The sequence below is a fragment of the Capricornis sumatraensis genome, chromosome 12 (genome assembly GCF_032405125.1).
Source record: "Capricornis sumatraensis isolate serow.1 chromosome 12, serow.2, whole genome shotgun sequence".
Classification (NCBI taxonomy): Eukaryota; Metazoa; Chordata; class Mammalia; order Artiodactyla; family Bovidae; genus Capricornis; species Capricornis sumatraensis.
In genome coordinates, this window is record NC_091080.1 from 25526034 (window position 1) to 25669396 (window position 143363).

Genomic DNA, 143363 nt, shown 5'->3' on the forward strand with positions numbered 1-143363 from the left:
AATTATCCCTATTCAGATTGATTGAGAAATATCAATAACCTCAGATATGCAGATGACACCACCCTTATGGCAGAAAGTGAAGAGGAACTGAAGAGCCTCTTGATGAAAGTGAAAGTGGAGAGTGAAAAAGCTTAAAGCTCAACATTCAGAAAACTAAGATCATGGCATCTGGTCCCATCACTTCATGGTAAATAGGTGGGGAAACAATGGAAACTGTGACGAACTTTATTTTTCTGGGCTCCAAAATCTCTGCAGATGGTGACTGCAGCCATGAAATTAAAAGATGCTTGCTCCTTGGAAGAAAAGCTATGACCAACCTAGACAGCATATTAAAAAGCAGAGACATTACTTTGCTGACAGGTCTGTCTAGTCAAAGCTATGATTTTTTCTAGTAGTCGTGTGTGGATGTGAGAGTTGGACCATAAAGAAAGCTGAGCACTGAAGAACTGATGCTTTTGAACAGTGGTGCTGGAGAAGACTCTAGAGAGTCCCTTGGACTGCAAGGAAATCAAACCAGTCAATCCTAAAGGAAAATCAGTCCTGAATATTCATTGGAAGACCTATGCTGAAGCTGAAACTCCAATACTTTGGTCACCTGATGCAAAGAACTGACTCACTGGAAAAGACTCCGATACTGGGAAAGATTGGGAGGAGAAGGGGACGACAGAGGATGAGATGGTTGGACGGCATCACCGACTCAATGGACATGAGTTTGAGCAAGCTCCAGGGGCTGGTGATGGACAGGGAAGCCTGGCGTGCTGCAGTCCGTGGGGGTTGCAAAGAGTTGCACACGACTGAGTGACTGAACTGTTTCAGATTGACTACCTTCTGAGCATTGTTAGGAGCTTCCCTGGTGGCTCAGATGGTGAAAGCGTCTGCTTGCAGTACAGGAGACCCAGGTTCAGTCCCTGGGTCGGGAAGATCCCCTGGAGAAGGAAATAGCAACCCACTCCAGTCCTCTTGCCTGGAAAATTCTATAGGTGGAGGAGCCTTGTAGGCTGCAGTCCATGGGGTCTCAAAGAGTCGGACAAGTCTGAGCAGCTTCACTTTCACTTGAGTATATATATTTCTAAGACTTTTCTCTTAAATTAAGCACGTTTTTATTGTTTCTATGGTGTGTCTCATCAGTAGTATTCACAGCTGCTTAGTAGTATTTTCTCCTCAATTAAAACACCATCATTCCTTTTGATCATGTACAGCCTCAGGTAGTAGCAGAAAGAACATGAAACTTGGGATCAAGTTTGGGGGTTGTAGGTCCATTTCTGCCCCCTTGGCCATGTGGCTTTGGACAAGGAGTGTTCCTGAATCTGGCTTTCCTGGTCTGTTTTTGTGTCCTATCCCAAACTTCTTGTGGGGGGATCCACTGAAATCCTTTATACTGAGCACTTTTGTAATGGCAACCTACAGTACTTCTGCATATCACTGTTACGTGGTTATTGTTTTGTTTTTTAACTTGAAGTCAGCAAAATTCAAGAATGGGTTGAGGACAATACATGGATTATTGGATTTATTATTAATGTATTTTACAGTTTGTAAGTTATAGTGTTAATCATTATCTTCTGACTTCAGTAAGGCTAAGAATTAGTTAAGTACAAATATTAAACTTAAGGATATTAGATGAATTTTTGGGAGCAGTGCTTATTCTTTGTTAGAAAAATATATAAAATGTGTGTTTTTTTTTTTTTTTTTAAACATGATGATTTTTAAGTTCCATGCTGAGGGAGCCTTCTACTTTACCCATCTGTAGCTACTCTGAATTTAGCTAATGTCCATAAATGAGGAATAGAGATCAGTTTATCAGTCTACCAGGGTCCCCTTTGAGTTCCTGTGTCTTCTCTTGGTTTAAGGAAGCCAATTGGTCATCTTGTGAACTGACATTAGTAGTAACTTGTGTTAGGTCTCCTGGGAAGTACAAACCTGGAAAAACTCCCCGGACCTACAAAGTAAAAACCTTGGGCAGATTGCTTGCCAACAACTATAGTAAATTACTGGCCAAAAAGGTCATTCTAGTTTTTCCAATATCTTAGGAGAAACCCCAGCGAACTTTTTGGTCCACTGAATGCAATTTTACTTTAAACTGACAAGAATTAAAGTTGATAGCGTATACACAGAAGTGGGGGAGTTTCCTTGTGTCTCCTTTTAATGGGCGCAAGCCCAGCTTTGCCAGCTGAAATCCCGTTAAGCTGCAGAACATATAATGAATGTGGGGGCCTGGCTGTGGCAGGTGCGGGCATGTATGTCACAGTGAGTGAGGGAACGTAGCCTCAAAGCAGGATGGAAGGCAGCCTTTGTGAGTGTCTTTTTTGTGTTAGTTTTAAAAAATATACTTAATTTCCACAACAGGCCTAAAATCTGGGCATTTTATTTTGCTTAGTGAATAAAGGTGTGGGCTCTACCCCTGACTGGTTGCCTTGGATGTTTTGACGATGAAGAGGATGGAGAATTGAAAAACCTAGAGGTTAATAACTGGAGCTTTATGAATGAGGAAGGAAGTAATGAGGCTCTCACCCCGTAGTCAGCCTTGTTTCTTCATCCTGGTCCTCCTCACAGCTAGTGACATAGTATGGGTAAGAGAAGAGAGGTAACTTTATAAACTGGAAGTATGCTGTGGCCATGTTAGGTCAGTAATTATCATTTTAGCTTGTGACACTCACTGGGTTGCAGCATTTCCCTACTTTGGTGAATCTGAAGGACTTCATTGCCTCCTGGGAGGGACTCACTAAGACAGTGGCAAGCTAATAGCAAGTATTTATTAAGTGTTGAAGAACAGGTCGAAGATAACACGGGCCACCCAGAAAATCGCCTTCACTGTACCACGCTATACACATACATGCAAGGTATAATTTTATTGGATTATTTATGGCCTCGGTGAGAAATAAGGCCACTTATAAAGTGATCTGGGGTTTACGAGATGGGGTGCTTTGCTTTATAAGGTGAGGCTTGGGAACTGGGGGGGGTTTCCACGGTAGCGTCTGGTGGCACCCTCATCTGACTCTTTGCAACCCCGTGGACTGTAGCCTGCCAGGCTTCTCTGCCCATGGGATTCTCCAGGCAGGGATACTGGAGTGGGTTTCTGTGACCTCCTCCAGGGGACCTTCCCGACCCAGGAGTTGAACCTGGGTCTCCTGCAATTCAGGCAGGTTTTTTTTTTTGCCATCTGAGCTACCAGGGAGGCCCATCTCCAAGTGAAACACAAGTTTAAAAAATAAACTGCCTGTGTGAGAAGTTCCATTGAAACGTCTTACTTTTGTGTCCAGGAAAAACCCCGTTGGGGGCTATGCTTCTGTGAACGACAGACAGCGGTGAGCATGTCGGCCCTGAACTGGAAACCCTTCGTGTACGGAGGCCTGGCCTCCATCACGGCGGAGTGCGGTAAGTAAGGAGCCCAGAGCGGAGGCTGGCCAGCTGCCCGCTGCATACCACGAGGCTTAGACTCCTGGTCACGATAATTGGATATTGAAAGACTTCTGGTGTGAGTGTAGTTCAAACACAGAATGTGAAATTTTGAAACACTTCATCTTAGAATTCAAAATTTCTTTCTCTTCTTGGGAATCTTTTAAGACAAAATAGGGACTTTCTGGGTGGTCCATTGGTTGAGAATTCAGGGGACATCAGTTTGATCACTGGTGTGGGGATTAAGATCCTATCCGCCACGGGGCAGCTAAGCTCGCTTGTCACAAGGAAAGATCCCGCATGACGCAAGTGTCATAAGACCTGATGTAGCCAAATAAATAAATATTAAAAAAAAAAAGTAAACAATGACTCTGACTGCTTATTAGCAGTTTAGGGTTCAAAGTTCAGTGGGGAGAAGGTTGAACCAGTTGCCCTAATGAAAGCCTCATGGAACATTGTTGGCTGACATCTGTCCCCATTCTCCTTGTTGTCCTTTCCACTCTGCCCCTGTGAACACATTTGACTATAAAGAGGTTTAGGGAGCCCCACGATCTTCCCGAGCCAGAGGTGAGCGACCGTCATTGCGGCATCGTGTTCCCATCATGCTCGTTGTCCATGTCCTGCTGATGACTTCATCAGCTCCGTCTCCTGCCACATCCCGTCTGTTCCTTTGTTTATTCCTCGAATCATTCATTCAACACATGTTGGTGACTGGTGCGAATTCCCTGGTGGTCCAGTGGTTAGCACTTCGTGCTTTCACTGCCTGCGGGACCCGGGTTGGTCCCTAGTCAGGGAACTAAGGTTCCACAAGCCTCCTGCTGTGGCCAAAAGGAAAACAAAACAAAATGAAACCCACGTGGACTGAGATGCTGCTGCGTGCCAGGTGCTAGGTGAGTCACTGCTGACCTGGGATAGAGGCTGCCCTTGTGGCCGCAGGGACTGGAGCCGATGGGTTGGGACACTGTAACCACTGACCCACCCACCCCTGCCTTAGGTTTCCTCTGTGAACTCATTGACACAGTGGCTCACGGTTACTGTGTTCAGGTGTGTATATTTGGATGGACTCTCTCTTAGGTACTACAGTAAACACTTTAGCCTCTATTAAGAGTCACTTTTGGAGAAGGAAATGGCAACCCACTCCAGTCCTCTTGCCTGGAGAATCCCGTGGACGGAGGAGCCTGGCGGGCCATGGTCCGCGGGGTCACAGAGGGCCGGACGTGACTGCAGTGACTGTGCAGCAGCGGCAGCAGCAAGAGTCACTTTGGGCTGTAACACAGTGAAAAACTCCATTCATGTTGAACACAATATTAGCCTTCACATGTGGGAAAAATAGTAATTTTTATTTTATTTTTATCTTTTTATTATAATTATTTTTTGGCCATGCTGCACAGCTTGCGGGATCTTAGTTCCCCGACAAGGGACTGAACCTGGGATGTAGCAGTGAAAGTGCCGAGTCCTAACCACTGGACTGCCAGGGAATTCCCAGTAACTTAGATTTTTAAATGGATATCCTGTTTGTATAAAGCATTCCAAGTACCTACTTTAGACAGCAGTGCAGCTTCTTCACATCCTGTGTAGAAAAAGATGGGACATAAATACAAATATATGGAAAAGAAAATAGTTACGTGTTTAAAAAAAATCTTTTGATTCTTAATTTTTTTTTAATAAGTAGAAGACTGAAAAGTATCAACTTCTTAATTCTGCTTCTTAGTCTGAATGTTTCCTCAGTAATAAGTCACTGTTTATCCTTTGTTTAGTGGAATTTCTTTCTATTAAGTGAAACATTTCCTTCTGAAAAATTTTAAGGTACCTTTCCAATCGATTTAACCAAGACACGACTCCAGATTCAAGGCCAGAAGAACGATGCAAACTTTAAAGAAATCAGGTATCGAGGAATGTTGCACGCATTAGTGAGGATAGGCAGAGAGGAAGGCCTGAAAGCGCTGTATTCGGGGTAAGTAGACGTTTCAAATGGACAGACTTCACACTGAGATGTCACAGAGAAAAAGTCCAAGTTCGGGGTGTATTTGAAAAGAACAAGTAGCGATGGTTGATTTTTTTCATTTCAACTTTGTTTTCTACGTGTTTTATATAGTGAATGTTGTGTTAAAACTTTTTACCATAGTCAAATACAGATAATGGTACAAAAATTATGTTTGTTTTGAAACATTCTGTAGTTTATTTTTTTCCTCTTCCCCTTGGTTATTACTGAGCGTTTAGTGAACGTTTTGCTGTAGGCGCTGGATAGGAAAGTGATTAAGAAGGGACCCTGCCTCTATCAGAGGCCCTGCAGGAGATCATCATTCGGATGATTTAAACGAAGGGAGATTTGATGAAAGGGGCTGCCCTGGTGGCTCAGTGGTAGAGGACCTGCCTGCAGTGAAGGAAATCTCGGTTTGATCCCTGAGAAGGGATTGGCTACCCGCTGCAGTATTCTTGCCTGGAGAATCCCGTGGATAGAGGAGCCTGGTGGGCTACAGTTCATGGGGTCACAAAGAGTTGGACACGACTGAGCGACTAACACTTTCACTTGAATAAAAGGGCTGCTTAAGGTTTAAGGGAACAATTGAAGGGTTACCTAGAAACTGGCAAAATGAGAAATTGTTACCCAGGCTAGGACCAAAGGAACAAGGACAAAAGAACAGTGTTAGCAGAGCCTCCCAGAGCTGGAGCCTTGAAGGAGCCTGTGGGAGCGGTCGAGGGGTGCCCTGCTAGTGCCCAGGGAGAGGAGGAAATCCTCTGCTTCTTCCTGTCCCTCCTGCCCTCCCTCCCACCTTCTACCTGCTGAATCCTCCTGGAGTCAGCTAGCAAGGGAGCCGGGTGGTAGTCCAGCAGCAGCTCCTGCCCTGAAGGAACTGTTTAGGGCAGAGCATCCATATAGTGTGTGACCTCATCCATGGAGGTGGTGGGAAAGGAGGAGGCGGGCTGATGTCTCTTCCGGTTCTGGCCCATATGCAGATGGAGGTTCCGTTCCTTGGTCTAGGACCCAGAAGAGGAGGGCGGATCGTTTGGAAGTGGGGGTAATTAGCTCAGTGTGAACTCTTGCTCTGGTGGTAGGTGTAGGGCGTGTGGGTTGAGAAATCTGGGAAGCAGGTGGCAATGCATCCTAGAATCAGCGTTGGAAACATGAGTTCAGGAGTCAGCAGTCTCTGGGCAGTTGAAGCCATGTAAGTAGATGAGCTTGTCTGGCGAGTGCGTGGGGCCAGGAGAGAAGAGAGGAAGGACAGAATCCCCGGCCCCCCAGAGGACAGACATAGGCTGTGCAGAGAAAGAAGAGGAGTGGAAGAGGCTTAGGGAGGAGATGATTGCAAGCAGGGCCAAGGGTGGGCTGGAGCAGGTACCACAAAGGCGAAGAGGCTTCAGAAGATGCTGATTGAAAACCATCATTTGATTTAGTAATTGAGATGTCCCCTGGGCCCATTTTGGTGGGCGTGGGTATTGATGGAGAGGTTGGAGGGAAGCCCAGTTGCAGCCTAAGAAGGAAGTGGTAAGTGTGGCAGGAGAGCCTAGGAGTGTGAATGCCAGGTGGTTCTGAGATTGGGGAGGGTCCCTGGAAGGAGAGGGAATACCTGGAAAAGGGCCCCCAGGGAGGTGGGTGGTGAACTTCAGAGAAACCCTGGAGGATGCTGACAGAGGCCGGATTTCATCAGGGACTCTGTCCCGAGAAAGGAGAGCCCTCTACGATCAGGAAAACAGAACTCTGTGTTCATGTATTTATGTACGTTTTCACTGAGGATAAATACAGTGCACTGAGCTGTCACTTGGGGAGCTAATAACTTGCACACATTTGACTGAACCCGCCTGTGTGTTTGCTGGATTTTGATCTTTTAAGAAAAATCCATCTTGGCGTAGTTTGCGGAAGGCAGATAACATGACTGTGTCCCTTGTGTGCGTCCTCTAGAGGAGTTTCAGTGACTCTTAAGAATTTCTGTGTCCCTTTGTCTCTTGGTTTGGCAGGATCGCCCCGGCGATGTTACGCCAGGCTTCCTATGGCACCATCAAGATAGGCACCTACCAGAGCCTGAAGCGGTTATTTGTTGAGCGTCCAGAAGGTGAGTGGGGAATCCTTTTTCCACTTATGGACAGGAGGTGGGTTGTTCGTCTTTTTACTCAAGTGGTTTACGAACAGAGGAGAACTTTGGGCATAAAGTCTAAACAAATTCTGCCTAAAGCATGTCAGCTATTAGCTGAATTTAGGAGGGTAACAGTTAAAAAAGAGCAATTTACAAGCTTCTTAATGAGTTATTTCCACAACATCCAGACTAGGGAGTATGTCGTTATAGTTCTAGCCTACTTAAAACTCTCTAAAATCCCTGGAATTATCACCTATTTTTCAGGAAAGCAGGCGATATTTCTTAGTGTTAAGAACTCTGATTTTATTTTATTTTATTGCTGGTTGATTCTTTGACTTTGCTTTAATTCGTAGAAGTTCCTATCTGTTTTTACAAAGGAATGTTGGGTGAGAGCAGTGAGCAGGAGCAAAGACGCTTTAAAAGTGCTTCAGCGTATTCCAAATAAGTATGGTGTGCTGGAAAGTTTTATCTCCACGTTATCTCATAGGGTATCTTCTATTCTCTTACCATGGTGTAATACCTCGTCTTATTTACAATAGTTCACATTTACACACACGAGTGAATTGATGGATGGTTACTCTTCCGTGATAATTCACATTCCTTCTTAGGTATTAAGAAATTTTGCTATGGGACTTGCCTGGAGGTCCAGTAGTTATGACTTTCACTCATAGGACTTGGGTTCAGTCCCTAGTTGGACAAGTAGGATCCTGTAAGCCAAGTGGTGCAGCCAAAAAAAAAAAAAAACCAGAATAAAAAGAAGTAATTAAAAAAAAATTTTTTCCTGAGAAAAATCTCTCCTGCCAACAAAATCCCAAATTCTTTTAAAATCACTTAACTTTGTTAAGCATATATTTCTTTATTCTCCTAAGTGAACAAGTGGTATGTAAGTGAATCTCATTTGTACGTGCATTACGCACATGAAGAGTTCTGTGTATGTGAAAAGTCAAATAATATGTCTTTGCAGATGAAACCCTTCTGATAAATGTGGTCTGTGGGATTCTCTCTGGAGTCATATCCTCAAGCATTGCTAATCCAACAGATGTTTTGAAGGTAGGCAGCCCTATATCTTGGGCGTCCCTCATAGCTCAGTTGATAAAGAATCTGCCCGCAATGCAGGAGACCCGGGTTCGATTCCTAGGTCGGGAAGATCCCAGGGAGAAGGAAATGGCAACCCACTCCAGTATTCTTGCCTGGAGAATTCCACGGACAGAGGAGCCTGGCGGGCTACAGTCCATAGGGTCACAAGAGTCCGACACAACTTAAACCACCACCACAGCCTTGTATCTTATAGGCACACTCTGCATTTTCTTAATGAGATCAACACTCAGATCATGATGGACGTGCGAGTCTGTTTACAGTTTTAGTGCCAGGAAGCCTCTAACTTAGAAACACGCACTAGGGGATTTCCCACTGATACAGGTGAGCTCACGAGTAGAGCCCCTTCTTGGAGGCTGTGGTCATTTGGGAGGTTTTGGTGACTAACCAGAGAAAAACGTTTAGGCTTGGATGCATTTCATTTGTCATTGAAAAATCTCCTGTGTTTTATTGGTTCATGAAAATAGGTGGACTGCAAGTGTTACACCAGTCGAGGCTGCACATTGGTGACCCTTTCTGAAGGCGTTACGTTAGCCATTAATCTGACTCCAGGAAATAATAAAGAAAATATTTACTTAACCACAAGTAGACATACCTTATTAGATGACCTTGCCGACAGTACCAGGATACAGCCTTCTTCAATCCCTTGGGACTAACAAACTCAAAATTAGGTGCACGTCCTTGTCTGAACCGCCTCAAGTTCTCACTTTCCTTCCCTCCCTCTCCTTCCCCCCCATTATTGCAAGCAGCATTCATTGCGCTCCTGCTTTGTACCAGTTGGTGTCCTGTGTGCTTAGAATCCAAGGATGATTAAGGCAAGGACCCCGCCTGCAGTCTTTAGTCTAATGGGAGCTTCTGATAACATCAAAGCTGTACATGGCAGGGACGCTACAGTTACACAGGGCCAAAGAGAACTACCAGGCTCTAAGTTTACCCTGGGCTGGGGTTAGATCGCTGGAGAGGTTTCCACACCCATTCACCTCTTACATGCACGGAGAGGCAGGTTCCTGCATTTTGTCTTATTTTCCCATGCTACCGTGGCAGTAGCAATCACCTTTAGAGTTAGAGGTAAATGCGTGTGCTCCCTCAGACAAAACAAGGTACCAGGTTTTAGTGAAAAGTCCTTCTTTATTTTTAAAAACGTGGAGAGCTGCATCAAGCGTTATTTTTATGTTGGCATCTCGGTCATGTGAATTCCATGGCTGTGGTAAAGTTCACTCGTAAGTTCAAGTGTAAGAGAGGGTGACGGTGTCACATGGCTGTCCTTTGGCTAGCACGTCCGCATACCTTTTGGTTTGGCTGGAGGGAAATCATAGTGGCTTGGAGTAACTAATTTAAGAAGGGTGCTTGCCCATGCTTGATGCTGCCAGGCACGCTGGATACTCATTAATTATGTGAAGAATTAACACTCAGAGTCTGTCTTTCCTGCTTAGTAACCTAGAGGGAAATATGCCATTTTCTTTCCATTTCAAAAGACTATTAATAATAATAATAATAATTTTGTTTTGACACTTAATGAGCTACTACCTGGAATACTCTGGACTTTCCTCGATGCTTTTTGATGATTCCAAAGTGCCCAAGAACCAATCCATATAAACTTAAGCTAGCCTTATAGTAATATATACGGTACAGTTTTTTTCTTTTAATGGTTATTAAACAGCAGATTGATTTTTTTTTTTTTTTCCTGAGTCTGGGGAGAAACATGCTAGTTTCTTTCTCACATTAGTCTTTAATCTCTAGATACGGATGCAAGCCCAGAGCAGCACCCTTCAAGGAGGAATGATAGGCAACTTCATTAACATTTACCAGCAAGAGGGGACGAGAGGACTGTGGAAGGTGAGCTGACTCGGTTCTTCTTCTTTACAAAAAAAAAAAAAGGTTTTGTTGTCCCTATTTCCATTATTTTATCTAATCCAAATGGCATAATGACATAACTGACCAATAACATCTGCCCCTGAAGGGATCTTCTCCCTTAATTTGTAAAATGAAAGCATGTCATGATTTTTACATCAGGAATGTGTCATGATTTTACAGTAACTTTTGTGTAATTCACATGGAAGAAATGCTGTGAAGGCTGAATTTATGCTTTTGTTTTTTCCTGTTTTAAGTTCTTAGAAGGGCTTACAGTTAGGTTGGGTTTTTTCAGTGGTATGGTTTCATGGCTTCTGTGAAGACCATTAATCAGGCACTGGGATGGAATGCTATTTCCTAGTATTGCAGGGACTGTCAGTCCGTAGAATGGATCCGAAAGGCGATCCAGTCCCATCCTCCCCATACATACAAGGAAACTGGAGGCGCTTGTCCTGGTGAAGGGCGTACAGTTAGTACCGGAATCAGAATTAGACTTTGGCGCTTCTGACTTCTTACCCTCTGCGTTTTTCTGCTCTCTTACCGCATTTCTACCCACCAGCAGGCAGACATAAAAACTGGCCATCGTTTGTGGGGGAGAGATGTCTGAATCTTCATGTTGGTGTTTTTACCCAGGGTGTGTCCCTTACTGCTCAGAGGGCTGCTATTGTGGTCGGCGTGGAGCTGCCAGTCTATGACCTCACCAAGAAGCATCTGATTCTCTCAGGCCTGATGGGAGACACGGTGTATACCCATTTCCTGTAGGTTTATGGATTTTTTTTTTAATTAATGTTTTAGGTATGCATGACTTTAGACATTTTAAAGAAAGTTTATTATAAAAGTATTATATTATCATGTTTGAAAATTATGGTACAGAAGAGAAGCAGGAAAAGGTATAATAAGCCTTTATCCTTTTACCTAGGTAGCCCTTTTAACTGTTTGATATGTACCTTCAGGTTTTTCTATGCACGTGTAAGTACGTCTACAAAAATATAGCTGTGTTGTGCTCAGGCGTGTCCGACTTTTTATGATCATGTAGACTGTAGCCCGCCAGGCTCCTCTGTCCATGGGTTTCTCCAGGCAAGAATACTGTTGTGGGTTGCCATGCCCTCCTCCAGGGGATCTTCCTGACCCGGGGATCAAACCTGAGTCTCCTGCATTGGCAGGTGGATTCTTTAGCACAGAGCCACCAGGAAAGCCCCACAGATGTATATTATATGTGCTTTATTACACATCTATGATCGTGTTTAGCATTCTTTTATTTTTACATTAAAAATTTTTTTCAACTTTATTGAGGTATAACTAGTGAGTAAAATTGTAGGATATTTAAAGTGCACAATGTGATTTGATACATATGTGAATTGTGAAATGATTACCCCTATCCAGTTAATTAACACATCCATCATTTTGTGTGTGAGAACAAAATTATTCTACTCTTGTAGCAAATTTAAATTATGTGTAATACTGTTATCAACCATAACCACCATATTATATATTAGACCCTCAGACCTTATTCATTTATTATTTTTAAAATTAATTATTTTGGAGTATAGTTGCTTTATAGGGCTTCCCAGGTGACTCAGTGGTAAAGAATCCACCTGCCAATGCGGGAAGCTCGGGTTCGATCCCTGGGTCAGAAAAATTCCCTGGAGACGGAAATGACAACTCACTCCAGTACTCTTGCCTAGAAAATCCCAAGGACAGAGGAGCCTGGGGTAGCAAAAGAGTCAGACCAGGACGAGTGACTAAACAGCAACAAGTTGCTTTATAAGACCCTCTTCATCTTAAAAGTGAAAGTTTGCATGCCTTTCCCAACCTCTTCCCTGTTTCCCCCAACCGCTAGCTCTTGCAGTCACTTTTCTACTCTGTTTCTATGATATTTGGCAGCTCCGGAGACTGTTCTGATTCTTACGGCTCAGCTGGACGGGGAGTGCCAGTGACATCTACTGGGTAGAGGCTAGTGAACCACGTACGTCTCATACTGCACAGGAAAGACGTTCACAGCAAAGAATTATCTGTTCAAAGTGTTAGTAGCTCCGAAGCTGTGAAGCCCGACTCTTGAGTTAGTTGATACCAGGACTGGTCTATGGTCCAGGTATCAGTTTAGTGGTACCACAGGCCCCCAGTGGGCATCGTATTACAGTGAGGACATCTTTTTCTCTGATCTCTTAGAACAGGATAGTTCTGATACGGCTAAAATTACTCTGATGTCTGTTTATAGGTGAATAGATAGACACAGTAGATCATCCTTGGAAGATGTTCCTTGTATGTTTCTGTATTTCTTCCTGTTTCCGTGACAGTCCCGAACCTCAAAGGTATTGTTAGCCGGGACTGGGATTTAAGCCAGGATAAACAGTGCTGATGTTTAGAAGTCTGTGTAGCGCTTTAGCGGAGAAGGCAATGGCACCCCACTCCAGTACTCTTGCCTGGAAAATCCCATGGACGGAGGAGCCTGGTAGGCTGCAGTCCATGGGGTCGCTGAGGGTCGGACACAACTGAGAGACTTCACTTTCACTTTTCACTTTCATGCACTGGAGAAGGAATGGCAAGCCACTCCAGTGTTCTTGCCTAGAGAATCCCAGGGACGGGGGAGCCTGGTGGGCTGCTGTCTATGGGGTCGCACAGAGTCGGACACGACTGAAGCAACTTAGCAGCAGCAGCAGCAGTAGCGCTTTAGATCGGGTCCTTCTTCGGATGTATTGTGTCTTGTTACCTGTTACACATTAACCTAATTTGGGAGGAGGCCGTTTCCTTTGATATGCTTTTCTAATGGTCTCTTCCTTATAGCTCAAGCTTCACCTGTGGGCTGGCGGGAGCCCTGGCCTCCAACCCTGTGGACGTGGTAAGAACGCGTATGATGAACCAGAGAGTGCTCCGAGATGGCAAATGCCCTGGCTACACAGGCACCCTGGATTGCCTGCTACAGGTGAGTGGGGTTGTCCGTCTGTACACTGTTGTGAGTTCTTTCTGGGGCTTCTTGGCTTCCGTGTTATCCTCTGACGAGTTTCTCTTTTTGGAGCCTGACGAACCTCTGGTTCTGTCACTCGCAATCCTGTGACTCTGGTCTGTGTACAGACAGTGTACACCTCGATTTCCTCACAGGTGGCACAGTGATACCACCTGTGTCACAGGAGTATTATGAAAATCATTGCAGTAATACTGCCGAAGTAGTTAGCATGGTGCCTGGAATAATGTTATGTAGAAATAGTGTATATATATTTATAATAAGTATAAGCATAATAATAAAGGCTTGTTCATAGAATATGATATATTAATATAAGGGACACTAGTGAAATAAGCACATTTGCTTAGTCTTCAGCATTCTGTGGATTGCTTCTGTCTGTGCAACTGCCCCCCAAATATGTGTATACATATATATATTTTACATTTATTTAATCAAAGAAGCATCTAAGTTTTGAGGGCTTACTATAACTAAGATGAGTGATGCCCTAAAGCCTTGAGATGGTACAGAGTATTTGCCTAAAACAGGGGCTTTTATAAATACAAAATCTAAATGAATATTTAGAAATGAAAGGTCATTTTTCTTCTGTCTCTGCTCTGCTGTGAAGGGTGAGAAAATACTCATATTTTCTGTGATGGCAGTAGAACCCTGTCTGCCTCCGGAATATATTGCCTTCCTGTTGAGTCAGACTGGACTGAATATCCTTCATTCAGACGTCTCTGAAAGGAACCCATGAATCTTAGCCTTAATTCTCGGTTTAAATAACTGGGCCTACTGTTGATGAGTAGATGAGGGTCTGGGCCTGTCTCTGCTACTGGACTGCCAGCAGCCAAAGATGAGGGGCCACTTCTGTGGTCGGTGTTCTCCATCACGATGCTGGCACACCCCTAGACACCGAAATGTCGCTTTAATGAAGCAAAGATGCTTGATGTTGTCCATCCAACCACATGAAGTAAAGGCCCCCTGAATTATATCTTTATCCCTGTCGCCTCCCTTTCTAATTTATGACCTGTTGTGAGCCCACATGGCAAGGAGGCAGTGGACTCTAGTTTGGAGTTAAATCTCGCCACTTCTTCATCCAGCTCCTGTTCTCTTTGGGTGTGGGATGGTTTGGTACAGAGCCTGAGGCCTCACCTAGGCAGAAAGCTTTAAAGAACAAAGAAAGGCAGTGGGCAATGATTTCGTAGATAGTCCTTCCAACAGAATTTTATTTTTAAGAAAGACCAGTTCAGTTCAGTCTGGCTACTAATTATTAAGGCATATTTGACATAATTGGAAAGTTGGACACTAACTTCTTTTCCCTCCGCTCCCTTCTAACAGACATGGAAGAATGAAGGGTTTTTTGCTCTATATAAAGGGTTTTGGCCAAATTGGTTGAGACTTGGTCCTTGGAATATTATCGTATCCTTTTCTGTTGCAGTAGATCTGAACAAAGATATACCTAAAGAATGTTGTTTGCATAAACTATCGGGTTATTAATTATAATTAAAAGTAGATTTTTTTTTTCTCTTTTGAATTCTTCTCATTCAAGAAGTTAACTGTTCCGTTTCTTTATACACAGGTAGAAAGTCTCTCTGCCAGGCTCTGTGAAACTTGGTTTAATGATGGGTGTTCTTGAAAGCCAGTGGTATCAGTGAAAACCTTTATTTAGACTCTGCTCTAGGAGCTGAGTGTGTTAATGATTTCAGAGAGAGGCAAGGACTTATTTATGTATTCTGTAAATCCCTGGCCACCCTTGGGCAGGATGCGGTTTGGCAGCTATGTTCTAGAATGCTTGAGAGTGCCTAATGATAGGACTTAGCTCCAGAATTATTTGCCTGATTAGCAGTTTGTCCTCCATGCCAAAGTGAGAGGCAGGAAAGAAATGACAGTTTATTAGGAATGAAAGGGCAGAATTATAAAGTAGGAGATGTTGGTTTCTACCACTCTTATTCTACTTAAAAAAAAAAAAATTTATTTTTAATTGAAGGATAATTGCTTTACCAGCCTTGTTCCTCATTATCTGTGCTTCCCTCCCATGGAAGCTTGCCTACCGGCCACCCTGGAGGAGAACTTCCCAGGGTTGCTGCCTTCTCTTACAGACTTCACTATTCTGTATAATCTTCCCCAACGTTAGAAAAACTAGCAGTGTGGATGTACTCCCAGAGGCTGTGGCAGCTGATGCAAGGGATTTGTGTGCCTCAGCTGTGGTCTGTCTGTTCAGGCCGATCTTGGGAAGGCTCCCAGGGAGCTCTTTTGGGGTGGTTGAGGATGGAGCCCTCGTGTTTCATCACGCCTCCAGCACATGGTCTGCCCAGACCTGTTTGTTAGGAGGCGTGTGCTATTTGTGGGTCTGTTTTGATACGTCAGGGTTAAGATGGCATAAAATGTCAGCCTTAACTAATACACCTGCAGTTCTTTGTGACCTATGAGCAGCTGAAGAAACTGGATTTGTGACAAGTCAAGATTGCATGAGACATCCTCTGAAAACGCTCACTTCTGAAATAGCGAAGCTTCCTGTCTTTCCCACTGCTTCTCACTGCTTGGCCCGCCACAGATTAAGGTGTGAGCAACAGGTGAGGGCTGGGTTAGCTCGGATCACTGTGTCCCGGCATTGGACACCCTGCACCAAACGTTTAACGGCCTCGACTGTAACACCAGACACTAGTCCTTACCATTCAAGTGCCCTTCGACATCAAAGATAACAGGAAATGCGTGTTTCTTGCTAAAGAAAACTTGCATGACGGTCAGGAACTGTGGACCGTTTCCTTCAGGTGAAGAGTAACTCCTGCTGCACCTCAGCTCATAGCCAAGACTCCCAGACTGTTCGGAAGAAGCTCTTTGGAACCGTGGGATAGAACTGTCTGAGACGGTGTTACGTTCCTGAGCTTTTGGGGGGCTTTGGCTTCGTGTCTGCTGAAGAAATTCACACATGGAGACCTGGTGTACCCCAAGTATAAACAGGGCAGGATAGAGATCCCTGGAACATTGCACTGCGTTGTAATTTCCTATTTTGGCAGGATCTTTCACTTATAATAAGTGATTTTTACGCCTTTGACCACTGGACCTTTGTGAGGAATTGTTACAAAGTATTACCATCTAAACTCTTGATGGTGTGAGAGGTTGGCTTGGAAGGTAGCAAAGTCTGTGTTGTGGGAGGTGTGTTTAAGCAACTTGGGTTCTGTCCTAGGTAATGGTAGTACTGAGTTGGCCAAAACATTTGTTCAGGTTGTAAGAGCGTGGGGAAAATCCGAACCAACTTTTTGGCCAAGTCAATCATTTGTGATATTAGCAAAGTTTCCATCTCCCAGTCTGTACAATGGGGATAATAACATCTATTGATACTGAGCGTCAGGTGAAGAAAACAGTAGCCCCTACTACTGGACTTGTAGGATACGTGTCTTTACATCATGGTGTCATATAGCCATAATTCCAGAATAAATAGTTCCTGTGTATGAAGAGAGTCATTTTATCAGGGACTGCTCCCAAGTGAGGTCCTGTGATAAAACTCTTGTGAAAGAAAGAGGCTAACGTTCTGTTATATTTCCTTTAGTGAAATGTGGCAAGTTAATTGAAGAGTTGATTTTTTCAGATTTCCTGGGTTTTACTTTAGTTCTGGTCACGTTTGTTAAAATATTTCCTGTCTTGGACTTCCTTATCAGTTTGGGTAGAAAATCCTTGCTTGAAATTTGAAAAGCAGTATTTTTGTATACCTAGAGTCTGATAAGAGGTATATAATAGCTTCCTTCTTTTCTTCTAAAGACAGGATATCATTCTTCTTTCTCGTCTTTATCTTACTCTTTTCAAAATAAAAAGTGACTCTGAGAGAGTCCCAGGACCTTTGTACTTCGAGAAGACATCCCTAGGAAAGAAAATGTATTCACTTGGGTAACTTTGGCTCTACCCTTAGAGTGTGCTCAGTCGTGTCCGACTCTGCGCGACCCCATGAACTGTAGCCCGCCAGGCTCCTCTGTCCATGGGATTCTCCAGGCAAGAGTACTGGAGTGGGGTGCCATGTCCTCCTCCGGGGGATCCCCCCTGACCCAGGATCGAAGCTGTGTGTCCTGTGTTGGCAGGCGGATTCTTCCTGCTGCGACACCTGGGAAGCCCTGTGAGAGTAACAGTAAATACGTGCTCACTGGGGCTCCAGGATAGTCACCTTGCGGTATATGCAGGTTCCCAGTCCGTCCAGCCCCTGGACTGCTTCCTCCTTCGAAGCAGAACAGAAGACACTCAGATTTTTCTTGGGATGGGGCAGTTTTTCTCCTTGCCTTCTATATTAATGCTGACTTTGAAACTAAGATTTTGTGAAGCAGGATTTCTGTTCCAGAAGGAAGAACTAAGGCAAGAAAGGAGGCGGTCAGGGGGGCAGGTAGGTGTTGATTGCTTCGAGATTCAGATGGAAGTCTAGTTTTCGCTGACCAGCTCCGGATGTGATACTAGAGAGCTGAGCCCCTTCAGGCCTCGTCCCTCGTACTAAACCATATCTTTAGAGAGGAGACTTCTCTTCTTACCAGAACATTCCATGGGTGTAAGGGCTTTCTATAGACAGGCTTTCACTTTTGGGTTCCTTGAGTTTAAAGGATGACTTTTTATGAACCATTCTTTGTTTCTCTCCCTTAATGTAGAAAACATTGTGTATACATATAATTCTTAAAACAGTAGAAGTGAGTTCATTTTGAAGACCATGAAAAGATTGAATGTCATGTAATATTCATTATATCAGTTTATTCAAATATGTACATGTTCATACCAGGATGAAAAGAAAACCAAACCCCTCTGTAAAAGGTAAGCACATTTTAAAGACAAAAATTTTGTATTTCTTCAGTGCAGAGTTATTATAAATACCGTATAGAACAGAGTTTTAACCTGTTTTGACTTTTTTTTTCTATTCCCTGAAAGAGTTATGCAGTTGTTGAAGCTTCTAACCAAGGAAGAACTTGAAGGACTGGGAGACTTGGTCCCCTTGTCTCTGGGGCTGTGACTATAAGTTCCCTCCCTGCACCCCCTTGGGCATTGTTAAATGTAGCAAAGGGATTTTTAGCTTTTATAACCCAAATGAAGAAAGTGGGTTTTTTGTTTGTTTGTTTGCTTGTGGATTTGTGTAATCGCTGATGGCTAAGTTGGGCTGATTGTGATATAAAGAACGGCTTCTGTTTTCTGTATTTATTCATGCACCAGAAATTGTGTATATTATTATATAAAGACTATAAAAGTTTTCATAAGCCTTTATATTTTGAGCTCTTTATTTAAACATTGTTGGAAAATGTGGCATAAACCTTGTGTCATTATTTAATAAACTGTAGTAATATATAATAATAAAAATGATTTGTGGTTGTTTCAGATGCATAGAAACATTTGAACAAAGACAAGCTCTAAAACGTCCAGGAAGCTGGAGTAGGTCTGGCGTTCGTGAAAGTGGCTGCAGACATTTCTCTCTGCTTAGAGAAGTTGTTGAGATCATCTTACTAATTGCCTGGAGACGTGTGTGGCCTCCCAGTCTGCAGCTCCGCAGAGGCCAGTAAATTTGGCTCATTGGGTTTGCTGGGCAAGGCGGCTTTGAGATAATGGAACACAGGTGGGATGCCATCAGGGCCTTGAAATTTCAGGACCCCTCAGTCCTTCTTCCAGCACCTGACGTTGGCAGGATCCTTGGTTAACTGTTGGCTAGGCGGACACCTCTGGTTGGGTATAAAACAACCAGGGGATGAAATGCAAACTTGGTTCATTATTATTTTTTTTACTTGAAAATATTTTCTAGGTGCCTGTCTTAACATTTGAATTAAACACAGTGGTTTATTGAAAAAACAGAATTGGCAAAAAAAAAAAAGGGAGCCTTGTGGTCTCTGGTCCCCTACCTAAGAGATCAGATGACACACCTTTATGTGATCGAGTTCATGTGAAGGTCAGTGGGAAGAGCTGGCTGCTGGTGAACCTTAAATGCTTGGAGAATTCACATCCCACTGGGTCCGGGCACCTGTTAGACACACTGGGCGTGGAATCCAGGCTATCTATTTTTAAATGCACAGCTGAGAAAATCTGACGGTAAATTTTTGGTAGATGACAGCTGCTCCATCCTGAAGCAGAGTATGGGAATAGAAGACAAAGACATGGATGAATCAGTTGCTTGTAAGCTTGATGCAAATTGTGGAACCAAGAGCAAAATACTGGAAACTCCCTATGCCTATATGTCCCTTGCTGATACAATAATCCATACAGTGGCTTACCATGGGACTCAGGAGAAGAATGAGTTATATCTCAGTCTGCTGGCCTGGGCAGATGTCCCTGATATGCTATTATATAGGAAAAAAGTTAGGATGTAGACTTCTATAGGCATATCATGACCTCATCACTTAGAGGAAAAAGCATTTTAGGTCAGTAGGGAATGGTTGTAAAGGTTGTGGATTAGGCTTCTCCAGAGAAAAGCGGACCAGTGGGATGAGTGTGTGTGCCCATGCATGGTTTATTTTAAGGAATATGCTTATGTGATTGTGGGAGGCTGGCAAGTCTAAAACCTGTAGGGCAGTTGCGCAGGACAGCGGACTGGGAGCTCAGGCAGGGTTTCTTTTTGTCTTTTTTTTTTCTTTGGCTGTGCCATGCGGCTTGAGGCAGTGAATACACTGGGCTGCCAGGGAACTCCCTCTGTTTTAGCCTTGAGTCAGAATTCTTTCTCTGGGAAACCAGTTTTTCCCTCCTAAGATCTCTAACTGATTGAATGGGATGGGGCCCACCCATATTATGGAGTGTAATTTCTTTTTACATGCTTTTAAAAAACTTTTATTTATTTTTTTGGCGTTGTTCCTATACGCAGGCTGTTTCTAGTCTCGATGAGGGGGAGCTTCTCTTTGCGGTGGTTTCTCCTGTTGCGAAGCAGAGCCTCCAGGGCTTACGGGCTTCGGTAGTTGTGAGTCCTGAGCTGTTGCGCTCGGGCCCAGAAGATGTGGAGTACAGATTGAGCTGCCCCTCGGCACGTGAGATCTGAGCAGGGATAGAACCGTGACCCCTGCATTGGCAGGCAGATTCCTAAGCAGGGAAGGCCAATATGGAGTGTAATCTTAAAAGTCAGCTGATTGTAGATGTTATCCACAGCTGCACATGCCCTCATGGCAACACCTAGACTAGCGCTTGCCATACAACTGGGCACTGTAGCAAGGTCAAACTGACACAAAATTTAATCATCACAGGGTAGAAAATTATTGATATTTTCTTTACGCATAATTGTATTGGTTGGTTTGAAAACTGATGTTTTGCCATTTAAAGAAAAATCTTAAAAAGGACTAATTTGGGATACAAATGTTCAAAGTACATAAAAGTGAAGGGAATTGGGGGAAGTGAGAGTTGCAGTGTATGCAGTGGACTATTTCTGTTTTAACTATGTTTGTAAAGTATATCTCATGTTTGCCAAACATAAAATTGAGCTGAAAGGTTAAATGGGAAATTTGTTTATTTCAGTTTTAACTACTTCTTATTCCTCAGTAAACTTAGTACTTTTGTAATTTAAAAGTTTTTTAACTTTTTTTTTTTTTTTTGGACAGTGGGGGAAACCTCTAGAAGAGTGTATCATGTACATCAGTCAGTTTCAGTTCAGTCGCTCAGTCGTGTCCGACTCTTTGCGACCCCATGAATCGCAGCACGCCAGGTCTCCCTGTCCATCACCAACTCTTAGCCTCTAAACACCAGCGTATGTTAATACAATTTTTAAGACTCCCCCTGACATAATGATTTTCATATTGTATGCAGTTTCGTTGTATTATATGGTAGAGAGACCACTACATTTTCATTTAAGAGGGTTTGCTTCATCAATTATAATCGTGGAAATAGATTTCTAAAACACCCCACAATTCTCTATGGAAACAGAAACTGACAAAATGAATGTGTGAGAATCCCAGTAATTCTCGACTTGAAAGTAGTCTGCATCTAACAGTTAAGGCCAGGGTTATAAACATCCCAGAACTGCTCCATTTTAAATTGCGACACTACTTCACCTCTTTCTTTGGTGCAGGGGAGAGAGGGCTGTTTGACACGCAGGATCTTAGTTCCCTGACCAGGGATCAAACCCGTGCCCTCTGCAATGGAAGCGTGGCGTCGTAACCACTGGACCACCAGGGAATTCCTGCATCATCATTTTACTTAAATATTTATTTGCTTTTTTATTTATATGGCTGCACTGGGTCTTAGTTATGGCATGCAAGATCTTTACTAGCAGCATGAATGCATGCTTAATCGCTAAGTCTGTTCGACTCTTTGTGATTCTGTGGACCCACCAGTCTCCTCTGTCCATGGGACTTTCCGGGCAAGAACACTGGAGTGCTTTGCTGTGCCCTCCTGCAGAGGATCTTCCCAACCCAGGGATCGATCCCATCTCTTGCGACTCCTGCACTGTCAGGTGGGTTCTTTACCATGAGCGCCACCTGTCTTAACTGTGGCATGTGGGATCTGGTTCCCTGAGCAAGGATGGAATCTGGCTCCCAGCCTTGGGAGTGTGGGGTCTCAGCCACTGGATCACCAGGGAAGTCCCCCTGCATCACGATTTTAATTCGCTCTACTACTTGGTGCTGTCTTAACACAATAATTTGCAGAGTGTTTGCATGCCTGTGTGTCCAACTCTTTGCAACCCCATGGACTGTAGCCCACCAGTCTCCTCTGTCCATGGAATCTTCCAGGCACGAATACTGGAGTGGCTTGCCATTTCCTACTCCACATTTGCAGAGCAGATAATACCAAAAATACTTGCCATGTTAAATGGAAGCAACCTGCGAAGGTTTGTTCATTACTTCTGGGACTCTTTCGTGGTAAACATTATCTTAAGATCGCCGAGGAGTCTGAGAATTGGGATGAGAGCACGGTGTGTACTGTTTCTTACTGAGTTCTTTATTTACCCAGTTTCTCTTATGACACAAATAAGATTTGTCAGTTAGTGTTCAGTTCAATTGCGGTAAAATATGCGTTTAAGAACGTGCCATTTTAATCATTTTTAAGTGTATAGTTACGTGGCATTACATGCACCATCATCCATCTGCATAGCTGTCCCATCTGAGCTCCACACCCACTAAATAAGTCCGCCTTTTCTCCCCTCCTCCCAAGCCTGGGAACCCCTGTTGTATTTTCAGTCTCTAGGAGGCCTTTCATGTTTTTCAATTTTGCTTCCTTTTAAAGGCTGAACAATAATTTTGTTATGCATATATGCCACGGTTTGCTTATTCATTCATACATCAGTGAGCACTTGGGCTGTTTGCATGTTTGAGCTATTTATTGCTATAAATATGAGTGTCCTAATGTCTCTCTGAGACTCTGCTTTCAGTCCTTTTGGTTATATACCCAGAAGTGGAATCGCTGGATCATACGGTAATTGTAGTTTTAAGTTTTTGAAGAACTCCGTACTGTTTCCTACAAGGGCTGTACTATCTGACATTCTGACCAACAGTGCCAAAGGGTCCCGCTTGATCCCCATCCTTGCTAACACTTCTTGTTTTCTTTTCTTTTTTTTAATGGTAACTATCCTAATGGATGTGAGGTGTTATCTCATGGTAGTTTTGAATTGCATTTCCCTAATAATTAGTGGTATTGAGTATCTTTTTTTGCTGTTCTTGTTGTCCATTTGTATATCTTTGGAGAAATGTCTATTCAAGTTCTTTACTTGGTTTTGAATTGGGTTGTTCGGTCTTTTTGTTGAGTTTTGGCAGTTGTCTATATAATTCTAGATATTAATCCCTTACGAGATGTATGATATGCAAATCTTTTCTCCCATTCTGTGGGTTGCCTTTTTACTCTTTAATAGTGCCTTTTGCTACACATTATAAAACTTATGTCCAGTTTGCTTCTAAGGGCTTTATTGCTTTATGGTCTTACATTTAGGTCCTTGGTCTATTTTGAGATGATTTTTGTATATGGTGTTAGCTAAGGGTCCAGCTTCCTTTCTGTGTGTGTGGATATTCAGTTTCCCCGGTACCATTTGTTGAAAAGGCTGTCCTTTCTCCATTGAATAGTTTTGTCAAAAATCATTTCAATATATATGTGAGGATATATTTCTGTATCGTCATAGGTCTATCTATGCCACTTCCACACTGTTTTGATTACTGTGGGTTTGCATTAAGATTTGAAATCAGGAAATGTGAGTCCTGCAGTTTTATTGTTCTTTTTCAAGATTGTTTTGGCTTATCTGGGTCCTTTGAGGCTCCATATGAATTTTAGGATGGGTTTTTCTGTTTTGCAAAAACCATCATTGGGATTTTGATAGAGATAGCATTGAATCTGCAGATTTCTTTGGGTAGTATTGACATTTTAATAATTATTAAGTCTTAAAAGCCATGAACATGGGACGTATTTCCATTTATTTGTCATCTTCAATTTCTTTTAGCAGTGTTTTTATTGTACAAGTTCTAACAAGTCTTTCATCTCTTTGGTTAATTTCTGAGTGTTTTATTCTTTGTGATGCTATTGTAAATGGAACTGTTTTAAATTTTCAGATTATTCATTGTTTGTACAGAGGAATGCAACTGATTTTTGTGTGTTGACTTTGTATCCTATTATTTTGCTGAATTCATTTATTAGTTCTAACAGTCTTTTTTTTTTGTAGAATATTTAGAGTTTTCTACACTTAAGATCACGTCATCTACAAACAGATAATTTACTTCTTCCTTTCTAATTTGGATATCTTTTATTTCTTACCTAATTGCTCTCATTAGAACTGCCAGTACAGTATTGAATATAAGTGGTGAAAGTAAGTGGGTGTCTTTGCCTTGTTCCTGATCCTAGAAGAAAAGGTTTCAGTCCTTCACCATTGAGTATGATATTTGCTGTGGATTTTTCATATGTGGTTTTTATTATGTTGAGGCAGTTTCCCTTTATTCCTAGTTTGTAGAGTGTTGAATTTTGTCAGATGCTTTTTCGGCATCAATTGAGATGGTCATGTGGGGTGTTTCCTCCATCCTGTTAATGTAGCATGTTACATTGATCAGGTTTTGTATGTTGAACCATTCTTCCATTCCAGGAGTAAATTCCACTTGGACATAGAATAAATCCTCTTACTATGCTGCTGCATTCTCCTTGCTAGTATTTTGTTGAGGATTTTTGTAGTAATGGTCATAAGAGATATTCGTCTATGGTGGTTTTCTTGCAGCATCTTTGTTTGACTTTGTTATCTGGGTAATGCTGGCCTTGTAGAATGAGTTAGCAAGTGTTTCCTCTTTAGTTTTTTGGAAAACTTTGAGAAACACTGGTATTGGTTTTTCCATAAATGTTTGGTAGAATCCACCAGTAAAACCATCAGGTCTATTGGATCCAGGGTTTTTCTTTGTTAGGAGATTTTTGATTACTGATCAAAAATCAGTAATTTGGGATTACTGATTCAATGGTTTTGTTTTTTTTTTTTAACTACTCCTTACAGAATAGGTCCATTCAGATTTTCTATTTCTTCCTGATTCAGTCTTGGTAGGTTTTGTGTTTCTAGAAGTTTGTCCATTTCATCTGTATTGTCCAATTTGTTGGCATACAGTTATTCATAGTAGTTGGCTTTTATTCCTTTTTATTTCTCTAGAATTGATAGTAATGTCCCCATTTTCATCTTTGATTTTAGTAATTTTAGTCTTCTGTTTTTTTCCCCCTTTAGTCCATCTAGCTAAAGGTTTGTGAATTTTGTTAATCTTGTCAAAGAACCAAGTTTTGGATTTTTTTATTCTCTATTTCATTTATCTGTGTTCTAATCTTTCTTATTTTCCTTCATTGTGTTAGCTTTGGGTTTAGTTTTTTCTTTTTCTAGTTGGTTAAGTTGTAAGTTTGTGCTTCACTTTCATTTGTCGCTAAGTATTTCTCATTCCCCTTGTGACTTCTTTGCTGATACCTTGTTTGAGAGTGTTGTTTAATTTCCACAGTTCTGTGAGTTTTCCAGTTTTCCTTTAGTTATGAATGTCTAACTATCTCACTGTGGCCAGAGGCTCTTCACAGAGACTCCAGCAAGAAGCAGCCTGAAGTTCTTCTCTAGGAGTGATGGAAGAGCACCTCCTTGGTCCAGTGGTTAAGAATCTGCCTGCCAACGCAGGGGCCCCTGGTTTGAGCCCTGGGCAGGGAAGATTCTGCTTGCCACGGGGCAACCAAGCCTGTGCGCCACAACTGCTGTGCCTGAGCTCGCCCGTGAGCTGCACCTCCTGAGGCCCTTGTGCCCAGAGCCTGCGCTCTGCGACTAAAGAAGCCACTACCGTGAGAAGCCTGCATGCTGCAACTGACGGATGCTCAGCTGGAGCAAGGAAGACAAGCACAGCCAGAAATAATAAATGCTTTCTAAAAAGAGTGATAGAAGAGACTGTGGAGTTTGAATCAGGCCTGGAAAGGGTCCAGCAATTTGGTGATAACCAGAAGTGGCTGAGTGCTCCTCCATTCTCAACCAGGGAGGTCTTTCTTTCCCAGGGAGGTCTTTTCTGCATCCTGGGTGAGATCCAGCCTACCTTGTACTTTTCCTTGTTAAAGGATAATTTTCAGGAAAATGTAAAAGCATGATTTGTACAAATATAAATTAATGAAACAAAAGGAGTGAAACAAACAGGGAAGAAGGCTCAAAAAATGCCCAGGCGAATTAAAAATATAACCAGATTTTTAGAAAATTACAATATTTTGGAAATCTTTATGACTGAAGAACATCATTGGACTTAAATAGGTAGGCAATTTGCCTTTAAATCCTGATGTGACTTCTTTCCCCCAAGGTTCCTAATTAAAGAAAAAAAATTTTAGCTAGTTTAAAAAAATTAATTCAGTGAGAGGCAATTTGTTCAATACTGAGAGTTTGAAGGCTATACTTGTATTGATTCGTTTTAAAAGAGCAATAACCCTGGTGGCTCAGATGGTAAAGCGTCTGCCTGTAACGTGGGAGACCCAGGTTCGATCCCTGGGTCAGGAAGATCCCCTGGAGAAGGAAATGGCAATCCTCTCTAGTATTCCTGCCTGGAGAATTCCATGGATTGAGGAGCCTCGTAGGCTACAGTCCACGGGGTCGCAAAGAATCGGACACGACTGAGTGACTTCACTTTACTTCACTTCCCTTAAAGTTTGTATAAGATAAAAAATAGACAATTCTTTGAAGAGAGCAATGGTAAACTGTAAAGTAGATCTTAAGAAATTTCTCTGTATACAGCTTGAGACAAGGAGATGGGAAATATGAAAGGTTAAGAGACTTGGGGGATAGAATGAAAAGGTTGTATTTGGACAAGTTCCCATTAAGAAGCAGACTTTATGTAAAGACTTGAATGAAGTTAAAGAGACTGACCATGGTTGTTAGAAAACCTAGATATGAGCAGTGGTGGGAAATGGTTACTACCCCTAAACTTGAAGAAGCAAGGCTGGGAAATCAAGTTACTTTTTAGCACCATAATGTAATAATGCTTTTTATTCCATTTCTTTAAATTTTATTACTAGTAAACATGCAGTTCATAGCTTTTTGAGGTTGAAATCTTGGCAAGTAGTTATGTTGTTATTCAAAATATGCCTTGATTCTAAATTGGAAGCTGGGGGACCGTATGTCTGATCTAAGAAAACACTTGTGTTGTGAAATAAATCCTAACTTACTATTTAAGTAAATTGTCCAGATTTAAAGTGATTTATACAGATCTCTGATGTGTGAATGAGAAACTGATACAGTGAGTAAGCAAAGAAATAATTTGAAAAGGCAAACAGATCTTCAAATACTTGTTGAAGCTATAAAAACCAACACTAAGAGAAGTGACTCTCATAAGATCGTGTAGGAAGAAATTCAACAGTTTCAAATTACCCTGCTCTGAAAAATGCAAGAGGGAGTTGCAGACAGGTGGCTGCCATAAGAATGTTTTCTTTCAAATGATTTCATCTTGTTACTTCATGGTAAGCCACAGAGTGAACGCATAAATCTGAGAAGCCTGATGTTTAATCCACGCTCCTCACCGATGCTATGATTTAATGTTTTGGCACTTAAACTTCACCTCCTGGGGAAAGTAAGGAGCAGATGAGAGCTGCTTGATGCTACACCATCAGCTGTTTTTGCGATGTTGCATTATGAGCTGGGATCTTTGACAGTGGTCAGATTTTAGTCACCGAGTGGGGCCGACCGAGGCGAGACCTTGAGGTAGACCGGAAGGAGGTGTTGGGATCAGCATCTCTCATCTCCTCCACGTTCTCCTCCCATCCTTGATCTGGAGCACCCGTGACTCTTGTCCCGTGGACAGTTTTCCATTTCAGGGGGCCTATTCTAAGACATTAATGGATGAAAAGTCTTAAGAAGCAAAGATACAGCTTTAGAATGTTTAGTTACAGACATTTATAGCACATAATAGGGACGTTCACCATTATCTGTGCCTTTAGAGCAGCAGGATATAATGTGTGGCTTTTTTTTTTTTTCTTCTATTTTTTTGCTATAATGCCTGGCAAGCAGGATTTTAGTTGTGTGATCAGGGATTGAACCCATGCCCCTTACTATGAAAGTGTGGAGTCTAAACCACTGGACCATCAAGGAAGTTGCTGTGTGGTGTTTCTTGAACCAGAGCCTTTGATCAGTGTTTTTAATGTGTGTTTTCATTTCATATATATATATGTATATATTTTTTCTGAATCATCAGCATGATTGTCTTAGGATTGCCACATGATTTCAGCTTCTACCCCACCTCCCTCGCTATTTTAATTAAGCTATAGAAGAACAGGGATTGATTTATATGCAAATGGTATGTACAAGCTAGATTTAGAAAAGGCAGAGGAACCAGAGTTTGAATTGCCAACATCCGCTGGATCATAGAAAAAGCTAGAGAATTCCAGAAAAACATCTGCTTCATTGACTATGCTAAAGCCTTTGACTGTGGATCACAACAAACTGGAAAATTCTTAAAGAGGTGGGAATACCTCTTAAATACCTTAAAGAGGTGGGACCACCTTAGGTGCCTCCTGAGAAATTTCTCAGGAGGTCAAGAAGCAACAGAACCGGACATGGAACAACGGACTAGTTCCAAATTGGGAAAGGAGTACATCAAGGCTGTATATTGTCACTCTGTTTATTTAACTTACGTGCAGAGTACATTATGCGAAATGCCAGACTGGATGAACCACAAGCCGGAGGCTTGTGGAATGAAGCCTCCAAAGAGACCCCAGGCCAGGATGCTGATGCTCTCCTGCGGGAGCTGGGTCATGGCCGCCTGGGATCCAGCTTCTGTGGCAAGGACGAGAGTATCCCCAGGCAGCCTGGTACAGATACGCGGGGTCCTAGTAGCTATCCCGGCCCAGAAAGGAGCAGGCCCCACGTGGCTGTCTTGGTGTTAGGGCGAGCCGGCCACTGGTGCTCGAGCCCCCCGGCACCCGCCCACCTGCGGCGGCCACCCAGAGGCGCACGTGCAGACTTGGAGGAGGGGACGGAAGGGAAGCCAGACCACAGAAACCACGGGCAGCCCTGGCTGGCCCTGGAGGCTCACCCACAGTTGTTCTTTAGCAAGCTTACAACCCAGTAAGGAAGTCAGGGTAGGGGCAGGGTGAAGCAAAAGTGGCAATTTTTTTTTTTTTTTTAATCCTCCTTCCCCCTGTTTCAGGTTTACAGTTCGATTCAACAAAATGCCAGTCACACTTGATAAAAATCTGCAGATGAAAATTTTAAAATGCAGGATCTAGGTTATTTCAGGTGAATACCTGCCTGTTACGCCATGACATAATCATGAAGGTTATTTAACTTGAGAAAGAAGAGATGTGTTTTTGCTTTTTGGTGGTTTTGTTTTTAATCATCAAAAACAAAATATCCCTCATTTACCAACCAGGCTGTTCATTTTAAAACAGAAGGCTGGAGAGCATATTTCCACCCAGGGGAGTCCTCCAAAGGTGACCAGTGCCCCCTCTCCCCACATCCAGCCAAGAGGAGAAGGAAGGGGACCCACATTGGGAGGTGGGAACAACCACTCTAGACCTTGTGTCAGGGTCCAGTTATTTTAGATTTACTGCCAGCACGATGTACATGTTTTACACCATAACTTGCTGGTCCCTGGCAGGGAGTCACAAGCTGAATGAGCACCCCGTGGGGAATTAATACCAGCAGAGGCTAGTGGAGGTGGCTTCCAATTCTTGGTCAATCCCCTGAGGTCCAAGTCCTTCTAGCTTTCTTTCCTCTACAGTTGGCCCAGCTGTTGCTCAATTTCCAGGCTGCTGTGGTGTTTATGCTCTGAGGAGGCAATGGCAACCCACTCCAGTGTTCTTGCCTGGAGAATCCCAGGGACGGGAGAGCCTGGTGGGCTGCCGTCTATGGGGTCGCACAGAGTCGGACACGACTGAAACGACTTGGCAGCAGCAGTGGTGTTTATGCTCATGTTCTTAATTTCAGAAAACAGTCACAAATCCCTTTCAGGAAACTTCCTTTCCTCTACCCTTTTCTGAAAGATTCCTCAAACTTTTGCCATATATATTTTGGCCACGCCTGTGCCATGTAGGAACCCCAAGGACTGAACTTGTGACCCCTGCAGTGGAAGCGTGGAGTCTTAGCCAGTGAACCATCGGAGAATTCCCTGCAATATATATATCCCACAACCTAACTCGACTCTGCTTCCTTATGGCAGGTCCCCAAATATTTGCACATATGTGTAGAACGTTATGGATTCTCAATGGAACACTAATTAGGGACTTCTCTGGTGGTCCGGTGATTAGGACTGCATGCTTTCACTGCCAAGAGTGTGGGTTCAGTCCCTGGTCAGGGAACTAAGATCCTGGAGCACAACCAAAGCAAAAAACAAACGCTGCCCATTCTTAACTACTGCCGTTAAGAAGGGGGTCAGTCCCTCCCCTTGAATCTGGCCTGACTAAAGTGACTCGCTTGGCAGAGTGCAGCAGAAATGACCTTCTGTGACTTCTGAGGCAAGGTCAGAAGAAGCTGGAACAATCTCTTCAAGCCTTGAGTCACATCCAAATACTCTGAGGTCTTCACACGTGAGCGGCCTCATGGAGAGACCCTGTGGCTCCAGACATGGTGAACAGAGGAGTCTTTTCTGATACGTCCTGAAATTCCTGACCTGCACGATCATGAAAGGTGGTGAAGCGGTGGTTCGTGTAGGGCATGATTTGGGGGTTGGTTTGTTAGGTAGCAATAGATAATAGGAACCAAACCATTCCCTCTATTGAAAAATGTTTAAGCTGTGTCCGTTTTTTTCCCACAAAATTATCCTATGTATGTACTTTTTTGTGTTTAATATGTAAAAATTTCTCAGGATAAATTCATATAAAATTGCTGGATCAAAGGGCTGTCTTCTCTTTCCATTTCTCTGGTCCGTGCTTTGATAGGTGTTGGCAAGTTTCCCTCTAGACAAGAGTGTATAAAAGTGGCCTTTTCCTTTAACTTCCCAAATATCTTTGAGGTCTCACTTCATCATCCTGTGTTTCATTTATTTACATCCAAATGGGAGAAAAGCCTGCCTTACTTCCAGGGTTTTGATCAAGAGGTCAAAGGGAAATTTGAATAATTTCATTTGAATAAATGAAAATGTCATCTATGATGGTATGGGACCTTGGTCACTTGGGGATGCGACTCCAGTGACCTCATCTTTGTCTTTTTCCCAAGATCAGTTCAGTTCAGTTACTCAGTCATGTCTGACTTGTGACCCCATGGGCTGCAGCATGCCAGGCTTCCCTCTCCATCACCAACTCCTGGAGCTTGCTCAAACTCAGGTCCATTGAGTCAGTGATGCCATCCAACCATCTCATCCTCTCTTGTTCCTTCTCCTCCTGCCTTTGATCTTTCCCAGCATCAGGATCTTTTCTAATGAGTCAGTTCTTCGCATCAGGTGGCCAAACCATTGGAGCTTCAGCTTCAGCATCAGTCTTTCCAGTGAATATTCAGGACTGATTGCCTTTAGGATGGACTGGTTGGATCTCCTTGCTGTCCAAGGGACTCTCAATAGCCGTCTCCAACACCAAGATAGTCTATGCAGTCCTGTCTTCTCATTTCTCTCTCTCATGCACACACATTGTGTGAATACATAGTGTGTGCATCTGACTGTTTACAACCCCGTGGACTGTAGCCCGCCAGGGTCCTCTGTCAATGAGATTTCCCAGGCAAGAATACTAGAGGCTGCCATTTCCTTCTCCATGTGAATACATATGTGTGCTTTATACTATATACATGCATATATACACATGTATGTGATATGAGTGTTTATCAATTTGAATGATTTTATGGGAACAATTATCAATACTTGAATCAAATAAATATATTGTTAAAAATTACAGTAGCGAGAGTTCCCTGGTGGTCTAGTGGCTAGGATTTGGTGCTTTCACCATTGTGACTTGGGTTCAGTCCCTGGTTGAGCAACTGTGATCCTGCAAGCTGTGAGGTGAGGGGCGCAACCCCCCCAAAAAAGTTACAGTAGCAAAGCTGCAGTTGTATTTGTCATGGTATCTAGTGCATCTGGAAATAGGCTAATCATCAGTTGGAAACAGGAGGAAATTTGACTTGTGATATAGAGCATAAAAGGGGATCCATTATAGGAAATCTGTACTTTTTCTGGAGGTGGGGGCCACCTCATACAGAAAAGAGCACTCGAGTCTGAAGCAGAGTTCAGCATATTATATTCCACACTCTCCGCTGAATTTTGAGCAACCAGTGCATTGTTCAAATGTATATACTTCTGTGCCAGTGTTCTGCATTGAAAATACCCAGGAACACTGCGGTTAATTGCCCTTGTCTCTCCCCCAGCCTGCAGGGCCAGCTGGTGACTGCTGGATCTCTGCTGTCTTCTCTTAGCTCCAGTTCCTCAGTTCAAGAAGAGTCCAGTCATTATTGTGTTGTATCTATCCTTCTCTCCTCTCATTTGCCCTCACAGCAGCTGATTAAAAGATTCGGCCCTTGTGTAAATCATTTCTGTGGGTACCACAACCTGCACTGCATCGCTGCAGCACTGTGAATCACCAGTCGGTAAATTATGTTTTAAGAAATTTAGCATACTGTTCTAATGAAAGTAGCATGATTATGGAGAAGGCAGTGGCACCCCACTCCAGTACTCTTGCCAGGAAAATCCCATGGATGGAGGAGCCTGGTAGGCTGCAGTCCATGGGGTCACTAGGAGTCGGACACAACTGAGCGACTTCACTTTCACTTTTCACTTCCATGCATTGGAGAAGGAAATGAAAACCCACTCCAGAATTCTTGCCTGGAGAATCCCAGGGATGCGGTCGCACAGAGTCGGACATGACTGAAGCGACTTAGCAGCAGCAGCAGCATGATTATGGGGCTTTCCTGGTGGCTCAGCGGTAAAGAATACCTGCAGGAGTCTCAGGTTTGATCCCTGAGTCAGGAAGTTCCCTTGGAGAAGGAAATTGCAACTTACTCCAATATTCTTGCCTGGAGAATCCCATGGACAGAGGAGCCTGGTGGGCTATAGTCCACCGGGTCGCAAAGAGTCGGTCACAACTTAGTAACTGAACAACAACCACGATAAAAAGCATGATTATGGGTTTAGGCAAATCTGCAATATAAGCACATTTGTGAGAGAAGATGCTTATATTTGGCCTCTGAAGGATAATATTTGGTGAAGAATTGTCATTGCAAAACTCAACAGGATAAACTTCATTTCTGATACTTTTGTAATCAGCCTGGCCTGCAAAGGAGGAAGTGTGTTTTAGGTATACTAATAAACAAAAATCCCTTACCTTAGATGCAAAACTCACTGAAAAAAAAGGAAAAGAAAGTGATTATTAATAATCCTAACCATCTGTGAATATTTTGGGAGTGTTTCCTTTGGTCAACAGTATGGTACACTGTTTCATTCTCAGTTTTATCATTTCTCCAAAGAGATACACATTTGCTACAACACAAGAATTTTAACTCTGTAAAATATTTATTATATTTATTTGGTTGCAGTGGGTGTTAGCTGTGGCATGTAGGATATGGTAAGTGTGGAATCTTAACTGCTAGACCACCAGGAAAGTTTTAACTCTTGACTTTGATATAATTTTCAGTTCAGTCGCTCAGTTGTGTCCAACTCTTTGTGACCCCATGAACCACAGCACGCCAGGCCTCCCTGTCCACCACCAACTCCCAGAGTCCACCCAAACCCATGTCCATTGTGTCGGTGATGCCATTTTAGACTTTAGAAAACTGCAAAAGTGCTAGAGTTCAGATGTGCCCTTCAACCAGCTTCACCTTGTGTTACCATCTTACATAACCACATCATGTACAACAATCAAGGCTGGGAAGTTACTTTGGTACACTACTGTTATCTAAACCATAGGGCTAACTTTTTTCTATAGTTTTCCCTTTTTTGTCCCAAGATCCAATCCAGGCTCCCACATTGCATCTACTTGTCAAGTTTCTCTCATCCGCTAAATGGAACAGTTCCTCAGTCTTCCTTCTCATTTTTGACTTTGACTTTTTTGTTTGTTTTTTTGACTTTGACACTTTTGAAGATTAGTGGTGAGCAGTTTTGTAGAATGTCTATTTGAGTTTGTTTGATGTTTTCTCATAATGAGAATGTGGTTTTGCATTTCTGGCAAGAATATCACAAAAGTGATACTGTGTCCTTCTTGATATTAGGAGTTTCATGGTGATGATGTTGACCTTGATCTCTTGGTTAAGGGGATGTTTCTCCACTGTAATGTTTACAGCAACCCTCACCTCCCCCCATGAATAAATATCTCTGAGAGATCCTTTGATACTACGCAAATTTCTGTATCTCCTCAAACTTTGGCCCACTAATTTTAGCATCCTTAGATTTTTCCCTGCTTTTTAATTATTGCTGTGATATCTTTAATGATTTTTCCCCTCCGTCTTTCTACGTTTATTGGTTGAAATTCTTTAGTAAAGTGGAGTCTTTTCTCCCTCATTTATTTATTCATATCAGTGTAACCTCATAGGTATTTATTTTATTCTATAGGTTACGGTCAAATACTATTATTATTTATTTTGTTGCTGAAATCTACATGATATAAATGGCAGAACAGCTTTCCAATTACACATCTGTGCCGTGAATTATTGATCCAGTTCTTCAATGCTGGACGTTTGAGTGGTTATTTGATACTATTTATGATGAGGAGAAGGCAATCGCACCCCACTCCAGTACTCTTGCCTGGAAAATCCCATGGACAGAGGAACCTGGTGGGCTACAGTCCATGGGGTCGCTAAGAGGCAGACACGACTGAGCGACTTCACTTTCACCTTTCACTTTCCTGCACTGGAGAAGAAAATGGCAACCCACTCCAGTGTTCTTGCCTGGAGAATCCCAGGGATGGGGAAACCTGGTGGGCTGCGGTCTATGGGGTCGCACAGAGTCGGACACGACTGAAGTGACTTAGCAGCAGCATGATGTCTGATATTGGAGGAGGACCCGGCAACCCACTCCAGTATTCTTGCCTGAAGAATCCCCATGGACAGAGGAGCCTGGCAGGCTACAGTCCATTGGGTTGCAAAGAGTCGGACACGACTGAAGCGACTTAGCATGCATGATGTCTGATATACCTAAGCCTTTGAGTTTTTATGTTTTCATAAATTAGGTTTCTAACAGCGGAATTTTGAATGTTTGAAAAGTTGTGGTAACTCAACACGTCAACACGGAAATCACAGTCCACAGATTACGGCGCTGTGAGCTGAGAGAGGCAGCAGATCCTGGAGCTCAGTAAGGCCCCTGCCGGCAGGGTCACGGAGCACAGTTGTCAATAACGACACGTAACAATAAAGTTATTGATGTTGAGGCAGGGGCTTCCGGTAGGGGCAAGTCTATTTCCGTTAGGCCCTAGAGCCTTCGTCCTCTCGGTCTACATCCCAACCGGAAATACTTGTACCCCGTCGAAAGCCACGTCGGTCCTGGACTCAGTCCCGCCCACGCAGGGGAGGGAATCGCTTCCGGAGTCAGGGTGTTCTGGCTCGCCCCGCCCCGCCGCCGGTGCCGCGCTGGAAGCCTCGGCACTCCCGGAAGTGGCCCGGGCCTCTCTGTGTCTCTCTCGGGGTCCCCACTTCCCCGCTGCTGCTGCGGGCCGCGGGGGAGGCGGCGATGGCGGAGGCGTCTCTGCTGTTGTCGCTGCCCGAGGCGGCGGCGGAGCGGGACGCTCGAGAGAAGCTAGCTCTGTGGGATGGGAGAGCGGACACGAAGGCGCCGCTGACCGACCGGCAGACGGACTCGGTGCTGGCGCTGAAGGCGGCTGCCGAGGCCCTGCCCGTGCCGGCCGAGGTGAGGCGACGGCGGGGGCCGGGCTGGGTCAGCTCCGTGGGCGCGTCCGCCGACGCCCGCCCTGCAGACCGCCTCCCGGGGTCTCTGCCCTCCTTCCCGGGCGCGGGGACGGCTCCAGTGGGCGAGGCCGCTCCCCTTCCCGGGCTGTCAGGCCTCTCTGCCCGGGACCGCCGGCGCTTCCCCTGCTGCGGCGCGGGCCGGTTGGCCAGGAGCTTTGCCCCGGGAGTCTCGCCCCGGCTGTCCCTGGGGTCACCGAGGCCCAGTCCTGCCGCCCACCCTCTCCCGGAAGGAGAGCGCGGCGAACCCGAAGTGCTTCGCTTTCAGGACAGCCTCCTGTTGGTGTTCGTTTGCCACCTTAATGACTACCCCGGCTTCCCTTTTCCCTAGGGGCGCCTGGGGAAGACCGGAGTTAGTCCGGGGTGACAGTTTTCATTCAACGCACGTTGATCTGTTGAGCTCTCGAATCAAGTGCAGGTTGTGTTTATATTTAACTTACAGCAGAGCAGTAAAAATGTTTTTCTTTGGAAGCTAGGTCGGTACATTATTAGATAATGCTGGTTTTCGGTTTTAGTCTCAACGTTTCTAGTTCTAACTATCATTTTGGGATGCTATGCATTGTACTGCCTGTGTGATTCAGTTCGACTAATTATAATAGCAAGAAGTACCTTTCATGAGTTGTCAGACGTTTGACAAACTTTTTCTAGTTTGGGGGGCCAGGTTCAGAAGGTCATTTTATTTGCATCCATAGTTACTTTTGATGTTGGAAGCCTTGTTTTCACACTTGGTGTCCGAAGACAGGTGGAGTTTAGCGATTTAAGCTTTTAGAGGATAAGAACTTTGGTTTGAAAGTTCTCACTTAAACTGTCTCATGCTTTGCAGTAAAATACAAGTGTTCTTTCTTGGGTTTCTCTGTCCACCTGTATAAGTCTGTGCTGAAAGTGGATTTGAAATAAATGAAGAAGCAGGTAGAAATTTGCTTTGGCGTTGCCATCAAAGCCTTTTATGCTTGGGGAATAGAAGTTGTTTGCTCTGTAAATATTTCAGTCTGTTTATAATTGGATTTGGCCTGTTACCAAAGCAGTATACTTGGACATCACAGTTTTGGCAAACTGTGTTCCGTAAGAAAGGTGACCCAGCTTGTTTCTGTTCTCTTGGGTCACAAACTATTATTCCCATTGAGCATGAGGGAAAGGGGTTGGAGAGGAGTAAATGGAATTTCTTCATTTTCATCCTGTTATGTGATAGTCTTGCAATATAATGCCTACTGTTAGTAGGCAGTCATTTAACATATATTATGTGTCTAACTGAGGGCCAGGAATTGAGGATGGAAAGATAAGAAAGACAAGGTCCCTGCCTCATGGAGCTTACATAATTATGGTGATTATGAATATGTAAAAAAAAGAGAGAAGAAGGTAAGTTCAAATGGTGGTCCAGGATATAGAGAAAATAAAACAGGATGGTGTGACACCAAGGAATAAGGTATGTATGCCCTTTCAGATAAGATGGAAGGCCTTTCTGAAAAATTAATTGAGTAGAGAACTCATGTTGGAAAACAAGAAGCCAGCATTGTAAAGACAAGAAGAGTAATCTAGCTGGAGGAAAAGGCAGTGTAAAGTCCTGGGTAGGTAGAGTCTGACAAGATCAAAGGCTCAGTGAGGGTCTTCTGGTGTGTGCACCCCTAGTGTTGGATTCCTGTGAGACTCAGATGCCAGCCCGTCATTTACCCATCCTGAAACCTGTGAGGGGTTTCTCCTCGCTCGTCTGCTTTCAGCAGCCCTCTTTTCCCTTCAAATGTCGGATGGGGAGGCTTGCATGCGCTTGTGTGTGCTCAGTCTCATCTGGCTCTCTGGGACCCCATGCCAGTAGCCCTCCAGGCGCCTCTGTCCATGGAGTTTTCCAGGCAAGAACACTGGAGTGGGTTGCCATTTCCTCTTCCAGGGGATCTTCCTGACCCAGGGATTGAACCTGGTGTCTCCTGAATTGGCAGGTGGATTCTTTAGCACTGAACCACCAGGGAAGACTGAAATTGAATTTTTTAACCCTGTTGTCACTCTTTTAACATTGGCAGTGAGGAAAAAATGCCTCAGTTTTTATTTTGTCCAACCAGGGTATCTGTAAAGGATTTTCTGTAGCATTTTCCAATTTTCAGGAGATAAAGTGTTTCCTGAACAGCAGGAACTGAGCAAGTTAGTTGAATAGTAAGAGACCAGCTGCTGCTGCTAAGTCGCTTCAATCATGTCTGACTCTGTGCAACCTCATAGACAGCAGTCCACCAGGCTCCCCCGTCCCTGGGGTTCTCCAGGCAAGAACACTGGAGTGGGTTGCCATTTTCCTCTCCAATGCGTGAAAGTGAAAAGTGAAAGTGAAGTCTCTCATAAATATCATAAAGCTGTTAATAATTTTCTTTTCTATGAAAGTGAACTAGTCTTTTCTTGGAAGGGAGTTACATTAAGTTGGTGTTAAATAAGAAAATTTGTGGTATATTAGGTAGACTGGTTTCTTGTAGCTACAGCATATTTTTTAGTCATGAGAGCCTTTTTCTTTCTGCTGAGTTTAGTCATTCTGAATAAAATGCTGAGATGATTTACCCTGAAAGTTACCTGTAATTGACTGTTAGAGCTGTTTTCCTAAAAGTTTTGTGACCTTAGATTGATACTTCTGTGAAACTGTTTTCTTCTTTATAAAATGGGGATGATATGTGCCTCTCAGGGTATGTGAGAATTAAATCATGTATGTGCATATGGCAAGCTACCTGTCAGTATTGTATTATGTATGTGCTTTTCTCCCCAAATGATTAGTACCTTAAAAGAACAGGCTAGGATCTTAGGATCTTGAGCTGATGTAGGTGTCACTCAGACCAGAGGTAAGAAAAGAAGGAGTTAGGTGCCTTGAGGAAGGTTCTGAGTCTCCATCTGTATCTCTTCAGTGATTTGCTCAAGCAGAGTCGATAATGTCAGGTTTCATTTAGGGAATAAATTTATTACATTGATTACAAAAGTGATTTTCTCCAACCCAAAACTGCACGAGGAAAGTTTGGAGAGAAAGGCATATTTGCTTGTTTTTCCTGGCCCCGCTCAGCTGGTCAGGCAAGGCTTGATAGTTTGTAATTAGTGTTTGACATGTCAGTGTCCCCGTTTACATGCAGTAGCTCTCCGGGCTCGTTCCTCTCCGGTGGCGGATGTCTTCTCCGTCCGGACACCGGGACCGTGCACGTGGACCAGAGACGTCCAGTCGTCTCCTCTCCAGGAGTGAAAGAGTGGCCAGAACAGGAAGTCGGTGAAGCCAGCGCACCCTTCTTGATTTCCCATTCTGTTCCAGGTGCTTTGAGGAGAGAACACAGCTGGGCAGATGTACCTAACAAGGACATCTTTTGAGAACTTCTTTTCTAAAAACGTATTTGTGTATTATTTCTTTGGCTGCACCAAAGGTCTTAGTTGTGGCATGTGGGATCTAACTCCTTGACCAGGGGTTGAACCCCGGGCCCCTCCGTTGGGAGTGAGGAGTCTTAGCCAAGGGACCACCAGCGAAGTCCCTCAACCTCTTAGAAAGCAACTTGTTTTGGGATTCTAAAAAATTGTTTCTTAGAAGTGGTTGCAATGCGGCTTCTAGCTTGTTTGGCTTGAGAGAAAATGGTTTTGTATTAGAACGAGGCAACAGGACAGGAAGCTGCCTTCTGCTTCTTGATATTTAAAAGTCCTTGTGGTTGGAAAGTAGTCATTTGTGCATGAAGTGATCAAGTAGAATGCTCCTTCATAATTCAGATTATCTCATTTATTCACAACGTCCAGATTACAGATTCTATTTGGGGTAACTGTGTAGTACCTTCTCAAGTAGATAGTTTTCGTATGATTCTGTTTTCTAAAGTATATCAGAGGATGCGTTCTGGTCGCAGTGGCAGGCAGAGCACACGGGTATGACGCCCCCGGGTCCTTATGACACGACAGTGTTGAGGGCGTGGCACACCCAGAGAAAGGTGGTTGCAGTAAACCTGCACCTAAGACTTGATGATCTAACAGTACAAATGTTGGCAGTCTGTAAAAGAGATGGTATATGGGTAACAGAATTTGAGAGTGAGTATAGAAGGAGATGTTAAGGGTATTAATTTCACTTTATACCATGGGAATCAGTAGATAGGACCTTAAATTGATGAATTCACACACAGTGCTGTTAATCTGTGTTTTCGAGTTTTGGAATAACCAACAAAAATACTACTGAAAACAGTGAACTTTTTAACTCTTCTGATGATTTGGAATAAAAATGTGAATAATATTTATAAAAGAAAGTTGATAAAAATTACAGGTAATCTCTTTGGTTCCTTCTGCTTTTAAAAGTTCTTCATTTTACCCTCAAATTCCTTAGAAATGTTTCTCAAATTATAAGCGTTGGTATTACCTCAGAGAAGAATTAAAAGGGCAGAGAAAGGAAGAGGGCAACTTGATTTTGATATAATCATTCTAAACTGCTGGACTTGTAAAATAATGCCTTTGTTGTAATTTAATGACAAGAGTTGTGAATTTGAAGTAAGAAAATAAATTCCATCTTTTTCTTACACTCTGTTGAAAATGCTGCATATCAAATGAAAAGGCAAAGATGTATATATTATACTGCTATTTGGGTTTTAAAAAAAAGGTACACTTCCTTTGTATATGCATGACCTGTGTTAGAAAAGCTTCATGAGAAACTAGTTAACATTAGTAGCTCCTGGGGAGGGAACTGGGTGGCTGGGGAATGGGTCCATGGGAAGAAAATGTTTCCTATCATTTTGAATTTTGTGTTTTCTTAACGTTCCTCCTCAACCCTCAGCTGTTGGTGTGCCTGGAGGTGCCCTTGTGTTCTCGATTTTTAGCTGCTTGATGACACTGGGACCTCAGCTCTCTGGTGGAATATAGTTCACAGATTGTTTGTATTTTTCTTATCATAAGACTGCAAGCCACACTCTGTCTAGTGTTTTTATTTCAGCCTAGCCTCCATGTGCTTTCTTGCTTTCTGCTTTTTTCTTTTTTCAAATCTGTGCCTGATCCACATCTCCATCCCTTTACCTTTTGTGTGTGTGTTCATTGCTTAGTCATATCTGACTCTTTGCAACTCCATGGACTGTAGCCGCCAGGCTCCTCCATCCACGGGATTCTCCAGGCAAGAATACTGGAGTGGATTGCCATTTCCTTCTCCAGGGGATCTTCCCAACCCAGGGATCGAACCCAGGTCTCCTGCATTGCAGGTAGACGTTTTACCAGTCTGAGCTTCTTAGATAACGTATAAACTGCGAGAAAATTATGTGTTTGAATGTTGTCATGATCTGTTCATAAATAACTGATAAAGGTCATTTACAGACTATTCTGTTTCCAAGAAGCAGTTCAATTCTGATATATAAATGTACTCTGTAAAGGGAACCCTTTTGCACTGTTGACGGGAATGCAAATTGGTGCAACCACTATGTACAATAGTATGGGGGTTTCTTAAAAGACTAAAAACAGAACTCCCATGTGATCCAGCAGTCCCACTCCTGGCATACCTCAGCGGAAAACTTTTTTTTTTTTTTTTGGCTATTACAAAAGTTTATTTAACAAAAAAGTTAAGTAAGAAAATGTACACAACCCAATTTTTCTGGTAATAATATGTGGAGAGGGGACACATGGAAGCGTTGATTTCTCTGGTGAACACAGCCATTGTTCATACTCGTTCCAAGGCTTCTAACATGATGATACTATTTCCTCATATTACCACCATTCCAATATTGTTCTGTTGCCCACTAGTTGCCGTCTCCACACATTCATCTATCACAAGATTCATAAAGGGATCAAATCCCCGCAATATTCCTTGGACATGTCTGCCACCATTTAATTTCAATGATAACTTCTTGTCCATAAATTTCTTCAACTTGGGAGGGTGAGCTTTGCTCATGATGTCTACTCTGAGAGATCAAAGAAGCCTCCAAACGGAATTCGAGTGGCCCTCACGCTCCAGCCCGGAAAACTCTTACTTTGAAAAGTTACACGCACTCCAGTATTCATAGCTCCACCAGTTAGAACAGCCAAGACACAGAAGCGACTTAAACGTCCATCAGCAGATGAATGAGCTCCAGAGATTGGGCATGTATGCAGGGGACTAGTATGTAGCCGCAAAAAAGGATGAAGTGATGCCTTTTGCAGCAGCATGGATGAGCTAGAGATTATCATGCCGGGTCAGGTGAGTCAGACATAACAAATACGGTATGACGTGTGGAGGGTGAGAAATGATACAAATGCTTATTTACAAAACAGATTCACAAATGTAGAAAACAAACTTATGGTTACCAAAGGCGGAAGAGGGAGGGGATAGCTGAGGAGTTTGGGATTAACAGGTATTTACTACTGTATATAAAATAGATTAACAGCAAGGTTCTCTGTATAGCACAGAGAACTATATTCAGTACCTTGTAATAGCCTGTAGCAGGAAAGAATCTGAAGAAAAATCTGTGTTTGTATATAGCTGAACCACTTTGCTGTACATCAGAAGCTAACAGCATTGTAAATCGTACTTCAATGCAGATTAATAAAGTAAGTTTGCTTACTCTGTTTCTACTCATCAGTAGCAGTGGTGATAATAATAATGTGATAATAGCAGCAGCTCTGATCGCTTGGTTTGCTGTCTGGAGGGCCTCGTGCCCGTGCGCGGTGCGCCAGCCCCGGTGGCGCCTCCCCTGGGAGGCAGCGGTTGTGGTGAGCGGCTGCACAGAGTGTGAGCAGGCACGCTTAGCTCCTTCTGTCCTTGGAACCTCTGGTGGCAGCAGACAGTTGCTGGCCACACTTTAAACTCAAGGTAGATTCTCACCAGATTCCAGCAACTTAATTCTTACCCCCCCACAGTCCTTTTATATGCAGAGATTGTGTCGCCATTCAGCACGAGTTTATGTGAACAGGTGATGCCCTTAATACATATTTACATACATCCAAGACCCTCCTGGCTCTTGAGTCAGGCTCGTCTGTGGGAAGACTGAGGATCAGTCTCCTTCCTGAACTGTTTTTTTTCCTCTGTGCAGCTTCCCAGTGATCCAATAAGTCTGTTTTCTCATACTTGTGTTTTCTTGTTTTTGCAGTGGTCCCATACAGATAATTTAATTTCTGTATTGAATGAATGAAAAGTGCTCAGTCGTGTCTGACTCTTGGCAGGGACTGTAGGCCTCCAGGCTCCTCTGTCCATGGAATTTGCCAGGCAAGAATGCTGGAGTAGGTTGCCATTTCATTCTCCAGGGGATCTTCCCAACCCAGGGATCGAACTTGTGTCGCTCACACCTCCTGCATTGAGTTCAGTTCAGTTCAGTTGCTCAGTCGTGTCCGACTCTTTGCGACCCCATGAACCGCAGCACACCATGCCTCCCTGTCCATCACCAACTCCCGGAGTTCATTCAGACTCATGTCCATCAAGTCAGTGATGCCATCCACCCATCTCATCCTCTGTCGTCCCCTTCTCCTCCTGCCTTCAATCTTACCCAGCAGCAGGGTCTTTTCAAATGATTCAGCTCTTTGCATCAGGTGGCCAAAGTATTGGAGTTTCAGCTTCAACATCTGTCCTCCCAATGAACACCCAGGACTGATCTCCTTTAGGATGGACTGGTTGGCTCTCCTTGCAGGCCAAGGGACTCTAGAGTCTTCTCCAATACCCCAGTTCAAAAGCATCAATTCTTCGGCGCTCAGTTTTCTTTATAGTCCAACTCTCACATCCATACATGACCACTGGAAAAACCATAACCTTGACTAGATGGACCTTTGCTGGCAAAGTAATGTCTCTGCTCTTTAATATGCTGTCTAGGTTGGTCATAACTTCCCTTCCAAGGAGTAAGCGTCTTTTAGTTTCATGGTTGCAATCACCATCTGCAGCGATTTTGGAGCCCAGAAAAATAAAGTCAGCCACTGTTTCCACTGTTTCTCCATCTATTTCCCATGAAGTGATGGGACCAGATGCCATGATCTTTGTTTTTTGAATGTTGAGCTTTAAGCCAACTTGTTCACTCTCCTCCTTCACTTTCATTAAGAGGCTCTTTAGTTCCTCTTCACTTTCTGCCATAAGGGTGGTGTCATCTGTATATCTGAGGTGATTGATATTTCTCCCGGCAATCTTGATTCCAGCTTGTGCTTCCTCCAGCCCAGCGTTTCTCATGATGTGCTCTGCATAGAAGTTAAATAAGCAGCGTGACAATATACAGCCCTGACGGACTCCTTTTCCTATTTGGAACCAGTCTGTTGTTCCATGTCCAGTTCTGCATTAGCAGGTGGATTTCTTGACCACTGTGCCACCTGGGAAGTCCGTCATTAACTTAGAAATGCTTAGATATTAAGTAACTTGCCCATTGTAACACAGCTCATAAGTGAGCAGGAGCAGGGAATTCCCTGGTGGTCCAATTATTAGGACTTCATGCTTTCACGGCTGAGGATGTGGGTTCGATCCCTGGTGGGGTACCTAGGATCCCAAAAACTGCGTGGCTGAAAAAATAGGGAGCAGGAGTTCAAAGCAGGCTGTGCTATAAAGTGCTTTATTTACCATGGCTGAGAGGACAGCCCCACGTGAACCCAGGTACAAAATCCCCTACATTAAAGGGTCATATTTCTAAATTAATGATGGTGCATTTTATATCTCCCTTATTTTATTTTAGCTTTAAAAAGAAAATACTGCCTTCAGATGAAATTTCTGTATCTAGAAAAATAAGAAGCAATTTCTTAAAACCTTGGATTAAGGTCTTTTATTGCTAGACCTTAGATATCATGCGCTAAAGGCTGAAAACTGGGATTGAAAAGAAACAGTTGGGGCTTTTTTACCTTCCCCAGCAATCACACTGCGCCCCCGGCCCTTTTAGGTCTAAAAACAGCCTGCCTGTGTGACTCTAGGTAAATGAACACCGGGACTATCTTTAGTAATGGAAACTAGACAGTATTCTGGGTCTGATGGCATCAAAGTGAGGCACTCAGGAATCTGATGGGACACTCTGAAATTTTTTCTCTTCAGTTGTGATTTCAGAAGAGGTCAGCCGGAAGATGTGGGTGAAGTCTGTCATCTGTGTGGAGATGGTGGCAGGAGGTGCAGTGGTGGCCCTTGATTTCTGGGTGCGCTTGGTCTTCTGTTGGTTGGGGTTACGGAGGTCAGTCTTTGGTGCTGATGCCTGAGAGGCCTGCTGCTTTCATTAGCACACAGGGTTTGCCTTCGACTGGTGCTAGTCCACCAGAGGCTCCGTAGGAGAACGTGTGCAGATTAGTACAGATTCATCACCAGGTTTCAAAAGATAAACCTAAAACTTTACTAATGGGATATTGGTATCCTGTTTATATTTTGAGACTAGCATTTAATGTATGTGTGTGTGTGTGCCCAGTTGCTCAGTCGTGTCTGACTCTTGGTGACTCCAAGGACTGTAGCCTGCCAGGGTCCTCTGTCCATGGAATTTTCCAGGCAAGAATTCTGGAGTGGGTTGCCATTTCCTCCTGCAGAGGATCTTCCCAACCCAGAGACGGAACACACATCTTTTGTGTCTCCTGTGTTGGGAGGCAGATTCTTTATGGCTGTGTCACCATAGATAGAGCCTAACTATAAGTGTTAGTATTATATGGCAATTACTAACCTCAGATGATTTAATGGAAAACATTTCTTTCTCTTTCAGAACAACTGAGATGGACTACCAATCTTGAGTTCAGAGAATTTTCAATTTATTTGAATCTCTTTGTGGCTCTTTTTTTTTTTAGCTCCCGATTGAAGATTTATGCAGTTTAACCTCCCAGTCACTGCCCATTGCACAGACTTCAGTAGTGCCCGAATCTACAGAAGACATTCTCTTGAAGGGATTCACGTCCTTAGGAATGGAAGAAGAAAGAATCGAAACTGCACAGCAGGTGAATGGTAGCTTTTACTTCTAAGAATATTTATTGTTTTAAATGTCTCAAGAGAGGGCTAATAAAAAAAGGCCCTAATTAAAACTTCTGACCTTTTAAAATTGTAGTTAAAATCTTTATAGAATTTTTTTACATGTGTGGGAGAAGGATGTATTATATGCAGCAAGTAAGGAAAACACCAGGGATCTTCCCCACAGCAGTATCTTTTGCCAGAACAGTCTTGATTTTGTGATTTTTGTGTTAGTGGTGGCTATTTCTTAAGTGTCTTAAGTGAACCTGTTGCCTAGTTTTATTTGCAGTACAGATAAAAATACTATATTCCAAGTCTGGATGTTGATAGACTATTACATTTATTAAGGTTTTGATACTTTATGCCTTTTTGACCTCCTCCCAGTGTGTGTCTGTATTAATGTGCGCCCTGGACATACACAGACCTGCCCCCACTTGTTGCTAGGTAATTTCTTTCTTAAAAACCTCAGTATTCTCTTTAGACGAAAGCTTATGGTTATTTTTCAGTAATTTAACATGTGATTGGTTGTTTTTTGGTTATTTTTACTTGTTCACAGCTGTAAATTTAAATCAACTATAACTTCAGTTTAAAAAGAAAAAATCACAGCTAAGGCGGTTACCAAGTGAAACATGGAGCAAATGTGCTGAATCGCACACACTTAGTCAGGAAAGGCAGTGCCGCAGAGTGGTGAAAAGCTCTAGCTCTTGAGTCAGGCCAGCGTGGATCTGAAAGGCACCTCCCTCTCTTACAGTCAGGGTTCAGTGAACGAGAGCCAAAGTGCTTGGCAAATGTAATATCTTGGGAGAATAAAGCATACCTTTGACTTCAGATCCCACCTGAGAACTATAGAAGATAATCTTGCACCATGTCTATGAACTTATTTGGAGTATTTGAGAAAAAAATCTGGATTAAATTTACACTTGCATATCTCTCTTTAAATTAAAAAATCTAATACATTGAGTTATAATTTACATATAATGAAAATGTACTCATTTTAAGTATACAACTTGATGGTGGGCCCAGAATTCAAATCCAGGTTTAGTTGATGCAAAAGCTATGTTTTTAAACCACTCCTTTATATTATTTCTGAGCTTATATTCTCACAATTATTATTAGATAATATTAATATTTACCCAAAGCCCTATGTTACCTACTCATATTAGGCAAATTAGCAGGTAGGCAATAACCTCTTGGGAAGAAATATTTATTCCTGTTAACACATATTGTCTTGTTAATACTCTTATTTTGACTCTGAATGTTGCCAGTGTTTTTAAGATACTTTGCTTTCCCTAGCATATAGACACTGATCATGCAATTAAATTTTCATTTCCTGGCTTCAAACTTTTAATGTCTGAGCCCCAAACAATACGACTTAGTGTCTGCCCTTCTGACTTGCTGTTTAGCTTGTAGCCACTCTTCATTTTGTTGTAGTTTTATTGACAACATAATACTCTATTTTTCCAGTTTTTCTCATGGTTTGCAAAGCTACAAACTCAGATGGATCAGGATGAAGGAACTAAATATAGGTATGTGGCTCTCATTTGTTGGCTATCCTGATTTTAAGATCATCTGAACCGTTTTGTAATCTGTGTCTTTGAATAAAATTAAGGTACAAAGAAAACTTGAACAGTCACATGTTCTTTAAGGATAGGTGGAAAAGGCAATGGCACCCCACTCCAGTACTCTTGCCTGGAAAATCCCATGGACGGAGGAGCCTGGTAGGCTGCAGTCCATGGGGTCTCGAAGTGTTGGATACAACTGAGCGACTTCACTTTCAGTTTTCACTTGCGTGCATTGAAGAAGGAAATGGCAACCCACTCCAGTGTTCTTGCCTGGAGAATCCCAGGGACGGGGGAGCCTGGTGGGCTGCCGTCTATGGGGTCGCACAGAGTCAGACACGACTGAAGCGCCTTAGCAGCAGCAGAGAAGATGTAGGTCATTACAACTGGTAGTGGGAGTTGTGTGATTAAAAGAGGAGTCAGTTAGGTTAGGAGGGAGACACTGATTTTTAGATAACTTGAGATGGAGTGGGAGTGTTGTCAAGAACTCTGCTGTCTTCTCTTTAGAGGGAGAGGCCCAGGAGACTTTAGGGATGGCCGCCTGGGCTGCGCCTGGGCTGCATTGTTTTGTTTGCACGTGTTGATGGCGTGGAGGAAGTGACTGTGATCTCTAGCTGATTTGGGGGCTCTGAGTTGAACATTTGCATTCATTTAACGTTAAGTGACAACTGTTGCTAGGCACTGTATTAGGCTCTTTTATGTATGATTCCATTTGGTCTTCATAGCAACATTATCCCCATTTTACAAATAACTAAACTGGGGCCTGGAAATGTTGAATCCTTGCCTAATGTGATGGAGACTTGGGCAGAGCTGGGACTTGGACTCACGTCTTCCAAGTCCAGAATTCTTCCCGTGACTTTGTCCCTCAAAGGCAGACTTGACCTGAGGGATGGACCTGCTTGATGACCTTGGTGTCCCAGTCTTGGAGAGCTGAGCCCATGATTTATTGACCTACATGTGAAAAGCCAGTTTATGGCTCCAAGGCTGATGCCTTTTGTTGCTCATAGTTTCAGTCATTTTCCTCCTTAAGCATGGAAACAGTTTGTGACATAGTTTTTGCTACATTTCTGAATTAATAAATGTTTGTGACTAGGTCAGACTTTTCCTTCTGAAATGCAGGCATTTGGGGGAAAAACAAGATTTTGTTGTTTATTGTCTATGCTTATTGGGGGAAAATATTATTGCCAATCCCCTTTTGGTTCTGTTTTCTAGACAGATGAGGGATTACTTGTCTGGGTTTCAGGAGCAGTGTGATGCTATATTGAATGATGTAAACAGTGCTCTTCAGCATCTGGAATCATTGCAGAAACAGTATCTTTTTGTGTCCAATAAGACAGGAACCCTACATGAAGCCTGTGAACAGCTCCTGAAAGAGCAGGTAATTTGGAAGAAGAGAGAATGTCAGTGAATATATTTATTATTTTTAAATAGATGAATATAATTTAAATCTGATTTCCTTAATTTTGAACACTGCTCTGTAAGAGATTTGCATTCGTAAGCATACAAGTGGTTACATGGACAGCCTGCTTTTAAGCTTATAGGAGCAGGGTCCCTGGCGAGCTCTCCTATGTTTTGAGCTGTTAGGTCTCAGTACAGTTTCAGAGTGAAGAGGATATATTTGTTTGCTCTGTCTGCTCTTTATTATTAACACTTAATTTTGGCCACGCTGCGTGGCTTGCAAGATCTTAGTTCCTTGACCAGGGAATGAACCCCAGCCTTGGCAGTGAAAGCACTGAGTCCTAACCACTGGACCACCAGGGAATTCCCTATTGACACTTTTCAACCAAGGGGTAGTGATTGTAGTAATGGTGGGGTTTATGAAATGATGAACAGATCTAGATTGCACTTAAACTTGTGACTTAAAGATAGAATATTTAAGTTACTATATTTATCTCAGAGATTTCTGTTTATATTTTGTATGCTTTTTAAAAGGCAGTGCTTTGTTATTCTGTAAAAAGATCTTAATATAATTTACTGTAAGAATCATTGCTTATTTTAGCCCATTATTGCTGAAATCTTTAGGCATTATTGTGAGACTATATATCTAATATAAACCTATATGACTGATAGAAACCTCTTCAATGTAATTTTGAGACAGGAGTGTTGATTCTTATATTCTAGTAATAATTGATTTTTCTCTTTTAAAAAACTGCAAGTCGGAACTTGTTGATCTGGCTGAAAACATTCAACAAAAACTTTCCTATTTTAATGAATTGGAAACTATTAACACAGTAAGCATTGTTTTTTTATCTATTTCCCCCTCCTGAGTATAATCTTTAAACTTATAAATTGGCTTGAGTGGTATTTTTAACTTAACAGTTTGCTTGTTGTTAAGGTATTCCTATTTGTGGCTGATAGACATACCATTACCAGTTCAGATTTTTTCCACATATGATTTAAATAATAGTTCTTTTTATGTTCTATTATAGTTATTAAACTCTCTTTTTTGGTTGACTCTTATAGTATCTTATTTGCAAGCTGTGATGTTTATAAGAAGAAATATTACATTTTAAATGTTTCTGTGGTTGTGTTTCTATAATATTAATTAAAACATTTCTTAAACTAATCTCATGTTTAGTTTGAGGAAAAGTATAGCCTTCTTAAAGCATTCTTGTATCCCAAAGAGATCGTCACAATAAGGACTCCTGTGTAAATTACATTTTTCTGTGCTCTGGCTCATAAATTAATTATAATAACTGCATATACATCATGTTATTAAAATTATTAAAAGTAATCTTAATTATTAAAGTTCTTTGAGAGAGAAATAAAAATGGTAGCCTGTTAATAGTGGAATACATTGACAAACTATTTGTATATCAAGATTAGAAATAATTGATTTTATATTTTATATATATTAGCTTTATATATTTTTATATATTGTCTATTACATTACATATTAAATATCATGTTACTATTATGTTACCTCTATTTATACTCATATTACTTGTATATGTTTACTTATATTTTACTTTCATAGTATGACTGCTAAACATGTTTTAACTTTGAGAAAATCACCACTCTTTGAAATGTGAAAATTTATGTTTTAAAGTACTAGAATATGAAAAATCTAGGTTCTTGATGTATTATTTTAATGTAACTGTACAATTGAGGATAAAATGTTTGCTAATTCATGAAGAGCTCCATTAAAGCTCATTAGGAATAAACTGAATTCAATCCATATAATTTTTAATTTGTCCTCTATTGTATTGTTACACATGGGCTGCATTTGAGGCTATTTTTTGACTCTTAAAATGTAAAATATTTTTTTTCCCTTAAAGAAATTGAATTCTCCCACATTGTCTGTGAATAGTGAAGGATTTATACCTATGCTGGCCAAGTTAGATGATTGTATAACGTACATATCATCTCATGTAAGTCATGGTGTTTCTGTATGTTTTAAAGAAATCTTAACATCTCTGTGACATCACTTATTATGCAATAATTATTTCTTCCTAAGGGAAAATACATATCTGTAATATACTTGAAGAAAAATTGTGGTAAATTCTTATTCACTTTCAGTAGTGATGTAAAATAGTGTTGTACTTTCAGCTGCTATGGAAGCCTCTGAAGTAGAAAAAGGGTCTGGCTGACACAGCTTTATCCCATCTAAGAGGGCTAGTGATTTGTTTAGACTGTTGACTTCCTGTTTTGCTAGGTACTTCATTGGAAACAAAAATTATTACTTGGCAGGGGAAATGAAGGGACAAGCCCTTTGGTGTAATCACCTTCTCTTACTGTCCACTGAGGATTTATAGCTGTATTTATTTTACCCAACTCCACTCCTTTTCCTAGTTGGGCCTCACATATTAGCCTTGAGGTCTGTGGGGTACTGAAAATATATTTTGCTAAAAATGGCGAATATTTATTGAGTCCTGCTTTGTGTCAGGCACAGGGAATTTGGCTATGACCAAGACAGTCATAGTATTTGTCTTCAAGGAGCGTATGACCTACATAAGACCTTCCTTTGAACTTTCTGTATAGCTTTGCATAAAGGTTGGTTTTCATTAAATGTTTGCTTTGTTAATGTTTCATATGTATAAATCTTTCCATTTCCTTTACAGCCGAATTTTAAAGATTATCCTGTATATTTACTGAAGTTTAAGCAGTGTCTTTCTAAAGCTTTGCACCTCATGAAGACATACACTGTGAACACACTACAGAACCTCACAAATCAGTTATTAAAAAGGGTGAGTTAACTGGTGAGGTGGGTGTTTTTTTTTGATTCGTTTATTTTCCATAACCTTAGTCCGAATACATAGAAGAACTATACAGAAAAGATCTTCATGACCCAGATAATCACAATGGTGATTATCCTGGAATGCAAAGTTAAGTGGGCCTTAGGAAGCATCACTATGAATAACGCTAGTGGAGGTGATGGAATTTCAGTTGAGCTATTCCAAATCCTAAAAGATGATGCTGTGAAAGTGCTGCACTCAATATGCCAGCAAATTTGGAAAACTCAGCAGTGGCCACAGGACTGGAAAAGGTCAGTTTTCATTCCAACCCCAAAGAAAGGCAATGTCCAACGAATGCTCAAACTACCACACAATTGCACTCATCTCACATGCTAGTAAAGTAATGCTCAAAATTCTCCAAGCCAGGCTTCAGCAATACATAAACCGTGAACTTCCAGATGTTCAAGCTGGTTTTAGAAAGGCAGAGGAACCAGAGATCAAATTGCCAACATCTGTTGGATCATCGAAAAAGCAAGAGAGTTCCAGGAAAACATCTACTTCTGCTTTGTTGACTACACCAGACCTTTGACTGTGTGGATCATAATAAACTGTGGAAAATTCTGAAAGAGATGGGAATACCAGACCACTTGACCTGCCTCCTGAGAAATCTGTATGCAGGTCAGGAAGCAACAGAATTGGACATGCAACAATAGACTAGTTCCAAATCGGGAAAGGAGTACGTCAAGGCTGTATATTGTCACCCTGCTTATTTAACTTATATGCAGAGTACATCATGAGAAATGCTGGACTGGATGAAGCACAAGCTGGAATCAAGACTGCCGGGAGAAATATCAATAACCTCAGGTATGCAGATGACAACCACCCTTTTGGCAGAAAGCGAAGAAGAACTAAAGAGCCTCTTGATGAAAGTGAAACAGGAGAGTGAAAAAGTTGGCTTAAAACTCAACATTCAGAAAACTAAGATCATGGCATTCAGTCCCATCACTTCATGGCAAATAGGTGGGGAAGCAATGGAAATAGTGACAGACTTTATTTTTGGGGGCTCCACAATCACTGCAGATGGTGACTGCATCTTTGAAATTAAGACACTTGACCAACCTAGATAGCATATTAAAAAGCAGAGACTTTAGTTTGCCAGCAAAGGTCCGTCTAGTCAAAGCTATAGTCTTTCCAGTAGTCATGTATGGATGTGAGAGTTGGACTATAAAGAAAGTTGAGCACTGAAGAATTGATGCTTTTGAACTGTGATGTTGGAGAAGACTCTTGCGAGTCCCTTGGACTGCAAGGAGATCAGACTGGTTAATCCTAAAGGAAATCAGTCCTGAATATTCATTGGAAGGACTGATGCTGAAGCTGAAACTCCAGTACTTTGGCTACCTGATGGGAAGAACTGACTGATTGGAAAAGACCCTAATGCTGGGAAAGATTGAAGGCAGGAAGAGAAGGGGACAACGGAGGATGAGATGGATGGATGGTGTCACTGACTCAATGAACATAAGTTTGAGCAGGCTTTGGGAGTTGGTGAAGGACAGGGAGGCCTGGCTTGCTGCAGTCCATGGGGTTGCTGAGTGTCACACGACTACGTGACTGAACTGAACTGACTGAGCTCTTGTTTTTTTTAACCTATTGTTAAATAAGAATATACATTGCAACTTCATTTATAATAAGAAAAATGGCCATATATATTTGTCTGTCACAGTTTTATTTTCAAAGAATACATGAGTGTGAGAAATAATTCAGTACTATATGATAAATAATAAAAAAGATTCAGACTATTTCTCACTTAAACTTTTTCTGTCTTTTTAAAGAAAATATTAGGAAATACATCAAAATGATAAAAGTGGTTCTGAGTGGTAGAATTATATATGATGGGTGATTTGAATATTTTTCTTTATAAATGATGGATTAATTTTCTCTATTTAGGAAATTTATTATTATTGAGTGCCTCCTGAGTGCTTGGCATTGTACTGGGGACTGTGCAGTAGTGAAAGGAGATAACAAGGTCCCTGCCCTCATGGAGCTTATATTCAGGAGAAATAATCAATAAAGAAATAAATTAATCAATTAAAGATTGTGGTAGATGCCAGGTGGAAAATTAGCTGAGTGTTAGGTTAGAAAATAAAAGTGGAGCTAGATAGGATGGTCACTGAGCACATTTCTTTCCTAAAAAAAATAAAACCTTAAAGGTAATACAGTTTATTTTTTAAGCTTACTTGCTAAAAATATGGAATATTTTCTTGAGCTTTCAGTTTAGAGCTACTGATTTTTGTATTGAGTTTCATCATTCACATTGCTCTTAGCTAACAGAACAGATTGTATGAGTTTTCTGTTGTGCAAAATTTTTAATTTTGAAAACTAATACCTAATATGTACTGGTACTTACTATGTGTTGGTGCTTTATAACTGAGCTCTGTAAAACGTTTGTGCGTATGTTTTGTCTCCATTTAATGGATGCCCTTTATCTCAGAGAGGTTAAATAATTTGACCAATGTTCTATAGTCAATAAATGACTGTGAATCTGAATTCAGTCTTTTTTACTGCCAAAATTCTTGAAGCATAGGATAAATTTTAATTATAAAAAGGAGAGAGATGGCAGCTCCACACAATTATTTTATATGTAGCAATAACAATATTTAGTCTTTCTCTCTGTAAGCTTTTGGTTGGTATTAGGCCAAGCAGGACCCATATGACATGGTTTGTGTTATATTTTCTGAATAATTTTTTGTTTGCTAATTATCTGCCTTCTCTGTCCTCCGCCTTGTGTCTTTAGGAGCCTTCATCTGTACCTAATGCAGACAATGCCTTTACACTATTTTATGTGAAATTTCGAGCTGCTGCCCCCAAAGTCAGAGTAAGTCTGTTGACATAAAAAAGATACTGCTATGAAATTTATTTAGCCAGCCCTTTGGAAATGCTAATGTATGTTAGGTCCATTGCTTATACCAGGAAAATGAGCGTGAATGAATGGTAGGCTTTGTCCTTCCACATTGTAGCAGTATATGTTGAGGGGCTCTAAGCCCACAGAGCAGGAAACACCTAGCTCTTCTGTGATGCTCAGGGAAGGTTTCCAGATGAAGCTGATATTTGAGCTTAAAAAGCTTGAATTTAGAGAGGACTTGGGGGGGATTAATAAGGATATTTTTTACAGAGAGAGCAACATGTACAGGGAAGGTACTAGAACCATAAAAGACATGTCTTTGGGGAGAACCTCATGTAATTTGTTGACGCTGGAACACAGACTTTAGTAGAGTGTGATGAGAAATTAGAACGGTGGCAGAGGCCATCTCACGAAGGATGTTTCATGTCATGCTCACTCAGGAAAAGCAGAGAACCAGTACAGTATTTTAAACCAGTGGCATCCCAGATACAGCTGCCTGGAGCTGGTATGTGTATCTGTTTTTATTGTTGTGAAGTTTCTAGAAAGAATGGTCTGCTTTTGGTGACTTTGACCCCACTCTCTTCCTTGTATCCATCTTGAAAGTAAGTGGAAGGGAGTTTTTGTTTTTCAAAGCAGGAACTTGGTCTTGTTTAGAGAAGATGCAGCAGCTAGTTGATAGTTTGAGGTTTAGATTGTGCCAGGTTGGTTGCTTGTTAGTCAGTTAACAGTGATACAGTTGATGAGAAAAAATGGTGTAGGCATGAGGGCTCAGTGGTGAGTGGTATTTTTGGTCTGTTAGAAATTGACAAAGTAAGGTGTAATAGTCAGTGTTTTTCAGGATTTGGTGAGACCGGTGATACTGCTGATGGAATGTATTAATACTTAATTTCTTCCTCAAAAACATTTTAGCAGAATGGAACAAAAGTCTCTAAAAATATTTATCTTTACTGACTGGTGCTGGGAGCCCCCAACTGGGACTTAGGTATTATTACTGTATCAGCTTTCCAAGGTCAGAAATGGAATCTCAGTGACGTGGGCTTGTTCTCCTGGACTCAGACAGCTACTGGGAGTCAGCACTTAAACCCTCTAGTTTCGCTTGAAGACCCGGAGCTCTTAACCACGGGGCTGATATTCTTAGAAAACAACCTTGATGACTAGCAGTAGAAGAATGTCTGACTTAGAGTGCATCTACTCAGTAGGATATCAAATAGCCATGTAAAGTAATGTTCTAAATAGTACTTATAATGATGACTCAGTGACTGTTTACTAAGTGCCAGGCAGCAGGCTAAGGCTTTTCAAATATTTTCATCTGATAACAGACGTTATTTAATAAAAGGAAAGTATTTTAAAATATTAGTTTTTCAAAAGCAGATTGTAAAGCTGAATATATAGTATAATTCCAGTTTTGTTTAAAAAGGAAAATAACTGTGTACATACAAACACTGAAAGAAAATATTCTAAAATACTGTGATTTTTTTTTTTTTAATTTTTTCATTTTAGGTGATTTTTGTTTCAGCTTTTTTGTATTCCCAGATTTTCTAACATGAGCTTCTGTTACTGTTACAATCAGAAAGTAATTAAAAGTATTACTAAAACAGATGAAGTTAGTGAGCTTTTCTTTATTCCACAGACTCTCATTGAACAGATAGAACAACGATCTGAAAAAATACCTGAGTGAGTACCCACAGGTTCTTCAGTTTCCAAATTACCTTGCTTGAAGTGCTATTTTTCCAAGTTTGCTGTGTCCTTGATGTTTTCTGAGCAATTACCTTGTGTGTTATACCAGCCTTTTCTTGTGGCACACAGCTCAATATGGGGAGCAAGGTCGTAGACCTGACTTTATGAGTCTACAAAGCATTTTTTTCCCATATAGCAGGATTTTCTCCTCACTGAGTAGATGTAGGACACTCCTGGAAGATGAATCTTTCTTTAAAAGATAAAGGTTTTGTTAGATCATTGTGATTTGTTTGCTTTTTCTTTATGTACATAAATGTTTCTAGTTTTTAATGTGGGCAGGTGAGCATAACCTTGAAGGCTTGGCACCCTATTTTGGGATTTAAGATCAGAGTTAATTTACATACCTGGAATCAGAAGTTTATGCTCCAGTCTCATTTGCTTTTCATCAGATACCAACAACTGCTAACTGACATCCACCAGTGTTACCTTGATCAGCGGGAACTCCTTTTGGGCCCCAGTATTACTTGTACTGTAACCGAGTTGACCAGCCAGAATAACAGAGACCACTGTGCCTTGGTAAGTTTCTGCTTGTTGTGGTTTAATGTTAAACCTTCTCTTAAGCTGTTCTGACACGCTAGAAACTACACGTGGGTAAATAAGTTTTGGTCTTCCCATCAACAAACTTACAGACTCTTTCAGTTATGACAAATCTCACTTAGTAATTAGCATTCATTTGGGCAAAATATTCTAATTTTGATCTATTTTTGAGCATGTGATGATTTACAAATAAGTATTGTTTTTTGAAAGATGAAGTTTCAGAGTTGGTGGATTTGTGTACAGTTTAATCTTAGCTTTTGCTGCAGAAGTGCGTTTTATTTAGTGTGATTTTAATTCAGACTGTAGGAAAGTACATAAAGATTCTTTTTTTAAATACCCACCTTTGAACTGGAAGAGTACTTTTCATTGTCAAAAGTTTAGAAAACGTAAGAAAATAAAAGTCATCTATATCCCCATTATGCTGAAAACCATTTTCTGTTATTAGGAAGTTGTTTTATGAATTACATATGCATAGTCTCTTTGTAAATAAAGTGTCTGCTTTGCTTCATCCGTGCTGGCTGGAGTCGTCATGTGCCTTAACTGTAGGTGGTGTGTGTTTGTTTCCCACAGATTCGCAGTGGCTGTGCCTTTATGGTTCATGTGTGCCAGGACGAGCACCAGCTTTACAATGAATTTTTCACAAAACCAACCTCAAAATTAGAGTACGTGGTACATGGACTCCAATTCTTGTTTTTAAGATTTAGTTTGCTAATGGCTTATTATATCATAGTAGTACTCTAAAATTAACTAAGGCGTGTTTTAATTTTTGTGGATATATGAACAGAGTATTCATATTGTTGGATGAGACAGTGGCTGTTTACTTTGAAATAAATTTGCAGCTTAAAGGCCAATATGCTTTCATAATTTTATAATTATGGAAACAGTAAGTTACAAGAGTAAGAATCCTGTATAGGCAGCTATTTTAGTATATGGAGCTGTTTATCTCCACTAAGTATAATAATTCTTTCTAGTTAAAAAAATTATATGATTTTAACTCATGAGAGATACTTAAAAATGTAGATACTATTTAAAATCCTTTTTCTTATTTTTCTCAAGGTGTCTTTCAAATCCACTATTAGTCACTTCTGAGTTCCTCATATTGGTGATTTTGACTCATAAGAATCCCAAGATTATGACTCTCATAATGCGGAACAAACAAACATATGTTATGGTTTTGGTGAAAGACTATATATAGAAGAGTACGGTTGACAATGTAAAGAGTATAGACAGCCTCACTTTTTTCTTTTCAGATGTTTAAAATTGTCAGAATACTTGGTGCATGTCCAGAATACTTTGAGTTTTGTTTATCTAAATCTGTATGTATTCAAGAGATTTGAATCAGTCTTTCCTGGGGAAAATGTCACCATTTGATTCATAGTGGTGTAGGTTATTTTATAGTGTAGGAAAATTAAAAAATAATTAAATTATTTTATAGTGTAGGTTATTTATGGTGTAGGAAAATTAAGTCTACTGAAATATTTTATTGTTTTTGAAAGGACATGCACAAGATTATTGCTAATGTAAGTAAAAATAATAATAAATTGACTTTCAGCTGGGGCCAGCTAATTTGTTGACTGTGAGGATTGCTTATTCTGAGCTTTTTTATTGATTCTAGCAAAAGCAGTTCAGAGAATTACTATCAGCCTTTCACTTCTCATTGTTTAATGTTCCCGCATATTATTTTCCAGTACATTTTCATTATTTTTATTGGCTGAAAGTAATTAAGGGTGACTTTTAAACTATTAGAAAATACTGAAAGGATTACTACTGGTAACCGTGTTTCATTCTTTCATTTTAGCGAACTTTTGGAGAAGCTGTGTGTGTCGTTGTATGATGTCTTCAGGCCATTGATCATTCATGTTATTCACTTGGAAACTCTATCAGAACTTTGCGGGATTCTTAAAAATGAGGTGCTTGAAGATCATGTACAGAATAATGGTAAATGATAAGTAGAAATGATCATTTCAAGGATTATTTTTAAGAAATATTTATTTAGTTGCACTGGGTCTTCGTTGTGGTGTGTGGGATCTAGTTCCCTGACCAGGGATCAAGCTCAGGCCCCCTGCACAGAGTCTTAGACACTGGACCACCAGGAAAGTGTCCCGAAAGGTGTTTTTAAATTATATCTGTGACTCAATGAATTTGAAAAAGATTAAGCCATTCTCTGCGCCCCCCCCCCCCCCACCCCAGTTCAGTTCAGTTCAGTTCAGTTCAGTTCAGTCGTGTCTGACTCCTTGCAACCCCATGAATCACACCACGCCAGCCTCCCTGTCCATCACCAACTCCCGGAGTTCACTTAGACTCACGTCCATCTAGTCAGTGATGCCATCCAGCCATCTCATCCTCTGTCGTCCCCTTCTCCTCCTGCCCCCAATCTCTCCCAGCATCAGAGCCTTTTCCAATGAGTCAACTCTTCGCATGAGGTGGCCAAAGTACTGGAGTTTCAGCTTTAGCATCATTCCTTCCAAAGAAATCCCAAGGCTGATCTCCTTCAGAATGGACTGGTTGGATCTCCTTGCAGTCCAAGGGACTCTCAAGAGTCTTCTCCAACACCACAGTTCAAAAGCATCAATTCTTCAGCACTCAGCTTTCTTCACAGTCCAACTCTCACATCCATACATGACCACTGGAAAAACCATAGCCTTGACTAGAAGGACCTTTGTTGGCAAAGTAATGTCTCTGCTTTTCAATATGCTGTCTAGGTTGGTCATAACTTTTCTTCCAAGGAGTAAGTGTCTTTTAATTTCATGGCTGCAGTCACCATCTGCAGTGATTTTTGGAGCCCCCACAAATAAAGTCTGACACTGTTTCCCCTCCCCCCCCATCCCTATACAAATTTAATATATTTAAAACTTGGGTTGATGCCTTGTCTCTTTTTGAACCAAGATGCACTTTATCCTGTGACTAAAATAATAATGGGGAAAGAATTTTAAAGTCTGTATAAAATTAGTAATAAAATAATTACAGTTACTGTTCTTTCTGGCATCTGAAATCCAGAGAGAACCAACCATTAGTTTAGTTTGGGCATTTCTAGTACACTGTGGGGCTTCCCAGGTGGCTCAGTGGTAAAGGATCTTCCTGCAATGCAGCAGAGCCTGGATCGGGAAGACCCCCTGGAGAAGGAAATGGCAACCCACTCCAGTATTCCTGCCTGGAAAATTCTATGGACAGAGGAGCCTGGCAGGCTACAGTCCATTCTGGGGTCACAAAGATTCAGACACGACTGAACACATGCCTGACTAGGGATTGAAGCTGGACCCTTGGTAGGAGAGTGTGGAGTCCTAGCCACTGAGTCTTTGAGGAATTCCCTCATTTTATTTTTTTACTCATTTTTCCTTGTAAGAATGTTAGCAAGTCATTTAGTATCTGTGGAACTCAATTTATATGTAAAATGGGGATTAACTCAGTTAACAAGTTGCTTTAGCCATCTCTCAGGATTGGTATGAAGCTATATGAGATACCTTTTGAAAATCACAGAGCACTTTAAAACTAAAACTAAGATTTTATTATTCATATTAATAATAGAAGTTATTTCAGAGAGTCTCTGGAAGAAGATCTAAGGGAAAATTTATTTCCCAACTTTAAATCTGAGGAAATCGGAAGACAGTTATTTCAAAATAGAATATAACCAGTCCTTGAAGCAAGACCGGTTTATCCTATTGTAGACAATTTTGTGATGTTTTGCTTGTTTAAAGAAAGTATTTTCTAAATCTAAAGGAATGGGTGATTGCACTTTTGTTTTTAAATCAGCTGAACAGCTGGGGGCATTTGCAGCTGGTGTAAAGCAGATGTTAGAAGATGTACAGGAGCGGCTTGTCTACCGGACCCACATCTACATTCAGACGGACATCACGGGCTACAAACCAGCTCCTGGAGATCTAGCGTATCCTGATAAGTTAGTTATGATGGAGGTGGGTCGTCTTGTTGGATCTTTCACCCACCCCCACACTTTTGGATATTGTATACCGGTGAAGATAGGATATTTCTTTTTAATTCTCATTCAGGATGCAAAATCAAGGGAAACTTGCTGTGAAATCTTAGGAAATAACATTTTTCAAAAACTGAACAGAAATGATTTGTTACGGTGTTCTTTTTTTTGTCCTTCCTTTAAGTTGTGTTTTATAAACATTCTGTTAAGTTATCTCTTCTTTTCCATTATGCATTCTGTTTTTAAGGTGAATTTGTGTTTTCTTTTTTTTTGTAAGTGGCATCAGTTCAGTTGCTCACTCGTGTCCTACTCTTTGCGACTCCATGGACTGCAGCACACCAGGCTTCCCTGTCCATCACCAACTCCTGGAGCTTACCCAAACTTATCTCCATTGAGTCGGTGATGCCATCCAACCATCTCATCCTCTGTCGTCCCCTTCTCTTGCCTTCAGTCTTTCCCAGCATCAGGGTCTTTTCCAGTGAGTCAGCTCTTCGCATCAGGTGGCCAAAGTATTCGAGTTTCAGCATCAGTCCTTCCAATGAATATTCAGGACTGATCTCCTTTAGGATGGACTGGTTGGATCTCCTTGCAGTCCAAAGGACTCTCAGGAGTCTTCTCCAACACCACAGTTCAAAAGCATCTTCTTTGGTGCTCAGCTTTCTTTTTAGTCCAACTCTCACATCCATACATCATTACTGGAAAAACCATAACTTTGACTAGACGGACCTTTGTTGGTAAAGTAATGTCTCTGCTTTTTAATATGCTGTGTAGGTTTGTCATAGCTTTTCTTCCAAGGAGCAAGTGTCTTAATTTCATGGCTGCAGTCACCTCTTCAGTGATTTTGGAGCCCCCAAAAATAGTCTGTTACTGTTTCCATTGTTTCCCTATTTATTTCCCATGAAGTGATGAAACTGGATGCCATGAACTTAGTTTTCTGAATGTTGAGTTTTAAGCCAACTTTTTCACTCTTTTCTTTCACTTTCATTAAGAGACTCTTTAGTTCTTCTCTTTCTGCCATAAGGGTGGTGTCATCTGCGTATCTGAGGTTATTGCTATTTCTCCTGGCAATCTTGATTCCAGCTTGTGCTTCATCCAGGCCAGCATTTCTCATGATGTACTCTGCATATAAAATAAGCAGCGTGACAATATACAACTTTGATGTACTCCTTTTCCTATTTGGAACCAGTCTGTTGTTCCACGTCCAGTTCTAACTGTTGCTTCTTGACCTGTATACAGATTTCTCAGAAGGCAGGTCAGGTGTTCTGGTATTCCCTGCTCTTTAAGAAGTTTCCCCAGTTGGCTCCTAAGCCCAGCCTGGCTGGTCAGGTGCCTGAGCTCTTCCCCCAGTTTTGGGCAGCTCCTGCTCTGCAGGGTCTGCGCACTGCTCCCAGGTGTCCTGCAGCAGTTCTGTACCGAACTTCCTGGCTTCTCACCCTGGCCCTCCTGTGACAATGAAACTCTCTGCGGCTGCCAGCCAGGCCTGTTTCCAGACCCTCCTCGGGTCAGACCTCTGTGTTGACCGTGGCCTTGAAGGCGATTCCAGGTTAGCTACCCTGCTGGATGCAGCGACTGGAGCTTCCGACCCTCCTAGAGGAGGAGGCGGCTATGTTCGGAGTAGTGCACAACGAAGCAAAGTGGGAAAAGGCAGGAAGGCAGGGAAGCAGCTTGCTGGCCGAGACCCCTCAGCCTGACCGTGTTTCTCACCGTGTGCCTTTAGATCTGCCTGTTGGTGGTAAGTGACATAGAAGAGGGTCAGTAACATAAGCCACCAGAGTGGATGGTCGCATAACCATGTGTCATGGTCTCTTAGTAAAACCCTGCATGCAGGTTGTCCCCTCAAAACTACACAGTACTGGTCTCCAGTTTATGGCCTGAAGACTTAGGCATATCTCACTAATCTTTCAGTTACAAATGTATTTTTGTTTCCTTTTGAGTGCTGGACAGAGTTTAAAATGCCTAGGGTATTAGTGCTAAAACAGAACCTGGAGCTTCTTATTTTTATTGACTCATTTTTTCGAATGGCAAGTATGCTGCAGGTTACAGCAGTGGAGACAGGACATGGGAAAGGGCGGGGTGGGGGAGTTGGTAGTGTCACCAACTGTTCCAGGAAGTTAGTGAGGGCAGCCCTGGGCCTTGGCCTGTGCTGAGTTCTCGGCACCCTGGGAAGTTAGCCAGTCAGTGCACCTTGGACCTGCTGGTCACCCCCTCATGGGCCAGGCCCACAGTAAAGCTGGAGGCACAACCCAAAGCTCTAGGCAGCATGTCCCTCCTGCCCATGGGGTCAGAGCACCGAGAAGGGCACTGTGGAGATTACCTCTGCTGGGGGGCATATCCTCAGGAAGGCATCTACCTGGTGAAGGAGCAGCCTCTGCCTTCTTGGTGGGGACCTTCAGCAGTGCCAGCGTCTTGGGCAGACTGGTGTTAGTAGGTCTGCTTCTAAGCCTTATGCAGGGACTTGTGCTCGCTTTCTCCTTCCTCCCTTTCTTCCCTTGTCTCCTTGTGAATATCAGTTTTTGTTTTCTAGATAGAGTACCTGTTTTAATAATTCTGTCTGATAGGATGTCAGGTGATTAAGTTTAGTATATACTCCCCATGCCCCCACCTTGGACTTCCCAGGTGGTGCTAGTGGTAAAGAACCCTCCTTCCAGTGCGGGAGATGTAAGCGATGTGGGTTCGATCCCTGGGTCGGGAAAACCCCCTGGAGGAGCACATAGCAACCCACTCCAGTATTCCTGCATGGAGAATACCATGGACAGAGGAGCCTGGTGGGCTACAGTCCATGGGGTCACAAAGAGCTGGACATGACTGAAGCGCCTACCCCCTCCCAGTATAATTTAGTGGTACATTTGGTATGTTTCTTCAGTCATCACTTGGCCAGTGTCTTGAGTGTTTTCTTGTATAGACCTCTTGGTTTAGACCTCTTGAATACTGCTTCCAGTGAATCTACTTGCTTCTTTCTTTTGGTAAGGGTCAGGGGTATAGAGTGGTCTGGCTGTTACATCTGTGTGCCATTTGGGGATTAGCTATACTTTCTGATTTGTGCATGCAGAATGAAAGGACAGGCCTGATTGATTTGGAGCCTGTCTCCTAAATAGTTACCTGGCCATTTCTTTTTTTTGTCAGTAGCTGAATGTCTTTTAGGCCTTCATTTCTGTGTATTTCCCCCTGTATAACCAATGGAAATTGGTAGGATTTTCACTGCCCCCTTAGTAGTTAGTGATGTGTATATTTGATGATATTTTTTAAGCAGTGAAGAAGAGCCAGATAGTTTCTAGTCCATAAGATAATTTTTTAAAATCTGTTTTTAAAAAGACCAAACTGTAGCTGTTCTCACATAAAGAGAAAACCATGGTGTGAGTTAGCTCACTACTTGATACAAGCATGTCTGACATCCACAATGTATCCAGTCTTAAATCTGAGTATTTTGTTTCTAAATAGAAAGTCGAAAATTAAGCTTCTAATCTGAGCCTTGTATATTTGACTCTTTAGCACATACCTTGTAATGGTTCTGAAATCAGTGGTTCAGGAAAGCCTGTGTTTGCTTTTATGAAAATAAAGACACTACCAGTTTAACTTCTCATTTCTATGTGCTGTTTTGGCGTGGTTCTCTTAAGTAGTCTATTTATTCATGAATTAGGATATATATTTTTTACTTTATAGAAACATTGTGTTTGTGTTGCTAGACACAGCTAAAAGCTCATGTTCTCTGATTTCTTTATACAGCAAATTGCTCAGAGTTTAAAAGATGAACAGAAGAAGTTACCACCTTCAGAAGCTCCGTTTTCAGATGTTCGGTTAGAAGAAGCAGAGCCTCCTAATAGTCTAACAAAATCTGGTATGTTATGCTGTCTTAACGTCCATTATTTAATTCATTCATTTACTATTCATTCACTTAATAAACTTATATTGAGGACTTGCCGTGTCTCAGGCATGAAAAACTGTTTATGCCTTTGAGGGGAGATTGGCATGCCACAGGCATTAAGCAAGAAGTTCAGGGGTGACAGGATAAAGATACGCACAGGACTCTGGGACCGAGGAAGGACCATGGAAGAATTGTGAAGGGGGATGAGCTTTGTGTGCAGAAAGGCAGGTTCAGTGAGAGCTGTGGAATCTGAAAGCTGTCGTGTGGATGTGTGTGAGAGAGCCAGGTGGAATAAGGTTGTTTAAGACAGAGCAGCTTGGAGGCCTGCAGACAGGAATGGAACACCGTAGGTGCTTGGGGAGGTCATGTGGTTTGGTGTGTTCGGGCACGAGTTATTTGTAGGGAAGGAGCAGCTGAAACAGGCCAGAGTGTGATAGGCGTCAGGTGATAATCTCATGGACTTGGGAATTCTAGCTACTTGTACCACCAGTGTTGCATTTTTTAATGTGCCTGGACTGGGGTGAAAATTCGACAGAAATGTATGGCATAGCTTGAACTAGGTGCATGTTATGCAGGGAGCAAAATTGTCTAAGAGTCGCCCTGGATAACTCGTGAGTTATCTCGTGCCCCCTGTGTTGGCAGGTGGATTCTTCACTGGCCCACCAAGGAGTCCAGGGTGGCGTTTAATGGGTCTCATTTATGATTCACATAATAGTCCTCATGGACTGCACTGCTCTAGAGCGATAAAGAGGAAGGCTAGCTTAGACATAAAGACTGCGGAGTCAGTGACACTTGGGATTGTATAAGATCACCCAGGACAGAGTAGCAGGACAGTGGCGGAAGTCTGGGGGGACACTCGTGATAGGGGCTGACATTAGGAGCAGATGGAGGGAGTGGACCGGTACCAGGTCGGCAGGGAAAGAACAGCCAGAGGGCTGGGAAGCAGGAAGAGAGGGTGTGATCAAGTCAGAGGAGGAGGGCTTGGCAGAGTGGTTTGAGTAATGAGCTGAGAAATAAGAAATCTGAGATCGTTTTGGCCAGAGAGTGGGATACCGAGTTTTAATAATTAAGAGGTAGAATAGTTCAAAGTAGTAAAGTCTGTAGAAATTAATAAGAAAGTAATTCTGAAAGAAAGTTACAAGAAACTGTCTGGACTAGGGGTGCAGGAATGGAAGCAAAGGTCTTTGGAGTTGAGAAGGTCAGGGGCAACCACGTGGGTCATCCATATGGTTACTGATGTTATTCAGAATGGAGATGGAACTGGGGATGGAAAGCAGGATGCTGAGTCTTGGCAGGGGGAGCAAGAAGAAGAGAGTCATCACTTCCTGGTCTTCTGGTGTGTCAGAAGTACATGAGAGAGGCCTCTAAAGTGAGGCCTTTAGCTGATGTGATGTTCATGTGGCAGGAGGAGTGAAAAAGTGAAAGTGAAGTCGCTCAGTCGTGTCCGACTCTGTGACCCCACAGCCTGCAGCCCGCCAGGCTCCCCTGTCCATGGGACTCTCCAGGCAAGAACACTGGAGTGGCCTGCCTTTCCCTCCTCCAGGGGATCTTCCCGACCAAGGGATCGAACCTGGGTCTCCTGCATTGCGGGCAGACTCTTTACCATCTGAGCCGCCAGGGAAGCCCAGTAGGAGTAGATGTCAGGGCAAATCGGCGGAGGGTCCATCCTGTGAAGAGGCTGATTATCAGTGTCTTCAATAAGCGTAGCCCTTAATCTCCATGTCGAGCAAGTGAGGGCAGTGTGAGGCTCACGGAGGAGGAGACGAGCAGGCGCGGGAGGCGCCCTGCAGCCGGTTTGCGCTGCTCCTCAGAAGAGGCAGCTAGTAGGCCCTGGACTTGGCTGTATAAGGAACTTTTCCCCATCCGCCGCTTCAACTGTTAACTGTTCTCAAGAAAATGAAAAAAGGAACAAATAAATTGACTTCCAGCATTAAGCTACTTAAACACATTTATTTCACTAAACTTTATAACTTGGGAGTACTTTTTGGGCTCTTTCATTTTGAAGGAGGAATCCTGCAGATAGCCTGATTCTCAGCAAAACTATGGATACTTAATCTCCTAAATATTCCATGATATAATTTGTCTAGTTCATTCTTTCTCCTTAAGAAATTTTATATAAGGTAGGTATCCTAGTTTAAAGTAAGGCAGAGCTTTTAAAACTTTTACAAGTATCACATATTTTTGAAAAAAAAAAAAAAAAAAGCTTACAGAACGATGAAGAGAAAGCACCGACCCTCAGTGTTGCCCTCAGCCCTTTCCTGCATAAATCTACTCCGCAAGCCTCCAGGTCTCCTCTTGAGCATATGCAGATCTGGCTGTTTTAAATGTTTTTTATTTTTTTGGCTGCACCGCATGGCTTGCGGGATCCTTAGTTCCCCAACCAGGGTTCAAATCCAGGCCCCCTGCAGTGGAAGCAGAGTCCTAAGCACTGGACCGCCAGGGAATTCTCTATAGCTTTTTTTTAAAAAAAATGAATTCTGTTTTGTTTGGCTATACTTTTACTTTTTTATTATTAAAAAAAATTCAAATACACAGAAACATGGAATGATACAATGAACACCTATGCCCACCACCTGGATTTAAGACTTAATTTTATCATATTGTATCTATAGTTTTGCTAATTATCTTCCCTGGTGGCTCAGAGGTAGAGCGTCTCCCTGCAATGAGGGAGACCTGGGTTCTGTCCCTGGGTTGGGAAGATCCCCTGGAGAAGGAAATGGCAACCCACTCCAGTGTTCTTGCCTGGAGAATCCCATGGACCGAGGAGCCTGGTGGGCTACAGTCCACGAGATCGCAATGAGTTGGACACAACAGAGTGCCTTCACTTTCACTTTCACTTATTGACATCATTGCAACTTTGCCTTTGAGTAGTTCAGCATCTCTCCCCCTACCCCCCAAAACGGGACATCTTTCACGTAACCATAAACCATTATTGCACTGAAAAATTTGGTAATGTTTCCTGATGTGTTCTAATACGCAGCCTGCATTTCAGTCTGCCCTTCTTGTCTCAGAGTGTGGTCTCAGCTCCACTCTGATGGCTTATCCGAATTCTGGTCCCCCCACCCGGGTGACCGTGCTTCTCTCACAGAAGTGTTTCTGTGCAGCTGTGCAGCTGTGCAGCCACACGCCTCTCATTCTCCTCGTCACGCTTGCTGGCAGCTGTCTTTTCTGACCTGGGGAGGGTTGGGGGGGGGCTGCTGGACACACAGCGCTGGTCCCTTGGGCACTGGATACACTGTGTGGGCCTGGAAGTGATGCAGTTCTGCACGTGAAAGGCTGCCAGGTGAACGAGCTGTGATTGATCTTCCTGTGTAAAGCGCTTTGTTTTCTTGCCACCCCCCTCCCACCCCCGCCCGTGTCCACTGACTACGTTTAGATCTGTCTCCTTCTTACTGGGTGCATGGTATTCTGTAATGGGTGCACACTGCTCCTGTAGTTCATAAAGATAATTGATTCCAGTGTGGAGAGGGCAACTTGGGCTAAATGTGGGAGGCTGGAATGTACAGAAGTGGGTATTCGTGTGTGTTCTCAGTCAGTGTGTTAAATCTCACCTGTCACCGATGTAGATTTCCTTTGACATTCTCGATTAGAGACAAGGCTAGAGAAAATGGATGCCTCCAGCCTTTGATTGGTGACAGAAACTAATTGACAGTTAATAATTGCTGTGCATGTAAGACAGACCTGTGAAATGTCTTCTTTTCCACTTGGGGTTTTAGGTTCATCTGAATCTCTCAATCCTAGGCCACAGACCACGATTTCTCCAGCAGATCTTCATGGAATGTGGTATCCTACAGTTCGACGAACTCTTGTCTGTCTCTCCAAATTGTACAGATGTATAGACGTATGTGTGTCAGTCAATCCTTGTAGCTTTACTGTAAATTGCTTGCTCTGTGACTTAAAATGTTTTTTAATTTAAATTTTATTTTAAGATCTTGATGCAATATATTTTGCTTGGTATTAGATTCAGATAATATGGTTTTTATATACAGAGATAACTTTAAGATCACTCTAACTTAGAGATTCTTAACCTGAGTGTTTTGTAGGCTCTCAGAATCCTCTCATGGACTTTGCATAGTCTGTGAACACCTTGAAGTTGTGGGTAAAATTTTGTCTATGTTTGTATTTGTCTTTTTGAGAAAAAGACCTATAACTTTTATTGTTTCTCAAAGCCTGTAGCTTTTGTTTCTCATGGCTACAAATACATTTAAAACTATTGATTAGTTCATCTGTCTTTAGTCTATAGATGAAGACAAAGATGCAGGAAGGTTAATATGTCCAATGTCACATAATGTATATTTTGTATAATATACATTTAGTACTGAATGCAACTACTTTTGTACTCAGTTTAAGTCAACTTCTTTAACAAGTGTTGCTTGTTACACAGATTACATGTGTTTCTAACCATGGACTAATTATTTGCTGAAATTAGCAGTACCCTTTTAGTTTTTTTAGCCTCAACTTATACTGCACATTTGTTTCAGGTGGCATTTATTTTAAGCATTTCAGTTTAACGATATGTCAATCACTGAATGACCAGTTGTCTACATTTATTTAATGTTAGTGTTAAAACCAAAAAAAATAGTTTATAAAAATCAGTGAATTTAATTCACTTTTCAGAAATTAATTTGATCATTACAACTTAAATAGCATATGAAGAGAGAAGTGATTAAATACAGAAAGAAAAGAAAGTGAAGTTGCTCAGTCGTGTCTGACTCTTTGCGACCCCATGGACTGTAGCCTACCAGGTTCCTCTGTCCATAGGATTTTCCAGGCAAGAGTACTGGAGTGGGTTGCCATTTCCTTCTCCAGGGGATCTTCCCGACCCAGGGATTGAACCCGGATCTCCTGCATTGCAAGCAGATGCTTTACTGTCTGAGCCACCAGGGAAGACTACAACGATCATGTAATTAATTGTTCAGAAGCCACTGTCTGTTTAGAGTGTGGTTCAGAAGGGAACGTGTGTATCCCCTCCCACTCTGGAGATCCTCTGTGCTCACCGCCCTCTGGCCTGAGCAGGATTGCACAGCTGGCTCATGGGTTCACTGAAGAGCTCACTACTTGATATCTATGTTAAACTGCATCATTCCTGGAGTTTGTGCTCGGAGATTCTGGAATTGAACCAGAAAGCACCTTTTACTCCATTCTGGGACTTTTAGGGGTAAGGCCAGGTTGCCTGTTGCAGAGTTGGATTCTCAGCCATTTTGCCCAGCTGCTGAGATCTCTCCCAGAGGGAGACTTGGATGTTGGCAGCCCTTCTTCCCCAGGTCCTCCCAGTAGGTGTATTGAATGATAGTGTTAGGCTGGGATTCAGAAACTTCCTACAGTGGAGCCAGGATCCCAGGGGAAATACAGGGGGCCCCATTCCACATAGGACATATTGTCATCACAGACCCTGGTGAAGTCTCTTAGGTGCGTAGTGGGAATTTTAGGCAAACAGTAGGTAGGCCCATGAACAACACTGTGCCTGTTTTTATTTTATGCCCTAGGCCTGCCTATTACATTTTCACTTAGCGTATATTCAAATCTTACCCCTCTCCATCTGACCAGTCAAAGGTAAAGAAAGACAGGAGCAGGAGGAAGAGAGGGTCTCAGTTGACCCTGTCTTCCTAAGGCAGGCAGGGTGAGTGATGTAGCAAGTTCAGTTCAGTCACTCAGTCGTGTCTGACTCTTTGCGACCCCATGAACCTCAGTACACCAGGCCTCCCTGTCTATCACCAACTCCCAGGGTTTACTCAAACTCATGTCCATTGAGTCAGTGATGCCATCCAGCCATCTCATTCTCTCTCATCCCCTTCTCCTCTCGCCTTCATTCTTTCCCAGCATCAGGGTCTTCTCAGATGAGTCAGCTCTTCGAATAAGGTGGCCAAAGTATTGGAGTTTCAGCTTCAGCATCAGTTCTTCCAATGAATATTCAGGACCAATTTCCTTTAGGATGGACTGATTGGATCTCCTTGCAGTCCAAGGGACTCTCAAGAGTCTCCTCCAACACCACAGTTCAAAAGCATCAATTCTTCGGCACTCAGCCTTCTTTATAGTCCAACTCTCACATCCACACATGACCACTGGAAAAACCATAGCTTTGACTACACAGATCTGTGATGGCAAAGTGATGTCTCTGCTTTTTAATATGCTGTCTAGGTTGGTCATAACTTTTCTTTCCAGGAGCAAGCATCTTTTGACTTCATGGCTACAGTCACCATCTACAGTGATTTTGGAGCCCAGAAAAATAAAGTCTGTCACTGTTTCCATTGTTTCCCCATCTATTTGCCATGAACTGATGGGACCAGATGCCATGATCTTTGTTTTTTGAATATTGAGTTTTAAGCCAACTTTTTTATTCTCTTTCACTTTCATCAAGAGGCTTGTTAGTTCTTTGCTTTCTGTCATAAGGGTGGTGTCATCTGCATACCTGAGGTTATTAATATTTCTCCTAGCAATCTTGATTCAAGCTTGTGGTTCATCCAGGCCAGCATTTCTCATGATATACTCTGCATATAAGTTAAATAAACATGGTAACAATATACAGCCTTGATGTACTCCTTTTCCTATTTGGAACTAGTCTGTTGTTCCATGTCCAGTTCTAACTGTTGCTTCTTGACCTGCATACAGATTTCTCAAGAGGCAGATCAGGTGGTCTGGTATTCCCATCTCTTTAAGAATTTTCCATAGTTTGTTGTGGTCCACACAATCAAAGGCGTTGGCATAGTCAATAAAGCAGAAGTAGATGTTTTCCTGGAACTGTCTTGCTTTTTTGATGATCCAGGGAATGTTGACTATTTGATCTCTGGTTCCTCTGCCTTTTCTAAATCCAGCTTGAACATCAGGGAGTTCACGGTTCACATATTGCTGAAGCCTGGCTTGGAGAATTTTGAGCATTACTTTACTAGCGTGTGAGATGAGTGCAATTGTGCAGTAGTTTGAGCATTCTTTTGTGTTGCCTTTCTTTGGAATTGGAATGAAAACTGACCTTTTCCAGTCCTGTGGCCCCTGCTGGGTTTTCCAAATTTGCTGGCATATCGAGTGCAGCACTTCCACAGCATCATCTTTCAGGATTTGAAATAGCTCCACTGGAATTCCATCACCTCCACTAGCTTTGTTTGTAGTGATGCTTCCTAAGGCCCACTTGACTTTGCATTCCAGGATGTCTGGCTCTAGGTGAGTGATTACACCATCGTGATTATCTGGGTTGTGAAGATCTTTTTTGTATAATTCTTCTGTGTATTCTTGCCACCTCTTCTTAATATCTTCTGCTTCTGTTAGGTCCATACCATTTCTGTCCTTTATTGAGTCCATCTTTGCATAAAATGTTTCCTTGGTATCTCTAATATTCTTGAAGAGATCTCTAGTCTTTCCCATTCTATTTTTTTCTTCTATTTCTTTGCATTGATCGCTGAGGAATGCTTTCTTATCTCTCCTTGCTATTCTTTGGAACTCTGCATTCAAATGGGTGTATCTTGACCTAGCAAGAGACAGCGTTAATCTTGTCTCACTGTGCAGTAGCCTCATGAGAAACAGAGGAGAGGGTGGCAGTACAAAAAGAGAATAAATCCTTACGCACAAGACCAGAGCCCAGGATGGCCTAGTAATAAATATTATGCTCATACACATTCTTACCAGTTCTGTTTCAGGTGGAGTAGAGGCAGAGAGGAAGCAGGGGGGCTGACCGGAGTCTGTGCACACACCACACCTCTGGGAAGATACAGCAGTGGCAGAATTAAATTAATCATACTTCACCTTCTGTTTTGTAACCTGATTTTGTTTTTAATTAATTATATTCTTGTACAAGAATTTTATCACTTCCTGTTCAGCATCCTTTGATTTCATGCACAGTGTTTCATAATTTAGATTTACTAGTGTTTTATCAGCTGCCTATCATTGAACATTTATTTCCAGATTTTTTTTTTTGGCTGCTTTAAATAATATTATGAAAAGAGTCACGTGTATGAATCTTAGAATACAGTACTGATATTACTTGGGATACATTTTTAGAAGTGGATTTACTGAGGCTCTGTTTTAAAGTTGGTTTTGTATGTTTAAAAAACAGCCTATATCATGAGATGGTACTGGAGTGAGAGCTTCCCAAGGTCAGATCAGGACCAGCACAGAGCCTGGCATGAAATAGGTGCTCAGGAAATAGTGTTGAAAGACACTATGAAATGTAAGAGTTTCAAGAGGTGCAAATTAGGAAATTGTGCTGGTCTAGAAAGCTTGTGTAGGAATAGGAAAGTCTGGGAGGAGTATCGGTTCAGTTCAGTTGCTCAGTCGTGTCCGACTCTGCAATTGGTAGTAATGAATTAATTCATCAGGTGAGGGCAAGCAAGCTGTCCTCACAGCCTGCATATTTCCTTTTTGCTTTGTTTGAAGTGCTACAGGGGATGTTTCTCTTTTGTTTCACCAGAGGGCAGTGTTCCAAGGACTATCACAGGAAGCCTTGTCGGCCTGCATTCAGTCACTACTTGGAGCATCAGAGTCCATCAGCAAAAACAAGGTTTGATGAAGTGTTAGATGAAATCTGATCATCTATAATACTATTGTGGAATGCAGCGTTTATATACAGGCAGAGAAATTTAAAGCCATTTTGGCAGTAGCATTTATTTTTTTAATGTGATTTAATTTTGAGGCCCTTTGAGAGGACGTAGTACTTCATTTTAGTGCTAAAGACTACACTAAATAAGAGAGTGCCAGCTTTGCTGAAGTACCAAAGGTGATACTTAGGTTATAAATTCTGTGGGATAAAGGTTTCTTGTTCTAGCCTTAGTAGCAGGAAGGTACTGGACTGCTCTTTCCCTAGAATACCGAAACTGTTTTCAAGGAATCGTAGCAATCTGTCATCATCCCTACAATGACATTCCAAATAGCTGAATGGCCTCACTTGGAGGAATCAGTCAGTCAGTTTGGAAGATAAGAGTAGGGGACCATGGATTATGTGACTAGGAGTTGACATGATTTTGTAACTTAAAGTTTTTATTCAAGAAGAAGGGATCTGGGGCTGATGGCTGTTGGCATGTGCTTCTCCCACAACCCCTGAGTTTTTTTTCCAGAAAGTATGGTTCAGGATGCTGCTCTGTTTAACTCCCCACCTAAAATACCTACAGCTCACCAACAGGGAGGAAGTTGTAGGACTGTTTCCAGCCAAAATTTCATAGCTCGTGGGAGTTTTCAGACTTTGTGAACCTTTCTAGACTTCCAGATTTATCAACTTGGTTTCTAACTTCAAGGTTTTAGATAAACTAAAAACAGAAACCTCCTCACGGAAAAATGTGGGATCCTAGACAAACTGGAAAAAGATCTGCTTTTGTGACCACTGTATGTTCCCATTCATGGGATTGAGAGTTGAAAGGAAATTCTGACCCGGGAACTAGAAGAGAACTGGAAGTTAAGTTATAGACAGGCAGGTTGAAATTTAAAACATATTTCCCAGCCTGAGCTTTCATATTCTTTTGCGATAGAGGGAATTAGGAAACACGTCTAACACTAGACACATGTTTAAGTAAATTGTGGTATATTCCATACAGTGGAATATACAGATGTTAAGTTCCAGAAAAGGGAATGATAAAATCTAACATAAATATGTTAAGGTAAAAACAAGGCGCAGGATACAAACCAGATGATAACTATGTAATGAATACATTCATTGAAGAAAGTAGTGATGAAAGGTTGGGGTGACTGCAGATGACTCTCGTTTCTTCTCACACTTGGTCTTTACTTTCCACAGTTTATACAGTGAGCATATATTTCTTAGATTATCAGAGGGACAACAATGACCTAATTTAAAAAATTCATGTGCTTATATCCTCTTGTACCTCTGTCCTCATTTTAAAGGGAAGAATGAAAGCCCTTTTTTTTTCATTATTTGGCCTTTTCCCCACACCACCTGTAAGGCCATCCTCGCATAAGGCCATCGTCTAACTCTGTTTCCTTCATATTATAAGGTGCTTAAATATATATGAGGAGACCTTCAATTTAGTAAGAATTAGCCGATTTATTTTCACAACTAAGTATGCTTTTCATCTTTCAACTTTTGGAAAAGTGATCAATGAAAATGGCTTAATGTGTTGAGACTTTCTTAAGGAAAGAAATTTTTTTCCATACTTAAATTGAGCACCTAGTTTATCAGTACACTAACACGATACTATTTGCTGAATCACAGTAGCTTCCACAAAGTAAATCCAATCTGTATGATACTGTTTTCTCTTTCGGAGCTGTTAGTTCTTTTGAAAACAGAGCAATTATTCAAAATGGGTAGCATTTCCTACTTACCCAGTGCTCTGTGTTCCAGAGTGCAAAGTGAGTTTCCATCAAGTAAATCATATACGTTGATTTGTGTCTATTCAGGAGGGTGGGAAGGAGAGAGAGAACAGAGAGGAGTCACCTTAATAACCTCTTGAAAGCTTATACAGCACACCTTGTTTTACTGTGGTTTGCTTTATTGTGCTTCACAGATAACTGTGGGGGTTTGTTTCTGTGTTTTTTTATAAACTGAAGATTTGTGGCAATCCTGCATCAAACACGTCTGTTGGCACCATTTCCCCAACAGCATTTGCTCACTTAGTGTGTTTGTGTCACATTTTGGCAGTTCAGTGTTTCAAACTTTCATTATTCTATTTGTTGTGGTGATCAGTGATCAGGGATCTTTGATATTGACTTGCTGTAAGCTCAAATGATGATTATTTAAAAATATTTTATTGCTAAAGATGGCTAATATTTTTAGCAATACGTATTTTAAAATTAAGGTATGTACTTTGTTTCTTTAAACATAATGCTGTTGGCCGCATAATAGTAGGGTGTAAATGTAACCAGAAAATTTCTGTGACTCGCCTTGTTGCGATAATCACTTTATTGCAGTGGTCTGGAACCAAACCCGCTGTGTCTCCAAGGTGTGCCTGTATTAGTTACTGAAAGACATTATTCTTTTTGTAATGCAGAATAAGTTCATTAAAAATATTTTCAAAGTAAGTCTGTCCTGGGTAGCAGCAAGAAGGGGCAAACATAGCCTTGCTCTTCTTAATTAATATACAGACTCTTTTCTGAAATGAGAGCTATGGTGATTCACTATTTTGGGAACTGGGTCAGAGCTTTGAGAACTGCGCTTGAATCACAAAACTCTTGAGGCTGTGTCCCGAGAGGGTTAAAGGAAATGCAGGAGTGTCTGCACTTCCTGTGTGGGGTGTAGCTAGTCCGTTCTCCATTGCTGGCAGGGTAATCCAAACTGACCACCCAAAATCTTCTTACATTTGGAGGCTCCTGTTGCACTTTTATATAAATACCAATATTTCTGATATTCTGAATATTGAAACCACCTTGACCGAACAGTGAAAGCTGTGTTACTGAGAGAAACTAGGGAGCTGTGCGAGGTCAGTCAGGCTCAGGCCTGGAGCTCTGCTTGCTGTGCTGTGCTGATCTTGGGCCGCATCGTCTCTTCTCTTTCTGCACCGGGTTAGAATAGACTTGACTTCTGTTTCTAACTGTGTTGCTTCAAGACCTTTTGTCTGGTTTACTTTCTTGGGTTTGCTAAGTAGATGATAGTAAAAGTTTGAAGTAAGGTTTTTCCAGATAGTTTCAACATGAAAATATGGTAGAGTTCATGGCACAACAGAGGAGTATTGGTACCATGCAATTACGCTAAAGGCAAGTGACCTAGATAGATTAATGTTGAGTTAGTAGCAACTGTGTTATATGTATTCCTATTTTTACTTAATCTGTGATAATATCCATTTTTCTGTCTTACAATTTAGACTCAGATTGATGGACAACTTTTCTTAATAAAGCACCTTTTGATTCTTCGTGAACAAATTGCTCCATTTCACACTGAATTCACCATTAAGGAAATTTCCCTGGACCTCAAGAAAACTAGAGGTACTTCCTTGCCCTGGCTGGCACAGTTGGGTGTGTTTGACCTGTCCAAGTGTGGCAGCACAGGTTTATAGGTTTATTTTATGTTCATCTGCAATTTTTGCTTTTGCATGCTGTGCTTGCTGAGCATGTTGCTTGTTCATACTAAGCTGAGCTGACAACATCCTAGTTACATCTAACTTGCTGTGTTTTCTTTATGGAGAGAACTATGTTTGAGCATTTCAGCTTGCAGTGTGACTTCTCTGAGACTCTGCCACATATTACTATAACCAGTTAAAAAATGAAAGATCATTGTAATAACTACTGAAGAGTGTCAGCTAACCAGAATGATTTTAGACATTGAGTTGGGTTTGTCAGTTCATAGAAACTCAGGAGGCCAGCTGGGTAAAATCAGAAGAGTGAGTCAGGTTCTGTTCCTGGTCCATCATTTCCTGGTTCTTGTGATTTTAAACATGTGTTTTAGCTTCTGTACCCCACGTAAAATGAGCAGAATCAACCCATCATGATGCTTTCACCAGATTATCAAGATCATTAAGAGTGAAAATGAATGAAAATATGTATTAAAGTGTTTTTGTAAGCTTAAGGTGCTTAAATAAACTTAAGTTGTATTATTAAATCAGCTGGTTAAGTAATCACATCGATAGGGTCTTGAGTTGGTAATAGGCATTGAATCATCTTGAGATAGGTGCTTCATCCATACTAATGATTTGTTTCTGGCTGAATTAGCAAGCGATGATTTCTAAAAGATTAGTTATTTTTTAAGATGCTGATCTTGAACAGTTAAAGGATATACCATCAATATCCATCTCCCTTACTTGCAAATTTATCTAAACTTTATCTTAACCATTTCCAAGAGAATTAAGCTCTAATGCCTTAAGCCATCCATTTAAGAAATGAATGGATTTCTCCCTTGTGCACTGGGAGAATTGAGAAAATTCACAGCCATTCAGATTACTTTTTGTATTCCATGGTTTAGAGGGTCTTCAAATAAAGGATTTCCAAGAGGAACAAGTTACTTTCCTAATGACTGCTTATAAACTAGTGGACTTGGTATGACATCACTTGGAATCAGTGAGTCGTATATAAAACAGCTTATTCTTTTTCTTTTCCTAATGCACTTTCCTGTTCACCATAGAGAATACCTTTTGGTTCTGGTGGAATCTGGATAGTAAGCCTGTATGTTATTCATCTGCATTGTAAATTTTTTTTTTTATAACAGCAGCCAGATTTCCTGACTTTTGCCTTTATAGAATGCATCATTTTTTTTAGTTTTTCTCTTTTAGTTTCTTCTCATCAGAGGCTTCCATTACCCAACCATTCTGGTTGATTTCATCCTTTCCTTTCAGTGTGACATGTGGGAATAGCACCCTAACCTTGAGGAATGCCAGGCACTGACGGTCCTTATTTTATTCAAAGGATGAGGTGAAGCAGGACTGATCTATTTTCTTTCACATTTTTTCTAATTCATAACCTGTTGCTGCTTCATTCTACTATAGATCCACTGAGGTGTGAGAAAATGAAGTATTCTAAAATTTTGGCAAATTTTGGTTTAAAATATGTTTTCCCTGCAACACAATGAAGGTTCTGTAATCCTGCTGCATGATCACCTAGAGTTTTTCAGGTTTCTTGTAGAAAGGACAGTGGAAATGAAGAGTCATTTACTAAAGCATACTGAATTCAGAATACTGAATCTGATAGGGGATTTTTTTTTCAGTTAAATCAGTTCACAGTTGAGGCAGGGAGTACAGTGTGGTGTGTGTATGTACTTATAAATGCGGGCTAGAAGCACTTCATGCTGTGCTTTCTGCAGCCTGGCCAGGCAAAGCAAAGTAATGGTCTTTTCTGACTATCACTGGATACTTGCTGTCTTTACTTTTAAGCCTCTAACCTCTCACGACTAACATTATATCTTATTGCATTTGAACATCAATGAGACCTGTTAGTACTTTGCACAGATTCTAGTTAGTCTGGAGGTTAAGGGGTAAATATGTCCTTTTGGTGTTTTTTTTTTTCTTTTTTTCTGGCTGACATATTAATTTATTCTCTCTGCTTCGAATGAATAAATTTCTATGCCAGCCAGATCTTAAACAAAAGAAGCTGGGTAAGTATATGAATCTTTTTTTTTTTTTTTAAAGAAAATCTTATTTAGCATCATTAAAGTAAAGCTGTGAAATTGTAAGGTGTTAATTACCATTCATCCTTTTTTCTTTGTTCCTAAAAATAAATAATTGTGGTTAATAGCCATTTTGCAATTCTGAGTTCTAGAAAATAATTATGCGTGAGTACTGTAGCCATCATGGGCACTAACCTCACCCACTCATGGAGGTGACTTGGAAATGAAAGCACTCTTGGCCCTGTGGTGATGGAGAACGAGTGTATGTTTACACCCTGAAATAGTTATGTGACTTCTCTGTTGAAACTGTACATGTTCACTGGATGAGTAATTTTGTTTCACAGATGCAGCATTTAAAATCCTGAATCCTATGACTGTTCCAAGATTTTTTAGGCTGAATAGCAACAATGCCTTGATAGAGTTCTTGTTGGAGGTGAGAAGGAGTCTGTTTGCTTGGTGGTGGGAGAGAAACAACATTCTTTACATGTCTGGTAATTTTAGGCACATAAAAAACAGGAGGAAATTGTTATCTTCTTTTTAAGGGTACTCCTGAGATAAGAGAACATTACCTTGACTCTAAAAAAGACGTAGACCGCCACCTGAAATCAGCCTGTGAGCAGTTTATTCAGCAGCAGACCAGGCTGTTCATAGAGCCGCTGGAGGAGTTCCTGACAAAGGTATAGACCTTGCTGCATATTTGGTAAAGTAATTTTGAATTCTTCCCTAGATTGCAATTTGAATTGCCTTCTTGTGAAATCCTTGGCAGAAGGAAATAGTAAACCGATGTCTTAATGATCCTGAGAAATCACCGTGTTTCGTCTTCCGGAAGCTTTTTGGTTTGGACTTTTAGGTAGGCAAGCAGGATTCTTCAGTTGTGAAAGAAAGTATGCGTATTGCAAATCTAGCTCTAGCAAGCCCTGGTTAGCTCTCTTCTCCACAGTGTCGATGTCTGCATGTGGTCTGGGACTCTCGCTTAGATTAGGACCTTCGTGGCAGTAGTCACAGACCTGTGTATGAGGGTTTCCCATTGCCTAAATGAGTGATTTACTTTCCTCTTGCTTTCCATGCTGTTCCTATCTTTCATTTTGTATGGATAATTGAGAATTGAAGATTCTTATATCATTGCATTGTTAATCACCGCATATATAGATTTATAATAATCTGTCTATCTCTCTGTCTCCCAGCTAAAATCCATGAACTGGCAAATGCCAGCAAAGAAAAAAAATCGGATCATGGCAGTTTTGACTTTCTTTTTTTCAATAATGGTTTTTAAAAAATCTACGTTTTGTTGCTAAGGACTTACCTTGTAAAGATGCTTAAAAAGTCTTGAAATTAACTTTAATTTATTAATCTCTACTGTCTGTCCAGACTTGAATTTGAGGACATTAAAAGAAAAAAATAAAAACATGACAGCCTTTCCTCTCAAGTTTGCTTACTTAAGTCTTAAATGCGGAGATAGGGTGTATCTACGAAATGACCAGAGGCAGCTCAGGAAATTGTTCGTTGGTAACATGTTGCTGGCTCCTGTGATAAAGAGAAGATACTAGTTTTTAAAAATGAGAAATGATACCAAAAAAAAAAAAAGCAAACATAGAAATGGTAAACTTTTTTTATAATTGGGGTATATTACTTGTTTGGTGGATTTTAGCCTATTCGTCAAGAATTTGGAATGTGTGCGTTTTTTTTTTTTTTTCCCCTCACTACATAAATTTAAAAGGAGTGTGGTGTAAATGTTTTCTACTGGCTTCTGATTTTTAAAAAATGGTGCTGGTATTGATGTTTTGTAAGTTACAAATAAGTCATCATAGTCTTTACTAAAACTGCCCTCATGGACAGACAACTCGTTTGTAGATTGTAGTATGTGTTTTGGGAGAGCATCCACATTAATACCTGTGGGAAGTGCTAGAGACGAATATTGAACAGCAGCAGAGCGAATCTTCTGATGTGAGCAAGACGGTTATAATGGAATCTTGGCTCAGTGGGTTTTTTCCTAGAAAAACACAGTTTTCCCAGAAGTCAAAAGAATGAAAATTTACTGATGGCAGTTGTCCAAGTTGACCTGAGTATAAGTTTGGTATATTTGATATGTGCTAAGTCGCTTCAGTCGTGTCTGACTCTCTGCGACCCTATGGACTGTAGCCCGCCAGGGTCCTCTATCCTTGGGATTCTCCAGGCAAGAATACTGGGGTGGGTTGCTGTGCCCTCCTCCAGGGGATCTTCCCGACCCAGGGATTGAACCCACGGCTGTTACATCTCCTGCGTTGACAGGTTGGTTCTTTACCATTAGTGCCACCTGGGAATCTGGTTTAACTTTGTGCATTTTGGAAGATTTTGGACACTGAACATTATTTAAAATTGAGACATTTAGGTAGAAAATATGTATCCAAGTCTGAATTATAGCATGGCTCTGCCTGGACATGCCACACACTACAGCAGGGACCCCTGTGTAGCTGATCATTCAGCTCCGTTTATACTCTCACTGTGGGATGGGGGAGGCAAAGGTCTCCCTCACTCCGCCACCAGCTCAGTCTCTGTTGCCCTTCTTCAGTTCATTCACAGTTGTCTCGTTTTTCCTTTTACAACCCTGCTCCCTCACTGCTCCTCACTGTTTAGTGAGACTCTTTAGTAGATATTTCAGCTTAGAGGACCCAGCATCCCTTCTACGCTATCTTATTCCAAATTGGAGAAGACTCTGATGCTGGTAAGATTGAGGACAGGAGGAGAAGGGGGTGACAGAGGATGAGATGGTTGGATGGCATCACTGACTCGGTGGACCTAAGACTGAGCAAACTCCTGGAGGTGGTGAAGGACTGGGAAGCCTGGCGAGCTGCAGTCTATGGGGTCGCAAAGCGTCTATGGGCTCGCAAAGCGTCTGTGGGCTCGCAAAGTGTCAGACGCGTTCAGACACGCCTGAACGACTGAAAAACAACAAATTCCAAATTTAAGTTTCTTCCCTTGTCCTCTTGGCATAGAGTGGGTCAAAGGCGAAGATATATACACACATAGGCAACTCACATGCACTGTACACACTAGAGTTCATACAGACACTTGTGATCATTTAAAACATTGTTTCTTAGAATTTGTGTACCAAACATTTTTCATGTTTCACCAAGTCAACATTACTAGTACTCTGACTAGCACAGACAAAGTAAATGATTTTAAAACTTTAAAAGGATTTTCTCTGAAGGTAATTCTGCAGGTGCAGAATCTTATACCCCTTTTGTTATACTTGCCATTGTAAGGCAGTCAGTTCTTGTGCCTTGATAAAGGACTGCAAGAAAAACAGTATTCATCGATGTAGAAAGGAAACTATTTCATCTTTCATCTGGCTGTGTGCTTGTAGGTCTCAGTATTTACTATTTGGATGTAAGCCTCATTAACAAAATGTCCTCAGCTTATTTCTGAGTTTGGACTGATTTTTAAAATATATATGGATTTGCCATAAAACAAACTGTGAGAGTCTGTAGAAAACATTTTTAGGTTGTCAGAAGACTATTTTTTTGTACCTGAACACTCCAGGTGTGATTCCGATCTCCTTCACCTGTTGTAAATTGGCTTTATTGTTTATGTAGCTCTTTGCTTGAGCTCTCTTTGTTGAGATGCTTTGTTTTCATTAATTCTCCTTACATCCCCTGTACCTAGAGTAGGTAAATCATCTTCATTTCAGACTAAGAAATTCAACCTTAGCATTGTGACTCATTACACATGAGATGAACATTTCTATGGCGTTTTTAATCTATCTGGTGTAAACATCCTTCCTGATTTTGGGGGGGGTCACAATTAATAAAATTTTATTTTATAAAATAATGAAATTTCTTGAGAATGATAAAGTTCTAGAAGAACTTTGCCTTGTTTCCTGCTCCTTGAAAGATAGCCTTTTCTCTCAGCATTATTTCAGTGGTCCTAGGGAGTGCAGTAACCCACTCCAGTGTTCTTGCCTGGAGAATCCTAGGGACGGGGGAGCCTGGTGGGCTGCCATCCATGGGGTCACACAGAGTCGGACACGACTGAAGCGACTTAGCAGCAGCAGCAGCAGGGAGTGCAGTGGGCTTCCCTGGAGGTCAGTCGGTAGAGAATCTGCCTGCGATGTAGGAGACTGCCTGCAATTCAGAAGACCCGGGTTTGATCCCTGGGTCGGAAAGGTCCCCTGGAGAAGGAAATGACAACCCATTCCGGTATTCTTACCTGGGAAATCCCATGGATAGAGGATCCTAGTGGGCTACAGTCCATGGGGTCACAAAGAGTCAGACATGAGTGAGCAACTGAGCATGCACGCAGGGAATGTAAAACTGTTTTCCAAATGTTGAGGGGTAGAGGTTTATATGAAAATATTTGGGTCAGATATTTTCCAGAACTAAAACACCGTCCATACTTTTTTTATTGTTCTCGAATTTCATCGTATTGAATATTGCTTGAAGCTGACTCCTTAGTAGGCCTTGGGGTAGTCATGAGGGGAGTTGAGAGAGCACAGCATTTTGAGGTGAGGACGCTGAGCTGAGGACCACATTCTGTGCCTCCTGACCGAGATGGGCGCATGCGCTCAGCTTCTCCAAGCCTTGTTTCTGATCCCTACAGAAGAGCGCTGTCGTATCCCTCCTTCTTACTTACGGTTAGTACAAGGACTCTGATGGCTCAGATGATAAAAAGTCTGCCTACAATGCTGGAGACCCGGGTTTGATCCCTGGGTCAGGAAGATCCCCTCGGGAAGGGAAAGGCTACCCACTCCAGTATTCTTGCCTGGAGAATTTCATGGGGTTGGAGAGTCAGACACGACTGAGCAACTTTCACTATACTCTATATAGTGAGAGATATATATATCACTATATATATCAGGACCAGAAGATCAAAAGTAGCAAAGTACTTTCTAATTACTTGCAGAAATGTTAGTTTATGTGACAAATACGAAGTGAAGATTTTGCTTTTGTAAAAAAACTGAATGAAGGTATTTTATAGGAAGTATAATTTCAAAGTTTATAGCTAAGCTAAAAAGTGTTTCCCGTGGTAGGACCAGTTTATGCTAAAAACTCATGTTAGCAGATTTCATTTCCTCTCAAGCAATTTGCTAAAGTATTGCAAGTTTACTCTTAATGTTCCCTCTTAAGTATTATTAATTTCCTCAGTAACAGTATAAATTAAATTTTTTTCTGACATAATGTTGTAATAGAATTTGACCTATAAATTTCATTTATGTTCTTAAGGAGTTATAATCTAATAGGAAATCAAGATGGATATTATGTAAACATGAAGATGTGTACAGCAGTGTCATAATGAGACAGTGGGTCTGTCTTCATCCTGTGGGGTTTTAAAAAAGATAGGGCTATTGGCGGAACTTTGAGGAAAATGCTCCTTGAGGTTTAACTTAAAGACAAGTATTGGGTTGGCCAAAAATTTCACTGAGGTTTTTCCGTAAGATGTTAATGGGAAAACCAAAACGAACTTTATGGCCAACCAAATTAATTATCTAGATAGTAAATAGAGGTGAATATACCAGTCTGTATTTGCTTTTAATATAAAAATAGTTCTGTGTAATATATGTCATTATGAAATTGGTTAAATTCTGGAACAGCCAGTGGACTAACAGGCAAGCATTACTATTAAAGTGTAACAGTTGGATACAGAAAAATGTTCAGGACTTAGATTTAAGTGGAAAAAAACAGTTTTCAGAGCACTGTGTTCCTGCTTTTGTAAATGTAGACACATTAGTATGTTTCTATTTACGTTGGGAAATATTGGGGATAATATACACTAAACATGAGCATGTTTTTCTTTTAGCATTGTCTAATCCCTAGACAGTGACTCACTTTTAAAAGCAGCATTTCACAGTAAAAATAAAGCCATATAGAGGAATTGAGTGACAGTGGAAAGGGGTGATTTTATACACATGACAACATGAGCAAGGGCCTAGAAGTAGTTTCAGCAATGTGAACTTGGTAGAAACAGAGGGCTGGAGAGGCCTGGGTTAACGTTACATCCTGTCTGTGCTCATCCTCTGCCTGCATATTTATGTGGCCTTCTTCATGAGAAATCGAAAGAGCTGATGTTGAAGTCTTTCTAATGAGACTGTCTGCTGAGGCCAAGGTCATGGCCTGGACCTGTGGCACCTAGCAGTCCATTTCTAAGAAGATGTTTTATGAGTTTCTGTCTTTCACACTCCCCAGCTCCACCTTAGCCCCACTGTAATTTGGCATCTAAAGAACATTCTTGTCCAAAATGCATGGTTTTGCTTCTCTGTACTGATGCTGAGGAATGAGGAGAGAAGTGACTAGAGGGTGGGCATGCAGTTCCATACCTCTAACACTGGTTGGTCAAGTGTGCTTTTTGATGCTATCTGAAAACCTTTTTTTTTTTTTTTTAATAACATTCTCTCTACCTATAATGAAGAAAAGGACCCTGTAGATATATAAAGGGGGTTTTGTCCAGCTCCTGTGACATTTTTCTGATAACATAGGAAAATAATTTAAAGGTAACCTAACAGTCCACTTAGAGAGATCTGTTCTGTGTTGATGTTTCTCTCAGTCTTCATTCTTGTCTTCCTGAAATGTTTGAGGCAGAATGCCTCAGGACATTGGTGTGGTTTTCTTTTTTGCAAAACAGTGGTATGCCTTGAAATCACGAAAGAAGTTTTGCTTAAATATTTTATTGGTTGTAAAGGATGGGAAATGATTGATTTTCTCTTAGAGCTGTACGTTTGGTTATTATTATTTTCATAGGTTCGAATGGTGTCACATCTTTTGAGAGCAGTTCTAGTTTAATTTGTCATCAGTGAAATGAAACTTTTCCCCTTTTGTCTCCTCTACTAGGTTTCAGCATTAAAAACAATGGCCAGTCAGGGAGGACCTAAGTATACGCTGTCTCAGCAGCCTTGGGCACAACCAGGTATCCACATCTTACTATTTGGGATTTCTCTTTTAGGATGTCGGTTAATTTGCATTTATATAGTCATGCTCTGACAGCCTGGAGTTGGCTTCCTGCTCCTGCTGTGGTTTAGGTTAATGCAAGATCCAGTTTGGAGTGGACAGGTCTTAATTGAGCCTACACTACTTGTATTTCAACAAGCATTCCATACATATACATACGCACACACCCAGTTAAAAATAAAATATGGCTTAGATGAGAATGATTTGAGTGCACTAGTTTTTGTATACTTGCTTTTCACTGTCTTAGAACTTGGATGAAAATACACTGTTTGATAGTATGAAATTGATGGCACGTATGCTACTGTTTCCAAGTATTATATGAAGAAATATTGCACATTATTACATTTTATACAAGTTACATTCTCTTTAATGTTTTAGAGTGTTTGAAAAAAATTGTAAAAGTTGTTTGGGAGTTGGCAGGCAATGTCATTGATTGGCAGAAATGCTTGAGATGTTTCCTGTCTTAACTCTTTCCTAAATGTAAATTTTTTTGTGCTAGGAGGTTTTTTCCCTTCTTTGGCATTAGATACTAGACACTGAAAATCAAGACTAGTTTTGAGGGTTATTTTTAGTCCATTTTGTGACAGTTTAAGTTGTCGTTCAACCAGAATAAGTCACTTTGTTAGATTATATTTCTGGCCATTCCTTGGCTCATGTTGTGATAGAGATCCTTTGAATGAGAAGAGCACGATGGCGAAGCAGTCTGTTTTAATTATGGGTAAGCCGTGTGCAAGTTGGTAGGAAGCGATTTGCTTATAGTGAGAAAGCCGAAGGATGATTCCGTCTTAGCAGCCGTAAAAGATTGACTGTCTATAGGCACTTAAACTGGAATCAGGTTTTTAACACGATTGGCTTTCCATAGTGAAAGAATGTATGTCTGTCAGGTACTTACTTCTTTTGGGAAAAAGAATTGAGGCCATTCTGGAATTTTTAGTTATTCTTATTAGTGCCTCAGGTTAGTCTGAAGTTGAAGTAGAACAGAGAAGAGTGAGAGTAGCTCTGTCTCTTAGGGAGATTTGCGAAGTGTAGAGAATCATCACTTGCATTTGAACGGAAGGCAGGATTTTATGCCAGAAATTTGTCATGGGAACTTTTATAGGTTTGCATTGATTTGTTTTATTTTGTAAATAAACTTTGTGACACGCTTTAGTCCTTTTGTTTACTGTGGTAGAGACAGTGAATGGTATACTGGATTTATTATTTTAAACCTTGTGTTGTATATGAGATTGAAATCTTCGCCATCTTATGAAAGGACAGAGAACATCCTTCACGTAGTAGTACATTCTGTCAAGAGACAGAAAACCAGTCTTTCGCAGACAATCCTGGAAATTCTAACTATAGTCGGCCTGGTGGCAACCACTTGTTCTGACCCCTCAGGCTCAGCAGCAGGCTTGTCAATCTGTAACTCAGCACCAGTTCTAGAAGGAATTCTGATTGTTTTAGGATTAACTGGGCTTTTGGCTCAAGGTTTCAGTTACTTGCAGAGCTTATTTAGAAATAGGAGCTGATTTTATTTTGAATGTTAATGTAGGTGAAACTCTTGGGTGCAATAAATTTTTCTTCAAATAGGTAGAAACCCACAAATTGGCATAGGCATAGTTAGTACAGCTAAGCCTAGGGGCTTGATGTATAATTAATGAATTTCCTTTCTGCTCTGAAAAGATTCTCTTTTGCTCAAAGTAGGGGCTGTCATTTTCTCAAGTGGAATCCTAATAGGAGTCTCAGTGTTGAGCATGTGGTGCTCTTAGGTAGCACTACCGTCATTAGTAAAGCAGGAGTAGATGAAAGGAAAAGGAAGCCCACAGGAAGACTAGATGAAATCAGGCTTACTGTTTTTGTCATTTAATCACTTTGTTTCTTTCTATGTGAGGAGATGCTGGCGAGTGTTAGCAGTGATACTTCAGTTTACCTAGTTGTATCTTCCGCCCCCTTTGGCCACAGGGAGCTATGGAGTTGCTCTCTCTTGATCTGTAACAGGAGAAACCCATACTGAAATGTCAAAAATTTTTGAGCCTTTGGGGAGGGAGCACCAAGAACAGTCTATGAACTTGTCGTGGACCCTGGAACCCAGGGTTAATGTGGTGCATGCAGACTTGATCACATTCTTGGGGTCAATTCATGATAAACTCATGAGATTGAGCTATAATTACGATGCCAGTTTGTTATTTCACTCTGGGAGATACACCTTCTTAAGAATTAGGGTACTTTATTTACTGAGCTCCGCATATAACTGTAGTTGTCCAGGCCTCTGAAAACTGACCAGTGACCCCTCAAGTGTGTTAGTGATGAGAGGGCCAGAGCCTATGGAATTCACTGTCTTAAAGGAGTTTTCATCTGTTCATGAAAAACATGCAGTCCTTGGATTGTTGGTTCTTTCTTCTTGTGGGCACGGGCAGTTTCTTGCCCTGTTCATCTATGACCCTCCTCAACTGAAAAAACTTTTAACGTGGTATGAAAGTGAAAATGTGGAGGAGTAAAAAATGAGAAGTAATTCTGTTCTCCACCTCCAAGCTAGTTCTCTCAAAGGTAACCACTGTTCACAGCTTCCCGAACATGTGTATTCTAGCACAAACGGACTTGAAACATGTTATACAAATAAGATTTTACTATTGTTACTTGAAAAACCTGGGCAACCACTTTTTAGGTAACAAGTTTTAGCTCCACACTCACCAAGTTTCCCTTTTGGTAAGTATTGAGCTGAAAAACACAAAAAAAGGCAAAGATCAGAAGGAAGGAGGTATTACTTGCAGCAAGAAAGAACACCAGGGATCTTTCCCAGAGCCGCATCTCCCCAGACAGCAAAATTGGGGAGGTTTTAAGCCAAGGGTACACGTATTCATGAAGGGGCTTGAGCAGAGGGGCTTCAGCCTTGAACTGGGGCAGTGGTCTACAGAATCTAAGCTTTCATTGATTGAAGTCATGAGAGTCAGCATCATCATCCAGCCTCCGCCTGGTTGTGGGCCTTACTTCCTGCAGAACTCACAGACCAGTATCAGATTGTTCTCTGTATCCCTTGAGGACAGAGCTAGTGTTTTGTCACTGAACGTTGTGTTTTGACTGCTTTTCCTTTGTTCCTGCATTCCCTCACTTCCCTTAAGATCATCAATTACTGAGACCTCTTCAGGGACAAGCATTGTTGCTGGGCTTAGATCACAGAATGACTTAGGACAAAATGGCTTCCCTTATGTCAAGAAAACCATGCTTGGTTCTCTTTCTCCAGCGACCTCCTACCCAATCTGCTTATAAAATATCCCCTCCCCGCCCCTTTTTAAAAAAACACTTGCTCTGTACCTTAGAGCCCCTTCTATATCCAGCTCTACCCATTTTAAGTAATGGACACATATATCACTAGAGCACAATTTCTTTAATAATTCTATTAATATTTAAATTACTTTTAGTTTTTCCTTACACTCTAATAAACACACATATCTTGGTGGTATTTTGTGAGCATGTCTGTAAGGTAAATTTTCAGCAGTACAAACATTAAATATTAAAGAGTATGTGTATTTTCCGTTTTGCTAGACATTGCCCATTATTCCTTCCAAGAAGTTGAACCAGTTCATACTGTACTCCCATCAACAGTGGATGAAGGGGAATTCCCTGGTGGTCCAGTAATTAAAATGGGCTTCCCAGGTGCCTCAGTGGTAAAAAACCGCCTACCAACACAAGAGACACAGGTTGGATCCTGGGTTGGGAAGATCAACCCACTCCAGGGTTCTTGCCTAGAGATTCCCATGGACAGGGGCACCTGGTGGGCTACATAGGGTCGCAGAGAGTTGGACATGACTTAGCAACTAAAACAGCAGACAACCAATAGTTGGGTCTCCACAGGCAGTGCCACATGGCATGGCTAAAAATAATAGTGCCTGGAGGGGGCTGCTTCCCCACACCTCTGCCAGGTGTATATATGCACAATGTTAGTGATTGTGACCAATCTGCAATATTTCAGCTGTTTTAATAGGCATTTCTGTAATTATGAGTGAGGTCGACCATCTTTGACATGATTAATCAGTCTTTTCCTTTCTAGCTTTCTAGGTAATTTTCTCTTTTAAATACTTAATACAGATTACTGCTGTTCTTTTCCATTTGTACTTCTTTTGAGACACTACATCTGGGCTGCTAATTATTTCAGTTAACATTTTCTGGAATTCTATTTCTTTTCTGATAATATAAGAACGTAACAGATGGATTTTTAGTTCCCATTAAATACGTGTGGGCATTTTCTGAATGATCTCATAAGACAGAAAGCATCTCTTACTGTGAGTCAGTAAGAGTCACAGTGAATAAGTTCATTCATTATGAAGTAATTCTTTCTAGTGTTTCTCTGCAAATGACTTCCAATTTTACCTTACCTCTTATCTCCAAATTCCAAAGGCACCGTACTCCCGTCCCTATGAATGTCCTGAGCCATGCTGGGGGAATTCTTTTCTGTTTAGCTTTTGTGGTTAGAATTTTATATATCTAAATACTTAATGAATGTTTATGGGCTTGTGATTAAACTTGATAAATAAACAAAAGTGAAAAAAAATTCTTTGAGGAAATAGTCGTCTTTTGCTGTTTTTCTCTCCTTTTATTCTCCTCTGAATTAAAATGGAAGTACTTCTTCTGTTTTTATTTGTGATACTAAGGAGGCTAATTTCTTTCCAGCAAAGGTCAGTGACCTTGTGGCAAGTGCCTACAAGACAATAAAAGCAAAGCTGCCCCTGACATTGAGAAGTATGTCTTTGTACCTATCCAACAAGGATACTGAGTTCATCCTGTTTAAACCAGTCAGGGTAAGTTTCATGATGATGTGTTTGAATGTTGGCTGGTCTCTCCAAGTATTCTTGCTGCTTCTGGCATTTTCCTCTTCCTGTGAACATTTGGAAATGTTGGTCTACTATTCTAGTGCAGTCGATTAAAAAAAGCACTGGGATTCTTGAAAGACTTAACAAAGCTTGCATCTGTCTGATTCTGCCCCCTCTCCCCCTCCCAGCCCTCATTTTGTCTTAATTTTTTATGGTTACCTATGACACAAAGGTGATTTCTGCCAAAAAGTAGAAATTAGTAAATGAGTAAATGAGTAATCAGACCTCTGTGTGAGATGTGGCCCAACACTTGAGAGAACAGCATCTCAGGAACTATGCCCCATTTTACTGGTGAGTAGAGAAAATAAATGGCAACCCACTCCAGTACTCTTGCCTAGAGAACTCATGGACAGAGGAGCCTGGTGGGCTGCTGTCCATGGGGTCGCACAGAGTCGGACACGACTGAAGCGACTTCACATGCATGCATGCTTTGGAGAAGGAAATGGCAACCCACTCCAGTGTTCTTGCCTGGAGAATCCCAGAGACAGAGGAGCCTGGTGGGCTGCCATCTATGGGGTCGCACAGAGTTGGACACGACTGAAGCGATATAGCAGTAGCAGCAGCAGCAGTGAAAATATATGGCTTGCAGCGACTCCCAAGGGATTAAACACCAGAGCAAATTTAGTACTCACTGCTTCCAGCTCTGTGTTGAGCTCACATCTTTACTCAAGGCATTGGTTGATTTTTAAAGTACAATTTATGTGTCTGGGAACTTCATTATCTTTTGTGGAAGAAATTGCTGCTGAAGACTCTTATTATTCTCTGGAGGGGACAAGGCTGGCAAGAGTTCAGTTTTTTCCAGGAAATCCTATCTGGTAAGTCTTATTAGTTAGGTTGTGCTGGCATGTGAAATATTAAGGACCAGTTACATGTCTTTGGTAATCCCCGGGAAGATACGTCTCCTCCACTTGTTTTGGCAAATAGTAGTATTTAACGTCCTTGGTTCTTCATGTTTAAGGAGGCTGAACCTGTTTTCAGTGACTCATGTAATACGATTGCCTTTTCTTCTTTCTAAGAATAATATTCAGCAAGTCTTCCAGAAGTTCCACGTCTTGTTAAAGGAAGAGTTTAGCCCTGAAGATGTTCAAATCATTGCTTGTCCTTCAATGGAACAGGTAAGTAATCTGTGTTACTTTTATAACCTTTTAGTTATCTTACTTGAGTAGATAGTATCTTTTGAGTTACCATATTTTGTTGTAACTTTTAAAATTGTACATTATTCTGATGAGCATTGCCAAACGTGCTCTCTCACCTTTGGCAGTGGTGTTCAGATTTTCAGTTGCTTCTTTTTTTTTTTTTTGGCCACACTTTTGTGGCACATGGGGTCTTAGTTCCCCAACCAGGGATCAAACTTGGCCCCTTGCTGTGGAAGCATGTAGCCTTAACTACTGGACCGCCAGGGAAGTCCCCTCAGTTGCTTTTTAATGCTTTCTGATAATTGAAAGTTGCTCTGTTTAAGATAAACTCTTTGTGGAAGACTCAAACAGTGGTATTTAGGTTGCTACATAGTTTTGTTTGCAGTATGTATGATAAGAGGCCCATGTTTCAAAGATGTCAGAAAGAGGTCCTCTTTTTCTCTTCTTCCTAAATTAAAAAACCTGAAGAGAGAGCTGAGCCTGTGTTTACTGTCATCATGTATTCCGTTCTGTCAGCAAACTTTCACTGAGTAGAAGTAGACTGGCGCCACAGAGGGTATTTTGTTTGTGGTTTTAAGAATCGTTGAGGAGTTTAGTATATGGTAAGGACTAGAGAGGAGAGCAGTAAGGTTGCTGCGCGTCTGATTGGTTTGCGTTGAACCTGCAGGGGGAGAGACTGGAGGCCGTGAGTGTGGTCAGTCTTTGAGGAGTTTTACTGTGCGGAGAGAGAAGAGATGGGGTGGTAACTGGAGGAGAAGTGGGGTCATTTTTAAATTGAGGTATAATTCGTATACCATAAAATCCATCTTTTTAATTCAGAGTAATAGATGACCAGTGCAAGTTCGATGCATGAAACAGGACTCTCAAAGCCAGGGCTCTGGGACCACCCAGAGGGATGGGATGGGGACAGAGGTGGGAGGGGGTTTCAGGATGGGGGGACACATGTGCACCCATGGGGGATTCATGTCAGTGAATGGCAAAAACCACCACAATATTGTAATTAGCCTCCAATTAAAAGAAGTTCTTTTAGAAAAAGGAAAGGACAGTTATACTTGCCAGTAGGTCTCATAAATGTGCATTGTGCATACTTAATAGTAAATAAAATGCAAAAAACCCCACAAAACCCAAAAAACCCTTGCGTTTAGAAGGACGCACTGCCAGGCTCAGTCAGCCACAGGTCTCTCCAGGGCCGGGGTGGCAGACCTGCAGAGCTCAGGCTGCGTCCCTGCCGGTGACAGTGGCGACTTCTCTGGTTTCCCCGGGCCGGCTCTGTGTCAACGCCCTTCTTTACAGAGAGGGCAGGGGGCTCCCGAATCTGCCAGGCCTGTTCTTGTGCAATGAAGAATCATTTAAAGAATTCCTAGCATGCAACTCTCTGCACAGCACACTCTGCATACAGAAAGATGAAGTTGGTTATTTACAGGGGTCTCCAACCTTTGGGATCTAATGCCCGATGATCTGAGGTGGAAGTGATGTAATAATAACACAAATAAAGTGCACAATAAATATAATTCAAGTGAATCATCCCCAAACTGTCCCCACCTGCAGTCCATGAGAAAATTGCCTTCCATGAAATTGGTCCCTGGTGCCAAGCAGTTTGGGGACCTCAGAGCTATTTCTGTTTTTTGTCAGTATTGGTGTCTAGTTTTTTTTCTGTCTTCCTCATCGGATTCTGAACGAGTTAAGGGTCCAGGTTCGGCCGTACCTCCTCACAGGACACCACGATGTGTGGTGCCCCAGGGGCTGCTTCGGGAGTCAGACCATCACGGGTCCAGGTTCTACTTTACAGCCAGGTTTATTGGTCTCTTAAAAATTTTAGACTTGCCCTGTTGTTCTGGTTGTGAGAATCTGAACACCTTTTCTTGAGCACGGTATTGCACAGTGGAACTAACACAGCCTTTCTCTTTTCTTTTCAGCTGAACCTCCTACTGTCCGTTTCTAAATAACTTGGCCTGTTGGGCTGTGCGTATAGATGGCCGGCTGGCAGGAACGGGCTGCCGGGTCCGGAGGCTGCAGGACACCAGGGAATTGGACGAGGGACGTCCCCAGAACCACACGGCCGCCACTCAGGGCTCATCACAGAATGAAATGGAAGCAAAGTGTGCAATGATTTGTGTTTCCCTTTTAAAAACATCAAAATGCCAAAGATATGCTATATAGTCTATGAGCGCTGATAGCTGCCTCACTTAAATGTCACAAGCAGTGTAAGTTTTTAAGAGGAAAATCTTATGGAGGGCACACAGGGAAATGGTTCTTAAGAAAAATGCAGTGAAAATAGGTTACAATAAATACCACAAAGAGCTTTACGGAAATACAGCTAATTAGGGAACTTCCAAGAGTAAGGTTTGTTAGAGCAAGAAACACTGCAGTCCTTTTAACCACTGAGCATTCCACAGTGACTTTTTGTTTTTTTTTTACTTCCAGAAATGTTATCTTACACTCTATTTATAAAATTTCTCCTCTCACTTTGAAGTTTAGTTTGGAGTAGATTGGCTGCTCCTGGGGATTCAAGGTGTTCTCTTTCTGTGTGTTTGATGTGGGGTAGTTTCAAGATGCAAAGGCCTTGTGTAAGGTCCCAGAATCTGTACTCTGAATGGCTTAGGTACAGAGCGTTCAAAGGCAGGCTGGGGCTGCAGCCTCCTCGTGGTGGATACGTGCTTATCTTTAATGAGAATCTTCACGGTACAATAGGCAGTGTTCGTGAGGGGGAGGTACCAATTAGGGCGTCTTCAGGCTGGCACACTGAGGAGGCCAGGAAGCCTGATGAATAGCAGGTCACATGCATGATGCTTAGGGTTACCAGCTTTGTGCACATTGCCTTTCATTTCTGTAGTTCTTTGAAAAGCGAGCACTTTTCTGTCCGGAACATTCACAGCGGCTGTGCCGCGGGCCGGCCTTGTGGATCGGCAGCCTGCGACAGCAGAATACAGTTTACTCACAAACTGGTGAAGACCGCCCATGCCTTGAAATGGACTGCCTGATATCAGGGATCATCAAATTAATCACACACATCTCTTGAGTTTTCCTACAAATACCTGTTTCCTGATTGAATTGGTTTTGCCTCTGATGTTACAGTAAATGTCACCTGCTTTTTGGTTCACAATGAATTTTGAATTACTCAGACACTAGTTTAGAGATAGAACGCTAACAAGGGCTCTGGAACGTAGCCAGCAGACCTCACTCTGTGAGACTAGTATTTTTCATCCACTTCAAGTAGACTCCCGCCACGTGTGGATAGATTACATACCCTGATGTCTGTCATTTTAAAAGGTCACTTGCTTTTCACCTCAGTGTAACTTGGTGATGGATGTTGCTTGATAGACCTTAATACTCTGTATATTTTGGGAAGGTAGAAGGTAAAGAGGGGCCATATTCATTCTTTGATAGGAAATGAATGAATTAGGAAGATTCTACTCACTTCTACTTGCTATTTTAAATATGTTTAATGAAATAAACTGTAAAATACCCAGTTTTGTATATTATATGTACATTTGATTTTTAAATAGCCTTTCCAAAGAAATGAGGGCATGATTATTGTACAGTACTATGATTTCATTTGATGTACAGAGCAGAGTATGTTCTTGACGATAAAAATATTTGATGGCACTCGTTCTTGTGCTTTGAATCTTTTATTTCTGAAACACTCAAACACCTTACCGAGTAGGTAATAGTGATCCAACCTGTTTGCTAAATGACTGTTTGTTTAAATCTGTACAGTTCACTTATACAGAGTGTACATACTTTCAAATAATTAATTTAAAATGCTTTATATTATTTGGCTAGAAATTGCTGTTTTTAATAAATGTGAATTTTTTCAGAAATAAAGATTTTTGCTTCCTACTTTGTCCTCATGAGTCTGTGTGTGGATCCTTTTAAAAGAATTTTTTTAACTAAGATTTTTATTGTTGATTCACACGCGGTTGTAGAAGTCATATAGACTGAGCCTGGGTACCTGGACTGGGTCTCTCCCAGCGGTCCATCCTGCGGAACGGCAACACGGATCACAAGCAGAGTATTGACAGTGGTCCTCTCCACCGGCGTTATTCCCATTTCCCCCATCTTACTGGGATTGTGTGGGTTCTTTTGGCAAGACGATTATTGTGGAAAGACATTTTTGAAACATTTAATGCCTCATTAGTTGAAAGATAATTTGTCTTCATTTGCAAAACTGCCAATTTCCAGAGTACCATCAGCACATATAGTTGTGCTGAACTTTAGCATTATTGAAGTCACAATAAAAACAAGTATTGTATTTTTACAACCCTGTATCTAAATTCTTCTCTGCTGTTAACAAGGAACAAAGAGTAGTCGGCCTTAGTTTTTAAAAAGAGGCCATTTGTCAAAGGAACCTGCGGGTATTGGTGGAGGGAAGGCTGCTTCCCAGAAAACAGGAGCTTCATTGCTTCCTTTCAGGAGCTCTTCTTCTGGTGGTGGTTTTTTCACCAGCTTGTCTGTCTGCTCCTCCTCAGGCCCCTGGAACGGAGGCAGCTGCTGGACGCTTGGTAAAGGGGCATCCATTACATAGTCATCCAATAAATACATATTTGGGATTTTAAAAAACTCCCAGTTATCAAAATATGTTCACTATTAGACATTTCTACAGTGTTTGAATTTTAACATAAAATGTGAAAGTTTTGTAAATGAAACTTGAAAGGTAAACTGCTGTTAAATGTTTGCATATTGGTTCCAGATTTTTTCTATGTATATTTAACTAATTTTTCTTATAATATTGGGCTCTTTTACACTCTCAATCAGGTGAGCTTTCCTTTTTTATTTTGGTTGTACTGTGTAGCTTGCAGAATCTTAGTTCCCTGACCAAGGACTGAACCTGGGCCCTGGCAGTGAAAGCACGTAACCGCTGAACCGCCAGGGAATTCCAGTCAGGTAAGTTTTAATCATCAGTTATGAGTGGTGTTTGTTATTGTTCATTCACTGACTCGTGTCCAACTCTTTGCAACCCCAGGAACTGCAGCACGCCAGGCTTCTCTGTCCACCATCTCCCAGAGCTTGCTCAAACTCATGTCCGTTGAGTCAGTGATGCCATCCAACCATCTCATCCTCTGTCGTCCCCTTCTCCTCCTGCCCTCAGTGTTTACAGATAGGCATAGTCTCATCTCAGTGTTTACAGATAAAATCCCTGGGTTGGGAAGATTCTCTGGAGAAGGGAAAGGCTACCCACTCCAGTATTCTAGCCTGGAGAATTCCATGGACTGTATAGTCCATGGGGTCAGGTCGGAAAGAGTCAGACATGACTGGGCGACTTTCACGTTCATTTGCTGAACTATTTGAAAGTAAGTTGCAGGCATCATGACGTTTTACTCCTAAATACTTAAGCAGCCATCTCCAGACAGTAGGCACAGTCTCCTACATAACCCTAATACCAATATCACACTTAAAAAATCAGTAGTATCTGCTGCATGGTCCATATTTTACTTTACTCAGTTGTTACCCAAAATGTTTCATAGCTTTTTCTTACCCAAGTGCTTCCATGTTACTTGGTTGTTACATCTCCAGTCTCTTTTAATGTAGAAATTCTTAAGGTTTCTGTTTGCTTGTTTTCATGGCATTGGCATTGACTTTTTTTTTTTAATAAATATATCTCAAGAGTTGGACACGACTTAGTGACTCCACCACCACCAGGTTAGTTATAGAATGGACCAGAGTCTGGATGGCCCTGTGTTTCCTCATTGCTTAATTCAGAATACCCAACCGTTGCAGAATACATTCTTCTCAAGTATGTGGGGCATTTGCCAAGACAGACATGTGCTGGGGCATAAAACAACAAAACAGAAAACCCAAACACAATCTACAACAGTAGTTCTCAATAAGATGACCCCTGCCCCTGCCACCAAGAACACATTAGGCAACATCTAAAGACATTTTTGGTTGTCATGACTGGTGTGTACGTGTGCACAGGGGTAGAGGTTTTATTGGTTTCTATTAATAGCTGGAGAAGCAACTAGAATGGCCAAATATTTTATAATGCATAGGCCAGCCTCCTACAACACAGTTATCCAGTTCAAAATGTGGAGAGCGGTGGAGTTGCAGAACCCTGTGACAGACACAGCCACCCCCAATCTCCAGCACTTGGCTGTTCCCTCGCCTGTTCTCATACCAGCAAATGGTGTCTTGCTAGTTTGGCTATTGTCTGTCTTGCGCACAGCAGGTTGTAAGCTGCTCTGTTGTGTTGACAGCTGTGTACCTGGTGCCTAGAACAACCTGCAGTAGATGCTCCGTAAGTACCGGTTGAAAGAATCCCCGTGGACCCAAGGCACATAGCCTTCCCTTCCCCGTCCCATTCCTACCCAGTCCTGCCTCTACCCCTCCTTCCCCGCTCCTTTATTCCCTCCCCTCCTCTATTTACAATGCCATTGCTCTGAGTCAAGACCCTCATTTTCAATATTCCTTGCTGGGAATATTGAGGTATTTTTACTACAAGAACCTAGGCTTACTAATGTTCTCTTTTCCCTTTGTGTACAACTCCTGATGGCACGCAGGCTGTTCAGACCCCTGTGCATCTGTGTCCAGCCCCATCTCCTTACTGCTCATGCTCTGTACCCATCAGGGTCCTGGAGTGTAAGCATCAGAAGGCATCATGTCTAACTGGAGCAGGAAAGGGCTCTATTGGAAGGAAACGCAGGTATGGGGGACAGACCAGACACCGGAGGACCTGAGAAATGAGAAGAGGAAGCTTTATAGGTACAGAGGTTTTGTCGTTTCCAAAGCAGGACGTGTTGGTCCACTGCCTTGGCAGTGTCCTGGCCTTGGCCTGACTGCAGCTGCTTCCATCTTGGCCAAGCTGATTGTGTGTGTGTGTGTGTGTGTGTGTGTGATCTTGGCCAAGCTGACTGTGTGTATGTATGAGTGTGATCTTGGCCAAGCTGACTGTGTGTGTGTGTGTGTGTGTGCGTGCGCGTGTGTGTGATCTTGGCCAAGCTGACTGTGTGTGTGCATGTGTGTGTGTGCGCACGTGTGTGTGATCTTGGCCAAGCTGACTGTGTGTGTGTATGTGTGTGATCTTGGCCAAGCTGACTGTGTGTGTGTGTGTGAGATCTTGGCCAAGCTGACTGTGCGTGTGTGTGTGTGAGTGATTCTCCGTGCTTCATTAATGCTGGAGCAGGGAGAAGGAAGATCCTCTGTGTCAGTATCCACGGAGTGCCTCTCACCTCCAAATCCACCCCCTTTTGGCCCTGCTTTGAGATTCTGGAGCTGGGCCCAGAGAACATTTCTCCACCGCCAGCTGGTGCAGAGTGAGGCTCTGTAGTGTGCTGATGCTGTGCTGCAAGGCACAGGGGAAGGGGGTCTCTCCTTCACCGCCCTGGCAGTGGTGTGGGGTGGGGCTGGGGGGAGGACAGGTGCTCTCTGGTGAGTTCTCCTGCTATCCAAGCAGCAAGTGTCTGTGAACCAACTCGTTGTTGCAGATGTAGTTGGCTAAGACACTGTAAAGAGGCGGGTCCCTCACCCAGCATAACTGGTGTCCTTATAAAAAGGGGAAATTAAACCAACATTTACTTGGCCTTGTAGGCTCTGAGTTGCAGCCCGCAGGCTCTCTAGTTGTGGCTCACAGGCTTATTAGTTGCTCCTTGGCATGTGGGATCTTAGTTCCCAGACCAGGGGTCGAACCTACATCCTGTGTGTTGCAAGGCCGATTCTTAACCAGTGGACCCCCAGGGACGTCCCTGGAAAGGGAGCATTTGATCCAGAGGTATGCACACAGGGAGAACGCCATATGAAGACTGCCAGAGACAAAGGAACTCTAGAAGCTGGGAGATGGGCCTGGGCCACATTCTTTCCACACCCTTGATCTTGGACTTCCGGCTTCCAGAACTGAGCCGATCAGTTTCTGTTGTGTAAGCCACCCCGCGTGTGGTCCTTTGTTACAGCAGCTCTAGCAAGCTAACACAGGGTGGGGGCTGGGTTTTTCTAGTTCCCGGTCTCCTGGCTGCTTTCACTACATCCTTCATCTGTGAGGGGACTCACTCTTGCTCATGAAGTAGTCCCTGACTGCTGGGTTATTCTCTCTGGCCCATGATAACACACACACAGAGCAACAGCGGCAAGCGAAGTTGGAAATGCAAAAACTCTGTGAAATATCGCATCTAAGTAAGTGCTGGCAACGAGATATTTTAATGGCTAAATATTTAATATTCATTATACATTTATTTGGCTGTTCTGGGTCTTAGTTGCAGCATGTTTGACCCAGTTCCCAGACCAGGGACTGAACCCAGGAACCCCAGCGTTGGGAGCTCAGAGTTCTAGCCACTGGACCACCCAGGGAAGTCCCTAAAGATTCTGAAGAAGTATTTATCTGTTGGGCTGTGCTGGGTCTCAGTTGTGGCACACAGGATCTTTAGTAGCAGCATGCAGGATCTTGTTCTCTGACCACAGATAGAACCTGGGACCCCTGCCTCAGGAGTGTGAAGTCTTAGCCACTGGACCACCAGAGAAGTCAGAATATTTTAAAACAGGGAGCTGACCAAACCCAATGCCTCTTTGAGGCCACCTGTTGACAATCTCTGCATTAATGGGGTGAGTCACGCTTTTAGGCTTCTTGGAAGGAGCAGGACCAGGGGAGGCCCTGGCTGATGATCCTAAGTGCTCACAGCTGGGAAGCCCCGCGCCGAGCGCTTCCACAACACCATCTGTTCTCATCCTCCAGCTGCAAGCTCTGTTCTGAGGTTGCCATCCTGTTACTGAGGAGAGAATGGAGTCCCAGAGGGGCTCCCTGCCTTGGCCGAGGTCGCACAGCCGGCATGTGGTGGTGCCAAGACCCCCACCTGGACCATCAGCTTCCAAGGCACATGTGGGAGAAATGTCGGGGCTTTGAGACGTGGGCAGGCTTGGAGGGTTTATTTGCTGCTGAGACTCAACCCCGGAGCTTCTGTCTCCAGCGCCTGGTAGGAGAAAGGGCCCCTGCCCACACCCAGCAAAGGTATAAACCAACAAGCTCCGTAAATGTGGAGGTTGGCCCGTGACGCTTCGCTCCCCATAGCGGTCACTGGCAGCGCTTGTGGCTCACCGCCTGGCAGCGGAGTAACTGTAGTACTAGCTGGTGATGCTATGTGCCAATAAGACGTGAGAGTCAGAGGGAAAGTGACCGGTAGGGCCTGCTGCTACCAGCCCGACCACCCCGGCCCTACCCCAGGAGCACTGTTGTCTGGGTTTGGAGTGAGGATGGGACTTTGGTGAAGATTTGGAGGCAGGAGAGCCCAGCTGCAAAAGTAGGGTTTGTGTGTCTGTTCACAGCAGGGATTGGCTAGTTGCTCGGCTGAGCCAGGAAGAAGGGGTTTCCCACACGCTTTTGGTTCAGGCTGCAGTTGGGGTCATTCTGGAAAGTCTGTAGTATCTCGGATATAGGAAAGGCATGCTGTACAGGACCACCCAGCTCCTGAACCCCCCTTTTCTAGAAACTACTGCCCCTCCCCATGCTTGACATCAACTAGGAGCTATGGTTACAAGACATAACCCCGCCCTCCCTACCACACTGGATTGAACCTTGAGTGACCTAATCAAGCCAGGCCAATCGGAGACCACTGGTCTTTGAGAAAGCTCAGGAGACAAAGCCACACAAACTGAGATGCCTAGAAAACACGCCTTTGGAATAAGACGAGTGTCGCTGAGCTGAGACAGTCCTGGCTCTGGAGGCCTCCCACACACCGGCCCTTTCTGGACTAGAGACCCACTGCACCTTCCACCCAGATCACACGTTTCCCATTTAGCTTTACCTACTCGAGTTGGTGACTGTCACCAGTGCCCAAAAGGGGCCCAGAGATTGAAGAGGCTTTGACTGTGGGTCCTTTTGGGCTTCCCCGCCCCGAGCTGGGGGACTGGCTGCAGGCTGGTGCTGCTTTACTGAGCGAGTGTCCCTCTGCCTTGGCAGGGGCAGAAGAGGGGGTGTTTGCGAGGCTACTGTTTCTAGACCCATTTCACAGGTGAGGAAACTGAGGCAGGAAACTACATGCCCAAGGTCACACAGTCAACAATGGCTTTGAGATAGTCTGTGTCCTGAGTCAACTCAAGGACTAGAAAGAACTTCTGCATTCAAATGACCAGAAGAAGCCAGCGGGACATGGGTTGACATGTATTCTCTGAAACAATTTGCCTCTGATACCCTCAGGGCACATGCTTAAGTCTTCTGTGCCCAGCCACAGACGCTTTCAGCCCTGTCTCTGCCCCCCCACCCCCCACAACTCAGCCCCACCAAACCAAGGAGCTGTGATAGGTACCAAATCACAAGCCAGCTCTCAAAGCCTAGGGCTTTGGGGGTTTCCTTGGGGCGTCTGACAACTCCATCTCCCCCAGACATTTAGCACCTGCCGAAGCCCCTCTGGGACAACTGGGTGATGGCCTGAGCTTGGTGGGAGCGAGCCCCTGCTCGGACCTGTGCCGCCTTGTTGGCAAGATCTTGACGCACCATGTGAAGCTTTCCAAGTCGGGGATGGTCAGTAGCCTCAGGATCCTACTCATTTTCCCCAGAAGGATCTGGATCTTCTGAGCCGTGGGACTGACTTCCATCTCCAGGACTGATTTCTTTTTCATTTCGCTCAGCACCTCCAGGGTAATGTACTGGGGAATTCACAGAAGGCTGGGTGAGGATTAATGTGGCCCGAACACCACGTGCCCCCCACGAAAGGACTGGGACCCTGTGGTCAGAGTCTTCCTGGACCCTTCCAGGACCGAATCTCTCCAGGGCAAACCTGAGTGCCCAGTCCTGCCACCAGTGACGTTTCTTCTGCTTCCCCAAGACACTTGACCCGTGCCTCTGGACACACGGGCTACGGTGATTGGGCTGAGGCCACATGCCAACCTGACCCCAAACCAAAGGCTGTGCCCTCCTGGGGGCGTCTGGTGCTCCCCATGGACTCCCTAGTGCAGCAGAGGACAGCCCTGCCACAGCCAGGGGGCCAATGTCTGCCCATGAGCCCCACCTCCCTCTGGGGCTCCCCTGGGGCCTGTCCAGGATGAGGATGTCAGTCTCCTCCGCTCTGAATCTCAGGGTCTTCAGATGTCAGCTGACTGCCTCTTTTGTTTACATTTATTTTTAATGGGAAGATAGTCGCTTTACAGTGTCGTGTTGGTTTCTGCCATACAGCGTGAATCGGCTGTCAGTGTCCCCCCTCTCTTGAACTTCCCTCCCATCCCCCACAGCCCACTCCTCTAGGAAATGATTGCCTTTGTACACGGTCACACGGCAGGTCCATGAAGCTGGCCTTGTTTCCCTAGGGGCTGGGCTGAGGCAGAACATAGCCCGGAGGCCAGGGCGTGGACCACCCCCAGCCCGCAGTGGCCCAGGAGCAGGCGGTTCCCCGCCTGGCAGACCGAGGTGGGGAGTTGGGACCGAACCTTGTACTTGGTGCCCAGGTTTAAGCAAATGTGCTTCTCGTGGTGGGTGAAGTGGAAGATGATTTTGTCCTGGCTCCTGATTTGCACCTCGACGTACTGGTTGATTTTCAGGGAGATGGGCTGGATGGGGGGCGTGTGCACGTGGAGGCTGAGATCCCACCAGTTCCAGGCCTTCTGGTATTCATCTTTGGCGAAGTAGTAGCCCAGGTTTTGGCTCAGGCTCAACCTAGACCAAGAAGGCATCAGACAGCTGCGGCGCTGGGCCCGGGGTGGGAGGGGGTGGGAGGGGGTGGGGGCGCGGCCTCCCCCAGCGATGCAGGCCTGCCCTTCCCCCTCTCCCGCCTGGCTCCACCCCCAGAACCCAGACAAGGTGCAGCCCTTCAGCCCCAGCCTGCCCCTAGCCCCTCACACCCAGTCGCTCCTTTCAGTTCCGGGTCAGGTGTGCTTTTGCCCTCCTGAAGGCTTTGCTATGCTGCTCCTTCTCCCTGGAGAAAGTGTTCCTTCTAGCCTGTGTGGCACAGTGGGTTCTAAGTCTAGGCTTGAATGTCACCTCCTCCAAGAAGCCCTTCTTGACCAGCCCCTCTGGGTCCCAGTATGACAATTCACCCTTAGTTAGGTTTCTTCGTATAATTTACTAATACACATTAATTCTCATTATCTGCTGTAATTAGATTCCATAAAGTTGCCTCAGACACGGAGTTAGCAAATAGTAAACCATTGCTCCCCAGGGAAAGAGGCGTGTGTATACACATTATGGGGGCTTCCCAGGTGGCTCAGTGGTAAAGAACCCGCCTGCCAATACAGGAGACACAGCAGACGCGGGTTCAGTCCCTGGGTCGGGAAGATCCCCTAGAGGAGAAAATGGCAACCCACGCCAATATTCTTGCCTGGAGAATCCCATGGACAGAGGAGCCTGGCGGGCTGCAATTCATGAGGTCGTAAAAGAGTCCGACATGACTGGGCAAGCACCGCAGCAGCACAGACACATGGATAGGCTCGCGTCCTAGAAACACCCCATCCTGGTTCCCACCAGCCCCAGGGCGGGACTTCCCAGCACCCCCTGCCCTTCCCTTCCCGGCTCCATCCCCTGATTCCTGTGTTAAGAGCTGCATCAAGAAAGCAGAGCGGCTGGGAACGTGCACACCAGGCAACTCAAATTCTGCCCGATATGTCCTGGAGACTTGACAGAACTGAACTATCTTGAATAATGAGAACCGGCCATTCTTGCTTATCATCCGTCCTTCCCACCAATATGGAAACATAATTGGAAGTCCAGAGTGCAGGGTCCCCATCCGTGTGGCTCCCTGGGGGATGCTGTCCCCGAATGGCACCTGGTGCCCGCGTAACCCAGCTGTGGGTGAGTGCGGACTGGTGGGTTCCTCCCTCTCCCAGCCCAAGCCCTGCTCTCCTGCAAGCATCCTCTCCTGGCATTTCAGGCTTCTGCTTTTCACATCCCACCAGGTCTGTCCTGAGAACCAATGCAGGTTTTCTCGGGAACTGAACACAGATGGGGAGAGAATCTGAGCCCTGGGCTAGTCAGGAGAAGGCGGGCTTTGGGGGAGCCTGGGTCACTCAGATCACCTGCCAGGCCTCATCCGAGCTGTCCAGGGGCCTTTAAGTTCGGCTCAGAGGGAGAGACCAGCTCAGACCTGCTCAGGGCAGCCTCGGTCACCTTCAATAAGGAGGACTTCTGGTCAGCCCCCAACACTAGGTCCTCCTGTTGCTTCCCACTGCCCATTGAGCCAAGTGCAAACTATTAACTCCCTTCACCGTTGAGCCCAGCCTGTTGACCACACCTCTCTTCACCTAGAGGAGAAGCTGTGATGCATGTAATGAATTTTAAAAACCTAGACTTTTGTAAAGCAATTATCCTCCAATTAAAAAAACAAAAGACAAAACAACCTGGACTCTGGAGTCAGACTTTCTAGGTTCATAGCCTGACTTGGTCACTTGCAAGCTGGGTGACTTTGGGCCAGTTAATTAAACTCTCTGTGCCTCAGCTTCAGTGGTAAAATGCAGATAATAACAGTATGTTGCTCATAGGGTATTTGTGAGGATGAAGCACCTGTACAAAGAAGGCCCCACCCCAGACGGACAGAATCGGAATCTTGAGGTGGGGGCAGGGAACAGCCTTCCCCCAGCTCTCAGCACCACCCTTCCCTTGGGTTTGGGTGTGCTGCCGTAAGATGTGGTTTCTCTTGCAAACTTTATTTGATCATTGAAAATAATGCTTTAGTTCAAGCCGAGTCAAAAATTCCATAAAACCTCTTTCCTGGGACTTTATGTATAACTTGGGGCAGACGACTCATCATTTTTTCTGCACCTAAGTTAAAAAAAATAAAGTCTGACACTGTTTCCGCTGTTTCCCCATCTATTTGCCATGAAGTGATGGGACCAGATGCCATGATCTTCGTTTTCTGATTGTTGAGCTTTAAGCCAACTTTTTCACCCTCCTCTTTCATTTTCATCAAGAGGCTTTTTAGTTCCTCTTCACTTTCTGCATAAAGGTGGTGTCATCTGCATTTCTGAGGTTATTGATATTTCTCCTGGCAATCTTAATTACAGCTTGTGATTCTTCCAGCCCAGCGTTTCTCATGATGTATTCTGCATATAAGTTAAATAAGCAGGGTGACAATATACAGCCTTGACGTACTCCTTTTCCTATTTGGAACCAGTCTGTTGTTCCATGTCCAGTTCTAACAGTGGCTTCCTAACCTGCATATATGTTTCTCAAGAGGCAGGTCAGGTGGTCTGGTATTCATGGGAAATAGATGGGGAAACAGTGTCAGACTTTATTTTGGGGCTCCAAAATCACTGCAGATGGTGATTGCAGCCATGAAATTAAAAGATGCTTACTCCTTGGAAGGAAAGTTATGACCGACCTAGATAGCACACTAAAAAGCAGAGATATTACTTTGCCAACAAAGGTCTGTCTAGTCAAGGCTATGGTTTTTCCAGTGGTCATGTATAGATGTGAGAGTTGGATTGTGAAAAAAGCTGAGTGCTGAAGAATTGATGCTTTTGAACTATGGTGTTGGAGAAGACTCTTGAGAGTCCCTTGGACTACAAGGAGATCTAACCAGTCCATCCTAAAGGAGACCAGTCCTGGGTGTTCTTTGGAAGGACTGATGCTAAGGCTGAAACTCCAATACTTTGGCCACCTCATGTGAAGAGTTGACTCATTGGAAAAGACTCTGATGCTGGGAGGGATTGGGGGCAGGAGGAGAAGGAGACGACAGAGGATGAGATGGCTGGATGGCATCACTGACTTGATGGATGTGAGTCTGAGTGAACTCCGGGAGTTGGTGATGGACAGGGAGGCCTGGCGTGCTGCAATTCATGGGGTCGCAAGGAGTCGGACACGACTGAGTGACTGAACTGAAGTTTCCTTATCAAGAAAATAAAAGCAGATTTTCCTCACGGTCTCTTCTGTTTCCAAAAGTTAACGACATTTAGGAGAAGAGCCCCTACTGTGTGTAGCAGATACTGTTGGAGATAAAGCTTCTTGCCCCCATTGCTTGCTGCTTCTTGTATACAGTACTTTCTTCTCACTTTTAGACATCAAATTCTTTCTTTTAAAAACACTTTTCTTGTTGACATACCGTTGATTTAAAATATTTGTGTTACACTGAGGAAACCAGAATTGAAAGAGACATGTGTACCCCAGTGTTCATCGCAGCACTGTTTATAATAGCCAGGACATGGAAGCAACCTGGATGTCCATCAGCAGATGAATGGATAAGGAAGCTGTGGTACATATACACAATGGAGTATTACTCAGCTAATAAAAAGAACACATTTGAATGAGTTCTAATGAGGTGGATGAAACTGGAGCCTATTATATGGAGTGAAGTAAGTCAGAAATAAAAACACCAATACAGTATATTAATGCATATATGTGAAATTTAGAAAGATGGTATTGAAGACCCTGTATGCGAGACAGCAAGAGAGACACAGCTGTATAGAACAGTCTTTTGGACTCTGTGGGAGAAGGCAAGGATGGGATGATCTGAGAGAATAGCATTGAAACATGTATATTAGCATATGTGAAACAGATTGCTAGTCCAAGTTTGATGCATGAGACAGGGTGCTCAGGGCTGGTGCACTGGGATGACCCAGAGGGATGGGATGGGAGGGTTTTCACATGTAAACCCGTGGCTGATTCATGTCAATGTATGGCAAAACCCACTACAATATTGTAAAGTAATTAGCCTCCAATTAAAATAAATAAATTTTAAAAAATATTGGGTTAGTTTCAGGTATATATATATAGCAAAGTGACTCGGTTTTATATACAGATTCTTTTCCATCACAGGTTATTATGAGATATTAAATATAGTTCCTTGTGCGATACAGTACATCCTTGTCATTTATGTTATGTATAGCGGTGTGTATCTGTTAATACAATATTCTTAATCTGTCCTCCTCCCACCCTTTCCCCTTTGGTAACTATAAGTTTGCTCTCTTTGTCTGTTTCTCTTTTGGACAGAAATTCATTTGTATTATTTTTTAGAATCCACATATAAGTGATATATAATATTTGTCTTTCTCTGACTCACTTAGTCTGATACTCTCTAGGTCCATCCGTGTCGCTGCAAATGGCATTATTTCATTCTCTTCTATGGTTGAGTAATATCCACCGTATATATCTACACACACACGCACACACACACACACACACACGCACACACGCACACTACATCTTCTTTATCCATTCATCTGTGGATGGACTTCTTTTTTGGATCAGATTTTTCACCTTTTCTGGATATATGACCAGGAGGAGGGCTGCTGAATCATATGGTAGCTCTATTTTTAGTTTTTTGGGGAACCTCCATACTGCCTTCCATCGTGGCTGCACCAATTTAAATCCCCACCGACAATGTAGGAGGGTCCCCTTTTCTCCATACCCTCTCCAGCATTTATTATTTGTAGACTTTTTAATGATGGCTATTCTGACTGATGTGAGGTGATATCTCACTGTACTTTTGATTTGCATTTCTCTAATAATAAGTGATGTTGAGCATCTTTTCATGTGCCTCTTATCCTTCTGTAGATCTTCTTTGAAATGTCTGTTTAAGTCTTAAAGACTTTTTTTTTTGTTAGGTTGTTTGGTTTTTTAAATATTAAATTACATGAGCTGTTTGTATATTTTGGAAACTAACCTCTTGTTGGTTGCATCATTTGCAAATATTTTCTCCCAGTCCATGGGTTGTCTTTTCATTTTGCTTATGGTTTCCTTTGCTGTGTAAAAGCTTTCAAGTTTTATTAGGCCCCATTTGTTAATTTTTGCTTTAATTTCTTTTGCCTTGGGAGACTGACCTAAGAAAATATTGTGATGATTTATATCAGAGAAGGTATTGCCTATGTTCTCTTCCAGGAATTTCGTGGTGTCATGTCTTATATTTAGGTCTTTAAGCCATTTTGAGTTTATTTTTGTATATGGTGTGATGGTGTGTTCTAACTTTGTTGATTTATATGAGGCTGTCCAGCTTTTCCAACACCACTTGCTGACCAGACTGTCTTTTCTCCATTGTATAGTCTTGCCTCCCTTGTTGAAGATTAATTCATGGTAGGTGTGTGGGTTTATTTCTGGGCTCTCTGTTCAGTCCCAATGATCCATATGTTTGCTTTTGTGCCAGGACCACATCATTTTAATTACTGTAGCTTTGTAATATTACAGACATCAATTTCTATACAAATGGCCCTCCAGGAAGAGCAGATACACCTGAGAACAAAGTAGTCAACTAGCAAATGGTGTTGAAAACCTCATAACAGGGAAAACATTCCTAAAAACCAAGGCCTGGAGGGTGAAAATATTTCTTTGAATTAAAATTTGGCCTTAACTATCCAGAAGTATAAAGTTGGCTCAAGAGAATATTCATTCTCCACTTTGTGAGCACTAGAACAGAAGGCAAGGGGAAAATCCTGAAAAGACAGTTCTTATACCAAAGAGATGGAGAGAAGTTCTAAAGTGACTGAGTTACCTTGAACGGGTAAGATGAGGTTCCCTACCATTACCAGAAACGGGAACATAACAGCCAAGTTAGTTACAATGACATTTTTAGAAGTTATGTTTTTAAAATACAATACACGTATCTCTAGAGCACTAACCATACCTTTCTCTCCGCAGCACCTGGAACAGAGGGGGCACTGGGTCTTTCTAAGGTCATTCTAGTCAAGTCTGATTCTTAAGTGAGAGGAGACGAAACCCAAAGCTTACTCCAGCTTTTGAGGCTGTGATTGCTATGTCCTGGAGGGGAAGCGATGGTGCAAAAAGGCTGGGGCACCATCTGAGGTCAGGGACCCGTCTTACAAGCTCATCACGACGCCCAGCTCCCCATGCGCGGGTTGGACGGATGAATTCTAAGCGAATGAGAGAGAGAGAAAGAGAGGCTTACCCAGAAAGAGGATGGCTTTGCAGACTGGGAGTCAGAACCTTAATCACAGTGCTTCTGCGCAGGGAGGGGTGTTTGGGACTCATGCCCCAGGCTTACCAGATGTCTCCATTTTCATCATGGAAGGTGGCATGGCCAGAGTTGTTGATAAGGGCCCGGATGCACGTTTTTGCACTGTCTTCCAGAATGATGTACGTGAGCTTGCCCTCTTTGATACTGAGGATGAGCATAGCCAGGTGTCCTGATGGGTAACTGGGAGATGGTTAAGGCACAAGTAGTCCCTTGGGGTCCCTTACAGAAAGCAGAGAGCCCTGCAGAGCAATGCAGGCCCCAGTAAAACCCATGCCCCGGCCCCGAAAGACAGACTTTCCTGGCATCGTATGTGTCCCTGTGTTCCAGTGGATACTATATCTGGCCTGATCCATCAGGAAAGAGAATTTGGAAGATAATCTCATCGGGGTAGAAAGTTATTTTTCCGTCACCTTGAAGTACCTAGGGAGAAGAGAGAAGACTGTGTTGTCACCAGAAGGCTTGACATGGATCTACTTACTCTCTGATTCCTGCACGCCACCCACCCTTCACTCCCCGACCCATCACCACCCAACTTGCCGGGGATTCCAGAAGGGAACCTTCGCAGGGGCTTGGTTTACCTGTCTCGGTGTTGAGGAAGCTGAAATGGACCACTCCATTGTGTTTGTGTGTGCAGATTTTAAACTATCTTTTCAATCTAATGATTATCAGTTATATTAATTTCACAGGGCTACCACAGCAAAGTACTGGGCAATTTTAAATTGTAGAAATTTATTCTTTCACAGCCGTGGAGGCCAGAAGTCTAAAATCAAGGGGTCAGAAGGGTCAGTACTTTCTAGAGGCTCGGAGGAAGAATCGATTCCAGGCTCTCTCCTAGCTTTAGGGATGACCTGCCGTCCTTACTCATCTTGGTTTGTCTGTGCAGGGTTCCGACATCTGGCTCCATCTTCCCTGAGTCACACTCTTCACTGTCCTTCATAAGGACGCCAGTCATACTGGGTTAGGGGCCCACCCCACTCCAGTATGACCTCATCTGAACTAATTACCAACTTTCCAAACAATGTCATAATCTGAGTCAGTGGGGTTTAGGATTTAAACATATCTAGGGAGGCACAGCTTCACTGATAACATTAGTATATTCAGGTATTGTATCTCTGTTTGAATCAGTTTTAGTGAATTCTATTTTTCTAGGAAATTATTTTATGTAAACTTTCAAATTTATTGTCATAAAATTTTGTGATATAATATTTTCAAGAACTCTCTACTGTCTCTAAGTTGGGATTCCCAGGTGGCTCAGTGGTAAAGAATCCGCCTGCCTATGCAGGAGATGTAGGAGACGTGGGTTTGATCCCTGGGTCGAGAAGATCCCCTGGAGGAGGAATTGGCAACCCACTCCAGTATTCTCTCCTGGAGAATCCCATGGGACAGAGGAGCCTAAAAGGCTACAGTCCACGGAGTTGCAAAGAGTCGGACACGACTGAGTGTGCACACATGTGCGTCTCTTAGTCATGTCCTTGTCTTCATTCTTTATAACATATATGTTTTCTTTTTTTTTTTTTCTGAATCATTTGCCTGGAGATTTGCTTATTTTACTCATTTTTTCAAAGACCCAGCCTTTTGGTTTGCTCGTTCTAATATTTTTTTGTTTCCCAGTGCATCAATGTTTGTTCCCAGCATTATTTTCTACATACGGCTGCTTTCTCTGGGTTTTCTATATTAGACTATGTAGTTTCCTTCTAATTCCTTGAATTGAACATTGAGCTCATTGATTTCCATCTTGCTGCTTCTTCATGACCCTCTTCCTCCTCCTCTTCTTTAAGATAGGCATTTAAAACTATAACATTTCTCTCAAAATTTTAGCTCTTTCCTCCAAGTGTAGATACTCACCTTTCATTTCATTCTGAGTATATTAAAATTTCCAGTATGCTTTCCTCTTTGACACACAGGTTATTTACAGGTGTATTTTTGAGTTTGCAAATGTACGAGTTGCTTTTGGCTATGTTGTTAATATTACCAATTAAAATCCACAGGGTTGGGACTTCCCAGGTGGTCCAGAGGTTAAGAAACCACCTTCCAATGCAGGGGAGGCAGGTTCAATCCCTGGTCGGGGAACTAGGATTCCACGTGACTCAGGGCAATTAGGCCTGCAAACCACAACTGAGACCCAACACAGCCAAAAGTTTATATAGAGATACTACAAAAAATCCACAGGGGTAAGGCAGCAGAGTCCATATGATATCAGCTTCCCACCCACACCTCCATCTTTGGCTGCGCTGGGAATCACTTGCGGCATGTTGGATCCAGTTCCCTGACCAGGGATGGAACCCTGGCCCCCTGCATTGGCAGTGGGGAGGAGTCTCAGCCACAGGACCGCCAGGGAGGCCCTGGTATCAGCTCTTTAGTGTTTGCAAAGTGTTCTGTGGTTACATGTGTTGCCACTTACTGTAGCTACTTCACTTGTGCCTGAGAAGGATGCATGTCCTCCAGGCCCCCGAGTCCCCGTCAGACATTGAAAGGCAAGCCTTTTCTCCTGCTTCCCGCACCCCACTCACTCTCGCCATTCTCATTTTCCAGCTTCTCTTTCTGTATTACCTCCCTTACTTTCTCATGTACCCTTCTACGTGTGTATGTGTGCTCAATCATGTCCGACTCTGCTACCCCATGGACTGTAGCCGGCCAGGTTCCTCTGTTCGCGGGATTCTCCAGGCAAGAATACTGGAGTGGATCGCCGTTTCCTTCTCCAATATACTCTTATATACTCTAGGTTTAAATCCTGTACATATATACTTCTGCATTTAAATATTGTACATTTGAAAGGACTTTTTTATAAAACATTTTATTTGAATTTCCCAGGTGTTTGTAGCAGGATGCCTTTTCCGGTCATGTTTTACCCTGTGTTACTCTAACTAGGTGTCAGATCAGTGGCTTTCAAGCTCCTACTTTTAATGACGGAAGAATCCTTCACTCAAGAGAGCTCACTGCAGAGTCCCAAAATCTGAGACAATGAAAGAAAAAGGTGCGGCTGGTTGATGAGGAGCTGCTGTGGACTCCGCGGGGCGTGGCCTTCAGTGCCCAGGAACCGCTCCACTAGGTGATGATGGAGATCCTGTAACAGACTCTGTCCCTACATCCAGCGTTTGCACTCAGCACGTGACTTCCACAGCACCGTGACCCTAGAGGAGGCGCTATCATTTCCCCCGCTTAAGAGAAGCGTTCCACTAGATGGCACTAGTGGGAAAGAATCGGCCTGCCAGTGCAGGGGACGCAGGAGACGCAGGAGACGCCGGCCTGATCCCTAGGATGGGGAAGATCCCCCTAGAATAAGAAACGGCAACCCGCTCCAGTATTCTTGCCAGGAAAATCCCATGAACAGCGGAGCCTGGCGGGCTACAGTCCATGGGGCTGCAAAGAGTCAGACATGACTGAGTGAGCTACACAAGGCTATCAATGAAAGAGGAGCCAGACTCCCTCAGTCTGTCCCTGCCACCCCCCAGCCAGCAGGCTCACCCTTGGAAACACACCTCCCGCCATTAAGCTCCCAGCCACCTTGCACATTTACTCTACAAATCACTGCTCTCTCTCTTTTTTTTACCCTAAAGAAAGCACTTTATAAGGACATCTATGGTTGGTTTCTTCCCGGGAACTGGTAAGAAGCTTCTAGATTTTGCTCACTGGGGAGGATTTTATATTTTAGTTCTTACTTTCAAAAGCCACCGGAAGCCAGAATTTCTCGATACACTTTCTTCTCATCAAATTCACTTGTCATGGAATGACATTTTCCTAAAAACAAGAAGCCACAGGCAAAGAAAAATCCCTGACACAGAGATAGAGTTGTTCCACTTTCCCTCGCTGGGAAATATATCACACAAAGCGAAAAGGATGAATCTAAGAATTCTGGCCTGAGCAACTGAGAAAAAGCTGTATTATCGCTTAGTAAATTGGAGAACACACGAGACTACTAGAAACTAACATTTATGTAACATCATGCAGGTTTAAAGCACCTCTGCATAAAATGTAGACTTACGTTTTTCCAACAATTTTGTGGGATAAGTATGGTCTTATTATCTTCACTTTACAAGTCAAGAGAGTGAGACCCAGAAAAACATACATGATGGTCTTAAACACAGAGGTTGTGTTATTAGCCAGGACTACTTAAAAAATATGCCCAGTCAGACAGCTTCTCCCCACCTCCGCCACCAGCCTAGTAGAGATGCACGTCGTCTCTCACCTGCACTAATACCTGGCTTCCAGCTGAACTTTCTGCCTTCACTCTTGCCCCCTTAAGCCTGTTCTCCATAGAGCAGCCAGAAAGATTCTGCTAGAGCTTAAGCCAGAGGATGTTCCCCCTGCTCTGGCCCCTCCAGTGGCTCCAAACCATCTTTTGGATAAAACCACGACCCACAAGGCTCTCCCTGACCCAGACACTGAGCTCATTTCCCATCCCTTTCTCACTTGCTCACCGCCGTCCTTGAGGCTAAGGGCCTCAGGGCCTTTGCATGTCTTAGCTCTGCCTAGGACGCTCCTCCTCCAGGTCTCTAGCGGCTCACTCCCTCTTTTCGTGCCTGCCTAGGCTCAAATGGCACTTCTGCGATTGCACTAAAAGCATGACAGTTACTCCTTTCTCAGCCCAGCAACTCTGGAGCCCCTCATCCTGCTTGCCTTCCTGCGGCAATACCTAATAATACCTGCCTTAGCACTGAACAGAATTTTGTGCGTTGACTGTTCAGTTCAGTCACTCAGTCGTGTCCGACTCTTTGTTGACCCCACGGACCGCAGCACGCCAGGCCTCCCTGTCCATCACCAACTCCTGGAGTTTACCCAAACTCATGTCCATTGAGTTGGTGATTGCCATCCAACCATGTCGTCCTCCGTCACGTTGACTGTGTGCTCAACTAAAACGTAAGTTCCATGGCTCCCAAGGCGTTGTTCACCTTGTAGCTCCAGCACCTAGAAGAGGGCCTGGGGCATTGTACGTTCTCACTATATATTTACAGAAAGCAGAGAGTCCATCACAGCTTCCTACTTCCCCCTTCACTGCCTTTTTTTTTTGAACTCTGGACCTTACTAGCTCATGTGACTAATTGGGACTAGTTTTCACTCATGGCTTTATAGTGTCCATCTTTATAAATATACCATGTGATTGGCTTTTACAGATAGGCTATATTTTTTAGAGCAGGTCACAGCAAAATTGAGTAGAAAATACAGAGATTTCCCATAAACTCTCTGCACCCCCACACACATGCGCAGCCTCCCCCCACTATCAACATCCCACACCATGGTGTACATTTATACAAAGAATCTACACTGCATATCACCATTACCCAGAGTCCATAGTTTACACTGGGGTTCACTCCTGGTATTCTACATTCTGCGGGTTTATACAAATATATAATAACATATGGTTTTCCCTGGTGGCTCAGCTGTAAAGAATCCACCTGCAATGCAGGAGACATAGGTTCAATCCCTATGTTGGAAAGATCCCCTGGAGAGAGAAATGGCAACCCACTCCAGTATTCTTGCCTGGAGAATTCCATGGACAGAGGAGCCTGGCGGGCTACAGTCCATGGGGTCTCAAAGGGCCAGACGTGGCTTAGTGACTAAACAGCAGTAATAATGACATAGATCTACCGCTACAATACAGAAAGTATGCACGGCCCTAAAAACCCTCTGTGCTCCTCCTGTTCATCCTTCTTCCCAAACACCTGCCGACCACTGGGTCTTTTCACTGCCGCCGTAGTTTTGACTTTCCCATACTGTCATTTAACTGGAATCATACAACATGTAGCCTTTTTGGACTGGCTTCCTAGACTTAGTGATACACATTTAAGTTTCCTCCACGTCTTTTCATGGCTTGATAGTTCATTTCTTTTCAGCACTGATATTCCATTGTATGGATGTACCACAGCTCATATACACATTCACCATGCAATTGCTTTTGGATATAGATTTTAAATTTGTTAAGGGAGGGACCTACAAATTATAGATTTCCTTTCCTCTACTCCCAATCCCACCCAGTTGTTTACTGTAGGCCCTGCAAAGAGAAGTGTTTCAATGACAATGACCCCAGTTAAACTCCTGGCCAATCTGTGATAAACCGCACACTCAGCTGTGCCTCCGGTATATGGGACATATTTGTCTTGTTTGTGTTCACATTGTGTATTGGTCCTGACAGCTCTCTGAGGGCATGTGTAGATGTCCCACCTGAACCATCCCCAGCCCCTCCACCCCCAGTTCAGTTCAGTTGCTCAGTCGTGTCCGACTCTTTGTGATCCCATGGACTGCAGCACGCCAGGCTGCCGTGTCTATCACCATCTCCCGGAGCTTACGCAAACTCATGTCCTTTGAATCAGTGATGCCATCCAACCATCTCATTCTCTGTCATCCCCTTCTCTTCCTGCCTTCAATCTTTCCCAGTATCAGGGTCTTTTCAAATGAGTCATTTCTTCCCATCAGGTGGTCAAAGAATTGGAGTTTCAGCTTCAGCATCAGTTCTTCCAATGAATATTCAGGACTGATCTCCTTTAGGATGGACTGGTTGGATCTCCTTGCAGTCCAAGGGACTCTCAAGAGTCTTCTCCAACACCACAGTTCAAAAGCATCAATTCTTTGGCACTCAGCCCTCTTTATAGTCCAACTCTCACATCCATACATGACCACTGGGAAAACCATAGCTTTGACTAGATGGACCTTTGTCAGTAAAGTAATGTCTCTGCTTTTTAATATGCTGTCTAGGTTGGTCATAACTTTTCTTCCAAGGAGCAAGCATCTTTTAATCTCATGGCTGCAGTCACCATCTGTGCAGATTTTGGAGCCCAAGAAAATAAAGTCTGTCACTGTTTTCACCGTTTTCCCATCTATTTGCCATGAAGTGATGGGACAGGATGCCATGATCTTCGTTTTCTGAATGTTGAGCTTTAAGCCAACTTTCTCACTCTCCTTCTTTCACTTTCATCAAGAGGCTCTTCTGTTCCTTTTCGCTGTCTGCCATAAGGGTGGTGTCATCTGCATATCTGAGGTGATTGATGTTTCTCCCGGCAATCTTGATTCCAGCTTGTGTTTCATCCAGCCCAGCATTTCGCATGATGTACTCTGCATATAAGTTAAATAAGCAGGGTGACAATATACATCTCTGACATACTCCTTTCCCAATTTGGCACCAGTCTGTTGTTCTATGTCTGATTCTAACTGTTGCTTCTTGACCTGCATACAGATTTCTCAGGAGGCAGGTAAGGTGGTCTGGTATTCCCATCTCTTTCAGAATTTTCCACAGTTTATTGTGATCCACACAGTCAAAGCCTGTGGCATAGTCAAAAAAGCAGAAGTAGATGTTTTTCTGGAACTCTTTTGCTTTTTTGATGATCCAGTGGATGTTGGCAATTTGATCTCTGGTTCCTCTGCCTTTTCTAAATCCAGTAAATCCCCACCCCCACCGCCAAACAAACAAAAAAAACCCTGGACAAAATGCAAACACCAGGGCACTGCCACAATTACCTTAATCTTGCTGTTGATCCAGTCTGTATCTAGTTCTAACGTCTTCGTACGGCGAACAACACGACGAGCTTTTTTGACTTCTTTCTCTGGCTCCACCTCCTCCTCCTCATCTTGTGGTGGTATATTACAGAAGTGAAATGTGAACGTGCTCTCTGCCGTCCTTTGGCTAACTATGGCTTTGGTAGAAAAGAGAAAGAAAACTTAGATCTATTTCTCTGAAGGAACCCAAAGAGAGTTTGAGAAGTTGGGATATCGGCCATATTTCCCCAAGCTCTCTCATTTTTTCCCATTCATTCTTTCATCCCACACACACTTATTAAGGGCCTGTGAGGTGCCAGCTCAGTGTCAGACGCCTGACCCCACGGTGAACACCATCCAGTCCAGACTTGGGGATGCGAGGGGTGACACACCAGCCACGTGCCAGGAACAAGTGAGGCTGCTGAGTCTGGTAATTTCAAAAAACAGGCTAAAGTGGAAGTCATTAAAATAAAAAGGAAACATACCTTAAGCATGCTATTTTAACTTAAAACACAAATGTATACTAACAGTATTTTAAATTTTATTTTTAATTGGAGGACATTGCTTTCCAATGTTGTGTTAGTTTCTGCTGTACAACAAAGTGACTCAGCTATACATATACATATATCCCCTCCCTGTTGAGCCTCCCTCCCACACCACCATCCCACCACTCTAGGTCATCACAGAGCACTGAGCTGAGCTTGCTGTGCTGTATCAGCAGGCTCCCACTAGCTAGCTATTTTGTACATGGTAGCTAACACACCAATTTTAAGTGCAGGACTCTGTGATCACGTTTGCTCAAACCCCATTCATAATTTATTATCTATCACTTTCAACTCTGGCAATTTCTACATAGTCTGAGTGCAGGATTGGACTTGAAAAAAAAAATGTATATCCCCCAGCCTTTTGTGTGTTTGGTGTACGCCTAGTTCTAAGCACTATTTATAAAGCTACTTTCTTATTGAGTCTTCTCAAAAGCATTCCACTTAGTTTTCACAGCAGCAGCGAGTTTCTTTTTCATCTTCATTCTGGTTCATTTTTATAACTATTGAATTTTGGAGTAAGCTACTAGCAATGGCCCCCCCACTCCAGTACTCTTGCCTGGAGAGTCCCATGGGTGGAGAAGCCTGGTGGGCTGCAGTCCATGGGGTCGCGAAGAGTCGGACGTGACTGAGCGACTTCACTTTCACTTTTCATTTTCATGCACTGGAGAAGGAAATGGCAACCCACTCCAGTGTTCTTGCCTGGAGAATCCCAGGGACGGGGGAGCCTGGTGGGCTGCCGTCTATGGGGTCGCACAGAGTCGGACACGACTGAAGTGACGCAGCAGCAGCAGCAGCAGCAAGGACTCTTCCCCGGGGGTTGGTCACCAGGGGGCGCCGCAGTCGGAGGCGCGCAGTCGCTATCAGCCAGGATGTTCTTCCCGCAAGGGGGCCGCTCCCTCCGCAACTAGATTTGGGGGAGGTCAGTTAGAGAGCTTGGCTGTCCCACCACTGGGGCCAGCACAGCGTTGGAGGAGGTGTCGGAGACGACGTGACAGCTTGTTGACTCGGGAGCTGGACGGGGCATGGAAGTCTCCCCAACCCCTTCCCGGTCCTTGGAATGTACCTCCTGCCCACGGTTCCCACACTGGGAACCCTTTGCAAGGATGTAGCCTCGTGGGCACTATGTTGTTGAGCCCACCTGGATGGATGCATCCCTGAAGCCAGGTAAGGCCTCCATTTAAACTGTAAGAGTCTGGCTGGTGGAGGTGGAAATCTACAAGTCGTGCGCCGCCGGAGACATGCGCACGTCGGGTGTAAGTTCTCTTGCAAGCAGTTCTCTTGCTTTTTAAACCTGCCGCCTACAGTGTGCAGGGGACTGCCTCTCAGGTCTTTCCTTGCCCTCTGCTTCTTCTTGTTGTTCAGTTGCTCAGTCGTGTCCAGCTCTTTGCGACCTCATGGACTGCAGCACGCCCTGTCCTTCACTGTCTCCCGGAGTTTACTCAGACTCGTGTCCATGGAGTCGGTGATGCTATCTTACAGCAGCTGATTTAGAATTTCACCCCAGGAACTCTGAGGTTGCCAACACAGAGGGCAAGGTGCCATCGGAGCTCACAGGGATCCTGTCCAGGCCTGGAGGTTGTGCACAGGGTGGAAATTGTCTCTAGTTTGCCAGGTGGAATTCCTAGCATAAATGCTGCATGGTTGAAGGCTAGCTTAGTAATAACGGGTCACTCTGGAGAGATAGGCAGGGCTAGGTCGTTCCTTTATTCACTCACTCAGGAAATATCCATTGTGTTCACCTATGCCAAAAGCTGTCCCAGGTACCGGGGCTGGCACGGTGCCTGCTGCTCGTACTCATAGGGGAGATGGACGCTACACAAGTGAACAGGTGAAAACTTCACCTGCTGGTGGCTAGGTGTGCCCCGAAGAAACAGGAAGCAGATGAGAAGAATGGAAAATGATTTTGCGTGTGTGTGCACACTGGTTTGTAAAGGGTAGCCAAAGAAACAGTTTCTGAGAAGGTGACTTTTAAGCAGAGACCTGAATAAAGTGAGGGAGCAAGTCACAAGGATATTGGCGTGCAAAGTGCTCTAGCCAGAGGACCGCACGTTCAAAGGCCCTGTGGCAGGGAGGCCTGCTCATGTGATGAATAACAGAAAAGCCAGTGTGTCTGGAATGGACAAGAGCAAGGGCCTTTGAAGCCACGTGGGAAAAATGTGGAATTTTCCTGGAGGTAGTGGAGGGCCATGGAAGTGTTTTGAAAAGATTTTGCTGGAAAGAATGTGAAGAAAGGACTGAGAAAGGAGAGGATAGGAGTCAGGGACACTGGGGCAATGAAGGTGTCTAAGGTTGGTGTTGGTGACGTTGGAGAGGTGTGGGGTGGGGCTTGCGGAGAGAACACAGCTGTGTGCCGCTGAGGAACAGGAGGAGGCTGCTGCTTAGAGCTCAGAGAGGAGCTTGTCCTCAGGGAGATGAGGAGAGAGGTGGGCGGGGGCAGAGCCGATGATCGATGAGAGTGCTTTGTGAGAGGTTTGGACGCGGGCCTCAGTCTCCCTCGGAGGAGCCCTCCTCCAGATCTTCCTTCCAGAGTGGAGGCGATTTGTCTGCGGGAGGCGGATGTGAGCCCGGCTGCTCTTCCTGAGGGTAGCCAGAAAGGGACAGAGAGCACGCCTGAAATGGTGATGGTAACAAGGGACACGGATGTGCTCATTCTTTTCCCCTGTCAGAAGGCTAGAATCACGGGTTTTCTGGTTTGTGCTGTATAACCAGCTCTGTCTTTAATAGGGGGAGGTGTTAGGCTGCCTTTCTGAGCCTCAGTTTCCTTAAAGTGGGGTCAGGCTGGCTGCAGAGACCCGTCAGGTTCCTCTGAAGTGATGCTGCTTGGAGGCCACTGCCTGGAGATGGGTCGCAGGCCTGTGTCCTTCACACGGGGAGCTTTGGGGTCTGGTGGCTCATGACGTGAGCTGTGTAGCATCTCCCACTTCTTTTCACCCACAGGAGAGGCTATGTAATTTCAAAATGCAGGTATCCTTGTTTTAAAATTATTCAAGATTTCAGGGACTTCCCTGGTGGTCCAGTGGTTAAGACGCTGCCCTCCCAGTGCAGGGTGCACGGTTTTGATCCCTGGTCAGGGAGCTAGAACCCTGCGTGTTAGTCAACCAAAATAAATTAATGAAGCATTTCAAGACAGTGGCTGCTGAGCATTAAAAGCAAGCACAGGGTCCTAAGTGTGGGGGCCTGCGTACCTGCACAGCTCACATGCCTGCGAAGCTATCCTTGGCTTGGAAATCGGAGGGTTCAGAGACAAGGGGCTGCCCACAGCAGTCATTCTATAGGACTTAGGTCAGGGGCATATACTTACTGGTATGGGGGGAACCTGGGGCTTTGTCCTGGCTCAGCAAGAAAGAGCACCGTGATGGATGAGGTGTGTCAGCTGTGGCTGTCGTTGCCAATTCTATGTCAGTGGGATCTGGTCATCTGAAAGATGTTCCAGCTGGTGGTTTGGAGTTTCTGAATTAAGTAGCCTGGTAGTTTAGGCTCTTGGCTCAGACTTTTTGATTAGACCCTCAAAGCTGGCAAAGTCCATGATTGGCAAGTCTTAACAGCTGGAACTCCAATGCCTTTTGGTTCAGTTCAGTTGCGTCCGACTCTTTGTGAACCCCATGGACCACAGCATGCCAGGCCTCCCTGTCCATCACCAACTCCCAGAGTTTACTCAAACCCATGTCCATTAAGTTGGTGATGCCATCCAACCATCTCATCCTCTGTGGTTGCCTTCAATCTTTCCCAGCATCCGGGTGTTTTCAGATGAGTTCTTCTCATCAGGTGGCCAAAGTATTGGAGTGTCAGCTTCAGCATCAGTCCTTCCAGTAAATCTTCAGGACTGATTTCCTTTAGGATGCCTCTAGTATCTGGTAAGGGGCTATTTCTTTCTTAAACTTTGTGTTAATGACTTAGAACCTCCCCCAATACAGGTTAGATGCCTTCTTGTGTGGTCCCATAGTATCCCCTTCGCACCAAAGCATTAACTATTTTATATGCAAATTCCCTGCTTTCCTGTTTATCTTTGCCTCCTGCCCTCCCTGCCACCCTCATCACAATCAAAGGATAAGCCCCGAGTCCCAGACCGTGTTTGGCTTGCTCAGTATTTTAATCCCCGGCAGCTGAGACTTCACTGGCCCAATGGACGCTCAAGTGAGGGAACAAGCATTTCTGCCTCCTTGAGCGACACAGGGGAAGGTGGAAGGAGAAGCACCCAGGGGATCCAGGTGATCGGATGGAAAATGGGGAGAGGAGCTCTTACTTTCACGTTTCCTCATAATCCAGAGGATCGTCTCCTTGTATTTTTCAAAATTTTTCTTTAACCTGAAAGGAAGGTGGATCGTCTTTAAAAGCTGAGACCGAATTTGTGTTTACATGTCATGCTACGGGACAGACAGAGCTGGGGCCGGCTCCATCGTTTCCTAGGTGGAGCCTTGGCTGGATGGCTCTGGCTTTGCAACCGGCTTTCTTCCAGTCTGTACTCAGGAATAAAGGGCCAGCACTTGGTGCTGTGCGTCCCTCCTGGCCTTCAACCTGGGCACCTGGGGGCTGACCCCAGATCTTTCCAAATGAATTCCGTAGGGTTCCTCTTGGGAATGAAGCCAGGGTTGGGAGATCCAAAGCCAGCCAAAGCTGACTCTATGAGTTCAGCTCGTGCAGGCTGTTTGTTTTGTGGCTTGAGCACATTTCAGTAAAGTCTTATTCAGAAATAACTTAGAGAAACAGTATTATTTGTGATCGGGACACAGCCACCTGAAACTCCTTTGCACTGAGTAGGAAAATTTCAGATAAACTCACTCAAAAATGACTCACCATGAAAGCCACATTAAGGCACAGCTCTTCAAAATGATCAAGCCTTCAACTCTCCTTTCATGTCAATATACAAAGCGAGTCATCCTGGCATTTCAGTGGCTGGGACTGTTTTCCTGCCAAATAAGGGTGGTCTCCGGAGACAGCAGCCTTTCCTGGTCCTCAGATCAGAGACCTTTGGAAAGGGAATCTGCCGGAAGGAGGGAGCTTCCAAGGCTTAATTGGATCTGAGCAGAGGGCCTTTGACATGGCAGATTTTAAGTTCTCGCTTCGGAGTCCTCGAAGAGAGTGTAATAATTTAACCCCGAGCAACCTCAGGAAGCAAATACCGTCTGCTGGAAAGGGCTGGACTGTTTTGCCTGGCGGAAAGGAGGTTTAGTGTCTGTACTTTAGAAGCTATTTGCAAGTTGAGAATGAGCTCCTCACGGTGCCAAGGGTTCCTTGTTTTATTTGCAAGCACTGTGAATGGAATTGAAGCAGTTACCTCGCCTGCCATCACTTGTGAAAGAACAAGGAGGAAGAGGGTGGGGTGAAGCCTGTCCAGGCTGACAGCAGCATGCCAGGTTCATGCAAGAGTTAGATTCCAGTGAGGGGATCCCTCCAGAGGCACCCAGTGCCCTTTGGGGAAGGTTCTTTCCTTGGTTCTTTGCTCGGCTTTGCAAGCTAATGGAATCCTTACTAGCCTTGCTAGTAAGGATACACACTACTGTATAGACCAGCGCACAGTAGGTGCATTCACTGGGTGTAGTTAGGTTAGAATGAGCCTTAGTTATGGGCTTAAATGAGAAAGAAGGGGGGAAAATGTAACCTAGAATGTAGGATAACCTGCAACGGTGTTATTTGGGATTTTTTTTTTTTTTCTTATTTTATGAGGATCTGAAAACTTGGGTGTTCTTTGTATTTTGCATTGTGTATTTAGCCTTCCCTTTTCCTAGAGAAGCCTTAGGGGTCTCTGGCCCCCGGACTCTGTTGAGCCCAAAGCAGAAGTTGCTGACAGTCAGTCTCTCCCTGATTTGGGGGAGTCTTCATTCAGCAAGGAGGTTATGCATGGTACCCCATGCCCCACAGCCTGTTCCTCGGAGCCCCTGCCAGAGAGTGTCTCAGATGCCTGACCATGTACCTTGTTCAACAAGGCTTCTGACAGCTGGATAAGTGAAAATCCTGGCTTCCTTGTGCCACAGGCTGGATGTAGAGATGGGGTTCTGGAACATTTTGTGACTGGGGTCATGCCAACTAGAAAGATTTGGTGCCAGCAGCCATCAGCAATAACTTTATCACTCCCCAAGCCCCTGGCATGAATCCCAGGTCAGTGACGCTTGGGGCTTATCCCCCTCGAGGAGTATGGAGAAGCAATGGCTAGCCTAGGATGAAGCTAAGGAATTTCTTGGGGAGACGCCCATGAGCTTGATCCCCCCACTGTCCCTTCTTGTCAAAGGCTCAGGCGTCGGAGCCTTGCCTCTCAGACTTCTGCACAAGTTCACAGTCCCTTCAAGACTTTTTCTTGCCTGGGATTTCCAGCCTGTGTCCCTGCTCACCTTTGATGCTATCTTGCACATCCCCTGTTCATAGATTTCTTTGCCTTTGAGTTTTGGCAGCCGGATCATCCTGTCCGCTGGCCCCCAATCTTACCCTTGTCCTGTGTCGGGCTTGTGCCAGCTCTTTGACACAAGGGAGCTTCTGGACGCTGGTCTTCCTCGTGCTCTCTTGGCCCAGTTAATACTTTTCTCTGCCGCTAGCTTTGGTCTGCCTCCACCCATCGACCAGTATCTTCCCAGTGACCACCAGTTCCATCCCTCTTGTCACTTACAGAATTCCCAGTTTCCTTCTGGTTTCACCCTCCAGATGACCAGTCAGGGGAATGGTAATATCCTCCTCCAGTTCATCGCGAACAGCCATTTCTTTGAGCACGGTCCTGAACACCGACTGATAGGAGGTGGTTGAATCCTGCAAAAGAGTTAATCTTTAATGTATATTAATCTTCATCCACCGCTATTTAACTTTGCATATCTATTCTTGCTTTCTTTTCCTCTCAAAATACTTGTTAGTTTTGTTTTCATTGCTTTATTTCCCACTTGGCACCTTGCTTTCATTTTGTTTTCCAGTCTGTGCTTTCGTTAGGTTTGTTTTTAACTAGTAAATATAATTTTTGATTTCCTTTGTTCGCCGGGTCAACCTACTGTATTTTATTTTTGTTGGACTGCTTTGACTTTGCTTATGGGTGTATATATATATGTGTGCATATTCCGTTATTTTAATTATTAGTTGCCTGATTTTGTGACTGCCATTTGTCTGGGGTTCATCTTTGGTTTCTTGGTTTAGGGTATTAATGCCATAACAAACCACTTGTGGAATCTTCGTTCCTGGCCAGAGATCAAGCCCTGAGCCTTTCGGGTGGGAGCCCTGACTCCAAGACCCCAGACCACCAGAGAACTAAGCCTGCTGCTGCTGCTAAGTCGCCTCAGTTGTGTCCAACTCTGTGCGACCCCATGGACGGCAGCCTGCCAGGCTCCCCCGTCCCTGGGATTCTCCAGGCAAGAACACTGGAGTGGGGAGAACTAACCCTATCAAATAGCGAGAACTCACGCAAAGGAAACCACTTGAAAACAAGACCCGGCATCACCTAACCACCAGTATCACCCTGTGCACCCTCATCTAAACAACAAACAAAACAAAAACACAAACCCAATCATCGGCAGACAGGATTACCACGCCCATCAGAGGAAAAACAAACAAAAACTCAGCACAAATCTCAGCCTATACAAGCTTACACAAACCACTGGACCAACCTTACAAGGGCAGAAACCAAAAGAAAAAAGAATTCAGCCTTGAAGTCTGGGAAAAGGAGACCTCAAGCACAATAAATTAAAAAAAAAAAATGAAAAGGCAGGAACAAATGAAGGAACAAATTAGAAACACAGAAGTCCAAATAAATGAAGAGGAAATAGGCAAACTACCTGAAAAAGAATTCAGAATAATGATAGTAAAGATGGTAAAAAAAAAAAAAAACCTTGAAAACAAAATGGAGAAAATGCAAGAATCAATTATCAAAGACCTAGAAGAGTTACAGAATAAACATACAGAGACAAACAACACTGAAATTAAAAATGTTTTGGAAGGAATCAATAACAGAATATCTGAAGCAGAAGAATGAATCAGTGACCTGGAAGATAAAATGGTGGAAATAATTTCTGAAGAGCAGAATAAAGAAAAAGAATGAAAAGAACTGGGGATAGTCTCAGAGACCTCTTGGACAATATCAAATGCACCAACATTCAAATTATAGGGCTCCCAGAAGAAGAAGAGAAAAAGAAAGGGTATGAGAAAATTTTTGAAGAGATTATAGTTGAAAATTCCCCCAACATGGAAAAGGAAATAGTCAAACAAGTCCAAGAGCCACAAAGAGTCCCATACAGGATAAACCCAAGGAGAAACACGCCAGGACACATACCAAGTGAGCTAACAAAGACTAAACACAAAGAAAGAATATTAAAAGCAGCAAGGGAAAAGCAACAGGTAACATACAAGGGAAACCCCATACGTTATCTTTCAGCAGAAACTGTGGGCCAGAAGGGAATGGCAGGATGCATTTAAAGTACTGAAAGGGAAACATCTACAACTGAGATTATTGTACCCAGCAAGGATCTCATTCAGAACTGATGGAGAAATAAAAAGCATTTCAGACAAGCAAAAGTTAAGAGAATTCAGTATCTCTAAACCAGCTTTACAACAATTGTTAAAGGGACTTATAGAGTCAAGAAATACAAGAGAAGGAAAAAGACCTACAAAATCAGTTAGGTCGCTCAGTTGTGTCTGACTCTCTGCGACCCCATGAACCACAGCACACCAGGCCTCCCTGTCCATCACTAACTCCTGGAGTCCACCCAAACTCATGTCCATCGAGTCAGTGATGCCATCCAGCCATCTCATCCTCTGTCATCCCCTTCTCCTCCTGCCCCCAATCTTTCCCAGCATCAGGGTCTTTTCAAATGAGTCAGCTCTTTGCATCAGGTGGTCAAAGTACTGGAGTTTCAGCCTCAGCATCAGTCCTTCCAATGAACACCCAGGACTGATCTCCTTCAGAATGGACTGGTTGGATCTCCTTGCAGTCCAAGGGACTCTCAAGAGTCTTCTCCAATACCACAGTTCAAAAGCCTCAATTCTTTGGCACTCAGCCCTCTTTATAGTCCAACTCTCACATCCATACATAACTACTGGAAAAACCATAGCCTTGACTAGATGGACCTTTGTTGGCAAAGTAATATCTCTGCTTTTCAATATGCTGTGTAGGTTGGTCATAACTTTCCTTCCAAGGAGTAAGCATCTTTTAATTTCATGGCTGCAGTCACCATCTGCAGTGATTTTGGACCCCCCCAAAATCAACCCCAAACAATTAAGAAAATGGCAATAGGAACATATATATCAATAATTACTTTAAATGTAAATGGATTAAATGCTCCAACCAAAAGACACAGACTGGCTGCTGCTGCTGCTAAATTGCTTCAGTCATGTCCGACTCTGTGCAACCACATAGACGGCAGCCCACCAGGCTCCCCTGTCCCTGGGATTCTCCAGGCAAGAAGACTGGAGTGGGTTGCCATTTCCTTCTCCAGTGCATGAAAGTGAAAAGTGAAAGTGAAGTCGCTCAGTCGTGTCCGACTCCTAGCGACCCTGTGGACTGCAGCCCACCAGGCTCCTCCGTCCATGGGATTTGCCAGGCAAGAATACTGGAGTGGGGTGCCATTGCCTTCTCTGACAGACTGGCTGAATGGATACAAAAACAAGACCCATATATATGCTGTCTACAAGAAACCCACTTCAGACCTAAAGACACATATAGACTGAAAGTAAGAGGATGGAAAAATATATTCCATGCAAATGGGAAATGAAAGCTGCCGTAGCAACCCTCAGATCAGACAAAATAGACCTTAAAATAAAGATTACAAGAGATAAGGAAGGACACTACATAATGATCAAGAGATCAATCCAAGAGGAAACCTGCAAGGGGACAACAGAATGAAATAGCCTGAGATCTGCTTCCCTAATGTGCCAGATGAGATTTCACCGTGTTATTGGAAAAAGACTGGGAATGATAGGATGCCTAGCAAGATTTGTTCTGAAGATTGTCTCCATAATGGTCACACCCTCTTCTCTTTCCCCAGTTCCCTTAAGAATTTTTTTTTAATAGTAGCATACCAAGAAATCTTTTGAGAGATAAAATTACCTCCTTCTTCCAAATGTAGAGAAGGCTCTAGAACATAAAATTGCATCCATGGCTTGAGAACATAAGGCTTTTTTAGTTCATGGAATGACCAAGCTCTCAGTGGTTGGTTATTTATCGTAAGGGCTTCCCTGGTGGTGCAGAGGTTAAAGCGTCTGCCTGCAATGTGGGAGACCTGGGTTCGATCCCTGGGTCGGGAACATCCCTTGGAGAAGGAAATGGCAACCCACCCCAGTATTCTTGCCTGGAGAATCCCATGGACGGAGGAGCTTGGTGGGCTATAGTCCACGGGTCGTGAAGAGTTGGACACGATTGAGCGACTTCACTTTCACTTCACTTTCAAATAACTGTGAAGGATACGAGTCTTCAGGAAACCAGGGTAGTACCTAGCACGTTCTTATAGTGGATGATATCAGTCTTTAAGAATTCTTCCGAAGTAATGACACTGAAAGCTACCTTTTAATTTTGTAGATTTGTTCATTCTATCTCAAGTCTGTGAGGTTAAGCAGGACTGACCCATAGGTTGGTCTTCATAAGAGTTTCTTTTTTCGGCTCCCTTTTGGTAGAAGGTGAAGTGTGACTTGTTGTCCAGAAGAACTGCAGGTTGTCTCATCGCCCTGCTCACTACAGCTTGAGGTTGTTATGGAGGTTGTTCTGCATCTGATAATGTACAGTCTGCCATTCACTTATAAGCCTCCTAAAATAAGCAATGGGGGCAGAGGGGTGGCTTCCCTAGTGGTTCAGTGGTAAAGAATCCACCTGCCAATGCAGGAGACGTGAGTTCGACCCCTGGGTTGGGAAGTTCCCCTGGAGAAGGAAGTGGCAACCCACTCCAGCATTCTTGCCTGGAAAATTCCATGGACAGAGGACCATGGCGGTCTACAGTTCATGGGGTTGCAAAAGAGGCAGACATGACTTAGCAACTAAACAACAACAAAAGGAAGTGGGCGACCCACGTATCCAAAGTCGCATGCGGCCTGGGGCAGATACAAGATTGGAGCTTGCGGCTGGCTGGTTTTTCCAGGTTGGGGAAAAGCTGGGGTGTCTCAGGACTGACTTGCTTGATTCCCAGCTGCACCTCTTCTCATTGCTGGTGTTCAATTAATTAAACACCGAGGCCATCAGACTGAGGATGCTCTGAGGCCATGGTGCCCCAAGTAAGCAAACAAAAACCTAAGGCTGTAAATGCCTCAAGCCTAAGAGATCAAAATCCAAGGACAACCACTCACAAGCAGCTTTAAGCCAGTCAGTCAATAATTTCCTTGCTCTTCTTCTGCCTTTTCTGTCTCTCTTCAGCTCCTGTTGGCTGAGGGCTCTTAGCCACTTCCGGTCTGGTGGTACTGCCTGATTTTAATCACAAAAGTGAAAGTGAAGTTGCTCAGTCAAGTCCGACTCTTTGCGACCCCATGGACTGTAGCCTACCAGGCTCCTCTGCCCGTGGGATTTTCCAGGCAATAGTACTGGAGGGGATTGCCATTTCCTTCTCTAGGGGATCTTCCCGACCCAGGGACTGAACTCAGGTCTCCGGCATTTTAGACAGACTCTTTACTGTCTGAGCCACATACAGGCTCAGATAAACTCTTCAGATTTTTAATAGGCCTCAGTTTATCTTTTCACACCAGAATGTATCAGTGCTTCAGGGCAGATTGAGGTGAAGTCTTGTGGTCCCAATATTTCTGCCTCAATTCTTTATTGTGGACCATTCCTCCCTTGAGCTGGAGCAATGACCCAATTGCCCAGGCCAGTCTTTCACGAGTCCTTTTTTTTTAAAAATTTGTGTTTTATTTTCGGCTGTGCTGGGTCTTTGTTGCTGCCTGAGGGCTTTCTCTAGTTTCTGCGAGCAGGGGCTACTCCCTAGCTGCTGTGTGCAGGCTTCTCAATGTGGTGGCTTTTCTTGTAGAGCGTGGGCTCAATCGTTGCAGCTCGGTAGTTGTGACGCTTGGGCTGGGTTGCCCCGAGGCATGTGAGATCTGTCAGATGCCACCGTCAGAATAACCACGCTCTAGGTTGCCTCCAAGTCAAAGGACCTCAGCTACGTCTCTCCCGTGGGTACCTCAGTGGTTTCCGGTGCTCCGCCTCCCAAGGGCCTTGGAAGTCCACACAGACAAGTCTTTCAGCTGCAGGTATCATGTGGCATTGACTCCATTCCTTCTGTCCTGCTCTGGCCCTGCTTGGGCACATCTGCCGCCTATGGGATTTCTTGGAGAACTGGTGCTTTTCAGGTTATACTGTAGCTGGGCCACAAGTGCTGCCCCATCACCCACCTAAGTGACTGATCTTTGGAGGCCAGGTGGTATAGACAGCAGGGGGTCGTGCCCCCACCCCCTCCGCCTGTGCCATACTTTGTCACCTGAGCCAAGTCCCTGAGATGGCAAGGCAAGGTGTTTGTGACTGGGGCTCATGTACACAGGCCGCATGTCACCCAGAATCCTCCCAGCATCCTGTCTCATCCAGAACCTCACATGGCTCCATGGGAGGTGTCCCCTGGCTTACGGCTGCAGCCTCACCAGACACACAGAACCTCAGTTGACAGGTGCACTGAAGGTTTTTGAAAAATTTGTTTCTAATTAAAACAATTCCTTTCGATTTCAATTCTTGCTAAAAAAATCTCTCTAAAATGCCTGAGTTTACTTCAGTGCCGTGAATCTAAGTTCACGTAATCCCTTCTCCACCGTCTGACATGGTAGTTCAGTATTTGAAAAACCAGTAGGTTTTTTTCTTATTAATACGGGCTTCCTGGCGGCTCAGCTGATAAAGAATCTGCTGTAATGTGGGACACCTGGGTTCAATCCCTGGATCGGGACGATCCCCTGGAGGAGGGCATGGCAGCCCCCTCCAATATTCTTGCCTGGAGAATCCCCATGGACAGATGAGCCTGGTGGGCTACAGTCCATGGGGTTGCAAAGAGTCAGGCATGGCTGAGCAAAACCACTTTTGCTTCTTATTAACATAAGTGTATAGGAGCATGTCTGGAAAATAAGGAATTTAGGGCAAAATAAGAACTGAAATCAGAGAATTTTTTTCAATTTAAAATATGAGCAAAAACTAAATGCCTCGGTTATTCCCCCCCACCCCAAGTTCAGGAAAATGTATCTGCTTAATTTTGAGTTTCAGAGACACAAGCTCTCACTTTTGTGATTGTAGTTAGTACCTACAATCCTGAGAAAATTTCTCAGCTGTAGTGGAAAGGATATATAACCTGAGTAAACAGGTATTGGAAGCCTTGGAGGTAAGTTGACACAGGAAATTATAGCCACCAAGCTGCATTGGCAGGCAAAACATTTGTGCAGTAAAGACAGTACAAAACTTTCTGTAGATGTAAGACTAATTCAAGTTTTGGGAACTTCCCATGGTGTCTCTTGGAGAAGGCAATGGCACCCCACTCCAGTACTCTTGCCTGGAAAATCCCATGGACGTAGGAGCCTGGTAGGCTGCAGTCCATGGGGTTGCAAAGAATCAGACACGACTTAACATTCACTTTGATGCACTGGAGAAGGAAATGGCAACCCACTCCAGTATTCTTGCCTGGAGAGTCCCAGGGACGGGGGAGCCTGGTGGGCTGCCATCTATGGGGTTGCACAGAGTTGAACATGACTGAAGCGACTTAATAGCAGCAGCAGCAGCAGCAGCATGGTGTCTCTAGTTATTGGATACAGCTGGGAAAGGACCGCCATTAAACTTCCAGGGCTGGTTCTGTGCTGCTTTAAAAAGTGTGGGAGCAGGACTCAGATTTGTGGGATATGCTCCATTGCTCTTTGTTGCGGAGTTTGCACTGAGGATGCTGTTGTCTGAAGTTTCCATCTTCTGGGCTGCTCCATGCCTGGTCCTTCAGTTGGAGATGGTAGGCTTTTTTGGGGGCTTTGGTCTATGCTTGTTGGGCTTTCTGACTGTGGTCTTTTCAGGAGGATGTGAAGCAAACAGAAAACTCAGAAACTCACCACCATGTTGTTCCTTGGATCTCATGGTCCCCTGACAGTCTGCCTTCTTTTCTCTGTCTTTTAAAAGCTCCTTGTGTTTGCTTTATATATAATGCCTAGAATTTTAAGTGCTGTGTATATATGTGTAAGTTGGTCGGTCGTGTCTGACTCTTTGCAGTCTCATAGACTGTAGCCCACCAGGCTCCTCTGTCCATGGAATTCTCCAGGCAACAATACTGGAGCAGGTTGCCATTCTCTTCTCCAGGGGATCTTCCCGACCCAGGGATCGGACCCAGCTCTCCCGAACTGTGGGCAGATTCTTTACCGTCTGAGCCACCATTGCTTAGTGGGAAAATTACATCTTGTCCATGTTGCCAGGATCTAACTTCATTTTTACCCAAGGTTTCCACAAAGAGCGATTTGCCCTGATCTATTAATAAGTATCTGGGTAGCTTGTGTGTTTTGTTTTTAACTTTGCTGCCTTCAAAAGCAATCTTGAGGGGGTTTTATTCATGTTACTGAATGCAGGGCCTTGTGGTGTCATCCTTGGCTTTCTTTTGACCCTCTTTGGATTAACGCGTGTCATTTACACTTCAGCCTGTTTTAAGAGAAGCTCTCTTGGGCGGAGCAACGCTGTGACTCCCAGGGCTCAAGACGCAGTGTCCAGCTGGCCCCCAGGCCACCCTACCCCAACATTCAGAGCCAGTGTTCCCAGTTTTTAACCAACTTACTTCATCCTCGAAGACCTCATCCCCTTCCAGTGTGCCGATGGGGTCTTTTAATACACGATCCCAAAAGCTCTCTTTGTTATCAAACTCCGTGGCTTTCAGTGGTGGAAGGCACAGCCAAAGGAGAGGCATTTGGAAAAGGAGCCGAAACAACAAACAAACAAAATGAAAAGAGAGACAGATTTACGGCATTTACACTTGACCTTTTAACTACAAATGCATAGGTCATCAATAAGACTTCACATTCATCAAACCACTTAAAATTTGACTTGGAGACATTAGTAAAACAGGAATGAAAGGGCACCTCAGTGGCAGATTTAGGAAAGTGTGTGTTTCTGGTGGTCAGGGAAGGTGCATCTGACAAAGTGACATTTGAGTGAGTCCTGCACGAAGCAAGGGAGTGAGCAGGCAGATGGCTGGGGAGGACCATCCCTGGCGGGGGGGGGGGGGGCAGAGGAGGTGCAAAGCCCCTGAGGTGGGAGGGAGTGGGAGCCTGTTGAGGTATCTGACGAACTGCAGGAGGCGCAGTATGTGTGGAGGGGAGTGAGAGTGAGGTGAGCTGGGAGGGCCAAGGCCAGCTCTTGGAGGACCTAGTAGGCCTTGGGGAGGAATTTAGCTCTTATTCCCAGAGAGATTTATTCTGACTGAGTGTGATTTTCTCTTGGAAATCCTGAGAAATATTCCTATCTCCTATCAGTTTTGTCAAAAATTGCCCATCTCCAGAATTGCAGATGGTTCGTAATTGCTAATTAAAGCGTTAAGAGATGAATCCCCAAGCCAGTGAGCTTAAAAAAAAAAACAAAAACCAAGTCTCTGGGAGATAGCAGATGCCTTTGTTCTCAAGGTCAACCACAGCCTGGTGACGGTGGGCCAGGAGAGGGGCTGGAGACCTCCAGTGTGGATGGGGTGCGAATTGAATGGAGGAACGGATAATTACAACTTGGGCCTAGATTCCCTGCTCTGGGAAAGGTGTGGATCCTGAGGCGGAGCCGGGGGGACAGGGCTCCTACGTGATGATTGGAACCCCGGGGAAATTATGGTGGCCTCTGCCTCGGCTCCAGGATGACACCAGCCCCTCCTCGCTGGGCCATTCGGAAAGCCCTGCACATCTACCGGGGGTGATGCTGGGCTGACTCAGTCTGTCTCATGGGTCTCTGGGGGTGGAGAGGGGCGTTCTTCGTCTCCATACGCGATACCTCTGCACTGTCTCTGGACTTTGGTTCAGTAATGGAAACGCTGACTCCTCTGGGCCCCTGGAGGGATGGTGAGCTCCACCCAGCTGGATCTGCCTGTTCTGACATCAGGCCAGAGGCCTCTCTGCCTGCAGACCTCCCACCCCAGCCTCGGCTTGTTCCTGGTGGAAACCTGCCTCATTGCAGGGGCCCCTGTGTGGCCAGAGTGCCCCCTCGCCCCCACGCTGGTAGTTCTTTCCCACCAAGTCCTTCCAAGCACACACCCTCTCCAGTGAGGGGCTCAAACTCAGCAAAGGCAGGGGCCCTTCCGGCTCCATTCCAGAACACTGTGTCCCCAGACTGTCCGCCTGGGCTGTGGCCTGGAGAAGTTTCTTCTTGTTGAGAAAACCTGACGAGAACCCACGGGAATTCAGGCAAGCCCTCAGGAGTAGTGGCAGAACGCGAGTCTGGGGAGGCCGGGCGCAGAGCCCCCGAGCAAGGTTCTCTGAGGACGTGCCTGCCGGCCACGGAGGAGAGGAGCCTGCCTCTGACCCTGCTAGCTCACCAGCTCCCTGTGATTTGTCAGTGCCGTCTTTTAATAGGCTTTATTGAATAATAGACACTTAATTTGAGGGGGGGAAAAACAGAAGTAGGTGTTTGTCAAGGGTGGAAGGGGACTTGGCAGGCTGGAGTTGGGAGCAGCCATTTTCAGAGGCATTTGTTTCCTCGGAATCATTAACCTTATTAGCATCAACCGGCCCCGTCTACGTGTCAAGACAAGCCCAGTAAATTCTCAGTAACACAGCCTTAACTGTGGCAGGAGGAGAAGGAAGAGCTTTAGTCCTAATTAACTTTCCCTTTGGGGATTTCTGTCAACGTCTACCTTTGTTCTAGTGGGATTATCTTCCCTCTCCTATGGGAGGACTGGGAAGGCGGGGGAGGTGTCAGGCCAGGTTCCCGAGTGGTGGCCCTGTAACCCAGGGCCTTCCCAGCGGGTCACTCAGCCCTTTGCACCCTGGGCCCCTCGTCTGTGTAGCGGGGACCATGGAGCTCATCTTCAGGGCGGCTCAGGGGACCAGCGCCAACGCGACGAAGCCGGGCGCACAGCACTCCCTGGAGTGGGACGTCTCTCCCGGACTGACTACCAGCAGGTCTTAACTCCTCTCCTCCCAGCCAATGGCTCTCCTCTAGCAGCTGTTTTTCTCCTGACAGAAGGACGCCTCCTGAATTTGGGGTGGATGTTGGAGTCCTGTGTGTTTGCCGCACAGGGCAGATCCCCGCGTTCTAAACCAGGACACGGAGGAGAGAAGCAGTAGGCGACTGCCCCCGGGCCGGCTTGGAGAAGTGGGCACAGGGGTGAAACTCGGGCCTGTTGCCCGCTCCGCCACCCTGCCTGTAGGAGCTGCTGCCGGGAGCTCGTGAGAAACGCGGACCCTCGGGCCCCTGGACTCAGGGTCTGCGTTTTAACACAAGGCCTGGGTGAATGCTCTGCACAGGAAAGTCTGAGCAGCACTAGCCTGCCCTGGCTCTCCTCTCTGGAAATGGAATAAGATCGAGAAGATTCTAGAGTGAGAGTCTGTTTGATAAGCCTCCTGTGCGGGTAACCCTGCTCCTCCCTGCCCCCATCCCAGCAGTTCACCCTCCCTCCGTTGTTTTTATTCAATAAAAGGATGTGTGCTTGCTAAGTCGCTTCAGTCGTGTCCCACTCTGCAGTCGCATGGACTGTAGCCCGCCCGGCTCCTCTGTCCATGGGATTCTCCAGGCTGGAATACCGGAGTGGGTTGCCACACCTGCCTCCAAACCATAGACTAGGTCTGGTTAATTGTAGGATTTTGGTGGAGCGATGTGTACAAGTTGGGATTCTGCCACCAAAACCCAACCTCCTCCCCTGTCCTTCTCCCTCAGAGGATTCAGCTGTCCCCTCCTTTAGTAAAAACTGAATCAGGCTCTAAGGGTACCACTTGAGGGGCTCTAATTCGTTCCCTGCCAAGGTGCCATGGAATGAGTCTGTCTGGAGGGACCCATGCATCCCAGTTAAGCCCTGCTGCCCAGACTTCAGAGAAGCTAGTCATTGACTGCCTGGCCCCTCTTGAAATGCGGGTGTCCCTGTACAGACCTTGAGTAGAGAGATGGACTTCTGGGCTGTTCCCAGGCCATTCTTTCTCACTCCCAAGACCCTCTTTCTGTTTCTGTCTCCCCTCTTCAGTTAAGGACAGGGAAGCACCTCCGGGTTCGTGGACTGTGTGCCCAGCACTTCCCTCGATTCTCTCTAGGACTCAGCACTGGCCAGACCAGCAAGGCACCCGCCTGCCTGGGAGGCACCATTCCCAGACACTGTGCAGGAAGCAGGGATCTTTGGTTAGGTTATATTGGACTCACCGTTTTCTGCCATTTGGGGTTCTTCACTGGGAACAAAGGCTGAAAACAAATAGGAAAAATGATTAATAGGAGGTGGAATGGTGAACTCTTTACCCTTGAGAGTCTGAAGAGACCGGGGCGGAGACTGCTTATGGCAGGATAAGAGGCTCCCGTGATTTCCAGCAGGTGGAGCGGTAGCTTATGCTCAGCACATGTCCAGTCCCCTCCTTTGGCTCACGGTTCGTCTTTTCCACTCGAGTTTACATTCTGAGAGGGTAGGATAGCTTTGTCCATATGAAGATGGACGTACCACTGCCGAGTACACGGTAGGTGTACAATAAATATAATTTCATACACAGTAGTTGTCGTGGAACACATTGAAAATGGGTAATCCATTCTCTTCCTAACTCTCGTGGTGAATAGTATTCCCTCCCCTTTCAAAACTCAATTTTAACTCACAATTAAAAGCATTTTACCCTTTGGTGAAGTTTCTTCCCTGAGCCTTGACTTCAAGTTCTAGAAATAAGGCTTTGGCCCACTGACCTTAATGAAGGCTGCCCTAGTCTGAAATGATTACATGAGGACTCTCTTTGGCCTGAGGCATGCTAATTCTGTGCTTCTCACCATCTCACAGATGGACCTGAAGCTTCCATGAGTCATTGAAAATCATCGTAAAATTATAAAGTTAAAATGATACCTTGTGACTCAGACTTGAAGGTGGCCAGCGTCATTGTTGATTCTTCCTCTCGTGGAGATCTTGATTTTGAAAGCACTGTTAAATGACAGAAGATGATGGCCATTGACAGTTTTACCCTTATACTTTTCAGTGGGTTCATATTGGACAGTTAGGGTCGGAGGTTCTCTCTTAGCACCCAAAGTTGATCCACAGAGGAGAAAACTTGGGTTGGAGGCCACTGCTGGTATATACTGGGTGCTTCCTCTGCCCATGTCTTCCTCTTAGCTTTGCTGACTTAACTCTGGGGCTGCAGTAAACAGTGGCTGGGAAATGCAGGCCCTCTTCTTGTCTGGTCAGTTAGGGTCCCCAGGACAGAGGGGATGGCTGGGGAGACCTGAAGGGTATTCCTCCTTCTATAGGAACCACAGAGCCAAGTGGCTTCCAGGCCGTGTGGGCTTATAATGGGGTACACCTGTCACTGTAGGAAGTGGGTGTCTCTTGTGTTTTGTGATTAAGAGCTCCCAGAGAGGAGCAGAATGAGGGCCAGTGGGGAGGCCCTGGGGCCTGGCTAGTACAGATGAGTTATGCTACTATAGTTTTTGAGAACTTTCCTAAAGTTCTTGGTTGAAAGTGAAAGTGTTAGTTGCTCGGTCATATCTGACTCTGCAATCCCATGAACTGTAGCCCGCTAGGCTCCTCTGTCCATGGGATTTCCCAGGCAAGAATTCTGGAGCGGGTTGCCATTCCCTTCTCCAGGGGATCTTCCTGACCCAGGGATTGAACCCAGGTCTCCTGCATTGCAGGCGGATTCATTACCGTCTGAGCCAATGTTATCTAGAATTTTGTGATCCCTGCTCCTTTTTGCTCCCCTGACCCCTACCTGCCCTTCTTCCTCCTCTGCATATGCACACACACACACACACACACACACACACTACATTCCATTCCTAATTGCAGGGAGGAGCAGGCCCATGATAGGAAAGCAGAGGCGAGCTGCACCCGCCTCTGCTTCCCTGCTCATGGGAACATTAGGATTTGAGCCCTGTCTGTGGACATGGATCTTGTCTATGGATGCAAAGCCTCCCTGATGAGGGCAGGATCCATGCTGCCAGCCCGGCAGCTAAGACTGAGCCCTCCGTAGACAGAGAGCTCTCTGACTACTGAAAAGTGAAATCACTCAGTCGTGTCCGACTCTCTGCGACCCCATGGACTGTAGCCCATCAGGCTCCTCCGTCCAGGGGATTCTCCAAGAATACTGGAGTGGGTTGCCATTTCCTTCTCCAGAGGATCTTCCCGACCCAGGGATCGAACCCGGGTCTCCCGCATTGTAGGCAGACGCTTTAACCTCTGAGCCACCAGGGAAGTAGTTCTCTGACTACTAAGAAGACACATTCTACCACGCATGGTTCCGGCCATTGGGACCCGTTTCCTTTTCTTAACCAATTTTCCTCAAGCTGCCTTGTTCCAGCCCTTCTGTGCAGATGGGGAGGCCAGGTCTTGTTTTCTCATTTTGTGTGGAAGCTCATCAGATATTCGAAGGCACTTATTCTTTCTCAGACTCACGTGTCTTCCAGACTTAACGCCCTTGTTTGCTTCAGCAGTTGTCTGTGGCGATGTTACCTCCAGGCCGGCCTCATGCCAGCTTCTCCTCTGAGTGTCAGCTAGTCCCCTTCTGGTCCCCATGGAGGGTGGAATCCTTCTAAGTGAACAGCGCCCTGGGCTGCTCTTGGGGTGCAGGCTGCAGCAGGGCTCATCTCCCTCTCCAAACCTTTGTAGTTGTTTCTGCTTATATGAAGCTTCTGGCCGTCACATCAGTCATGCTGTTGACTTATGGAGCCTGTGGTTGGGTAAATCATCTAGACCAGACAGGGCTTTCCCCCTTGTCCTCCTTTCTGTATTTGTGGGCCTACAAGCAGGGCCTAATCTAAATGAGCATTCTATTTTATTTAGCCAGTCCTGATCCAGGGTTTCTGGCTGTCAAGATCTTTCAGAATCTGATCACATTATCATCATGACTCAACCGCTTCCAGTCGTGTACAGGTATCAGAATTCCCCCTACATCTGTATCTGAGTCTATGATAAAATATTGTGCTGGACGGAGCACTGTGGCCCCCAGCTGGAAAACAGGTGGACTCGATCCTTAAACAGATTCTTCGGATGCTTATCCCACAGCGGCCATGCCGTCGTGATCATGATGCTCCCACCTCGTGTTTGTCTATCTTGTCTATAGGAACATCAGGAAGGCTCTGAAAATGAAACATGTTTTGGAACTCAGGCCTCCTGCTTTACCACAGCTCCTGATTTAATGACCTTGTCACAAAGTGACATAAGAGCCAGCATCACTCGATCTGTTTTTTTTCTTAAAGTGTTTGTTTCTTTGTGGCCGCACGGCGTCTTTGTTGCTGCATGGCTTTGCTCTAGTCTCGGCTGGCGTGGGCCGCGTGTGGGCTGCTCGTGGCAGTGGGTTCTCTTGTTGCAGAGCACGGGCTCTGGGCGGGCAGGCTTCAGTAGCTGTGGCTCACGGACTTCATTGCTCCTCAGCCTGTGCGGTCTTCCCGGACCAGGGATGGAACCTGTGTCCCCTGCATTGGCAGGCAGATTAGTAACCACTGGACCTCCAGGGAAGTCCTTGATCGGTTCTTACTGATCCTGTGCTGGCTCCTCCTGGTCATTCTGCTCTCAGTATTTGGCCCACGTTGATCATAGACTGTTCTCCACGTGTACGAATGTCTGTATATGGCTCCTTGCCTACCAAGACCGTCTCTTGAGGGAAGGGTGCACCCTCTCATCACCATATCTGATTGGGAGTCTGACGAGGACTCAACAGCAGTTTCACAAGCATGTAACAAATATTTATAGGTGCTTATTGTGTGTGTGTGTGTCGCGGGGGGGTGGGCACCAAGTTTTGAGGATTTCTACCAGTGGGGATATAATGCTCTGTGTTAGAATTTCTGGTATACTTTGTTTATGACCCTGCTCTGTGCTTGGCGGTGTAGACACCTGGGGCCATAAATAGTCGTTCCGGTCCTCCTCCAGCCTGCTTCGTCACCCAAGCCACGAGGCATTTCTGGTGCCTTTAGCATTCCTTCCGTGTCAGACCTGCCACTCTCTGTAGTAACAGGTTTCAAGGATTTATTTATCTGGGTGTTATACCTCCATGTTTGTTTCAAAGTGCTATTTATAGAGTCCGTGTAAAATGGTGTTTCTGGTGCCTGGGGTTGAATTTGTTGTTCAGTCACTAAGTCCTATCCAACTCTGCAACCCTGGGACTGTAGCATTGCCAGGCTCCTCTGTCCTCCACTATCTCCCAGAGGTTGCTCAGATTCATGTCCACTGAGTCAGTGATGCCATCCAACTATCTCATCCTCTGCTGCCCCCTTCTCCTTCTTGAGTCTTTCCCAGCATCAAAGTCTTTTCCAATGAGTCAGTTCTTCTCATGAGTTGGCCAAAGGACTAGAGCTTCAGCTTCAGCATCAGTCCTTCCCATGAATATCCAGGGTTGGTTTCCTATAGGATTGACTGGTTTGATCTTCTTGCTGTCCAGGGGATTCTCAAGAGTCTTCTCCAACTCTCACATCCATACGTGACCACTGGAAAAACCATAGCCTTGACTAGACAGACCTTAGTCGGCAAAGTAATGTTTCTGCTTTTGAATATACTATCTAGGTTGGTCATAACTTTTCTTTCAAGGAGTAAGCGTCTTCTAATTTCATGGCTTAGTCCCATAATAAAAAAAGAGGCTTTAAAAATAGGAATCTATCACTGATGAAATCCATTCTACCCTAGAGCTTTGCTGGTTCTCCAGCACTCTTGTGCTGAGAATCCTCTGGGGATCTTGTTAAGGATGCAGGCAGGGATTATTAAGAGAGCCTGGGAATCTGCATCTTTACAGGCAGCGGGTGCTGGGGATGCCCAGTCCTGGACCCTGAGCACCATCACCACCAATACTCACCTCCGCTCACCCCTGGGGACCCTCTGCCTCCCACAAAACCAGCACTTTGAGTTGCTTTAGCCTCAATTGTGTTTCTCCAACTAGTGGATGGGCGGCTTTTGCCCTCAGCCAATCAGATTCTTTTTTGCATCTGCCATGCTTAGGAACCCTTAGTATCCTGTCCTCCAGCTGCAGGGGGCCTGGCTTTTCTTCATGGCGGGGGTACGTCCCCATCACACACGGAGCATCTTCCCTGTGTCACTTTCCTCCGCCTTCTCCTAACTAGATCTGACCTCCTGTTTGGAGCTCCATACTTCTGGGGTTCCCCTTGTACCCCACTCCCCATCACTTCCTTTTCACTCTTTACTCTTTCAGAGAAGTCTCTTAATGAGTCTCTTTGCTCCATTCCACTGGCCAGACACAATCATGTAGCTATTGCCAGTAAAATCTGTCCAGTTATTATTTTAACACTCTCCAAAAGACTGATTGTAAACCATGGGCAGAAGGGAGAAGAAAAACCTTCATACATTTTAGGAAATTGCTGACTTTTCTTTGTGTTCCAATCTCGGCTGTAGCCACCACCCCCATGTCTCTGCAGGAGCCTGGGGTGTGACCTTGACCCTGGCCTAGAGGCTCAACACTCCACGCCTTTGGTCCAAGCCACCAGCATCACAGGATCTGATCAGTAGGTATTGCTGTGGGTGGCCAGACTTGTGCTAAACACTGAACGCACGTTGGGGACTTTCCTGGTGGTCCAGTGGTTAAGACGCCACACTTCACTGCAGGGGGCACCCCAGTTCCATCCCTGGTTGGGGAAACTAAGATCCCACACGTCATACGGTGTCATCAAAAAGGAACTCAGTAGTGGAAAGAGACTTGGCTGGAAAACATGCCCCTACAGTCCAAATGCACAGAGCACTTAAAACCTAAATTAGATCCAGACGTGACTGGCTCTATAATTAAGCCTGGAGACCAAAAGGATCGTGAATGAACGTGGCAAATGAGACACTGATTTCCAGAGGGCCCCTCTCTGAAGGAAGGTGCCCCGTGGAGTGAACAGGCCCTGGTGCCCCTCCCCCGCCTCAGCCTCCCTCTGTCTCCTTTCCCTATCCCACCTCCTTTCAGGCTTAGCGTTGGCACTTTACAGGCGATTACCCAGGAAATGACTTCCAGAATCCTGCTTATGAATATTTAGATAAGTGCTCAGATTTTTTTCCCCAGCCATCACGCTTACTGACTCTGAAATGGTTCCAGTTTTCGGGGCTCCATCGGAGCACAAACCCCCTGACACAACCCCCACATGCACCAACTTAGCCTGTAAAGTCCTCCCCATCGTGTGCTGGCAGCCAGCACCCTGGAACTCCTGGCTCGTGTGGGCTTGCCTCCGCTGCCCTTTCTCCCTCATAGGGTTTCTGGCTCCTAATTTCATGTAAGCCACATCTGAGCTACAAAATCGAGCAGGCACGGATGGGGGCGGGGAAGTGAGGTGCCGGTGGGGAATCCAACTCACTGCTGCCATGACTACAGGTGTGAAACTAATGTGTGAACCTGTGATGGGTCAGTCTCACTAAGGCTGGGTTTACATTATTAATCCTGGTGAGAGAAGATGCCGTTCCGGGGTGGATTCCCAGGATCCTAGGGCAAAGGGCCTTTGGGCTTAACTGGGCTGAGAATTAGGATCCTCAGTGCAATCTCGCCAAACTCTCTTGAGTGTCTCCTAACTGTGGCCACACAAGTTCCCGCTATGGATGGTCTTGGCTCGTTCTGAACCAGGGCTGGCTTTGACCGCACGCTTGGATAGAGATTCTGGGGTGGGTCCCAGTCCTCTCACCACGTGATTATTTAGAGATGGGCTCTGTCCCCAGGGCACCGGCCTGTAATCTGGGAAGGAAATGGCCTGTGTCCCCGCGGGAAATAGGGCCTGTGTTCATGTGGAACAAGAACAGGAAAAGTAATGAAGGGACGGGGGAGATGGGAGAAGGTATATAGCACTCTGCTGATGCTCTTTCTCTGAGGGGGGTCTAGGATGAAGGGAAGGGGGGGGCCACAGGGACAGGATGGCCCAGGAAGCTGTATGCATCATCAGTCTGACGGGCGATGCTCTAGCCTCGATGCTCCACCTCCATGGGACACCCACGAGGCCATGTCTCCCCAGCACCCCTGGAGCCTGGCCTCGAGGTGGATGTGGGGAGTGGGGTCCCATACCCATCTTGCTTTCATAAATCCACTCCGTCTGCGTACTCTGGTCCTGGGAGGTCAGAAACTCTCCCTCATGCGTCACAAACGATGAGGATGGCATCGTGTCCTCAAGAGGCCTGCTGCTGGCAGGTTCAGGGGGTGGGAGGAGGGACAGTGAAGAAGGTGGTTACCTGAGGGATGCCAGCCACAGACGGTCCACCTCCAGGCAGGGGCCGGGTTAGAAGCCCCACGGCTGCTGCCTGCAGGGAGGTTGGGGTGGTGGCGGCTGCTCCCTGGCCCGCGCAGACTTCCGCCCATCCCAGGACCATCACAGGGGAATGGAAAATAGCCCCGTGGGCCATTCTGGGTGCCAGCTCCTGCCTCACTTAGAGGGAAAGGATCTGCAGACGCCTTCAAAGGCCAGTGGGCCAGACTTCCATAATAGACAGTCCAACCTTCCAGAACATTCTCTGCCCCTGCCGGCTCACCACCCTGCTCATTACAGTCGCCCTTGCTGCCTCAGGCAGAGCAGAACAGCACTTCAAGTCAAGCACTGGGGTCTGTGCCTGCCAGTCCACCCACTGCACACAGCACCATTTTCAGGGAAGGTTTTGCAGGGCCCGAGGACAGGCCCTCGGGTGTGAGGTACAGACCCTGCTACCTGGGAGCTCAGGATTGAAAAGGGGCCCCAGCACCCTGCCCCGCACTGTGCCCTTCCTCAGGAATCTCTGCTAAGTAGGCAGGAAACCACGTCAGAGGGATGAGAGGGGCTTTTGACCCTGAAGTCATGTCATGTCGACTGGCCCCGTTGGCAGAGGCAGGCATGAGGGAAATGCCCAGCTGATAAGGCGGGCAGTGACTATGGACGGTAGGAAGGAAGTAGACTTTGGAGTCGGCTGGTCCGAGTTGGCGTCTTGGCTCTTTTGAGTAGAGTGGAGTAACCATGGGTAAGCCCCTTGACTTCTCCATGCCTTGGTTTCCACACCATTTTTTAAATTGGAGGATAATTGCTTTACTATGCTCTGTTGGTTTCTGCTGTCCAACATCGTGACTCAGCCAGAAGTATACATATATCGCCTCCCTCTTGAACTACCCCCCAACCCCACCCAACCCCTCCCGCTAGATTGTCACAGAGTGCCAGGCTGGGCTCCTTGTGTTACAGAGCAGCTTTCCGCATGGTAACCAAATGGTGAAAACTGTAATTCAAAAAGACGCCCATACCCCAATGTTCCACACCTTATAGATAATCATACTTCCCCCCTGCACCACACCTCCATAGGTGAGGACAAAATGGGAGTGGGCAGTGCTGGCTCTTAGAGGCAGTGTTGTTTTTAGAGGCAAAGTAAGAAGTTCAACGGCCTTTCAGGAGATGGGCTGGTTCCCTGTGGGGCTCAGGGTTCCCTGATGCAGGGAACGCCCCACAGGAACGCCGTTCTCCCTTCAGCGTCTGTGGGCATTACGGGCAGATTTGTGCCACCTCCCGGGGCCTGGAGGTGGGTCTGTGCTGGCCAGCGAGCCCGGGTGGAGTGGCTGTGTTCTCAGGGTGCACTACTGGGCAGGGGCCCCGGGGCAAGTGGCAAGATGCGTGGGTTTCAGTCAAGTGACCACAGGGGTCAAGAACTAGTGGAGAAGGGCGAGCTTTTCCGGCAGATGTCAAGT

General features: G+C 44.0%; 3 protein-coding genes and 1 pseudogene across 3 annotated transcripts in view; 2 read left to right on the forward strand and 2 right to left on the reverse strand.

Annotated features, from left to right (window-relative positions):
* The first annotated feature begins 5239 nt into the window (after positions 1 to 5239).
* Positions 5240 to 18608, forward strand: SLC25A30 (solute carrier family 25 member 30). Its single transcript, XM_068984314.1, has 8 exons — positions 5240 to 5347; positions 7351 to 7445; positions 8431 to 8516; positions 10302 to 10397; positions 11046 to 11170; positions 13197 to 13335; positions 14692 to 14772; positions 15766 to 18608. The coding sequence occupies exons 1-8, from the start codon at positions 5289 to 5291 to the stop codon at positions 15805 to 15807; spliced, it is 723 nt and encodes a 240-aa protein (XP_068840415.1). The 5' UTR covers positions 5240 to 5288; the 3' UTR covers positions 15808 to 18608.
* Positions 18609 to 35309: 16701 nt separating this feature from the next.
* Positions 35310 to 94678, forward strand: COG3 (component of oligomeric golgi complex 3). The gene is made up of 23 exons (XM_068984389.1): positions 35310 to 35486; positions 45194 to 45340; positions 46815 to 46876; positions 48122 to 48287; positions 49066 to 49140; positions 50188 to 50280; positions 50971 to 51096; positions 53876 to 53956; positions 55614 to 55657; positions 56110 to 56236; positions 56828 to 56919; positions 58056 to 58195; positions 60008 to 60168; positions 63909 to 64020; positions 67764 to 67888; positions 72446 to 72535; positions 75783 to 75903; positions 78358 to 78446; positions 78556 to 78690; positions 84814 to 84889; positions 89578 to 89705; positions 90794 to 90892; positions 92830 to 94678. The coding sequence occupies exons 1-23, from the start codon at positions 35310 to 35312 to the stop codon at positions 92857 to 92859; spliced, it is 2496 nt and encodes an 831-aa protein (XP_068840490.1). The 3' UTR covers positions 92860 to 94678.
* Positions 41088 to 41441, reverse strand: LOC138089261 (small nuclear ribonucleoprotein G pseudogene; annotated as a pseudogene).
* Positions 94679 to 98291: 3613 nt separating the features above from the next.
* Positions 98292 to 143363, reverse strand: part of ERICH6B (glutamate rich 6B) — a 54337-nt gene continuing 9265 nt past the window's right edge. The window contains exons 2-10 of the mRNA XM_068984755.1: positions 131393 to 131484; positions 123334 to 123470; positions 120979 to 121040; positions 116173 to 116282; positions 109058 to 109143; positions 108751 to 108903; positions 102257 to 102482; positions 101328 to 101479; positions 98292 to 98352 (exon numbers count right to left, since the gene is read on the reverse strand). Coding sequence (XP_068840856.1) covers positions 98292 to 98352; positions 101328 to 101479; positions 102257 to 102482; positions 108751 to 108903; positions 109058 to 109143; positions 116173 to 116282; positions 120979 to 121040; positions 123334 to 123470; positions 131393 to 131484 — 1079 coding nt within the window. The remainder of the gene's footprint in view (positions 98353 to 101327; positions 101480 to 102256; positions 102483 to 108750; positions 108904 to 109057; positions 109144 to 116172; positions 116283 to 120978; positions 121041 to 123333; positions 123471 to 131392; positions 131485 to 143363) is intronic.

Excerpts from the sequence above, each read along its gene's own strand:
- SLC25A30 (XM_068984314.1), top strand. The coding sequence starts at position 5,289 with ATGTTGCACGCATTAGTGAGGATAGGCAGAGAGGAAGGCCTGAAAGCG. Across the intron at positions 7,446-8,430 it reads ATTTGTTGAGCGTCCAGAAG|ATGAAACCCTTCTGATAAAT; the intron begins GTGAGTGGGGAA and ends ATGTCTTTGCAG. Across the intron at positions 13,336-14,691 it reads CCCTGGATTGCCTGCTACAG|ACATGGAAGAATGAAGGGTT; the intron begins GTGAGTGGGGTT and ends CCCTTCTAACAG.
- COG3 (XM_068984389.1), top strand. The coding sequence starts at position 35,310 with ATGGCGGAGGCGTCTCTGCTGTTGTCGCTGCCCGAGGCGGCGGCGGAG. Across the intron at positions 55,658-56,109 it reads CGATCTGAAAAAATACCTGA|ATACCAACAACTGCTAACTG; the intron begins GTGAGTACCCAC and ends GCTTTTCATCAG. Across the intron at positions 72,536-75,782 it reads AGTCCATCAGCAAAAACAAG|ACTCAGATTGATGGACAACT; the intron begins GTTTGATGAAGT and ends CTTACAATTTAG.